This window comes from Thermobia domestica, chromosome 8 (genome assembly GCF_964235325.1).
Source record: "Thermobia domestica chromosome 8, izTheDome1.hap1.1, whole genome shotgun sequence".
Lineage (NCBI taxonomy): Eukaryota > Metazoa > Arthropoda > Insecta > Zygentoma > Lepismatidae > Thermobia > Thermobia domestica.
In genome coordinates, this window is record NC_137461.1 from 2,148,993 (window position 1) to 2,293,171 (window position 144,179).

The 144,179-nt window shown below is 36.1% G+C and overlaps 2 protein-coding genes and 1 long non-coding RNA gene across 11 annotated transcripts in view; 1 reads left to right on the forward strand and 2 right to left on the reverse strand.

Annotated features, from left to right (window-relative positions):
- The first annotated feature begins 793 nt into the window (after positions 1 to 793).
- On the forward strand, positions 794 to 96,055 carry LOC145692636 (uncharacterized). Of its 9 annotated transcripts, none has more exons than XM_081767983.1 (3): positions 794 to 1,171; positions 72,174 to 72,269; positions 76,438 to 77,877. In XM_081767983.1, the coding sequence occupies exons 2-3, from the start codon at positions 72,216 to 72,218 to the stop codon at positions 76,642 to 76,644; spliced, it is 261 nt and encodes an 86-aa protein (XP_081624109.1). In that variant the 5' UTR covers positions 794 to 1,171; positions 72,174 to 72,215; the 3' UTR covers positions 76,645 to 77,877. The 9 variants fall into 9 exon arrangements, with proteins under 9 accessions (XP_081624109.1, XP_081624106.1, XP_081624103.1 ...); XM_081767980.1 differs by lacking the exon at positions 76,438 to 77,877 and adding an exon at positions 77,887 to 79,071 and having other exon boundaries at positions 936 to 1,171; XM_081767977.1 differs by lacking the exon at positions 76,438 to 77,877 and adding an exon at positions 92,188 to 96,055 and having other exon boundaries at positions 945 to 1,171.
- An 11,496-nt stretch (positions 96,056 to 107,551) lies between these two features.
- AIMP3 (aaRS-interacting multifunctional protein 3) lies at positions 107,552 to 108,402 on the reverse strand. Its single transcript, XM_081767984.1, has one exon. The coding sequence runs from the start codon at positions 108,083 to 108,085 to the stop codon at positions 107,570 to 107,572; it is 516 nt and encodes a 171-aa protein (XP_081624110.1). The 5' UTR covers positions 108,086 to 108,402; the 3' UTR covers positions 107,552 to 107,569.
- A 26,074-nt stretch (positions 108,403 to 134,476) lies between these two features.
- The window catches only part of LOC145691531 (uncharacterized), a 16,937-nt gene continuing 7,234 nt past the window's right edge, over positions 134,477 to 144,179 (reverse strand). The window contains exon 3 of the long non-coding RNA XR_014132402.1: positions 134,477 to 134,754. This is a non-coding gene — a long non-coding RNA (uncharacterized LOC145691531). The remainder of the gene's footprint in view (positions 134,755 to 144,179) is intronic.

Below are 144,179 nucleotides of genomic sequence, written 5' to 3' on the forward strand. Positions count from 1 at the left end.
TTTCGTTGTTGAAGGTGTCATTTCAAGTAAAAATACTAAATCCTCCTCTGTATATTGGCTTAAATATGTCATCTTAAAGGGAGATGAGCAGTCATTTTTATTTATTTAACATGACTCTACCTTAGGATAAAGGATATGATAGGATAAATAAGTATTGAACGTATCTCTACCTTGAATCGAACTCGGGATTACCTACTTCATAGTCATATACAATGCTAGACCATTGAGGGAACAGAGGTTGTTAAGAGTCTTCATCAAAGCGAAATTAAAATACCGCTAATTTTACAGTAATTATGTGATATCTTCAAATAGATAAAATATAATCGAAATGTGGAACCAGGGCGCCCTATACAATATTATTTTACATAAGAAATCGTTATCACGACTCACTTATCTGCTTTCGATTTCGAGCCATTTTCAAAATCGGCATTTATTTTCGCGTTTCTAAACAGCTGAAAACGGAAAGCCACTAGGTGACTTGTGATGACGGTACCTCACACAAAATAATATTGTCTAGGACGCTCTTGTTCTATATTTCAATTAATTTTTTATCTATTTGAAGATATCACATAATTACTGTAAAATTAGCGGTATTTTAATTTCGCCGGGATGAAGACTCTTAACGCTTACAGTAGTCCAGGGGAAGAAAAATAGATTGCAACCTTAAGCTTTAAAAGATGGGAATTTTTTATAAACCATTTGAACACTTTAAAAATAAAATAATGTCAACCATACCATTCTTAATGTCATTACAGAGTGCACCGTTATCTCCTCCAAACACAAGAAGGTCCCAGAGATGAAGTGTCGTAAACGAAGAGAAGATTTAAAAATGGTTCTTAGTTGTCATCACCCTGTGTTGTTTGAGTGGGCGTACTATGACGTAAGACCTAAGTGTTTGAGAACCGAAGAGCCTGTCTGTTAAATGCGAAGGTGGCTGCCAAATATAAATGTGGCAGGAGAAGATTTTGGACATTCTCCACGCATAACAGACTCCCCTGAAGATTGTTGGAAAAGTTTGGCAGTGGTCGTAACACAGACGTGGAGGATCGGATTGCAACTGCACAGGTTGAAGGGTTATTGAGTCTTTCGAAGAGTGGACATCATCATACCAAATGAGATAGAGTGATTCTAATTCATCTCTCTAACTCCACGGGATAGTTTCAAATACAAGGTAAGTAATAACGTCCATAAGAGCATTTAACAAACAAACAAACAAAAAAACTAAGATGAAGACGCTTTCGGATATATATAAGTTTTCTTAGGTATTGTGTGCAAAATACCATGTACTTAACAGTAATAATAATAATATTGGTCGGTCAAATTAGAGTTGAACTCCCCTTTCTGAGCCGGTGCTATATGAAACCTCGACCGACCGGGAATCAAATCCTGTCTCCGGTACCGAAGACGTATGAGCTTATAGTCGCCGACTTTTAAGTTTCACAATTAGATTTCTTAGGCGTCAGCACTAACGTCCTATATTCTTCTTATTATGTTTTTCTAGTAGATCCAATACAGGAGTGGTTCCCAAATTCTTTCTGAGGCGAGAAAAACTATCAAGTGCTGCTGAAATAAAATTAACCATGAAATTATTTTAAACTGACAAAAGCTAAAAGAAAAAAAAAACACTATTACCTAAGCTTTATATTGAACAAAATTCTTAAACATTAAGACTTTGTTTCTGAATTTCAAGAGACAACGTTGTCTCGTTATTAGAGCGTTGGATTCATGTCCGCGTGGTCCAGGGTTCGATTCCCAGTCGGTGCTTTCCCAATTTTCGACGTCCACCCAGCGTGACGGCTACTAGGTCTGGAAAGCTCTCGATACTAGAGACTTGGGCGGGCCGACTCTGTTATTTCTTTGGGCCGGGCTGGGCTTGGGCGGGCCGACACTGATTTCTCTTTAGGTCGGGCCGGGCTGGGGCCGATTAATTGCAGTTCTTTAATAATTATTAACTTTCGTTAAACGATAATTGGAATAAAGCCAAACGTTGAAGAAGTATGTCCGTGAAAAATGTTAGAAAATGAAACTTTTAAAATTTATCGGGCCCGGGCCGGGCTTGGGCCAAGAATTTAAAAAAAACTTATCGGTCCGGGCCGCGCCGGGCTCGGGCCGAAAATGTCCAAAACTTTTCGTGTTCGGGCTGGGCCGGGCCTAGGTACATTAAGGCTGGATTGGGCTCGGGCCGAAAAATTCAGCCCGTGCAGGTCTCTACTCGATACGCCGGTTAGCGATAGGGCGATACGGAGCGCTGATCACGCGTTCGTAGCTAGGCTGGACGTACTTCCACCAATCGCTAACAGATGTCGTGGAACGGCTCAGGCCCACAAATCGGTCCGTTACGCCAAGTGGTTTTGTGAATTTCAAATGTATTTAGCAACATTGGCCAAAATAGACAAAATTATTAAAATAATAATGATTACAGTCAAACCTTTAGAACATTTGAGGATAAGTTGAATGAAAATAGAAAATGTTTCAACTGCCTTGTAATTTACGTAAAGCATTTTACATTTTTTAAAACAAATTAACAACATTAAATAAGTTCTTTTAAAAAAATAATTGTGCAAAATTCTACCCACGGATTATTATTATAGTTGTAATGTTATATCGCTCGATCCTTGATATGCTGTAAACCTGAAGACTATAAAATAGGCGTTGATAAGTGATTATGCAACACATATGCATCCCTATCTAAAATTAACCTCAGATCACGTGCTGTAGCGCATGAAAGCGTAATTTCGAAGTTAATTGCAACGCAAAAATTCAATGAGTCCTCAGCATCCATTAAATATCTCCTGAGTCGGCGCCTATTTGTGCGCTAACAATTCAATCACGAGGGAGACTACAATAATAATAAAATATTCGATTTACAACGGTTTGAGTGTTTATCTTTAGAACTGGGAGATGCTTCTTCGATTCTCTGTGAGATTCAGGTTAAGCAGCTGACTCTTGTCTTCAAAGATACCTTAGTTTATTTTCGTGGATTTAATATTCTACAATATATGGAAACACTTCAATAAAAATGTGGGCCGTGGTGGCTCAGTGGTAGAGCGTTCACCTGTGGTGCATGGGGTCCCACGCTCAAATCCTGCTCCAGCCAAGTGAACTTTGTGGTGGACAAACGCCATGTGCGTGGGTTTCCTCGGGGTTCTGCCGTTTCCTCCCACTTTGTTCATTCCACCATTTCATTCATTGTTCATCATCACCGTCTCCTTTAGCCTAACCGGCATAACTGTGGGACGTAAAACTCAAAGATTTCATTTCAAAAAATCTCATTTACATAAAAAAAAAAATGAATTCCATTTTATACCATTGGTTACTTATCTCAACATTTTTTCGTGTATTTATTTTACAAAATTCTTAGTTGATAAGTTTAATAGTTTTTTTTTCTGTTTATATTAATTTGTATCCATTATTTTTCTTTTTAAAAAATAGTCATTGTGTTAACGTTCTCGTGCATAAAATTGCATCCAAGATGTATTTGGGATCACGAAATGAGAATTAAATGAAATTTTTCAGTTTAACATTTCACAATTATGCAGTTTAGGCTACGGGAGACGGATGATTAAGAAAACTGAATTATAATGGAATAATTAGTGGGATGAGAAGGTGGGAGGAAACGGGAATAACTCGAGAAAGCTCATGGGAACGATGTTGTCCACCAATAGCGTACTCAGGAATTTATTTCGGGAAGGGTCCAAACTCAATATCAGGGTATTTTATATTAAAATTCCTAAAATTGCCTCTAAAATTAGGCTAAATTTACACAAAAGTCGAAATCTCGGGGAGGGGGGTCAAACTTCCAGGACCCACCCCCTGCGTACGTCCCTATTGTCAACCACAAACTTATTTGGGCGGGGATCGAACCAGAGATCATACGCATGAGAGGTAAGCGCTTAAGGGGTAAGTTTGCAATCGTAACAGATAGATGGCGTGGCTGGCCATCATAATAGATTTAAATCGAGACTTAATTTTAGACCGTTCGTACCATATTCATTTTTTTATTTATTAATTAATTTTTTTAAAGAAAAATGCAAATTTCATGAAAGTTAATTTCAAATGTTAGTAGCTCAAACTATAATTAGCCTTAACACACAAGAAAAGGAGAAGAAGCAGAACAGAATAAAGATTCAGAAAAAACTATGACAAGCCCATTCAGCCATCGCCGGCAGCAAACCGCTGCTTCAAGATTGAGGGGAAGGAAGAAAATGGTCCTAATCCCCAATGTTGATTTTGATTTTGTCCTGTCCCACAATGCTTTCATTGTAAATTGGCTACTCATGATCTAAAACAAAATGAATAAATTAGTTCCTCAATTCCCCAGCAGATGGACTTACAACCTTGTTCATTCTAATTTTGCATCATTATTATTGTCTTTATACAGTTACATGAAAATAAGTTTGTCTTTACTTTGCGCCTACTTGAAAAGTAATTGAAAGGAACTAAAATCGGTATCATTAGGCTAATCTGCAAAAGCTAACTGATACGGATTTCTCAAAATCAATTTCTAACTCAAAGGAAAGAAGACAGGGCACTGAAAATATGTCACTCAAGTAATTTACACATTCCTCAACAGATGTCGTCACTATACACTTCTGCAACTCAATTCTTTACATCAGCGATGTACAGTAATTCGGGTCGTAATAAAAGTAAGTTGAATCAACTGTTAAGCGAAAATACATCAAAAGTGCTTGCAAAGATTGGTTAGTTGTTTTGAATGGCGCTTAGCGTTGCTTTTAACAATGAGGCTATTTAAGACGTGGACTAACAGCTTAATGTGGGATCCGAACTACATGAGATCCCATCGGAAATGGAATCTGAACGAAATCCATCAAAGGAGGTGAGGAGATTTTTGAGTTTAACGTCCCTTTCAGCAGCAAGACTATATGAGACGGTACCTACTGATTAGCGTAGAATCCGAACCACATGAGCTCCCGCCGGGAATCGAACCGGTCTCCCACACCAAAGGCGTATACGCTAACCGTTTAGCCATGAAGGAGCTCAAAATCCATCAAAGAAATATACAGTATTGTGTTTGAACAAAATCTGAATCAGTATATTCGCTGTTTAAAAAAAAAAAAAAAAAAAAAAAAAAGCTCTTAATTTTCTGAAGTTCACTCAATTTTTTAAAGACTTCCAACGAAACTATGCTATGCATAAGTGTCGGAAGTCTTATATAAAACGGCTTTGTCCGTCCGTCTGTTGACAAGTATCAGAACAAAAACGGTAAGAGCAGTGGCGTAAAAATGGTCTTTGGCGCCCGTAGGCAAAATCCCTACTGGCACCCTTCTCACCCATAGAATAGGCCCCATGCATGACCATCTATAACTTATGCGTACGCATTATTTCCTCTGTCTGCTGTTAGAAAGAGCAAGTAGCAAAGATGGAGACTAGAGTCCAGAAAGCTTTGTGTGTTTTAATTTTGCAAAGCCTGAATCTATATTTAAAGTGCAAACGTCTGTGTGAATTGAATGTTTTGTGCCATATGGCGGAAAGTTTATGGGCCTTTCTCACCTATTGACTCAATGTGTGCCATGTGACGAATAAAGCTCACATCGAACACTTGAAGCAAAAACTGTTTGAGGTGTTCTTTTATTTGATGTATTGTTTATAATTGTGCGTAAAATGTAATAAGTACTACGAAGACTTAATTTCCCGATATTCATTTTGAAACACCCTGCATTTCTCAGCATCAGTATTGGAACTAAGATGTAAAAAGGAGAAATTGTGATTGTTTACAACAACGATATTATTATTACTCAAGACTGTAGGCCTAATTATTACAACACAAGTTAGTAGTCAAAATGTACACTCGTAACCCTTTCAGACCCAGGTGGCCAAAGTGGCACATACGGGTGTGGCACTTTTTTAATCCGCACCTGTATGGCCACTAATTAAGATATCGGTATATATATATATATATATATATATATATATATATATATATATATATATATATATATATATATATGCCAAATATGGTTGGTCCATAGTTTATCTTTTTAGTTTCTTTTTCTTCTTGTGTCGAATTTCCTTCTCACATTTCACCCGAGTCAAAAATTCGAGAATTTTCGAATTTTCTTTATTACTTTTCCCCTGTAGCTTCATTCGTTGTAGAGAGACCTCCTTAAGACTTGTCAGGTAGACACGTAGAATGAATACCTAATTGTTGACATAAATTGGACGGGCTTGCGTGCAGTGTTGCCAATTACGGAAATTAAAATCTCCTTGAATTTGGGCAAAAAATCGAAATTTTTGTTATAAACCGTACCTATACGTCCGAATGCAAGTCAACTTACGCCAGTCGAACATTTGTCCTTACTGAGCAAACTCGGGTAGGCCTACATATCGTTACAGTGGGGTAATTAGGGGACGCACGAAAATTCGGATTTAGGTTTTAACTCTTGATTTTCCCCTACTTTTCTGTTTATCGAAATATATTTTTGGTAATTAGAAGCATTGTTTCTTAAATATAGCCATGATACTTGTAGGATATATTGTACCAGTGTTTATTTTAAGATAGTTTTCGTCTGTCTGGTAGCAGTGTTGCCAGCTACAGAAAATTTTAATTCAAGATGTTAGGGGAAAATTACGTGTTTTATCTATTATATCCCTCTTGTTGGCTACATAGGAACAAAAGTACCAGTATCTGAAAGTCTTGTCTTTGCACTTCACAACGCACTATAGAAAGTTTCAATAGGATAGTTAGGAGACGTACAGTTGAGGTTTACAGTACACCTTGTTCTCTAAGTGGAAAGATAACTGTGATTTTTTTTAGGTAGACTGAAATATTTTTTAATGACCTGCTTACTTTATTAGATATCGTCACAATACTTGTAGGATATATTATAGGGATACCAAAGCTTCTTTTAAAATAGTTTGTGTGTGTGTGTGCTAGCACTGTTGCCAGCTACAGAAAATTTTAATTTCCGATTTTAGGGGAAATTTTGGGAAAATTATCTTTTTGTCTTTATTATTTCCCTCTTGTTGGCTACATTCGAACAAACGTACCACTGTCTGAAAGCCTCGTCCTTAGCCTATACAGCGCACCATAAAAAGTTTCGATAGAATAATCAGGGGAAGTACAGTTGAGGCTTATAATAAACCATGTTCTGTAAATGGTAAGAAAATTGTGCATTTCTGAGTTAGAATGAGATTTTTTAAAAAAATTCATGCTTACTTTGTTAGATATCGTCATGATACTTGTAGGATATATTCTTATGGTACCGAAGTTTACTTTCATATAGTTTATGTCTGTTTTATGGCAGTATTTCCAGCCAAAACAATTAATTCCCGATTTTAAGTGAAAAATTCGGCAAATTTCCCTTTTCCCTCTATTATTTCCCTCTTGCTCGCTACGTTGGAACAAATGTACCACTACCTGAAAGCCCTCTCTTTAGCCTACAGAACGCACCATTAAAAGTTTCAATAGGATAATTAGAGAAGTTGTAGCCCCGGCATATCTGTTGATTTTTGCTTCTGAGGCGTAAAAGGTGTCAAAATTTCATGTGTATGGAAACAGAGAATTTTTTCTTTCTCTCTTTGAATGAAAGCCAGCGACTTCAGGTTTTCACTGTACCTTGTCAACGCACCAAAGAAATTTTTTAGGTGACTTGGACCCATATGGCAACAGTGGTGCTAGATACAAAAAGTCTTGAAATTCGGTTAGGGATTTTTTTGGTAAATTTTCACCCCTACATTTCCCTCAGTAATTTCCCACCCGCTCGCAACACTGCAATGTAACGTACACGAAAAAACAGCCACATTCCTTTTCTAAAAACCAAGGTCTTAACCATATCAATAGGGTAAATGGTTTTTGAGCAATAAGTCACTAACTGACAAGGTAGGAAAACGCCAAAAATGACCTGGGCCCGAAAGGAATAATCACACGATTTTGCTCGTATAAGTACAAGGAAACAAACGATTTGTAAGTTACGAGGGCTTCGACTCAAGTTCTATTGATTATTTCAATAATCTTCAACATAAATCAATAAATAATAGCTGCCAGAAAAAAAACAGAAATTTAAAAAAAACATGAAAAAGAACGATGTTTTTTATTGAAAAAAAAAACTTCACAGAAAAAAACGTTTTTTTACAACACTACTCACCCCCCTGCTGGTGGACATTGTTACGCCTCCTTCTCTGACTTGTGATTGTTGCAGATCTGGTCTTATCAGTCCAGTCGTTGAAGAATGTCTTATCTTTTGAATTTTCTTTACTAAAGGAAAGATGTTTAAGAGTTCTCCACCCTCACCCCCCTGCTGGTGGACATTGTTACGCCTCCTTGTCTGACTTGTGATTGTTGCAGATCTGGTCTTATCAGTCCAGTCGTTGAAGAATGTCTTATCTTTTGAATTTTCTTTACTAAAGGAAAGATGTTTAAGAGTTCTCCACCCTCACCCCCCTGCTGGTGGACATTGTTACGCCTCCTTGTCTGACTTGTGATTGTTGCAGATCTGGTCTTATCAGTCCAGTCGTTGAAGAATGTCTTATCTTTTGAATTTTCTTTACTAAAGGAAAGATGTTTAAGAGTTCTCCACCCTCACCCCCCTGCTGGTGGACATTGTTACGCCTCCTTGTTTGACTTGTGATTGTTGCAGATCTGGTCTTATCAGTCCAGTCGTTGAAGAATGTCTTATCTTTTGAATTTTCTTTACTAAAGGAAAGATGTTTAAGAGTTCTCCACCCTCACCCCCCTGCTGGTGGACATTGTTACGCCTCCTTGTCTGACTTGTGATTGTTGCAGATCTGGTCTTATCAGTCCAGTCGTTGAAGAATGTCTTATCTTTTGAATTTTCTTTATTAAAGAAAAGATGTTTTAAGAGGTGGTGGTGATTCGAGTTAATGGCCAGTAAATTTATTTTCGAAAGATGAAGTGCAGAAAACAAAAAGACGTTAAGACCTATGAAAAGCTTTTAAAAAGACCAATAAAAAACGCCGAAAAAGGCAAAAAAGGACAAATAAAATCAATTTTCTGGCCTACAATGACCCAAAATGAACACATATTTTGTCAAGCCTCGTCTTCGTGCACTCGTAAGAAAGAGGATTTTTTTCTCAACTTCCGGGCCCTACTCATAAACTATATTATATGCATGCGATACTTGGTATGAAGTTCAGCAATTAGTAAAAATACTCTCTCCTCTTTCGAGACAAGCTTTGAAAGTCCAGTTTTTTCTGACAGCATGGTGATAGAGGATCGATATTTTCTTCATCAACAGTCATGTAAGTGATGTATTCGGCACCACCCTTTGTTCTCCCTTACTTCCTCACGTTGCACCAAATTGGATTGGATGTACCTCATTGCAACATACATCAGACCCAGCCTCCTTATCGCCTACAACGCCACTGCTCTGAATCAAACATCTAAGAATGTATAATAAATGGCACGTTGTTTCATGAAACTGAAACCGAAAGGAGTAGACGAGTAAGGGTAAGAGACAACGAGAACTGCTTCATGTGTATGGTTACAGTTCTAAAAGGTAGGGTTAATCTTTGGAATTACCTCTCAACAACATTTGGTTTCAAAAGAAAATCGTTTGTTACAGACTGCTTCTGATTTCAGGTTCTGTTAAATATCGCATAATTCATTTGTAGACCTATCGTAATTTTACAATGTGAAACAGAACTTATCATTTATAGCAACGATTGTCAAACTTTTTCCAAGTTGGAACCACTTTTATTAGTCAGAAAATACTAGGGACCACCTTAAGGTTAATTTACACATAGTGTGTTGTATCTATGTCATTCCCCTGCCATAATTCGTCCGTGCTACTACTGCGACCTTTCACATATATCATGCCGTACCGTGTCGTGCTGTGCCGCTACTATTTTCTACACCATTTCCCTTGGTTTTGGTCAACTTCGTGTCGCTTCGTTTGCTCCGAAGAACGTCGAAGGATCGCGATTTCTCTTTAAAGTTGTCTGTCCGGGCACGACATGGGAACGGCACGTTATGTGAGAACTAAAAAAGACAACCACCTCTGGTGCATGGAGTCCTTGGTTCGATCCCAGCTGTGCAAATTGAGCTTTCTGGTGGACTAAACACCATGTGTGTGGGTTTTCTCGGGATTCTCCCGTTTCCTTCCACTTTCTTAATTCCACCATTTCATTCATTTCTCATTGTCATCGTCTCCTTTAGCCTAACCGGCATTACTATGGGACGTAAAACTTAAAGATTTCATTTAATTTCATTTCAAACAAGACAACCAACAAATTCTCAACGTCAAAGTCTGAAAAGAAACTTTTGGCCTACGACAGGGCATGGGAACGGCACACTATGTGTCAATTAACCTTTATTCTTGCAATATATATGTTTTTAATACAAAATGTTAATACCAGTATAATTATATTTTTCTCAAAATTATATTAATGGAAATTAGTTTTTAACCTTCGCACTACCTAGGTTTTTTGTTTGTTTGTTTGTTTGTTTGTTTGTTTTGTAACGTGGACTACCAAAGGAGGTCATTTCTTGTATTTACGGGCAATATATGCTATTGAAATATACACAAGCTAGTTAGAAGAAGAAGAAGAAAATATAAAAAGAAGTAAAATTAATTATTTTATGATATTATTATGGATATTTTGTTAACATGGTAGTCTGACTATATGTGTTAGTGTTCGTCATAGAAACGAGACACATAATATATAACAGAAGATCCATCTTGTAGAATCAACATGTATGCTATTTGAAAGATGTAAATGTTTAATTCATTACGTATTATAATAAAAAGTAATATCAAAATGGTGTGTTCAAGTGAATTTCAGAAAAAGGTAGTAGACTAGAATATAATTATTCGGACTGTGGGCTGAAGTGTAACCCTAAAATACTAAATAAATATATTGGTTATATAGTTATGTTTTGTTTATGATTTCTTATTTAAATGTTTTCTTTCTTTGTTACGAAAAATGTAAATAATCTGAACAGATTAACAGAAATGTAAGTATTGTTTGATTCATGTCTATGTAGAACCCTGCCCTCGATCTTATAATCTTCTAGATTAACAATTGTGATCCGGCGTTCCACATAATATCCAGTACCAATCTATATAGTTTGACGGATATCAAATTCCAAAAATAAATGTGTAATTGTTTCTAATTCTAAGCATCATTAAAACCTATATGATTAACCCTCGCACTACCTAAGTATCTCTTGTAACGCGGACTACCAAAGGGGGTCATTTTGTACTCATTTGTTGAGATTAAACATATCTCGCGAGAGAAATAAATTAGAAACTGTAACAAAAATCTACAGTGACATATGAACGGAATAAGACAGGTTTTAACAAAAATCTACAGTGACATATGAACGGAATAAGACAGGACAGTAACGGAATAAGACTAACAGGTATTTATTATACTGCCATCTAGGAATGACACTTCTAAATATCTGTCACAACTCCTACCTACTTTGTGCCCACCAACTTAAAACAGCAAATTTTATGAGACACACTAATGTTCATTTGTAGCTGTGTAAGGTATACACTTTACCTAAACATGTTGAGCAATAACCTATTTTTTCTTACAATTTTAAAGAAACGATTAGAGGAGTAATTACAAATGGGCACGAAGTACCCCCGTTGGTAGTCCGAGGGTTAATCGTTCTTTTATTATTAGAATAAATGAACACTGGAATCGAAAATGAAAGACACCTGTATATATATATTATAATTTCTAAACTATGTTTTAGATTCTTAGCTATATTGTATGATATACAATTCACTTGAATTTCAACTTTTCTGTCTTTTCTGCATTAATGTTCAAGCTAAGACGACCACACGACCAGACCGTGAGAATTAATTTGAGAAACGTTGATTTGTAGAATGAATCCGTGAATATTATATTGAATGTTTTCCTCTCAACAGTAAATACGTGTTAAAACGAACTGTTCTGTTAATTACTTATTTGCAAATGAGGTAATGGCAAACGGCATCTACGAACGTGCTTTGAAGTTGCTAATCATTGGAATACTAACAACAATTCTGTGACACACGCACTCGCAATCCCACACACGAATGGAACACATTGTCTGGTTCATCGCACGCATTGCCTGTTTTGTTAAACGACGAATTAGAAGGTGTTGATTAGCTTGGTACATTAAGAAAGTGCAAAAGACAATGCATCTTTTTCTTGTTTTCAGTACGGTATATCCCAAATCTCTCTGCTTCTTTTAGTTTCCTGTGATGACACCAGTAAAAAAAAAAAAAAAAAAAAAAAAAAAAAAAAAAAAAGAATCGTGGAAAAATCGTCTTCCAAATTTGAATAAATTAGCAGATTTAATAATTCCTACGTATCGGAAAAGAATTTTTGGATGTCAGTGCTTATATGAGGAGGCCACTGTTCATGATATTGAGAATAAGCTATAAGATTTGTGAGTTGTTAGAGTTGATTTTAGTTTAGCGTCCCGTTCAGCAGCGAGGCTATATCAGACGTGGACCTACTGATTAACGTTGAATCCGAACCACATGAGCTCCCGCCGGGAGCAATAAGATTAAAATTTTCATGCGATTTTCTATGGGGAAATCGTGGTTAACTTCTACACATAAATGGAAATATGGTGGTTTAATTCTAGAAATTTTATCTCCGGTTCTTGGGGTACCTGGTTCGGTCACAGCCCACATTTGTTAGTGGTGGTCAACATCATGTATCTGATGTTTCTTTGTGTCCTTCCATTTCCTCTAACATTCTCATTCCATTAGTTTTATCATAACCACTTTCATTAATCATTCGTGTCCTATAGACTAAAGGTCATATCTGTGGAAAGTAGCACTTAAACATTTCATTTCTCTATTCATAGAGTAAGATTGACTAGAGAGTAAAAAGCGAAAACATTTGTAAAAGTTTTGTAAAAATCGAGAACATTTGTAAAAGTTTTGCACATATTACATAATTAAATACTTTTATTGGTGGCTTTAGAGTATGGCATGAATCGTGTTCCAATTTTTGCCTCCATCTGATCTAGTGGCCAGCGCGTTGCCTTTCGTGCAGGAGATCCTGGGTTCCATTACCGGTGGGAAAGCATCAGTGTAAGCTGGATTCCACTTAAAATTTTAGACTTTGTCCTACAGAGCCTCATTAGTGACGAAGGGCATCAATAAAAATGAATCAATGAAACGTTTCAATTTAAGAAATTGGCTTATTTTAAATTTTCGTCTATGCTTATAAAACATAAACAAAATAAAGTAAGTTGGAAAGCTATGTATCGGTACGTCTGCGATACAACGACAAAACTAGTTTTTCTGGGTGATTTGCGGTACCGTATTGTTCGAAAGTCTTCCTTACACAACGGGACATTTCCGATACTGTTCAAAACTCCGATACTTAGGTAAAGAGACATTTTTGGTACTGTTCAAAACTCTTCCTTAGATAAAGGGACATTTGCGATCGATACACTGCGTGCAATATGTCCAAAAACATGAACGTGTCTTTCTCGCACATACACAATAATTTATTCAAATATTAGAACACATGACAAATTGAGATGTTTTGTTTTAATTAAAAAATGAAATCGGACAAAGCAAATCACATTTAGTAAATAATAGTGTTAATGTTTCGGTCATATATCATTGCTGTCATCAGATATGCTTTGTATTCACTACTAGCTAATTCTACTCCTGGAGTACTTTTATCCTTATAAAGAATTAAGTTGATTTTGAGTTTAACCTCCCGTTCAGCAACGAGGCTATATGAGACGTGGATGTGGTATCCAAACCACATGAGCTCCCGCCGGGAATCGAACCCGGGTCTCCCACGCCAAAGCCGCGTACGATTGGTTCCCACGCCAAAGCGGTTACGCTTGGTTCCTTATAAAGAACCCGCTGTTTTATAATTTATAACTATTCCATTAGAGTACAAAAGAATTGAAAGATTTCTATCATATGTGTACTTGCAATCTAACGTAGAATCCAAAATATCTACATGACACACCGCCTCATGAGTCGAACCGTGGCCCTCAACGCCAAAGGTGACAAAGCTATACGATTCAAACACAGTTCTTTCTTAGAAAATAGTATTAATGATCATATTAATCACTATTTTTTTTTTTAACTCGCAAGCATTGTGCACTTAGTTTTCTGACCTTTTTTAATTGTAAAGGTGCGTTCCTTGCCAAAATGATGGATAAGAAGGGAGCCAAAGTGTACAATGTATTCGTAACAGTTAATTCTCCCTTGAGCTATAATTTATGTAATACAAAAGTGTATATAGTTGATTGGTGATCCCTATCAGACCTTTGCGAAGCACATATATTATTATAACACAAGCATTCACTAACCCAAATCAAGCTCTGGGAAGCAGAAACATCCTTTCAATGCCAAAGACATTTTTGTGCAACTCATCTTCTTCCACGAGGCCATGAGTTTTTGGTTTCTTCTAACGTATTCACTCTTTTGTTTGGGTCCGTTATTTTCTCATTTGGAGCTCGTTGTTAAAATACACAATACGATATCGCCAAGCCACCAAAATGGCGTCGTGCGTCAACAATTCCATTATGATTCTGTGCTACTTTTTTTTCACTCTTTGACAACGAAAAATCTTGTTATGTTGTTATTTCTTTTATGTTCGTTCCGTTTCGAGTTCAAAAATTTCGTACATCCTTTTATTTTCCTACACCACAAATAAGTGTTGCCAGACATAAAATATTTTTAGTTAAGTTCTACTACTTCAGAAGTTTATACTGTTTTATCGAAAACTAGCAGCGTTCACCCCGCTTCGCTGCGGTCACCCCGGAACGCAATAAACTTTGTTACTTAGATAATTTTTACTTTTTCGCTTTCAAGTGATATGATAAAAACCATAGAAGATTGCAGTAAATGTTAACATTATATCGCCTGTCATTTATGTTAACCCGCCGAGTGACACGGTCATGCGGGTTGCATATAAATACGTTTATTTTTACCTATGATGAACTAACAAAGGATTTGTACGTAATGGACACCTGAATGGTCAATTATCTCAAGACACTGGTAATTAAAAATTAAAGTGATATGATAAAAACCATCTAGGGTCCAAATCCTAATAACCCCCCAAAAATAAAAGAAATTGGTTCAGCCGTATTAGCGTGATGAGGGAACAAAGGATTTGTGCGTTCTCTTTTATATATATAGATAAGACTGATATAGATAGTTGTCCAAAAGTGTATATGAATATATATACTTGGAATTTAATGAAACTTATTATGTAGATTCCTCCAATTTTGCCACGTAACGCCATTGTTTGGGGTTACAGTGCACGAACAATAAGGGGTCAAAGAGGGATAAAGTTAATCCCATGTTGCTAGTTTGAGCATTTGCATACAAAACAATTCTGCAGGATAATCTAAGCAAAAATTAATCTATTTTGACAGTTTCATTAGGAAACTTCAATGTTCGTTATAGCTTAAGGGTAAACTATGCCAATTATAAAAATGTGAATTCTCCCCTTTCAGTTTAAGAAATATGTTCCACGATCATTTTATTTTAAAATGATGTTTGATTCCGCGATAACTTTAGTAAAAATTTTCGATTTTGATATAACATTATGAACATTTTCTTTGAAGTTTTCCCATAGTTCTCAGTTCTTGAGATTAAAAACAATCATGAGTGAATTTACCCTCTTGGTGTAGAGGAAAAACGGAATTAAATCTTTGAGTTTTACGTCCCACGATTATGCTGGTTATGCTAAATGAGACGGTGATGATGAGAAATTAATGAATTGGTGGAACGAAGAAGTGGGAGGAAACGGGAAAACCCCGAGAAAAGCCACGTCCACCACAAAGTTCACTTGGCGCGAGCTGCGATCGAACTAGGGACCCCATGCACCAGAGTTGGACATTCTACCATTGGGCCACCCCTCCCTTTTGGTGTAGGGGAATAGCCTTCCCCTTCGATTCAAGAAAATGTTCCACGATAACTATTGTAAAAGAAATATTAGAGTTTGATGTAACGTGGCGCACATTTTTTTTAAGCTTCCCAATCATCTTCACTACTTGGATTTAGAATGAATCGACAACGGAAGAGTGAACTTTTCTCTAATCCCTCCCTCCGGGTGTAAAAATATATGTTCCACGACTACCTACGTAATATTATTCCATTTTGACACAATATGATGTGGATGTTTATTGAAGGTCTCACACAATTTCCACTGCTTCGAGTTGAAGTCAATCAAAAATGAAAAGTCCCCCCCCCCCGTTACACACACATACTAGCCTATGATTTTAAATAATTGATTGATTGATTTTGAGTTTAGCATCTCTTTCAGCAGTGAAGCTAATGAGAGGTGGACCTTGATTAACGTGGAATCCGAGTCCTATGAGCTCCCGCCGGGAATCGAACCCGGCTCTCCGACGCCAAAGGTACGTACGCTAACCGCTTAGCCACGAAGGAGCTCTATGATTTTAAATAAATGCCATATATTCAGAGTAGCTTTCGTAAAGTAAAATAATTCTATTTTGATGGAATATAGCCTAAATTTTTCTGAAGATTCCCAATCGTCTTTACATTTGTAAATAAAGTATTTCTGTGAGAATTTCGTAAAAATATTCCGATTTTTTTAAAAACGTAATGTGTAGTTTGCTTGAGATGAGAGGCTTAGGCCTACTTGTATAATTTGGGGTTAAAATTAGTGAGAGTGAAAGAGAAGGATCTGACGGTTCATCAGTCCAGGTCCAGAGCATCGCTGTTATGTGTTAACTAATCCCTTTGGAGTCCTGAAAGTACTGGAACATATTTCTAGAGGGAGGTAGGGCTTATTCTTGAAGTGGGATTTATATTACGATAGTAGTACAGCAAACAATACTTTTGAGATTTATTGTTATTTGATTAGTTGAAACCAAATAAATACGTAACCAAAAACAAGCAAAAATCATTAAGACCATGCTGAGAAAAGATAATTGGGAAATACGTCTCCTTTTTTATAACTTGTTAGAGACTCTGAGGGCTCTTTCTTATGTATTACAATGTTTCCATAGTGTCTTTGCACCATGAAATCTCAATGACTTCAAACTCAACATGTGTAAGCGTCGTTTTGTGAAGTCTTAACATAAATAAAATAAAATGAAATCTTTAGCTTAGCATCTGGTAAGTTACGCCCTGTAGGTTCAAGAAGACATCATTTATCGTTTATTTTACTTTATAAGTTTTATGGTCTATTGCTACTCTCATACAAGTCCTGTTTATGTTCTTCCAATTTTCGCAAGCTTCGTTCTGCACTCTGGCTGGCTATCGTTCCATTCTTATGTACTGTTATGTACTATTCTTTTCTTTTAATTAATTTCTATTGATTATACCTCTTGTATATTTCTCTATATTCCCTTACTCTTTTTAATTCCTCTATGTTCTCTGAGAAAACCGAGAAAATAGTCGCAAGGTATTATACTCTAATGTTTTAATAAGTGTGCCTGGCAACATTGACTGTAAGAACTCTTTGTTGTTATTAGAGAGTAAATCTCAGAATATTTGAACGCCAAGACATGCTAAAAGTATAACTAACCTCGATGTTTTGCGAAGAATACAGATAAAACAACAACCAAACAATATAACAACATCCGAATGAAAGTTGTCTCTTAGTTGTAAGATTATTACAACGTGGGAATTGCAATTCATTTATTCCAAAAAATAAAAAAATAAAGCAAGTGTTGATACGAATGCAAGTCCTATTTTCCTGTGTGATTGGTTCTGCCTCTTTGTCTGTTTATGTGGGCTACCTAAATAACTGAAGCCTCATTCGTACACTCACGTTAAAAAATGCCACTTTGCGCCGATCTGTGCTTAAGATTGGCTGTGATAACTGCATCCGCGGGTGTCCAGGTATTTAGTGTCTGCATGTTCTGATTGTAAATTACCGGAAGGTAACCCCTTTTATGTAACGTGTGTTAGATGCTGTTAGAGACAACGTGACCCGGTCTTTTTTTTTTTTTTTTTCATAAAAGGTCCCTCGATTATTCAATATGCCAATGATGACATTGCAAGAGAACACACACTCAAAAAGCAAGTAACAGTATTGTTTGTGCAACGCTTGTGTGAAGTGGACATTAGCACTCTTGTGTGTTGGATTATCTTTCAAGTATTTCCTCTAGATGTTTGATACTTGGAAACTGTGCGTGAAATTACAAACAGTGATTTTTTAAAAGTGATTTCAGTGACTTTTATTTTTATAGTAGTTTTGACATTGGGTGTGAGTGTGAAACATTTTTTCAAGTTTTACTTCACTGAAAAAGAAAAGAATTTTGGATAATCATAGAATAACAATTGTTTTGGCATTTAACAATTAAGAAAGAAGAATAATAGAAAGGATTAAATTCAAAAATAATGTAAGTATTTTAACTTAACATTCATTGTCATTCTTTTTCAAGACAACATTGCATATTTATTTCAATGCTTTTATTAGATTATTAATTTTTTTACTCTCGAGCGACGATTAGAGAGACGAAAGCATAATGATAGTGAAAAAAGTGAAATTCGAGATTTCAAGCATGCTCTATGGGGATGAGATCCGGGGAGTACGTTGGCCACTCTATTCGATGAATATCCTATTCCCCAAGGAGAGTGGCCACGGCAGCTGTATGATGTGGACGAGCATTGTCGTTTAGAAAACTAAACTTTGGACCGGCAGCTCCACGAAACAAGCGAAAATAACGGAGAAGAACATCATTACAATATCCGACGCCAGTTAGAGTCCCTCCTTCTACAAACTGCAACTCACTACGTCGTATATCATTATGCCGGCCCACACCATGATTCCGCCGACTGGTTTGTTCGTTTCCACAATGTTATCTTGGCGGTACCAAGTACCAGATTCATGCCAGATATCCTGTCGTCCAGAATCAGATGACAGACAAAAGCGACTTTCATCAGAAAACATCACTCGACCCCAGTCCTTGTCCGACCAGGTAATGTGCTCTTGAAACCATCGCAGACAAGCCCGTTTGTGACGCAATGTTACTGGGATACATTTCACTGTTTACGAGTGTAAAGTCCTACTGCGTGCAATCATCGAGTTACAGTTTGGCGCGATACACGTGTCCCTGTGTTGGCATGAAGTTGAGTAATCAATTGCCGAGTACTACTGCAGCGCTTTCGTTTCGCACTTAACACCAAAAAACGGTCTTCTCCAGGGGTGGTACATCGTGGCCGATCACCTCCGACACGTCTAGCACCATTTCCGGTTATCTGGTACCTCGACCACATCCTTGACACTATGCTGTGGTGAATTCCCAATTCTTGTGTCACACTGGTTACTGTCCCCCTTCTTCCAATTTCCTGACCATTGCGACCATGCTCAAATTCATTCGGATGCTTTGTGCCATACTACCAATGCACGCTTACTAAGTGTTTCAATGTCCTTCAGAAAGAAGCCGTAATTGATTGCTCTCTCACCATGCACACACACAACAATTACACTAATCACCCTAACCGACTACTGTTCAACTTGTATATGTCTCGTGGGCAGCCTAGGTGGCTCTGCTATTGCTTTCCTCCATGTATGGTATTATTTTGGTCGTAAGCATCAAAGAGGGTACCTTTGTGGGAGGGGGAAGATCACATCCGTGCTTAAGTTTTGGACATCAGTGTATTAATCAGTTCCGTTAATACATTCCATTTTCTTCAGATGTTTCCATTTTTTTGATAACCCCTGTATATTAGCAGGGTTAGCAATAAAAGTGACATTCCAGTAAACGTAATCGCGTTTCTTTTAAATAATCAGTTGAGTTTTGTAAATAGTTTCACGAAGTGCTACGAATTGAAATTACTAAGAATATGTTGTTTATAGGAAGTTACTATGCTTATGAAAAAATAACGTGTTTTACTCTGGGTCTCTATGTATTTAAATATATAAGATTAACAACAACAACAACAACAACAACAACAACAACAACAACAACACCAAAAAAAATTTACTTCCTTGCTTGTCAAGTGTGAATGACACTTTCGTGATGTATTGCTATCGGCAAAGTGGAAACGAAAGTGCTGCAACGGTAATTACCAGAGACGAAAATAATTGTGACTAATGAGAAGGAAGGATATTTTCTTTAAGTAAAGCAAGCGATCATTAGTAAGTATCAATACGTACATAATCAGATGGAATAAAGGATTCTTAATTGATGCACTCTTTTCCCAGCTCCGATTTCCTGTAGATGGAGCATAAATAGTAATAATTATAAGTTTAACTGATTCGGGAAGGTCGCGGGGTGTCACTCTGACTTCATATCGATACTATGCTCATTCGACTCCTTTTTACATATGAAACAATTAAACAACCGTAGAAATTCTCGATCGCAAGTGTGTTCGAATTACGACTGTTAAAAGCTCAAAATTGAATAGATTTTGAGAAAAGTTTGAAGTAATTAGGGATGCGCACGAGTCGAGTCGAGACAGAATTTTCCTAACAAAATTCGAGTCGAGACACAGCTCTTCCAATAGAAATATATATATTTTTCGAGTCGAGACACCACTCTTACAGCACATTTTCGAGACGGGACAGTCTCAAATCTTATCTCATGCGCATCCCTAGTAGTAACCATTTTTTTAAACGCTTTATTTTTGGTATCGGAGGTTTTCTTGAATGCCCAACACATTGAGGTCAAAACGTACGCATTTTGCAACATAAGGGCACTTATTGGGGAGGGGGTAAACGGTAATGGCGTCCTACAACTTACAAATTGCCTCTCATTTCCCACACCGGGTCATTAGGCTGGTCAAAATGTATTCGTCACCCCTATTTGACTGTGTTGTCATTCAAATATCACTTTCCTGTGTGGCCACCTTCAAATTGAAGAATGACATTCGCTTTGCGACGCATGGTAAATTCAATTATTAAGAACTCCTTGGTATTCACAGTTAATCTTGTCATAATATCGTAGCATGAGAACCAGAGTAACGTAACTCCAAAAATGCTGTTTTCGTTTTCTTCATGTTTGGACATAATTTTGAAAGCCCCACTTGGTGTAAATGGAACGTAACGCCATCTGTTCTCCTTATCGATCATCTGTTGTAATGTAGATCAATTACCATACTATTAAAACACACCTTTCTAACCAAATAATATTTTTGTCCTCTCGCCTGTAAACGTACGAAAATGGAGTTACGTTCCTCTGGTTCTGATGCGAGGATATAAATTGTTGATCAATAGTATAATAGTTAACAAACCTAGTAACGCATTGAACAATAGGCACATTGTGCAGTATGTTACTGTATAGAAATTGTATGCTGTAAACGGTTGACTGTTATTACAAATAATTTCATAAAATATATAATATAAATAGAGAAGAGTTGTATTGAAGAATTACTACTACATCAATCTTGATTAAATAAAAATTGCATACTGTAAACAGTTGTTTGGGGGGGGGGGGAGTTAGAAGAACTGTTACATTATTTGTAACTAGAGTTACAGTACGATGTCATGTTTAAGAAAAGGAAACTTTTTTTAAAAAAAAAGAAAAAGAAAAGAAAAACGTGATATTTGAGTGTCTTTGAGAGACTACAGTCGAATAGTGGTGGCCGATACATTTGATCATCCTAACGACGCCAAACAGGAGGCAATTTGCAACTCCTAAGACGTCATTACTCCTTACTCCCTCCCCAATAAGTGCCCTTATCTTGCAAGATGCATACATTTTGTCCTCACCATTGTGTTGGGCACCCAGAAAACCCCCGATACCAGAAATTAAGCTTCTATCTCAAAATATAGTTAGTTCAAACTTTTCTCGAAATCTGTTCAATTCTGAACTTTTAATGTTCCTAATTCACACACGCTTGCGATCGAGAATTTTCTTCGGTTGTCTAATTGTTTCATATGTAAAAAGGAGTCGAATGAGCATAGTATCGATATGAAGCCAGAGTAGCACCCCGCGTCCTTATGAGTGATTACATATCAAGAACATGAGAGGTTCAATCAATGATTGTCGGGTATTTGATTGGTATAAAATGCCAGTTGACATTGGTTATATAATTATGGCTGGCTCATATATATAGGTTTATAAAGTAGTCGTTAACTAGTTAGTGGTTCAGGTTATTGTGTGTAAAATGAGGATCGGACTCGTGATGACAATGAATAAAGTCATAGCTGAGGTCAAGGATATGTCTCTATGATTGGTGTTCAAATCAAGCTTAAGACATGCATAATTGATGTAACCTGCATATTAAGTATTTCGATATGAGGACTGCTTCAGTTAGAATCGAAGCAATAACTAGGCATTACTGAGCGTCATTTAGTTGATCTTGCCCTTGCACTGAAGGTTTTTATTATCTTAGAGCAATGGTTCCCAACCGGTGAGTCGCGACACATTGAAAAAAATGGAAGTTTTATTTTAACGTCCACTGCTGTGTCCTTTAGATTAACCTTTAAATGACGGCAAGCCACTTTGTTAGCAAATGTGGTAAACCTCACCGGCCGGGAAGTCACTTTTGTGTCGCACACTGCATGGGCATTTTCGGCCCACGTGTAATAGTTTGCCAATCACGGAATGAGGTCAAAGTTTTGTCTGAAGGGTTCTCTAACATTGCAGTTATATGTTTGACAAGTGATGCTCTACGCATTTGTTTCAAATACCACAAATAACTTTTAATCATCTTTAAATGACCTCCGGCTGGTTATGCATACAGGGAGTTTCCTAAAGGAGATAGATTGAAAATGAAAGATTGTGAAATAATAATAATAATAATAATAATAATAATAATAATAATAATAATAATAATAATAATAATAATAATAATAATAATAATATTATTATTATTATTATTATTATTATTATTATTATTATTATTATTATTATTATTATTATTATTATTATTATTATTGTTATTATTATTTGTTTTCTCCCACCAGGAATAGCATTCGGGATGGCACAACCACACGCGATAGCCACTAGACCCACAGGATTTGTCGCGAAATTTTAGAAATTAAAAATCATGAAGCATTAAACAATTAGTTTTGAGAGAAACTTCTGCAAGTCAATGCCTCCAGCGGCACCAACAATTCTCAGTACTACATACATAGTGCAAGGACGGTGAAAGCTTCGACTGGCAAGGCATAAAAGATAGTTCGAGATTGCCTATATCATACTATTTCTGTCTGTATGGATTATCGTTATAGTTAAGGCTCTCTCTAGCAGGCTAGTGAACACTATAAGGAGACTGCTGATGTTTTCTGAATTGAAAAATAGCTCTCAAACATACAAACGATGGCCAACCCTGACATAGTCATGTCTTACACTATTATCGCCCTAAGCAGAGTCGTTTTGATGTATGATTAGCTTCATACTAAAGGCCTGACTACTACAGGAAACATAGGTTAGTCAAACTCTATAGTACGACACTAATCACGCGTCAGAACGACTCTGCATAAGGCCCTTATTATTTATATTATGATTAAAAATCAAGCAAGTGTGCCGTGATGTCGTAAGTGCTGTTGTCAGTCAAAAAATATCTCTCTCTTACATATCACTCTCTTACTTTTTTCCAACTAGCTAGCTGTATGTTCTGAGAGCTCATTCTTTTGTTTTTAAATTATCACTAAACTAAACAACGCGCTGCCTGATTCTTGATGAAGAGATCGTGAAGATAGTAGATCATTACAGATCATTAGGATCGATCGCATGAGTGTAAGAGATCTAGATACCCGAATCAGTAAATGAACATGAAAACAGGAAGAAAACTAAAAAGACTAATTGTTCCCACCTGAATCCTTCGGCTCGTTTGCAAGTTTTATTCAGGCAGCGCAGCAAGCAACATCTATTAACTAACCTGACTATATTATGAGAGCTTACATGCCGGTCTTCCTCGATTTCTACCAGAATATCACACACGTTTACTGTGATTGGTCGCCTACAGTGAGGATAATCTTGAACATTGAAATTTCCAGGACGAAAGCGACTGAACCATCTTTTGGTTGCTCTTTACAATAATGTGTCTTGTCCATAAACAGCATATATTTCTTCACAGGCCTGCGCAGGACTTGCTCCTTTGTTGAAATAAAATTGAATCACTGATTGGAAAAAGGGAATAAGTGCATCAGACCTAAGTTTTCAAAAACGCTAAAAAACCTTCCCGAGGCGTTGTTTGTACTTGTTGCAAAAAGTGTATAATTGATTACTTGTAGCAAATGAACTAACAAACACTAAGACAAGAAGGAGAATCTTGTATTGCAGCACTGCAATGGGTTAAATAAGCTTAAAAATAGAAAAAATATTCCCTTTTTCCAATCAATTAGAGTTGGACGCAATTGTAATTGTGTGTATGGCGTGTAATGTGCAGTTTATGATAGAAAGGTATGAAAATATACATGCTGAATACAATGTTGTATGTTAATCTTGGATATATGTATCCGAACTTCACTATGTTAGGCTTCTAACACTGTTATTGTCACCGTTCGTTTTTTTTTTTTTTTTTTTTTTTTTTTGTAAAGCACATGTTATTCGTACAGCAAGAAAAGTAATACAATAGACAGCTGAAAAAATACGTAGCAAAATACGTTGTCAAAATAGAATGACTTTACATAGGGTCCTATCCGTCTGCATCTTCGTCTTCTGCAGTTTCTTGGTCAGTGGTTTTCCATGAACAAATCATCCTATAAAACTTTTTGTATTGGTCAGGTATGCATTTGATGATTTGTGAAGAATCGTTTATCTTTTTCTGATTGATCGGGACTTGCCAATCGTATGCCTTTGACGTTGGCAGTGGAACGTTTGTGACATTACTTTTGAGTAATCGAAAAATATCAGTTCTTACTTCATTGATAAACTTATGAGCTTGCACATAACCTAGAGATTCTGCTTTATAAACAGTGTCTCTATTTACTTACTTGGAATTTCACTGTTTTGTCCACAATGCTACCTGAAGATTTCTTGTAAAACGGTTATCACCAATGTTTAAAATCTAAGATTTCTTCATTGACAACTTCGTAAACCTGAAATGGAGTATCAGTATTTCTTGCATTCGTAATCATGTGGTTATACTGTGCTGGTAAATAAATGCGATTGTGTCGTTTGAGTTCTCGTTTGATTATAACAAAATTTCGGTCACATGTTAAAAACTGTGACCTCTGACAGGCAAATATTGCTGTACAGTGGTAAAGCGTTATGACACGATCAGACTGAAAAGCATTAATGTCATTGTATGATTCCAGTTTTGGTATTGTATGATCACCACTTGTATCACTGAAAACACGTAAATCTGTAACTGATTGGGCCAAATATTTCTCTATATATTGTGCAATGCAAAGACAATGCGAAGTATCGTAACGTCAGCAGAGGGCTCTAATGGTTGTCTACATACACACAGTCTCACAGTTGTGGTGGTATCCTATAGTGATTGGAAGAATGAAATAAGAAACGTAGTTATTCCCTTTTTCTAATCAGCGAGATATTTTGTCTTCTACATTGGTCATATAGAGTTGCCCAAACATTCCTATTTTCTACTCAACGATGTAACTATCTCAAAGGAACACATCTGCTATCTCAGGTTAAAATCGCAAAAAATTGTACTTATTCCCTTTTTCCAATCAATGGTTCAATTGTAAAATGTAGTGCATTTTTGCGAAATTTCACCCACCTTAACGGCGCAATTCTTGACGTCATATTACAAGAATTCCATCATATTTTGTACACTTGTTAGTTTTAACTATCTACTATCAAATGACGTTAGACCTAGTCCCCTACAACTCATATACACTGAGATTTGGGACACTAACACAATCTCATATACAAAAGGCTCCATACCTTATAGATAACCCGATATTTTTCTGATACTATGTTTGCACGTAATACACAGATACAAGATTCCGCTGGGGCATCTTGTGACCGAAAGCCATTGTGATCTGATAACCGTTAGCGTTTTTCTTCGTTGAATGGATTACACTCTCCAGGCATTCAAGAACTACAGATCACGCCCCTAATAAAAATTGTGCACGCTAGGATACATTTCTAATTGTAATTTTTATATTAATTTGAGGATGCGGAATTAAAACATACGCGTGGAATGCCTAGAAAATGATCTCAAATTTAGAAGATAAATAAATATTGTAAAGTTCTGGTTATGCAGATGCTAAATTATACTCCGAAATCGTTTTCTGCCACTGCCAAGTTTTATTACAAAATCCTCTTTTCTATAAACAGTATATTACAAAAGTTACTATGTTACGCAATTTTCTAACTCTGGCAAAATATAGTATCCCAAGGGACTAGGAGCCTAGGGAAGGATCTCCACAGAGCTCTGAGCAAGCTAGGTGGAGTGGATTTAGGATCCCCAATGCTCCACGCAAGCAAAGTGAGGTTTGAAGCCACAAAGCTCCATGCAAGCTAGGTGACTGAGGTTAGGAATCCCAAGAGACCTCCGAGCAAGCTACGTAGGTAGAAAAGGAGGCTTAGAGCTCCAAGCGAGCTAAAGGTTTTGGGTTCGGTTCCTCTGAAAGCTCCAGACAAGCAGAGAGAGTGGAGGTGACCAAACAAAGACGGATAATAATCGCTATTTTTCTCCTCGTTTTATAGGTGTTCCAGGGTGGTGGTGGCGCTAGTAGTCCTTCGTTGCCACATGACTGGTGTTTCTGTCGTCTGTCACTGTAGTAAGTCGTACTAGGAGGCACATGGTTAATGCTTGAAAACATAAGCAGGTGTAGGTTGTTTGTCAACAGAGCTATGTGCGGGACTTTACAATATAAATATCCTAATTTTAAAGTAATTTTCCTCGCGACTCCGTTGACAGCTATGTTTGAAAATTGTTCTATTGGATTTAGCATCCTTAAAGAGATTAAAAGGGCAATTACAAATGTATACAAAGCGTGAACAGTTTTTAGCAGTGGCGTGATCGTTAGTTTTTTATCGTCAAGTCTTTTAATATTTGATTTCTTTGGAGTAAATTGTTCTGGAAACTTTTGTGCAAACGGTTTTTTTTCTCTTGTTTTCTCATAACTGTAGCTCCATGTATGGTGCTTAAGAATTCAGATCCATTGCTCCACTATCAAAACATCGCATCAACTCAAAGTGCTGGTTCTTCATCTGCAAAGAAAAAAATCAACATTTATGATTGTCGTAATTGCATAAATATTCAATACTTTGTAAAGTATCGTTTCATTTGAATAAAGTCCTGTGTTTAGAGACAAGATTACATAATATGATACATAGATGGTTTACAGAAAAAGAATAAAAGTAGAAACCAATTATATTTTTTAAAAAAATGAAAATATTTTCCTTGCAAATACAACTCTCTGGTGCAGAGGGAAGATGTAAATGCTGGAAACAACCTATTTATACACAGTACTTCTTAAATATACCTCACTCAACGATAGACATGTTAGTACTGGCAACTTAACACTTTGACTGCCGCAGTAAATACCTAGAAGAAATTTATACAGAGTGGCCCAAAAGTAGGTATACAGTCCCGTACTGATCGGCTCATGACATTTTATATCAATTACTTATTGTTATCCATATAGGTATTGATTTAGTTTCTTCCTTGTGTGTTCTTAATTTATTTTCATTTATACCTTAAGCTCGGAACAAACCAAAGCAAATAAATGCATTATCTTAATGAATTAAAATGTCATACTTGATCGATGCTGGTCTGTATACCTACTTTTGGACCACCCTGTATAACAAGGATATATAAATGGTAGTGTTACCCACGAAAGGAGACAAGGCGAGAAATAAGACTTTCTTACCTCGTCTCATAAACTCTGTAAAGTATGGTTTCGTCTGTTCTCTTAAAAATTATCGTCTCGTTCGAATTTATCTTGTCTCGTTACGTAAAGGGAATGTGACACATCCATAAGGTGTCTGGACCACAACAACCGATTTTGATGGAACTTGGCAGACTAACAAATAAAACACTAATAGGACACCTTGCAAAACTAAAGTAATTAGCAGGAATTTGTCGAAAAAACTGTAGTTTCTGAGATACAGTCGATTCATTAAAGATGACATTTGTCGTGATGTCTCGAGAACAGATGCACCGAGATCAAGCGAACTTTGCAAGCCATAGTAGATACATGACAGCTTTAAAACGAAATTAAAACTAATTGTCTGCACCTGTGCAGAACTACGCAGAATGCGCAAATAATTGTGCGCATATCTCGAAAACTTGAAGACTGTGATATATTTTTCTCTTGCTTAGTTTGAAGTACATGACAAGTATAACATAATGCAAGAAAAAATCTAGATTCAAAGGTGAGCGTTTTCAAGCAATTAAAGTGAGAAGATGTTGGGGTGGTTTGCCCCCGGACACCTGCCTCTAGTTACTCACTCTGTCTGGCTTGTCAGTCATACATTTCCATTACACCTGTGTAGAAGTCATATAGTTAACGTTAATAGTCGCCATATTCGGGTCGTAGTGATGTCAGGTACTGTAAGTCATCAATGTAGCACAACAGTAACACAGTATTAAGAGAGCGTAAGGATAAACTATGAGGTTTATAGTCGCGATCTATTGAAACTAGTGGTAGGCACAAAAACAGGTTTTCCGGTTTTTAGGAAAACCGAAACCGGGTTTTGAAAAGTTTCAAAAACCCGATTTTTCACGAAAACCCGTTTTAACCGAAATAAGTTCGGTTTTCACCGAAACCGGTTATCTGTTTTTTACAAAGCGGGTTCAGTTTTTCACCGGATTCGGTTTCGGTTTTCTTCAAAACCAGTTCCAGTTCTTTTTTCAAAATTGGTTCTATTTCTGACGGGAATAGTATTCATTGTTCTCCGGAAATCGGTTCCGTTTCCACAGAAATAGTTTTATGTTTTCCAAAAGTTTTCACAGAAATCAGTTTTGTTTAGAAACCGAATCGGTTTTTGGAGAAAACCGAAACCGGTTTCGGTGGAAAACTGAACCGGTGTTGTAGAAACTGGACCCGGTTCCGGTGGAAAAACGAACCGGTTTTGGAGGAAATGAAACCAGTTTCAGTGAAAAACCGAACCGGTTTTGGTGAAAACCGGACCGGTTTTTGGAGAAAACCGAAATGTCGGTTTTTCAGATTTCGTTTTTTCTAGAAACCGGTTTCCGGTTTTTATAAAAACCTGTTTTGCCCATCCCCAATTGGAACCAGGCTATACTTTTTGTGACGAGACTGTTTAACGCGACGAAATGAGACAACCCAAAAGGTCTCGTCTCATGGCCACACTAACTATATATAGGTAACCCTATGGCCTATGATTTTGCAAGTTTCTTTCAAGCATAGGTGCCTGCATCACACTGACGTGTTCCAATCTTCCAATAGACCGCGACAATAGGCCTGATAGTTTTCCTTACGCTCTCTTAATACTGTGTTACTGTTCTGCTACATTGATGACTTACAGTACCTGACATCACTACGACCTGAATATTGCGACTATTAACGTTAACTATATGACTTCTACACAGGTGTAATGGAAATGTATGACTGACAAGCCAGACAGAGTGAGTAACTAGAGGCAGGTGTCCGGGGGCAAACCACCCCAACATCTTCTCACTTTAATTGCTTGAAAACGCTCACCTTTGAGTCTAGATTTTTTCTTGCATTATGTTATGTCATGTAGTTCAAATTAAGCAAGAGAAAAATATATCACAGTCTTCAAGTTTTCGAGATATGCGCACAATTATTTGCGCATTCTACGCAGTGCTGCGCAGGTGCAGACAATTAGTTTTAATTTCGTTTTAAAGCTGTCATGTATCTACTATGGCTTGCAAACTTTGCTTGATCTCGGTGAATCCGTTCTCGAGATATCATGACAAATGTCATCTTTAATGAATCGACTGTATCTCAGAAACTACAGCTTTTTCGACAGATTCCTGCTAGTTACATTAGTTTTGCAAGGTGTCCTATTAGTGTACCAAGTTTCATCAAAATCGGTTGTGGCCCACACAATTCACATTTTCATAACCTTTTGGTATCCCCCTTTTTTTGTGTGTCGATTCAAGCGCTATCCGTGAAGCCATTGTTTTCAATTTGGGTCAAATCAGTGTTCCTTTTGAGTGAGAATCCAAATGAGCAATAAGAAATGGGGGTTCCCATTTAAAATTTTAAAGTTATCTCCCGTGCCCCCGAAGGGGGTGAGGTTTGGAGGTTGCGTTTGAAATCATTGGATAGCTTTTTCATAATTATTTAACACGTGTTTTTGTTTGCTTTGCTGCTCTGTATATTTCGCGAGGTATCAAAACCGGTGCAACTATGTCGAAGTTATGGGTGAACATAGACACAACATACGATGGTTAGAATTGAAAATCATCATCTTTTTTGAGGTCGGTTAAAAATTGATTTTGTCTCTTCTCTCATCAACAATAGTAGAAATAGATGTGGCAAGGATGCCTCCTTTAGTGTTTGCCGACTCTTTTGACAATATTGAAACGGCAAACGTATTATTTTTTGTGTTTTGCTGTTTGTTTGACAACCAAGACAGCATGTACAACTGAGAAGAGTATCCAATTCTATGTTGTCTAACTATACAAATAAATAAAGTAATATGTCTTTAATCAGATTTTCGTATAGGAAGGAGTCACCTAGAGCCACCAAACTTTATACAAGATGCATCTTCCCCCGATCTATTCACGTACGAAGCCGTTTAATTGATATTTTGCGGGTGGGGTAGAAATTTATGTACGTTTCTGGTTGTTCCTAACAAAGCTTTGTCTGTATCCAACTAACAACATATATTTGTTATTGGGACTTACATTACCAAACCAAATCAAACCACTTGGCGTGACAGACCTTTTGTGGTCACCTGTTAACAAACGGGTGAAGTACGTCCATCTTAAGGACCGTCACGTAGTCAGCGTTGTCTAACACGTGTATCAGGAGGTTTCTAGGCCTAGCGGCCTCATGTTTTTTTTTTTATTCAATTGACTCCTCAGTTAACCTCGCGACGAGGTAGACGCCGAAAATTGGAAAGCATAGGCCGGGAATGAAAACCAGGACCACGCACACGTGAATTCGACGCTCGAACCACTAGATTACGGTCTCTCCTGGGCTTACATAACAGGATAGGATAATAGTGCTTCTCTTAGTCATTTCTTTAGAAGCCATATCCTCCTCGTACCAGGGGCGGATCCAGGACCGTCATCTGGGGGGCGGTGGGTTGTCATACTGCTACTTTTAAGGGCTCCAAACCTTGGGATGGGTTTTCTTTATATATATATAAAATAAGGAAGTTTCCTCTTCTGGGGGGGACGATCATCCCGATCGCCCCCCTGGATCCGCCCCTGCCTCGTGCGAAGAACGTGCATTAGAAAATGTGTCAAATATAAATACTTCTTATACGAGATAGATTTATTTAATTAGTATTGAAAGTTTCATTCTCCTACCAATTTCTAACAAATTACAGAGGGGAAATATCAGGTTTTCCGCTCTTGACATTACAAATATGATAGAGGAGGTATGCATATGGTGACACAACGAGATAAAGGTTTGGAGAAGCAACTAGCTTATCATATAGAGTGGGATATCGATAACTCGAAGCTCAAGGGAATACATAAAAATTCGAGTTATCGAGTTTTTCGAATAATCAAGGTTCGAGTTATCAAAGTGGTCACAACAAAAATTCTAGGTACTCTACCGAGGTTCCGCGATCCTAATGAAAAGTGACTCTATAACTCAAAATTTTATCCAGTTAACTTCTATAACTCCAAGTTTTGAAAGTTCTTTATATTAAATAAGATGACTAGTAGAAATAGAATAGTAGACATGAGTAAAACAAAATTAGAGTACACATTAGCAACAATGACAATTATGTAAAAGCATAGAGCTATAGCTTCGAGATCACATCAACAGAGATTAGACTTATAGAGGCAAACTTCGAGTCGTAGAGGTTTGTAGACACGAAAGTTTGAGTTATTGATGTTTCTAAATATGGTTATGAAACCCTTATAATTCGACTTATGGAGAATGTAATTTTTAAACATTCGAGTTACAGAGGGCATTTTAACATTGAGTGTTATGAAACGTTCAAGGGAATGTGAAAAAAATTCGTGTTATTGAGGTTCAATTGTACTTCTTATACAAAATAGATTATTTCACTCGTATCGAAAGTTTCATTCTACCTCGAATTTCAAACAAGTTACAGATCTACATAAGAAACATCTTGTCAGGTCAGATTTTTCGTTGTTGGCATTATAAACATGATGAAGGGTATTGCATATGATTACCTCTGGCCATTGGCGTCTCTGGCATGTAAAATTTGGGGGGGACATCAAAGGAAATGATCTAACTGCTAGTATCTCAGCGGAATTTTAGATTATGTCACTCAAAATATTGGGGGGGACGCGTCCCCCCCGTCCCCCCGCCAGAGACGCCCATGCCTCTGGCAGTCAAAGTGTTAATGTTATCTGGAACCTCAAACGAAAAAATGCAAAGCAACCGCTTGTAAATTAACAGTGGAGTACGTATAACGTTAAGAGAAAGTTTTAAAATACATTAACGACTATTTAATAATTGTAACAGTGTGTTATTACTTACTCATTATAGATTGTGACACGGAAGGAAAGTATTCTAGTCTCTTCCTTCCACGGCATCAAAATTAATTTGCTGAAGAAATGTTTCTGTTTCAAACAAAGTCTTCAGATTGTTTTTTGCAAGTACTAATGTACTCCTTCCTCTTTCTGAATTTAACTGACTTTACATTCACTGAACTCCTTACTCAACGCAACTCACACTCATGATTTCAGTCATAATTTGCAATCAACTTAAGATCAAACTTATCTCTTGTTATTCAGGTGTCTTGAATATGGACGTAATTGGTTGCAAATGTTACCGATATATACACATGATAACAACATTACATTTCATTTTACAGTGTGAAACGAAAATTGAATCGTTTGTTTGTAAAACGATACATGTCAAGTTTTGTCACACACGAAATTAACGAAAATATGATGTTTGCTGCGCGTAGATACACATTTTGTGAGATATCTACACCAAGGTTACTAGAAGGAGATCTACACCTCTCAAACTGTTGCCTACACTTGGTATATTATAAATAAATAGACGTTTTTGGAGAAACTATACTGTGTAGTGTAATTTTTCTCATTTTTCTCAAAACTTGTTTTTTCTGACATGTGTTGTTTTAGAAACAAACGATTCAATAGCCCTCCAAACCAAAGGTCTCCAAACTCATGAGACCGGCGCTCACGAGTTCGGAACTCATGCTTACTCGACCTCAACCTCACGAAGTGAGCGTGAGGTTGGATGAGTGTGAGGTCAGACTAGTGATATGAGCATGAGGTTAGAATGATGTTGTAAGCGTGAGGTTGAGTGAGCGTGAGGTCAGACTGGTGATGTGAGCGTGAGGTCAGACTAATGATGTGAGCGTGAGGTCGAGTGAGCATGAGGTCAGACTGATGAGGTGAGCGTGAGGTCAGACCGGTGAGATGAATGTCAGGTCGAGTGAGTGTGAGGTCGAAATGATTTTGTGAGCGTGAGGTTGAGTGAGGTTAGGTCAAAGTGGTCACCTCTGCTCCAAACTATGCGAATTTAATACCCAAACTTGAAGTAGTACATGTATAACTATTGGTTGCAATAGATTAATAAGATGAAAGATAGAATCTGTTTCTCGGACGCTTAATCAATATCAAAAAGCCATTACACGCTATCCCTTGAAATTGGAAATGTTTAATTTCCACCACTTCCAGCTTGAATAGAGGGTTAATGGGGGAGATTGAACCTATTCTTGGGACGCTGAATCGATTAAAAAAAAATAGCTCTTCAATATTATCTGACCGTTTTTAGTGTATATAAATCATTGTTGAAACCGGTAAGTACTAGTAACTTTGAACCACTTTTGGTTTCAGTAGTGTTACGGATTATGATGGCATATTCTCTTGAGACACTGAATCCATTGCAGAGAACCGCTTCTCGAAATCTAGTACTGTTTTTGTTCCATAACGACAAATATTGAAACCGGAAACTTAATTTGAACCACTTCCGGTTGAATAGATGGATAACGAAGAAGTTGAAATGTATTGTTGGCATGCTTAATCGATTGCAAAATACCACTTTTCGATAGCTCTTAACGTTTTCGTTGATATCTATCGACAGATGGACGAATGCACAAGGCTGTTCTATAATACTTCTGACACGGGACCGTGGTGGCTTAGTGGTAGAGCGTTCACCTCTAGCGCATGGGGTCCTTAGTTCGATTTCAACTCACGCCAAGTAAACTTTGTGGTGGACAAACACCGTGTGTGGGGGTTTTCTCGAGGTACTCCCGTTTCCTCCCACTTTCTTCATTCCACCATTTCATTCATTTCTCATCTTAAGCGTTTCCTTTAGCCTAGCCAGTACAACCGTGGAACGTAAAACTTAAAGATTTCATTTCATTTCAATTCTTCTGATACTTATGCATACAGCATAGTTTGAAAGTGTGAAATCCAGGTTCTTTTTTGCTTTTTCTTTTTCTTTTTTCTTTCTTTCTTTTTTTAAAAAGGTGACTTAATAAAGAAGACATGGACCTTCTTGGAATCCGACATTGATTTCCAGAATAATATTGATTTATACTAATAACATTCCTTAATTAGCGTAATGTCATTGACCAATTATTATTATTTTCTTTTTAGGAGTGAAGGAAGAAAGTTACGTAAACACGCAGAAAATACTTATTCCTTATAAAAGTGAAAGAGTTTGGAATGTAATAAAGAAATGGACATGCAAGGAACATTTGTATGTTTCAGAAACACAGCTTAAATCAGTATAAGTTACATGTTTCTTTTTCAAAAGAGGAAAACATCTGAGATGTTATTTAAAAAGTACGTACTTTTACCTGCATGAAACGCCGTCATTATTCAAGCATAAGTAACATGTATCCTCCAAAAATTACATATTACACCATAGCAGCCTTGCTACGAGGAAAGTATATATCAACGGAAGAAGGGGATAACACACCCTACCCCCTCCTGTCGCAATTGAAGAACTTTCTTCCGAGTAAGGCTCATCGTTTGCAAGTGAAAGTGGAAGTTCTTCTGTTGATTGGAGAAAGCATCAGACGCACGAGAATCGGATGTCCTGATTCGAAGGCCAACACTAAAACATAGCATGTGCCGCGCTTCGCTTTTATAGTGTTTTGAACCGTGTTTTTCTAGTGTTACGTTGTGATCGGTTATAAAATACTTATTTCTTCATAATGATTCAGTCTGTAAGTACAGATATTTTTAATGTGATTATTTCTGTATATTTTACTTCTTATAATTATAGAGTACGGGTATTATTATGTTCCGGTAAGATTCTAATTACGCGCCATTCGTTAGTGACAGATGTACTTACGTAATCATACTGTTACACACTAGTGTATTGCAAAGAACAACACTAGAAAACGTTATTGTAACGCATTCTGTATGTTATGCTTTTTAAAGTTCCAATATATTGCAGGCAAACATTTTCTTGTAGGCTTTATATCTGGAGAACTACATAGTAGTGTAGCCAAACCCAAACTATCATGTAACTCAGTATGATGTGCTTATTTCGTAAGGAAAACTCCATATAGGGCCGCTCAAAATTTTTCGGCCCCTGATCCAAAAACTAATAATTGGACAAAATTGCAATCTATTGGTGCACTTTTTGAATCATTTTTAAAATTGTTGTATGTCCTTATATTTCTGCATGTTTTCCTTATCCCTGTCTTTTTTCCTTATCCCGGTCTTTTTATGTCCTTATACAACACCAAGGTTATAAAGGACAGGACGCTTGAATCCAGTGCAATTAGCAAGTTACGTCACATACGAGCAACACTTCCCCACCACACTATATTGCCTTTAACAGAGGGTCACATTGATAAATATTTATCAAATTTCTTTAATATTAAATATATCGTTAATAATAATAAAATAAAGTATGTGTTTACAGGACCGGTTCTAACTTGTGTGCAACACGTGCATTTCTACAGGACGCCAAGTTTCGAGGAGCGACAAAATTTGTTAATGGGCAATGAGTAGGGGGAGCAATGGGGACCTCAGCATCGAAGCTATATGTCATAACTATATTATTTAAAATAAATATTTCTCGTTGGAAACAGATTTCATGTTGATGGTAGTTAAATTTACTAAGCTGGACTTCTATTTGAACACTACATTCATAAATCGCCCTTAGGTCGCATTAGGTTAAGGTCACATGGATAGTGCTAAAGTAAATGGTCAAACAAATCCCAACATGAATTGTTTGATTGTTGTCAAACACAAGAACTCAATTCTCGAACAGTAGCGAAAACCTTTTCCATTTAGTTAGTTATCACAGTTTTCATATGAAAAGAATTGTCTTTGTCACAAACAAGTTCCTTATCCTTGAAGGTGGAAATAAGTTTTTTTTAATTTTCAACAGATGTAGAAGGAAAATCAAGAAATAAAGATAAAAGAGCTAGTTGCACTGATTTGGAAATTGATATATTGAGATTGAAGCTCGATATTGAATTTTATAAAAAAGATTATCACTTTCCGCACGTGTGTTTGCTTTATCTTTCATTAACGTAATAGATTATTTAAAAAAAAAAGACAGAACGAAATTGTATTTGTAGTGGTTAGGCCTTTCTGAGTGCGAGTGCTGCTTCCTTCCCTTTGTTGTTCATGATAAGGTAGCATACTTAAAATAGTGGCTTTTAAGATTTGTTCTTTCTGGAGAACGAGGCCGGAAAATGATGCCATTGCACGGGGGGAAAATTGCCTAGGGCCGGCCCTGTGTGCTTGTCTGGGTGTGTTTATCTGTTGTCAGCTTTTCACAAAGAAAGGTATCACCTAGTACCACCAAAGATTGTACAGAGATAAATCTTTAACATATCTAATGACGTACGAAGCCCTTTTTTTCGATTTTCGGCTCAGAGAGTGTTGGAATGTGTGAAACAAAAATGTTTACATAAAAGGAGAGGATAAATACCCAGGACGAAGGCTATCATTGTCAAATCCATAATTTTCAGGGTCACTGAGATGAATAGTGAACTCGCATGCCGTTCACTTTCAATATTATCTCTCATCGTGATGGGGGAGATGAAAAATGAAATGCCCAAAACGACCATTATTAGTCGAAACCATAGTTTTTGCGATCCCTAGGCTGATTGGTGACAGTTTCGATCACATTTGAGCCCAAGTTTAGGCAAGAAGAGACATGTTATCTGGTTATTTATTTCTTTCACTCATTTCTTTACTTTCAAATATTGTACATAAACCTTATCCTCCCCATGCGGAAAGTGGGCATTTTAGCTGGTTTATCAGAAGAACATATTTAGCGAAATTAAACCATTAGATTTGTCGTTTACTTCACAGCAAAGAAATATATATATTTTCCCATATAAATCAATGGCCTAAAAACAAGATGGCGCAGATATTTAACAGTCTTAGTAGTGCGTAGATAAGTTTCATGCATGTTTTTGAATATATGCCTAGTTTAACTTAAATAGTAAAACAGCAATAGCACATGAGGAATAATTAGAATTAGAATAAAGTTTGAAACAGAATTGTTATACGATTTAAAATTAACTTTTAATAGTTAGACACACCAAAGTTTACTCAGATGAATTCTATCCACATATTGGCGGGGATCCAAATGGCATTATAATGAACACGTGTGAACTTTCTTATCAAAGCCTGGATCAGTGCATATCAGCCATGATAGATGGACAAAGGCAATCCATAGTGTGAGCGGTCAAGAATTCAATTCCCAGTGGCGTCAGGTTTTCCTGGGTTTTGCTCATCCATACCAGCAAATGCTGGAATGGTACCTAACATTATAGGTCCCAGACCACTTCCTTCCTTCCCTTTCCTCGAATAGTATGATCGCCAAGTGACGTCATCCCTCATACGTGATGGACTAACATGGCCATAAATCCCGAAAACCCAGTAATCTAATTCCTAAGCCTAATCCTATAAACAAACCATGATTACTAGAGTTGTCCACGAGAGGAGACGTTTCTCATCTCGTCTCGATCTTGCATTGAAAACGAGATGAGAAGTATATTGTTAAATTCTAGACCAGAGTTTCCCAACCTTTTCCAACTTGCGGCACACTACAGGTGTAACTTGAATTCTCGCGGCACCCTAATATATATATATATTATTTGTAAATATAAAATACCATGTAATTCTTTTCTGTGATTACTGATCTCCTTCTCACAGAGAAGAAAGCTCGATCACTGGTTTTCCCCCCATGGTAAATCATTATGCTTATTTTTCATTCTAATTTAAAAACAGAAAACAATTGCAATGAGATATAGGAAACAGGTTTTTAAAAGTACACCTTCTTTTTCGAAAACTGTATCCAACCTTTCACTAAGAAGGAAGATCATTAAATAACGAACGAACAAACAAATCTCTCTTACTTTTAAAACACAAATGTAGTTAATTTGTATGCATGTTTGCTTTGTCGAAAGGATTGAACGATATTTTAAAATTTCAAGTTATGAAATAGTCTGCAACAATAAAAGAAGCAATAATGGTAAATACTTTTTTCAACATTCACAGTACGAAACTCAAAATTATATAGATTCATAGTAGAGGTTCATAATAATATGAAATACACATACACATTTTCCCTCTTGTCTTGCAATTTGATTGCTATAGAATTAATAATTTTGTTTCGATTTCCTCGCGGCACACCAGCGGCCCATTCGCGGCACACCGGTTGGGAAACGCTGTTCTAGACGAAAAGCAGAACATAACGATTGTCGTCTCACTTTCAAGATGAGATGAGAAATTTCGTGGGTAACACTAGTTCACCAAAATCTTAGCTCTCAAACACTATATTAGTGTTACGTGATTCATAGTAGAAAAACTATAAATAGATAAAGTGATTGTATGAACAAAATCTACAACATTTATCAACGTTTAAAGATACATAAATCATTACACAATATACTCCAATAATAAATATATTTTAATTGTTGTTATCTCGCACCTTTTGAGGACCTCCCGAAATATGGAAGGATTCTGATCATTTCTAGGTGAAACTAAGAACAAAAATCAGGACAAATTTTTGTCATAAATATAGAAAAAGAGACGATTTTTTAAATATTTTTTTTTTAAAATTGAGACAAAATGAGAAAGAATTGCTACGAGATGAGACGAAACTTCTGCAAAATTTAAGACTAGACGAGAGAAACCTTATCTATCGTATGGTTTTCTTTCGTGAACAACACACCATCGAACAAGAAACGAGGTACAAAATCAAGAAGCACTGTAGCGTAGTGTGCACAAGAATTATCCAAAAGAGACGGTTCTGCAAAAGGATCGGAAAGACCTTCATCCAGCTGTCCATTAACTATGATTATATATATATATATATATATATATATATATATATATATATATATATATATATATATATATGCCAAGACTGTCCTGTAATCGAGCTCTCTTGCAGGAGAAATAGTGTGGTGGGAATCGGCTTTATGCTAATACGAGAATTCAAGGCATGGTGGTGGTTCGGAGTTAATGTAAATGGTAAGTTCCATCATTCATTTTGATTTGATTTGATTTTGACTTTAGCGTTGCGTTCTGCAGCGATTCTATATGAGATGGGACCTACAGCTTAATGTGGGATCCGAACCACATGAACTCCCACCGGGAATTGAACCTGGGTCTCCCACTCCAAAAGCACGTCCGCCAAAAGCTTAGTCACGAGAGAGCTTTTTCCTTCTTTCATAAGCTAGGTGTTGCATAGGGTCGAAAAACGCAAGTACTCGAGTATACAAAAGAAATAGATCAACTGATGTATCCTTATCCATAACAGGTGCATTATCAATAATGCAAATGTGATAATCAGAAGTAGGAAGTGGGACACGATGATTCAGTGATGGATTGCTTGTCACTGGTTCGATCCTCGAGCAAGTAAATTTGTAGGGGACAACATCGTGCCCGTGGATTTTCTCGGAGTACTCCCATTTCCTTCCACATTTCATTCGACCAATTCTTCTATCATCATTCAGTGCATACAGTATATTACTGTTAAAGTAACAAATGAACATCTAAAATAGGAGTTTTGGATTTTCTGCGAGGAGTAGAGTGTATGGTGCTGCTTCTGTTCATATTTATCCGAGCTCCCTCTTGGCTAGCTTAGTTTAGAGTTCTCACTCTTGACACGCGAATCCCGGATTTGCTTGTTGGTAGGAGATCATACAGTTCGTATCCCACGATAAGCTGTAGGCCAATGCCTCATATAGCGTTTGTATGAACAGGGACGTTGAGTTCCAGATCCCATACATAAAACTTTTGAGAGCAATGTCGATGAACTTGAACAAAGTTTTAGGATTTTATCATATCGTTCATTCATATAATGACAAGGGTTCTGTTCTGTTACTCGATGAAGGAAAGAAGTTCCGGGCATGTCATTAGGCTACCAAAAAAGTGAACTTTCTTCGTTTTGAAGTAAGAATTTCCCTCTTAATTACCAAGTAATCGTTACAATCTTTTTCTTCTTTCTTTCTTTCAATTCTAGCGTTCCATTCAAGATTCCAAAATATACAATCTCTTCTGAAACAATGTTATAGATTTTTCATTCAAACCAGAAGTGATAAAAATCAACCATTTCCGGCTTTAACGTTGATCACTGTAGCGTAAAAACGGTATACCTAATGAGAAATAATACCCTGTGATCTCAGAATATGTTCCGTCTCCACGCTAATCTCTCTACTTAGCCTAGACGAATAACTATAAGAGCAAGAAGCTGTTGTTTTCGAATTGATTTAGCATTCTAAGAGTAGGTACCATCTTCTCTTTTAACTCGATATTAGGACCGGAAGTGGAAAAATGAACCACTTCCGGTTTCAACATTGATCATTATAGAGGAAATGGTAATAGATAGCGGGAAGTGATTTTCTTCAATCAATTAAGCGTCCTACGGACATATTCCATATTCACTCTACTTTTGTTCTACTAAAACCGGAAGTGGTTGAAATCTACTACCACTTACTGCTTCAACGTCAATTGAAAAAAATGTCACGCCATTTGAACCAAACTCTTTCACATGCTGTACACATAACATTGGTATTTGATAAAAATAACACTGATTTCCTCGTTTTCTTCTCTGTTCCATCAAATGTATGTTCTCTAACCACATCTACATTCCCCTTTGTCTATTTGAATTGCTCTTCTGGAAGTTGAATTTTCTGTCTCTGTAGCAGATGGATTGGTTACTTGGTTGGATTGGAGCTTAATCAAATCAAACCAAACCAAACCAAATTTTTTGTTACTCTACTCCAATTACATTCCAGAAGTTTTATGATATTTTTGGACTACTAATAGTTTGTGATAAATCTTTATTTATTCTGGATATCTTACATAACGAAGCAATTCGTGCTTTCTTTTCAGAATCCTACATTGTAAAAAAAAAAAAAAATCATAGATAAATTTACAAAAAAAAAAAAAAAAAGTGGCAATCTGTTTGCCACTTCTCTATGTAAATCAATTTACACCTATAAAGTAGAATTACTAATATGAAATGGTGTAAAATTACATTTTTATCAATAAAAATATCATACTTTCTTATACATTTACTGTAAATTTGTAAAAACAAACAGTAAATTTTGTAATTTAATCTAAGGAATTGTATATCAACTTACAAAATTAAAGGTAAATGATTTTATATTCATATTTGGCAATTAAACTACAAAAAGTATTTCCAGTGCATACCAATATTTATCTTCTGTACATTAGGAAGATCATGAGAAATTATTTGTTTATCTTCAACACAATAATACGTTCTTTTAAAAGCTGTAAATTGTTTATAATAGGATGTCATTGTGTTTAAGGATGTTCTCAAAACCTGTTTCTCATTTTCATCCTTCTTTTACGTTTGCACAAAAAGTTTATGGCTTTCTATCGGTAACTGTGTGTAATGGATTCTTCACTCTAAGTAGAAAACAAAACATCAACACATTGAACAGTTATGCTTGGCATAAACATTGCACTTATCACATATTTATGAGAACGACATTACGCATGTATATTTTGCATTCATATTGACCCTCAAAGAAAATCTTCAAATGAAATGAAATCTTTAAGTTTTACGTCCCACGATTATGGCGGTTACGCTAAAGGAGACGGTGATGATGAGAGATTAGTGAAAATGGTTGAATGAAGAAAGTTGGAGGAAACGGGAGAACCCCGAGAAAACCCACGAGCACGGTGTTTGTCCACCACAAAGCTCACTTGGCGGGGGCGGGGATCGAACCCGGGACCCCAAGCACCAGATGTGAACGCTCTACCACTGAGCCACCGCGCTCCCTAGAAAATCTTCAGTACATAGATCCATTTAAATAATTTTCGAACCAAGCTCTAAAAATTCTCTCTCACACAATCAAATATGAATTCATCATATATTCATGTATCGTCCGAAAGCCTGGATTTGAGGCATATTTCATATTAACGCATAGAGATATTTTTTTTTTCAACGATATTTCTTCCGCCCATTTCTTTTGGTAGTTGTGGTATATGATGATTTTAACAGTACTTTCCATGTTTCTGATTAGAGGTGTTGATGAGACCAAAAAATAAAATAAAATAAAAATAATAATAAATAATAAAAATGATCTTTTTTTTAGTTTAACATCCTTCGATTATGTCCTTTAGGCTAAGGGAGACAGACGATTAAGGTAAATGAATAATGGAAGAAATGGTGAAATGAAAATATGGAAGGAAACGGGAATATCTTTAGAAAACCCAGGGACATGATGTCCATCACAAAATATTTGACCAGGAATCGAACCAGGGACTACCTTGTACCTGAGGAATGCACTCTACCACTGAGCCACCGTGCCTGGCAGCATTAAGATCTCAGGAGTTAAACAAAACTCTTCTCCGCTGACCGAAGGCAGTACGCGGAATTGTGCGCGACACACTAAAGAGCAGCCATGTTCAATTGCCGATAAATGAGAGAGCGAGGCTTTACGTTCGGAGCAAAGACAGAGAGAAACACGAACAGCCCATAGCAGTGGCGGATCCAGAAGGGTGCTTGCCCGTCCTAAAACAAAACTATAACTCTTTTTGTGTTATTCGAATGTGACGAGTCTAGAACAGAATTTCTTCTACTAATACATTAGACTGATATGCTCTTGCCAGTGTGTTGTTACCACAAACTAACGAATCTCCAAGTGTTACAGCGGTAATATTTTGCACCCCTACTCTCCTTCCATCCTATCGCGCTATAATAAAGAGATATAAATCTTCCAATGTCAAAGGCCTATCTTGAGGTGAACAATATGAGAAATGTCGGAGATGTTTTCCTATAATGATGCACGCCATTCTCTTCAATAAATTGAGTAAGCATAAACCTTTTCAGATTGACTACTTCATTATTTAGGAAAATAAAGGCAAGTGACTTCAGATTGAATTATAAAAAGGTCTTATAGAAGCTGTAGAACGTAAGTCGTAATACAGTGAGTTATGAAACAAACAGTGGAATTTTCTTCAGTTATTTCCTCTGAAAATTTCTGGCGCAGCTTCTGTTTCAGGAGGAAACGTTGCCTGTATTTTTTATTTAGGCATTTTACGCTTGTCTGTTTCAAGATAATTTTGTGTCCCCCTTATTTGTTCATATTCAGTTGTATGTGAGCAACAGCTTTACAAAATCTAACATAAAGAAAACACTATAGTGTGTCTGTAAGATACAAAGTAAAAACAACAACAACAACAACAAAATAAAATTACTACTGCTAGCCTACAGAAAATATAACAGCATTTGCAAATAGAGATCTCTCTTAAATTTCTCCCTCGTGAAAGACTCATTCTTTTGCGTATCATACTTCAATCTCGATTCATAAAATATGGCGTCCTAAGCCTGGGTCCAGGCCTGCACGTAGCTAAAACAGCATAAACAAGAATACTTCTTCTTTCTCTCCTCAACCACAGGCTAGTGGGCAAAATGGAAATTTTAAAACTTTTCTCTCCCTTAGAAGAGGTGTTTTATACTTTGATAAGATATTTTCTTCGTGACTGAAACACTAATACACTAAAAATGGACGACACAAACAGATTTATTATTATCTAGAAATATTCAATTTTAGGGAAATCGGAATTGATTGATGTCTCAAGTTGAATTTTGCAACATAAAGAAAAATATGATACAAATACATACAGACCTTAAATTTGTTCCCAGATCTACGATCACCACTCAAGAAAGTTTTAAATTCACCCCTGGCCCAGAGGGAGGGAACAAAGTGGTAAAAAGATATTTCAGTACATCCAGTATTGGAGCCTGAGCGTTACAAGGTAAGCCCACTTCCACTTGAAGTCAAGACTCCAAGTTACCGAATACCATGGTATGATCATAGCCCAGCAGAGATCAACTCAGATCCGGGATCCTTTGGAATTTCCGAGGAGAGTTGCTAATTCCCGGCTCTGTCTACCTCAGATTGTTCAAAATTACACGCTAAAGTACCACTTATGCACTACTTCCACCTCCCTGACTCGATGGCACGAATTACTCGCTCATTTGGGACTCATCTGAAGCGTCTCATCCGCGTCCAAGTCTACCCAGAACAGGACAACCACGCTTACCTGAAGTTTACGCTAAGGTACCGGAAACACGTTAGGTAGTAAGTGTTTCCCGGACCCAATGGCATGTGTAAGCCACGATTTGAAAGAGACACACTCTTACCCGGTAGAAATTACAGAGTTCCAACCTATGCCTATCACTAATTGCGGTAGAGGTACATTGCACATTGCCAGAATCTATAACTGATGTAGACCGTCTGATGAGTTAGACATTGTCACTTGGGTGGCTGAGCTCTCCCCGGTAGGGAGGGAAATAGTTGCTTACCGCAGATAATACAAAATCCGTGCTAATCTGAACCCTATATGTAGTGTGTCTGATGGTATCTCATTGGGAGTCGAATTCTAGACCTCGTGTACCAAACCATGCACTCTAGACACTACAAGTGTCATGGCATATCATGAAACTTATAAAATTATTGAAACGATTAAGTAGAAATTGTGAGGAAAAAAGTGTACCTTCGTGAGCAGCAGCACGTGTCCGTTTGACTTTCATCTAACGACGAGAGAAGGAAACGACTCACTCTGTAATAACATCGTGGGAGAAAGTGACAAATGCCTGCAGGGAGATGACCGGCCGGCGCGGCGTTCACTCACAACAAAACAAAGAAGAAGTCTTTGCAACCAACAGCATAAATTCTATTAACCAAACTTGGTTCCCTCATTTATCTATTAAAATCAGAAGCTGATAATGAGTACGCTTTAATTAATAATAAAAAGGTAGCAAGTAGTGTTCCTGTTTGAAATTGATTCGATTTCCCTTTGGTAAAGCGGAACACTTTGTTGGTACAAACATTATATAATATGTGGATTTCGGAGAATTCTTTTCCTTTTCTGTTGCTCCAATTCCTCTTTCTGATTCTCCACTGTTTTCTATTCTCAATTTCTTTGCTTTGTTTTTTTCTGTTTCTTCTTGTTCTGTTTCATAACTAATCAGAGGACTTCCTATAAAGCGAGGGGAGAAGGGGGTTTTCGAAAAAAAAATAGACGATGGGGGTCAGAGACTGTCATGCTCATTGTACAGGAAGTAATTCCACGACAAAAATTAAAAAGCAAAATTAAACGAAGAAGAATAAGGAAAGAAAGACGAAAGTAGGTCTAATAATCAATTTCGCAGTTACTTAAATTGGTTGACCTTATTACAGTTTAGCGTCACTTTCAGGCCGAGGCTATATGAGACGTGTACCTACAGCTGACATTGGATCCGAACCACATGAGCTATCGGGAATCAACCCTAGGTATTCCGTACCACAGACGCTCCAAAGACCATTTATACCCACGAAAGGAGTCTTGGGCATAGCTAGTTGGAAAGTGAGCGTGACAAATAATATGAATTGTGCATCAGTATTTTGTATTTAAAAAAGAACTTACTGACAAACTCTATGGCCTGTGGAACTCGCAGGATCAATGGTGCGTTCACAAAAGCTCTCCACTGACTTCTATCCTTAGCCAATTGGATCCAGTTTCTACTTTGTATTCCTATTTCTACGAGATCCATCTTAATATTGTCCTCCCATCTGCGCATAAGTCTTCCTAATGGACATTTTCAGATTGGTCTTCCAGTTAAAACTTTGAAAGTGTTTCTACCTTCTCCCATCCTGACTAAATGACCTGCTCACCTGAGCCTCCTGGACTTATGACCCTAATAATGTTTGGTAAACGGTATAAATTATGTAGTTCCTCCTTATGAAGTTTCCTCCATTCCCCCTTCCCGTTCCTCTTGGGTCCGAATATTCGTCTCAGGATCTTATTCCCAAATAGTTTCAGCCTGCGTTTTTCTCTTAAAGTAAGCGACCATGTTTCGCAGCCATACAGCACAACAGGCATGATTCAGTCGACACTTAATTTCACAAATATTCACTTATATATTTCGCAAATCTTTGTATAAATTTTAATCTCCCCTAAAACATCTTATGTATACTTCGTAATATATTCATCCCTACCACTGTGATTCGACATGTGAGTGTCCGCCCTTGCAAGTAATGAGAAACAAAGTATTTGCTCAAATAAATAAATAAATAAAGTTTCTTCAGTTGTAAACAAGAGTCGGGCGGAGAAGCGAGCTCGGAAGCTACCCGGGTGCAAATGTGGCCACTGTCCGAGCTCGGCTATCAAATACAGCGATCTTTATTCCTTATACGGTAGGATACTTGCTATTAACGCTTACTAAATGGGGGACAAAATGGCGTGCACCCGCAAGGACTTCGTCTCTATGGTGGCATTGCCCCCAAGAAACTTGTCTGTAGAGACATTGTCCTACCTAAAAACTCATCGGTGATGGAAGTCAAGTTACTAGTAGTAATTATCTCGCTATTTAGGGGACCATATGCATCCTGTGGTCCAGATGGTGTCTCTGGGCAATGATGCCATACTGCAGGCTGATAATGCACCCATTCACACAGCTAGAGATATTAGAGTGTGGTTTGAGGAACTTCGGAGTGAAGTAGAGTACTTCCCCTGGCCCGCTTAATCTCTGGTCCTCAAAATAATTGAATACGTGTGGTCCATTTTGGAGGCACGAACCCGGAGCTCACTTGCATCTTCACTCTCTTTCACGGAACTGAGTGACGTGGAATGGAATATTTCACTTGCTACCATTCACGACCTCTGTGACTCCACTCCAGGTTATATTAGAGCTGTTCTGGGGATGAGAATTGGACCAACGCCATATTGATCTTGGAAGTCTCACTTTTTGTTTTGGGTGTTGCCATTAAATTTGCGTGTGCAAATTCTCTCTCTCTCTTTTTTTTTTTCTCTGTGAAAGTTTATTGGCCTGTAATATTACTTATATAAAACACATGAATATAAATTCGTACGAACGAGTGCACGCACAAATAAAATGGTTATAATAATAATAACGTTAGTCCCCCAATGGAATTTGGAAAACTCGGCGCCGGTGCTAGTGGTCCACCAAATCTGGTTTAGATAGATCCAGCCAGTTATTACCGAGAAATAAATTACCAAACATATATACACCTGGACTAAAACTATAACTCCCGTATGCTTACGCCAGGGGCTAATGAAAAATGACATTTTCAATTTTACGTTCCAGATTATACGTAAGTAAAGGAGACGGATGGTTTGTGAGAAATAATGGAATGAAAATGTGGGAGGAACACGGCAATCCCGAGTAAAGTCATGGATGCGATTATGTCTTCCACAAACTCACTTGATCTGAGATCGAACCAGAGGCCCCTCACAACAGGTGTGAGCGCTACAACTCCGAGCCATAGTGTCCCTCTTTTTCAGCTGTATTAATGTGATATCACGATCTGACTGATGCAATATCTCCATCTACCTGTTCATACCTCTTGTTTATTACTTTTATTTCGTTTTTTTTTTTTTTTTTAAATTTCAAATGGCTACCCATTCGTAAATATGTGTAACATCATAAACCGTGTTACAGCATACCACACACTGTTTAAAACCAATTCCTGTATTTAATTTAATTTCGATGTTCGGTAGAAGAATTTAAAGAAATTATTGAAATTATTGCATTGTACTTAAAAGTAACCATACGCCAAACCATTCCAAGAGCAATGCACAGGAACATATATTCTATAATAGAGCCTGGAATTCATTGAAGTAAAATTATGGTTAAAGGAAAGAGGACATACTAGTTAAATATACTCCTCCAATATGCAATCAGTAACAAAGGTATTCCACGTCAGATATATTTCTGCAGACGGCAAGATTGGGAACTATTTTCCTTGTTTAATAGTGACGTCAAAGATATGATAGTAATGTCAGAGGTACTGCTTCTAAGTGACATTTCTTGAAAATACACACTTTTTTTAAGGAAACAAAAAGGATGAGTTGAACATAGTCAAATTTATAAGAGAACATTCGTCTAGACATTTAAGTACTTCTGTCTTGAATATGTACCACTGTTTAACATGGGATTGAAAATTAAACCATTCTGATAGGTGCTGACTTGGTTGTTCTATATTTAAATAAGATCCTTATGCAATAAAGATTTTTAAAAAGAAAAACATTAACATTAATGCTCTATAATGTAAGAGTTTTCTTCTCCAAAATATTTCATACAGTTATAGTTTATGTAGTACCAGAACGAATTACTTTATGTGGCTGGCATCTCCACTTTTTCCTCTTCAAATGGCAAGAATTACTTCAACTATCGTGTACGAGCAGGGGCCTACCGAGTCCGGCCCCCCTAAACACTTTGGAACTCCACATACATTTGAACACTTCCTTAATAAAGCTGTACCTCTTTAGCAGAGAAATATAAAGACTGATGATCTGACCTTACTTATAATCTGTACTAAGTTTTATGATTTTTCGTGAGAATAAGAGTGTCCGTACTTAAAAATTATCTAATTTTTTCGCCTGTAGAATAACACCCGTTTCATACTACTACATAAACATAGCATCTTGTATTATTGAAAAAAAAAAATGAAATTTTTGAGTTTTACGTCCCATGGTTATGCCGGCAAGGCTAAAGCAGACGGTGAAGATGAGAAATGAGTGAAATGGTGGAATGCAGAAAGTGGGAGGAAACGGGAGAACCCCCAGGAAACCCACGCACACGGTGTTTGTCTACCACAAAGTTCACTTGGCGGGAGCAGGGTTTGAACCCATGACCCCATGCACTAAAGGTAAACGCTCTACCACTGAGCCACTCTTGTATTATTGGACCCACCCCTCCAAACGTTGGACTCCTCCCAACAAAACTTTCTGGGTGCGAACCTGTGTACGATTACAATAACAAAACAAGCGAGATATAGTCTTTATGGATTGCTTTTTACTGCTTTTGTGTTCTGCCAATCCCGTAAAGTAATGCAGAAGACAACGCATATCTTCCCTCCCAACCCCTCTTCAGCTATAAGTGTCTATACAGTATTTAATATTCTATTCCACTTCGGCCTAGTATCTCGTTTGGAAGCAAAAGATTATTTGTACAAACTTGCACCCATATCGTACAGTATATATATCTCATAGAATGTGAAGTCAACCAAAGAAAATATAATCAGATACGAAATCCTGTTCAATATCACTCCCACGGAAACGAAATAATTCAACATCAATGTAAAGCAGACGGCCGGCCCTATATTCGAGCAGCTATATTCTAATACAGTGCTATTGAACCTCTTTTTTTTTTCTCGCGTACCCCTAGACACAGTTCGCCATCCAATTTTGTTCCCCTGAAACTGTTTAAAAGAAATTAAATCGAAATGAACTTAATACACATGTTCTGTTGATTAAAAAGAAGGACAAATAGAGACCCAATAAAAAGACAATCAGTGTGTCAATCAAAAGACTGCTTACAGGGGGACAAAGTGCACATTCGAAAAAAAAAAATAATAATAACATGGGAAATTTCAAAACATATGGGAGACATCCATTTCTACTGAGGTGAATTTTTCCCTAATAATTCGTACACTAAGGACAACGTTAAAAATTAAAAAACTAAAAGTAACTTTAGAACGTACTACATGTATTTTCTCCAACTATGATCATTCAATAAATATTCGAAATATCCTTATTTTAGGATTACGTACCACCAGAAACATCTTTGCGTACCCCCTGGGGTACGCATACCCCCGGTTGAATAGCACTGTTGGAACAATAGATAAGTATTGTGGGTTGTCTAGCAAGCCAGGCGTTGGCTAACTTTCTTCAAATTTAGATTTCAATAGATTTAGATTTCGATAGATTTTAATTTAAATTTAGATAAGCAGATCATAAAAATACATTTCGCAGTGGTTTTACCATTATGACCTCAATATAATTATTAATCATAATACATATTTTAGTGTTTTTTTCTATGCATTATTATTTTTTTCTATGCATTTAAATTAACGAAATAAGAAATCGGAAAACTTATATATATGAAACTAAAATATTTTTAACAAGTCCTCCCAAGTACCATCCCTGTATTTTTACATTTCTTCCGAAATAAGTTATTACAAAATTAATAAATTCCATAATTTAAACAAATATTTTTCTTACAATATACGTTTAAGTAATGTGGAGGGAAATAGACAAGTTGCTGGCTGCCCTGATTGTCTCAGATATCTTGCCTAGTTTGGAAATGGGTTAACTTAAAAAGTTTGATTTTTATTTGATAATACTTTTGAAGCTGCAAGACGAACATGAAGGAAGGGTGTCGTATTACCATTTTTAAATTTCCCACAATGCCCTGCTTCTTATTTGTGTTTCTGCAGCCTTATATACTAATGTGTACCAAAATACGTCATATGCGAGACGCACTGGCTCAGCAATTCAGGATCTACCTCTAGTGCGAGGGTTCCGTAGTTTGACCTCGAACTGCACGAATTTGCGGTGGATTATATTGAGTTCGTTAGTTTTCTTCAGGTTACACGAGTTTCCCCAATTCGGTAAATTATTTCGTAACTTTATAGCGATCTAATCAAGCGCCTGTGCCCCAGTAACTAAAAGGTATACTTTCTATACACGTAATTCCGAATTCAGCTTCCGATGGAGATGCTAACCCGAGCAGTAGTTCGAAATTTCCCTTTAAGTAGTAAGTCTCGCTCTATAATCTTGGTAGTGTTAAGGGACATTAAACATTAATCAACAAATTAATCATTGTTTCTTGTATTTAGTAAACGTAATCGTGGGACGTCAAATTAAAGATTTGATTCTATTTATTTTCAAGCATATCATCATGTATCCAATATATATACTCACATAAGTCTTTGCACCTCTGGAAATAACACTTCCCGCAGCGAGCTCTTTTACCAGATCTGGCATCATATAAAAACGAACACTTTAAACAAAGTGAATGAAAAAAATTACATGAAAAAATTTCGACTTTTTTCTTTTGGTACTAGGGATAATGTGGACTACCCTGTGAAGATGTGATGTGATTTTGAGTTTAACGTCCCTTTCACGATGCTATATCAGATGTTGATCTACAGCTGGACGTGGGATTCGAATCACATGTGTTCTCGGGTCTCCCACGCCAAAGGCGTGTATGTTAACCGGTTAGCCACAAGGGAGCTCTACCCTATGAAGAAATCAAGAAATCACATTATTCTTAACTTCACTGGTAAATGTAGAGCTGTAAGACAGATTTTTAGGTGCAGAAAGTTGTGACTTTATTGTTGTTGTTCTATAAAATAATAATAATAATAATGAAAAAAGTCATGTAGTTTGTGTATTTACCAACTCAAATTAATATTTTGTTTGTTTGTAAGTTTGCGTTCCGTTTCATGATCAACGCTTATAGGAGAAGAAGATCTTGAAACAAATGTAAATCCATCATTGGTTGCAGAATCGTAACAAATTTCCTTAAGGCCCGGTGCAGGAGGATATTTGTGAGCTTCCCCCCCAATCAGCAAGTTATTTGGAAGATGTAACAGTTGAAGTTTAAAGCAGAATGAACAATCCCCTTTTCATCCAATGTAACAATAGGCTCTCTTCAATTTGTTTACATTATACAGTGAAACCTCTACTAACGGACACCTCTATAAAGCGGACACCTCCCGTAACGGACATATTTTGTAATCCCCAAACACTGTAATAGGAAAAATCATATTGGTAAACCTCTCTAAAACGGACACTCTCTAGTACGGACACGGACAGTATTTTCTGTGTTTTATAGGTATTATTAACCTCTGTATTACGGACACTTTCTCTAGAAACAAGTTGAAAAATACAGTAAAAATACATTTTTAGTAATTCATACATGTGTCATCAAGGAAGCAATGTGACAACATTTTGCCTGCTCAACTGTCTACTGAGCAATCCAGACGAAGCATTAACAACACCCTCATGCTCTTTGCTTGCATTTCACTCCTAATCAACCTGTTTTAGACACAAAAGTGATTGACAGTTGCCTGCCGTCTGAGATGACACGTTATTCTAGTGTCCCTTTGGAATCTCTGACCAAGCAGAAGACAAATTTAGTATATTCTGCCTTCGGGTACGCATATTGTCTAAAAACAGACACTACTGGACTCAATTAACCCACAAATTAAAGGAACATACCGTAAACGTAGTAAGTAGTGATAAGTATAAAGTGCAGAAAACATCTTATTTCCATGTTGTGTCTAGAACATAGAGTATTGAATGGCAGAGGATAATGCAGGTTCAGTATCATTTTGGTAATATTCGTAAATACGTGATTCATGCAATTATTTTTTCTGATTGGATATTACATTGTTTACTAATTTACGAAAGGAAATATTGACACCTCTCTAAGGCGGACACCTCTCGATAGCGGACAATTTTTGATTCCCCACGGCTGTCCGCTTTAGAGAGGTTTCACTGTACTATCAAATGTCCCCACGTGTTACTAGGCAATGTTTTCCATAGAAGTCTATAGACATCCAGTTTTCCGGTGTTTATTCCTCAATGGTATGTCAGATCGGAACTACGGGGACATGGTGGCTCAGTGCTAGAGCGCTTACCTCTGGAGCATGGGATCCCTGGGTATGTCCCCAGCCAATATCGTGCTCCTGGGTTTTCTTAGGGTACTCCTAAAGTGCATAATCGTGGGACGATAAACATGAATATTTTTTTCATTTTTCATACATATACGTAACGTGATTCTTAACGTGACTACTCTTATACTCCTGCATATTTCAGAATATTAAACGCCTAATGAAGAGGAGTGTTCCTTTCCAATTCAAAGCCAATAAGTATCTATAGAACGTTCTGAGGATTCATAGCCCTTACACCATTTTCTTCAAACAAAAATCCTGCTTTATACAAATAGGCGGCTACCGTGAAAGGTCACGCAAGTCCACAAATAACGCTGCCAACTTTTGGAAATGGAAATACCGGACTTCCTTCTGGAGAACGTTTGTGACATGATCGCTCGTCAAAAATGAACAATCCGAAAGTGGTTACTTCATATAAAATTGAAGTTCGAATTTAATAACTTTAGTTACTTTTAAATCATTTATTACACGCTGTATACAGTGGCGTATTTACGATTTTATTTCGGGAGGGACTTTGCTAACTTTCGGGGGGGGGCTTTGCCTGAAAATGTGAAAATTCTGCGAGATATTCATATACTTTACTATAGTAAGTAAGACTTCGGGGGGCTTAAGCCCGGAAGCCCCCGTAAATACGCCACTGGCTGTATATAATTACAGGTAGGCTTTTTTTTAAAGTTTAGACTTTATTTTTCAAAGAAAAAGGTATTTTTAGAAATCATTTAATGGCTGAAAAGAATGGCAAGAGTTTCAAGAAATAAGCTATATTTAAGGCTAAAAGCATTTCCTAGATTTGTATGGCAAAATGCCTCTAAAAATATGCTAGATTTAGAGAAAAACAATAGGCCAAATTGGCATCACTGTCACCTTGCAAACGATAACATCACTGCCACGGAACAACAAATTCGTTACGGAATAGGATTGCGCTATGGTCATGATCAGCTGGTTGTCAAATGCGGTTCATTTTAGAATCCAGATTCAACTAAATCTACTTTCAACAAAATTAAAAAAATAATCTGAATAGATCAGAGAATAGATCTAGTGAGAGGAAAAGTTACCGGACATTTTACGTCCGGTTTTGAGGTCGTACTGGACTGAGGAGGTAAAAAACCGAACTATCCGGTAAAATACTGGACGGTTGCCAACTCTATGCACGAATTGTTCCCAGGTTCTATTTACTAGTAGATGACCATACTTGATTGTGAGCCACACTTCTGTACAAATAATGTCTTCTATGAGACGAAAGCGTACCAGAAGTCAATATGTAGGAAGTATTAGAAATTGATTTATTTACGTTTTTATGGCATATTTATTTTAGCTTTTTCTTTGTTAGTAATAACAAAGCAAAATAAAGAATGTTGCCACTTTAGTGTTCTTGATCTGTTCCATACAGAATCTAAACAAGTTTGATCTTAAACCAGAACAAGACCTCATTTTTACAGTACCAATAATATTACTGTATGTCAAAATCATTCAGTGAATATTATGTTTATATTTGGATATGTAAAAGAAACTTCCGATAAAAACAAAAATTAAAAATCGTGTTTTACCTCTTCGAAGCCCTGTGGGCAACTTTTCTGCTCTTAATTTCAACATCAAACGCAGCAGTTAGCATTGGATTTTCCTGGTAGTATATGTGTAGAAAAAAAGGAAAAGGGAGTCATACGCGTTATTGGTTGTTAAATGCATGACCCACATCTGGAGAAATACAAAAAGAGAAGGAACCTTATGGGTCTGTGACGATGGAGGGAAGAAAACGATACCGGAAGACTTTGGCACAAATGAACAAATATTAACCGAGCGTTGACTCTTTTTCATTTAATATTCTCCGCAGCCTTCGTCTGGACAGCAACACAACTGGAAGATACTGTTGCTTTCGTGTGACTGGTTCTTTTGGTTGTATGAGTGACTTTGGTCGGTGAGTTTGTAGAAAATGGGGAAATCGGACAACAACTTCACTTTCAGCTTAAGTGATGATGCGGCAACATTGTTTCAGTGATTTTTTTTCTTTCTTGAGGAGTTACGCGTAATTTGAACATCAATCTTCTGTGTGTGGTTTACAGACAGATAAACTGTGCATCGTTATATATTTTCATATAATATCAATCTAATGTATGCTGTTTCAAACCTATCAAATTAACAAGATTAGAAAAATCTAGTAGTTAACTCAAAACGACTATAGGCATGATTTATTTTAAGTTATTAGAGGAAATTTCATGCGGTTTTGTGGTTTCGAAGAACATCGAGCTGCTTTTGTTTAAGTATAACATCTCTGTTTATAGCCTAAGCCAGTGTTTCTTAAACCGTGTTCCGCGTATCATAAGTAGTCCTCAAGATCTGTCCTTGCGGTTCTTTTAGATTAAACATTAATACAAAACAGACAACAACAAAAATGAATAAAATTCAGGTATATTGCAAAGCACACACTCAGAGTCATAGCTAGAGATTTTGGAGCGAAGTAGAATTCGCTGTCTCCTACACTCATCTCACCAAACTTTTTTTGTTATAATGTGTATATATAATATCAGTGGAATAAAAAAAAGTTACTGGTAATGATCAGTTTTGAAAAAGACGAAATTGGTTGGATTAAGTATCGACCCCTTAAGCTCCTATTCTATAACTGCCTCGAGATCGAAAATATTATTCCTCTTGTTTATTTTCATTATTAATATTCCCGCGCAAACAGCAGCTTGCGTCTGTCTTTCACTCCTCTCATTTTTCATACCTTTATTCTCACCACCGTGATTAATCTGATTGTGTAGAAAAGCAGGATTAACTAACCCAACACATCACCATGAAAATGTCGAACACGTATTTCAGACTTCGACCGTTTCTGCTTTTGTACTGTCCCTGCGTACACTATGTCATTACTCGGCACCATTTTTTTTTTTTTTAAGTAATAAGTAAAAGCTTGTCGTGATTCTTATTGTTGTGGCTGTAGGTTGCGAGCATACCGAGCAAGATTTTCTTTTCTTTAACCAAATCTATTTGTTTGTAAACCGACAATATTGATTTAATAGGACGCCAATACTTTTTGGGGGCGCCGCTCGTTTATTCTTTTCCAACACTTTTTCTTTGTTTTTACTCGTTCTGCGTCCATTCACCTCCCTGTAGCTACTGCTCTGCACACACTATATAGTTGAAAATCTCAGAGTTTGTGAATACCTTTAACAAGTTTCTTCACTTTCGCTTCCAGAATTTTATGAAACTTGTTACACTACTTTATAAAACATTCTTCATAGCCTTAAAATAAATCAATGGCGTAGTAGGGAAATGATATATATAATTGATCACAAAAATAAGTGTCCTGTAGTCATGTTCAAAAACCTTTAAAATCTTTTTTCTATATTTAACTCCACACAAGATTTCAACAAATCAGTTACGTGTTGTGTTCTTAATCTTACTGAGTGAGCTCTTGCTCTGCAGGCTGAGAGTATCAATAAGAAGCATTTAATAAAAAAAGAAAAAAAGGAAAGTAGATCCTTTGAGTTTTAAACTATTAATGGCCTCACGCTTAGTCGAATTCTAAACACTTGGGACTCCCGGTGGAAGCACTAACATATTTTGGTTTTGACCTGGTAATTAAGTAGCTATCTAAATTTAAGATCTTGAACTTCGGCCCAGGAAGCCAGAAATGATTGATTACGCATCATCCATTTGAATGAACCAACCACGTCTAGCTGACCATAACTCTTTATGGGTGCAGCGAAGGAGAGTTAACTTCAGTAGCTAATTTTATCAGTATTTTAATATCGTGCAACTAAAGAAAACTGAAAAGAACATGGCTCTGGCAGACCATATGACGCAGATTACTGCCGATAATAAATATTCATTGATTAGCTTCCAATGCCACAATTCTGACCTTTCTAGGCCAGTATATGTAATATATACACGAGGCGCAAAATTTCGGGCTTCAATTCAATAGCTAGATCAGTTTTTCGTTGCCATTTTTCTCGCACAGCTCTAGATTATGCTCATATATTTGGTCGCCAATGATGGCCTGTCGAACGAAAATTTCCCAACTTTTACATGTATCTACATGTATGTAGTATTTACGTGTGTGTGTGTGTGTGTGTGTGTGTGTGTGTGTGTGTGTGTGTGTGTGTGTGTAAGCCTCTGCCTCCTAATGTGTTTCTGGCTATGCTACTGAAAGAAACTAATGTGTGTAAGAAGGAATTTTAATTACTAGTTTACACTTTTTTTAAGTGATAAATTTTATTTTGAAGGGAACAGGAGTATTATGGTCCTTGGAACATTGAAAGTTGTTCCTACTTTGAAGAAAGTTTGACAAACATTGGCCTATAATATATGAGAGGAACTAACAATTCAACGTAGAGTTCGAAATCGCAGGGAACGCGCACAAAAGACACGTGACAGGAGCTCGGTTAGGAAGTTCTGGTCTTCTTCAGAGCTAATGTATTGTTTCGAATTGCAGCAGAACTCCCTTGTGGTTAAGGTGGTTAACGTACGTGCCTTTCGCATGGGAGATCCGGGTCCGATTCCCGGCAGGAGCCCATGTGGTTCGGGATCAACGTTAACCTGTAGGTCCCCGTCTCATATAGCCTCACTGCTCAAATGAACGCTAAAGTAAAAATTAAATTAAATCAAACCACAGTAGGCCCCGTCATTGTCTTTTTCCTTGGTCTCTTGATTCCGAATGTATTTCTACCAGAGCAGGCTTGTAAACACGCCTGAGAAATATGCAACCCATTTTACTTTAACGTTTTGATGGGTTGTATAGTTTTCAGGATATGATGAATCCATTATTTTTATGAATTGTTTTATGAAACAAAGAAACTCATTTATTAATGTTCCTCATGTATTCCTGTGGAAAGGGATTTGTAGTACTGTTAAGATGTCCCTCAAACTTCAATTTTCATGTTGTTTACATTGAAACAAACCAAACTTTTTCACGTGATGTACACTGTGACATTGCTACATATTAAGAACAACTGTATGGGCTTTTAAGTGTAATATTTCTCAATTAATTACACAAGATATATATAAATGTAATTCATTAGGGAAAATGGTGCATTAAGCTACGTGGTTATTGTAATATCTGTTTCGTTTTGTGGCTTAGAAAATTAAACAAAAATCTTAGTCAGCCTTTAAACATAAATAGAAACCAAACACAGAACTTCTCTTTGCATGGCGAGTAAATAGCTAAGCATTCCGATGTGTGATGATTAGACTACCAATACGAATTAGGCCGAATTTTAGATTTGTAAGGAGAGGGTCAAATAATATACTGTACAATATTAAAACGTTGTTCTACAGAAGTGTGTCTCTTCGCTACATTTTTTATCCAAAAATTCCAAAATGCGATCTGATTATTTTAACATTGCCGCGAAAATAGAAAAGAAAAAAACGTTGCCTTCAAATTAAAGTCAAATGAACATTCCCATTTAACGTCCCACGAGTATGTCCGTTAGGCTAAGGGAAATAAATAATTAAGGCAAGTGAATGATAATGGTAAAATGAGAATGTGCGAGGGGACGGAAGTACTCCGAGGAAACCCACGGATACAATGTTGCCCACCACAAAGTTACTTGTCCGGGGATCGATTCAGGAACCCCACGCACCAGAGGTAAGCGCTCTACCACTGAGCCACCTCCAAATACTGACTTCAGAAGCAGCCTAGATGTCATTTTAACAATTTTGACGTAGCACTAGTTTCGTGGCCGGAATGCATTGACTCTTGTGTTGCGAGAATCAAGACCAGTAGGAGTCTTGGAGGGGGAGGCCTAGGAGGGAGAACAGTGTAGCCACCACATCCAAAATCACAAACGTCGTAATAACGTTGCTCAGTAATTTCAATATAATCACATAGCTTAGAAAATAATCATATAAATTAGGAAATTTTAGATTGAAAAGTTTTTTGTACCCAATGTACGTAAACACGGGACATTTTGGCGTCCGGGGAATTTTTTTTGGGGGGACATCGGGAATGGTAGGGAAAAAATGGTAGGGTAGGTAAGACAGATTTTCTCCGTAGGGTGGGGAGATTTCAATATAATGGAGATGAAAGGTTATAGTACGAAATACTGAGAATTTACATTGAGTACAACAGGATATATGTTCCCAAAGGGAAATTTCGTGGCTCCGGAGAGAATATGCCCCCGGGCTTCCTTCTGAAATAATCACTGATGACAGGATTTCGCCTATTTTTAGAGATCCAGCATAATTTTTGAAAAAAAAAATTATAGAATTTCGCTTATTTCTATTATTATTAGGCTAGTTTAGGTTAAGTTTGGTTAGGTTATGTTAGCTCTAAGTACTTGAATCTTCCATTTCTCCTGTTAATTTTGCATGTTTTACATACTTCTGGACCCCTTCTGCTCAACATTTACCATTAAATTAAATTAGAATAAAATATTGAATATTTTGTAATTCAAATATTGGGGGGACGCGTCCCCCTCGTCCCCCCAGAGATGCCTGTGGGTAAGGAAAAGGTTGGCCCCGGGAGGCCACATATTCTCAAATTAGTGTGGAATTTCATAATCACAAACCCATAATAGTTCCTCATCCCATGTTGTAATCTTCAAAGTACTTCAGTCAAGACATTCCCCATAAACAATGAGTTAGTAACTCGTGTCTACTTGTATACGTGCGTTTCAGAACTGCATCTTTACCTTTCACTAGAAAATAAAAAGATGCACATGTTGTCTTGGCATCATTGTTTTCCCTTCCCCCGAGCAACATGCTCATCCGTGACAAGCGTTCTCTTGTTACCACTCAATTCAGCGTTGTTTTTTAATATTTCTTTTGGATATGATGATTTCAGCGACGTAAAAGAAAGAAAAAAAGTCCTCTTCACTTGAAATAACAATATTCTGGGTACACTCCTTAATTGCATTGGAGATGTTTGTTATGTTTGCCTAAAGCCTTTCCTCTGCGAAGACCATTCAGAAGAGTGAAAGCCTCTTGAATCACCCAAAAAAGAAGAAAAAAAGTATTTGAAATGGAAAGTACAGCTGTTGAACAGAGAAAGTTTCATTTCTCCCGATGACACAGGCTTTTACATACGTAACAATTCGCAAATAAGCACAGAAAGATTATTGCACATAACTGGTTGTTGGCAAATATTTCGTAAGAATAAGACGTCTTTGTTCGTCAAGTCTAATGAATTTGTATCCGAACGGGTGGTGGTTTGATTACAATTATCGCTATTTCTGTATAGTTAAATCTAAATATTTTCGACCTTGGGTAACATCAAGATCGTTAATTTGTCCATGTCAAATTTTCAAGAGCAAATTTAGAGCTAACGCAAACTCACTTATTACTTAAATGTGTGTATGTGGTACTGTACAGACCTTTAATAAAATTAAAATGAAGTGAAATCTTTGAGTTTTACGGGCCACGGTTATGCCGGCTAGGCTAAAAGAGACGGTGATGATGAGACATGGATGAAATCGTGGAATGAAGAAAGTGGAAGGAAACAGGAGAACACTGAGAAAACCCACGCACCCGATGTTTGTCCACCAAAATGCTCACTTGGCGCGAGCTGGGATCGAACCACGGACCTCATGCACCAAATAATGCTCTACCACTGAGCCACCACGGCAACTAACAGATCTTTCATATAAAACAAAATGAAAACGTGATTAACACTATATTATAACAGTATTAATAGTATTGAAATGATACCCATGGATTAAATAGAGGGAGCAAGGGTTCTGAGCTCCCACCACAATTTTATAGAATGAGTCACGGCTCCCTCACCAAATCGCTCAGTTAAAACTAAACGCAATTGTTCTCAATGCGTTCAGTTGGTTATAATGTAAATGTATTGTTGTCTTTTAAATCTTGTTTTATTTCCAAACAAAAATTTGTAAGGCCAAGAATTTAAGGATTCCTAATTGATTAATTGATTGAACTCTAAAATGTCTCTTCAGCAGCGACGCTATATCAAAAGGAACTTACTACTTAAAGGAAGATCATCATTTTTAGGCCTACTTCTGTATCTTTATCTAATTCCGGAGATTGAACCCGGGACCATACCCATTGCACTTGGCGTGAAGGGATACTAAAGATACACAACTATTGAAGAATAATCCAGATAAACTCTGCGTAAACACACGAAACATTTAGAATGAATGAGCTTCCGTTTAAGCATAACATTGAGCTTTCATTTAACAAGGATTGATAATATCTAAATATTTTCGCATAGATGTTTATGTAACCGGAAACTCTTCAATATTTTGAGGATTGCATATTAGCATTACAAGGAACATATATTTACGAATGGGGTATGGATAGCGACAGTTAAAGTCACCGTTTCCCACGAAGATGTTAAGAGATTAACTCCATTAACGAACTCAGTTAAGATACTCACTCTAGATATCTTTGCATAAAACAGAATTCAAAAATTCGGTTTCGCTCAAAAGTTACTGTGTGGAGTAACGAACGGACGGACGTCCATTCGCTCTAGCATTACTTACCATCTTATAACGCTCTATAGACTGGTTATAATAATAATAATAATAATAATAATAATAATAATAATAATAATAATAATAATAATAATAATAATAGGGTGACCAGATTTTTTAAAATCCAGAAGAGTATATCGAAAAAAAATTGACAGTAAGTATGAAGACAAGATGAATTACAGTATTTTATCCAATGCGCATGAAAATGAGTTAAACACTTAAAACAGTTTTACTCACCATGATTCATACTTCTGCGACGATCTTGCTTTCTTGAGTAAGTTAATATCATCCTTTATTGCCAGTCTGAACTCTTCACAGGTCATGCTTACGTTGAACTTCACTTTCATAACTTGTTCCAGTGTCGACACTGTGACTTGACTTTTTTCCTCGCTCCAGTAAGTGTTAATAGCACTGAAGAGCCTCTCACAATCAACATTAGTGCTCGGTAAAGCAAACAAGAGTTGCACGAGTGGCACAATCACTTTTAAATTTGACCCAGCCCGCACTAAATCTTTGTACACTATTTTCTATTTGCCCATTATTGTCTCTCTTTTCTCTCCCCATTCTTCAAGGCGTTCTTTAACACATCTGGATGTTACACAGTAAGTGTCAAAAATATCATTATCACTGAATTCCAACGAACTGTTTAAATGTGTTACCTGTTCATAGAAATATACAAACGACTCCTGAAATTCTTCATAGGTAACTGATGTGTCAAGTAGTAAATGTTTCATCTTGTTTACTTCTCCGAAAAAACGTTGCTACCACATCTTTATGTTATCACTTCAAAATAAAACCTTCTTGACACTGAGTAGGCATATTCCTCTTTTATATTCCCTTCTTTTACAAGTTTCGTAAGTAAATTTCTAGCAGAAAACGGAAAAAAGTTTTGTTCAATTCTATCTTTGTATTTCCTCAGAAGTTCAAAATATTCAACAGAAACTTCAGTCGGTTATATTCTCCCTCTCAATTTTTGTAATTGTTTTAGTGAACAAGATTAACCGAGCATGCAGGAAATACAGCCACAACTCACTTGTTTCATCTCGAAAGAAATTGACTATAGCTATTGGAGCATTTTCGTCACTTAAAAAGTACCCCTTAAGTGGTTCATACTGACGTATAATTTTTTCTACACACGGAAGCAGAGACAAGAATCTCGTCTTTGAGTGATACAAAAGACCCTCGTAATGACAGCCAATGAACTCACAAAAGTTTTTCAAACTTTCTGTCCTTACAGTAAAAGTACTGAAATAGTTGTAGAAAAAACCAAATTCTCAACATAGATCGGTATTACTCTCGAATACGCCGCAGAAATTCCATTGTGAAGAATATGAGCCCCACACCCGATCGGCAAAACATTTTTCTTCAACCTGCACTCTAAGTCGCTATGCACGTTTCCTGTTGTTTTATTTTTTATGCTTCCAAAATTTACTGGTGCATTATCAGCTACAAAACCGATGACCTTATTTTCCAAATAAAACTGACGTAATGTACCCATTAATACGTTCGACACAGTTTCCGAGGTTTCATTTGATATGCTATGAATTTTTAGAAGACATGTTTTTACATTAATATCAGTATCTACTTCACAGTACCGCACTAAAACAGGCATGAGTTTGGTTGCTTTACGATTGGAATCATCACAAGCAACAACAACGAAAGGAGTCTTTTTAGCACTATTACTTAAAATATTTTCTGACCACACTCCTACCACATTTGTTAACAAAGCCTCCGTTTTCGATCTCGCACATGCAAATTTTTTATTCACTTTTGATTTCAAAAGTTTGCTAGTGCAGTCCATGCTTCTAAAAGAGTGGTTATATTTAATATTATCGTATGACCACACAAGTTTTAGTCGAATTAAATCTAGCTCTTCTGAAGATTGTGTGGTGAAAAAACTATCCAACTTACCTGCTTCGGAAGCTGATGAGCATTCTGTGTGCGACTTAGATTTTATATGTTGTTCTATATCATATTTCCCTTTATTTTTTATAGAGAACTTCTTCTTACATACTGTGCACTATGCTTTGTAAACATCGTTACTGCGGGCCCTTTTAATGCAAGGATAGCTTATTTCAAACGCTTGATTATACTGACATTTTCCTCGCGACATTGTTAATAAAATAAATCCTTGCAATCCTCGAATAATTGATTGAGTGTACGTACGCACGTTAATTAGAATAATAATCACTGCGCGATTCCCATTACCAAGAACTGACTCACTTTGAAGGGAAAACAAAACCCCGTGCCATGAACTGTAGGAATACCAGATATAAATTCCGAAAATATAAATCATTCCAGGTACTCAATCAATTTAATTAACAATTTAATAATTAAAACGTTGAAAGTTTGGATAAATCTAACACTTTAATTTTGCCGTCTTTACTATAGTTTTAGTACTAACTAATAAAAACAGTTTAGTTATATTATTATTTTTTCCTTTTCGGAAAATGCATTAAACGTTAAATTAAATTGAAAATACCACAAAAGAGTATAATTCGATATTTTTCGGAAGAAAAAAAGAGTATAGAGTATATGAACCTCGAAAAGAGTATAATACTCTTAAAAAGAGTATGTCTGGTCACCCTATAATAATAATAATAATAATAATAATAATAATAATAATAATAATAATAATAATAATAATAATAATAATAATAGCGTTAGTAGAATACCTATGCATATACTCAGAGTAATAAGTGCTCGACAAATTCGAGAGGAGGAGGGAGAGAAGTAATTTTCGGAAACTTCAAAGATAGATTCTGAAGTCTAGGAGGAGCCACGGTTGGATCTTCACGACAATTTATCATTTGCTACGAAGGAAAGGGGACAACTTAAAAATGCATTGGAGAAAATAGGAATACAAAGTGTGATCAAACAGTACGGTCAATACAGTTGCACAGTGTTATTTAGCGGTATTGTATCCATTTCAACTAGCAAGCCCGGTAGCCTAAACCTTTGCTACTGCCAGTGTAGAGTTTGAACGAGTTGTGACATGTTAGTTGGGTTCCAGAGGCAAGAGAGTGTGTGTCGAGCACCAACATTAACTTTTGTTCTAAGCTGAGAAAAAAAAAAAAAAAAAAGAAAGAAAGAAAGAAAGAAAAAGAAAAGAAAAGAAGGAAAAAACGCGCCAAAAAGCTCACGAAATGTCAAAATCAGTGTACGGCAATTAAGCAGTGGCATTGAAGACTGTTTACAAGTGGTATATGAGCGATTCAAAAGCGGCAACGAGTCGGTTGAAAACGAGGAACGATCGAGACGTCCTTCGACGTCAAAAACACATGAAAACGTGCAAAAAGTGGTACCAATGACAGTGGTGCGCACCCCCCCCCCCTTATGTCCATGACGCACCCCCTCCAATTGTCTATCCGTAGGTGTTTTTCCATGAAAAAAAAATCTTCTTTTCGATTAATTTTTACACCCCCTCAAACATATTTATATAGATTTTTAACTCCCCCAAATATTTCAATGACGCAGTTTGCGTCATAGCCCCCCTCTGTAGGCACCCCTGCCAATGATTTGTTCAAACAAACGAATGACTATTCGAGAATGTCCGAAGAACTAAACATCTCGTATGGATCCGTGAAAAGCATTTTTTTTAACCGACGATTAAATGCGCAAATGGCTTCCTTCTCCACGAAAACGCGTTATGCCACACCATGCTTTTTATCCACGAGTGTTTTGGCTGAAAAAACATTCCTATCTGTTCACATTCGCTGTGCTCTCCAGATATAGTACCATGCTACTTCTGGCTCATACTATTCCTGACATTTAGAGGGCCACGACAGAGCAGCTAAACGCCCTTCCAGAAATGCTTCCAGTCATAGATTCAACGTTAGGATAAGTGTATTGTTAGCCAAGGACAATACTTTGAAGGAGATTAAGTCAAATTCCATGTAATCTTATTATTTTGTTTGTAATAAAATTGTTCACTGCATTTTTTGATGACACCTCTCGTAGAACCTTTTAGAGAATTGACCACTGAAACGTATTGAAAACGGAATTATTTCATAGGGCTTGAACGGAATTTTCAGTGTCACCTTATCGAACAATATGTTCGCTTACATTTTCCTTCTTCTATCCGTTATAATAATTAATTAATTAATTAAAAGATTGGCAATTGAGAATTCTCCGAATACGCTGACAGAATTGGAAATCCCGCTCAACTTTCACAATAAAGAAAATGGAATCCTTTACTTGTTGTTTTCGTATTTCCCCGGAATCAGTGAAGTAGGTTACATCCAATACAATGTAAGGTAAAACGTAATGAACTTTACTGTAGGCTATTTTACACAAAGAAAGAAAGATTTTGCCAACGGCCTTTCGGTGTTTCATCGTATAAATGCTCTACAACAGCTGAGACTTCTCTGCCACTCTCTCCCATTCACGTGCACGACGAAGAAAAGTTACACGAAAACGACGAACAGAAGACATGCGCTTTTTTTTTTTTTTTTTTTTTTAACAGCGGGTGACAGACATCACCAACCAAAGTTTGAACTTTTTGATCTCTCTCTTTCTTTATATGAAATGAAATCTTTAAGTTTTACGTCCCACGGCTATGCCAACGGCTATCTTAGGCTGAAGATGAGAGATGAATGAAATGGTGGAATGAAGAAAGTGGGAAGAAACGGAAGAACCCCGAGGAAACCCACGAGCACGGTGTTTGTCCACCATAAAGTCCACACGGCGCGAGCTGGTATCGAACCAGGGGCCCCAAGCACCGGAGGTGAACGCTCTACCACTGAGCCACCGCGCTTTATATATATATATATATATGTATATTACAACAAAATGTAAGAGGGGAAACCGTCTCCAAATAACATGTTTTCAATCTAAAGTGAAGGATTTTTTAAATCGCATGAGCCATTTAGGCTGTACACTCTTTATGCGCCCAATGTTAAATGAAAATGCAACGTCACCATTTACCTGGACCCACAACATAAGTGAATAAAGTTACTGCCTTTTACGCTAACATGTGGATGGCCAGCCCAGATTTCGAACAGTAATAGCAATCTACTTTTGGCATAAATATTGAAACACCTTACCCTCACAGAGTACGCCTTTAATCAAATTGATATGATTTAAAAAAAACCCAGCTTGAAGAGAGTAATAGCTATCTTCCAAAAGTCTTTTCAAATGGGTCAGATGTTGACACAAACTTGAGTCATTTTTGACATTTTATTTCTCATCTCCCTTCTTTCAATGCGGGTGAACTTGGACTTAAACGGGATTGGGACGTCACTATTCATTTCAAGTTAGGAGAAGCTGTTTTCTGCGCTCGATCAAAGAATACAATTTATCTCCACCCTTAACTCTCTACTAAAACCGGAAGTGATAGAAATTAATTTCATCTTCCGCTTTCAATATTGATCCACATAGAGCAAAAACGATGAGATAGCAAGAAGTGGTTTCTAAAATTCAATTTAGCGTTCTACGAATATGAACTGTTCTCTTTTAACTCACTGTTCAATCAACCACTTCCGGTTTCAACATTGATCAGTATATAAAGTATAATAGATAGCGAGAAGTGGTTTTGTACAATCAAAAGCGTTCCAAGAACATATTCCATCTGTACTCTAATAATCTCTTTGCTAAACCTACTACGTCCGGTTTCAATATTAATTGAGAAAATATCACGGCATATAAACCAAACTCATTCACGTGGTCAGTAGCGTACCCAGGAATTTATTTCGGGGGGGGGGGGGTTCAAACTAAATATAAAGCTATTTTATATTAAAATTGCTAAAATTGCCCCTAAAATTAGGCTAAATTTTTAAAAAGTCGAAATTTCGGGGGGGGTCCGGACCCCCGTGTCCCCCCCCTTCCGTACGTCCCTGCACGTGGTGTATACCTGACATTACTACTTCTTTATTTCCACATTTTATTGAGATGAATCTAAAAGCCACAATTCCCTTCAAAGTATTGCTTTTTTGAGATCCTGGAAACTACGCATCCCTTCCAAAAGTAGTGTTATGAATTTTAATATAATTTTAAAAATTCAATTATATTTCTTTAAAAAGAAACAAAACATATTTTAAGCAGCCGTGTAGCCAGCAAGTTTAGGTTTTTGTAAGCGCGGGGGGCCGTGATTTCTTCAAAGGACCGACTTTTGGCGTACTACACACAAGTAAACCAAGGTTTTGTTTTAGTATGTGAAAGTGTTAAAAACGCACCATACTATTAGTACTACTCAGTGGCGTATTTAAGGGGGACTTCTGGGCTTAAGGCTCCCGAAATTTTATTTACTATATTAAAGTAAATGAAATATTTTGCAGAATTTTCACATTTCCAGGACTAAAGTTAGGAAAGCCTCCCCGAAACAAAATCGTAAAAACGCCATTGCTACTACTAATAGTTATTATTATTATTATTATTATTATTATTATTATTATTATTATTATTATTATTATTATTATTATTATATGTGAAGTATGTTACTTTATTGAAACCTGGATCATGACAATGTGTGAAGTTAGAATTACAATTAGCTATTCATAAGGAAACAAAAACGACTTATGTAAGTCCATTTGTTTGACCTTACGTTTACATCGACATAAATGCTGAAATAAATAAAAGCTTGACGAAAGAATAAGATCAAAGTCAGACACTGTTATACAATATTAAAGTAGCCTAATACATTCGCAATTTCTGTATTCACTTTAACAAATGGCAGTAACAAAGCGTATGATTAATTCCAATTGTTTTCATTATTTCAACGTGTTCACGTGGTTAAATAGTTTCTAAAACAAAACACTTTTCTTTCATATTCTATATAAACGTTATTTATTTTTTGTAACAGTTAAAATCGTTTAATAAACACATAGGAGGAGCAACAGTTCATTTCGGAGTCGGAGTACCTCTGATTCAAAATGTGGCTTATGAGGTACCGTACCTAAACCCAGTAGCGTAACGCAAAAATGTCGCCCCCCGTAGGATTACTCTTGGGCCCCTCTTCTCATGTCCATTAACTTCACACTATGTTATTTTCCTGTAGAAGACAATGGTTAATAAATCCATGGAATATAATAAAACTACAATTAAAATTAATACTCACCGAAAAAGGCAAAAATTATTTTCCCTTAACCTTCGAGTACTAAGATGATTTTTTAAAACTGATATTGCTAGAATGGATGAAATTTTCACCTAAACACATTTCTCTTTTCTAAAGTAAATAATGTTGTTCAGGGAATTGGATATTCTCTATTTAGCTCACTTTTTGTAGCCTATAATTCTTGGCATTTGCTTCACGGTGGGCCCCCAAACCCTGCGAGCCTCCCCGCACTGCAGGCCCTGCGGGGCCCCTCAGTTACGCCACTGCCTAAATCCCATTAGACATAAGTATATTTTCCATCATATTTTGTAAACAATATACATAAACATAGACACTGATCAACAGAAATAGCTTGCAAAATGAGATAAATCGGAAGAGCACAGAATAATATTGGACAAATTACATCCCAATCATATAACTAACATGAAACCAAAAATACAACTGATATGGCCTATTTCTTAACTAACAAAAAAAAAAAAAAGCTTGTTTTACTTTTGTATACCTTGTGAGATTTGTTTACGTTAATAGGTAGTTCACCTGTACTTCAGAGAGAATGACCTTGCAGATAATAGCTAGAAGAAATTTATATTATGTAGGTTATTTAGTTGTCATATTTGGAAAAGAAAATTGGATGAGGATAGTTGTGCTTTTGTTAACAATAATAAAGTATAAAAGAGCGGTACCGTTTCACCGTTATATGAAGAGGACAAACACAAGTGGCTTTGAATCATTATCTTATAAAAAGAGTTCAGCACAATTTTCCTTCTTGGGAATGTATAATATTAATAGGGCACACACACATCCTCTTTGACCTACAATCTACAAACACATTAAATGAGGTTGGAATATATATCGAAACATAAGGAAAAATAATCTTACTCGCATTGATCTAAAGTAATACTGGGAAAATTGAACGGAATATTTGACGACGATAATCTTTGAACACAGTAAGCGATCTAATCATACGGCTACGAAAGAGAATTAAGTTTGATTCTTTAAAAATATTTATTTAGCAGAATACGTTCTTCGCACGGGGGTAATACGTTTCATTTTGGACCTAAAGAGGTAAATTTTGATTTAAACGGCATTGGATGTGTCGCTGTTCGTCTCAGCGACCGCAAAAACTATGGATTCTACACTAATATCGGTCATTTTCCATCATTTAAAAATATTTTCACTCCCCTTAGTTGCAGTGTCAAAGTGAAATGATAAAAAACATCCGAGGCCCGAACCTCATCTATGATGAAAATTTGATCGATATCGGTCGGGTGGATCAAGAGGTATGAAATCATAAACATAGTCATTTTCAATTATGTATTAGACAATTTCATACGTTAGATTAGGTGAAGTACCCCTTCTTCGCACAAGGAGAATAAGGTTTATGCAAAGTAGAGAACTCAGTGAAATAAATATATAAGGAAGAGCAACGCCTTTGGCGTTCACCATGTATCAGTGATATACATATAAAGAAAGAAGCGCAACACTTTCGGCGTTGCCCCTGGCAATATGTGTATAATAAATACGGTGTCGTCCCACTTGCGACATTCCTATTAGCGACAGGAACTGTTAACTGTCCTATGAGCGACCGATTCGATCTGTTAACTGCTCTATGAGTCACCGATTCGTTCATACTAAGATAATGGAAGAAGACAAGGTTCTCTCTTGTTTAACTTGTTTCATGCTAATGCGATTTAGAACCTAACAAAATGTACTATGAAAAATTTCGCTCTACCTGAATTTAATACGTGAGACTACTCTCGTTACACTAACAATATTTTATACGTTTTTCCTAATATTATATTTTTGAATTACTTTCTATGAATACACTGACTATATCAAGGGAAAAACTAACTAAATATTTGTAGTAGCTCCGCCTTTGTCTATGATTCTAATATAATTAAAAATTTCATGTTAAAATGATGCGGAGCATAAGTTTAGATTGAATATGTTTATGGCATAAGAAAGAAATCAGAAAGAGGTAGGGGAGCCCGAAGAAAATTTTCAAGGGAGGGGCATCTTCATGGTTGCTGTACCATGTCTGGTATATCTGGTATTTAATATACGTGGTTTGCTATATTACGTATACATTTTCGTGAGCCAGGGGGGTGATCCCTGCCTTCCCATCGGGCGCTCATGGAAAGAGGGTGTTCACCACTTGAGGATATCAAACAAATCTAAACAAAAAATGTATTCGAAGAAATTATTACACAAGTTACAAATCTCTCGCAGGACTTAACAGTTCGCCTAGTTATAAGGGAATATTTCAGACAAGCTTTTATGTATAAGTCAAAACAAGGAAGGAAGGCAAATTAATCTATTAGTTTGCGTTTTAGTAGCTTACAATAGGGAGGAAGGTAGTTTAAAGAGTTTGTTTACCTTTTGAATTGTTTAGAGTGAACTGCATTGTAATTGGTGAGATTGGTTGAGAATAGCCAATCAGATGTAAAGGATCTCAAAAGCTGTCTTTTATCATTGACTTTTTTTTTTCATTTTATTCAGTGCCTTTGAAAGTCTAAAAAGTAGATAGTTGGCGAAACTGTCACACGTTTAAGTTTTTCAAAATAAAATATATTACTGTACTTAGTGAGTAATTAGATTGGAATTAAATTAAGTACAGAAAACAGAGCTTTTGAAGAAAGGGGATATTACAACTGGATTTTCAATAATTACATAGGAATATACTTTTCATGGAAATGTCCCTGTTGTCTCGCTAAGTTATTTGATATGTTTTATGTCAAATCTAACTCAAAATTAAAATAAGTTTTATTTGCACTCACTGTAGAGGGAAAATATATTTGATGAACTGTATTACTGGCACGTACATTTTTCGTAGCAAGGTTGTTCGGGCGCTAATAACACCAGAGGCTAACATATTTCACGAGAGGGAATCATATCATCTTCCATCATCTCAATGTAAATGAATCGGTCGCTCATAGGACACTTAACAGTTCCTGTCGCTAATAGGACTGTCGCTTCTGGGACTAATTCATAAATACGGGTTGCAGCTTCGGCGTTGCAGCTGTTTCCGGGCTACCTGCCATTTTCTTTGTTGCCTAAACTTGGACTGAAATGCCATGTCACCAATCAGCTCAGGACTGTTACCAATCCCGAAAACTATGAATATGGCACTATCGGACATGCTATTTTTCACACGCCCCCGCACCCAAACCCCTATGACTATCAGCGCTAATGACTTCTAATGACCCCTATGACTTGAGCGGCGTTAGGAGTGCAACTATTCGTTTAAACGACTCCTAAAACAATGAATATGGCACTAATATCGGTCATTTCGGACATGTTATTTTACACACCTCCTAATCTCTCATGAATATGGAGCGTGAAGTTGTATTTAAATGGCGTCGGAAATGTCCCTACTCATCTCAGCGACCCTCAAAACTACGAATTTAACACTAATATCGCCGTTCCAGATGTTTATTATTTTTACTTTAATGCATATATTTTGACACCTTATTTCCACCCTACTGGAGCCAAAAGCTAAAAAGGGCTTCGTACAGGATTAGATCAGGTAAAGATACATCTATGTACCAAAGTAGTTTTTGGACTAATTTTAATCTGAGAGAACCATTAAATCTGTTCTGGACATCCATTAAATTTTAATGATTTACCACAAATCATTAAAATTACCAAAGATATAAATAAGTTCAAAACAGCACTTAGAAAACTTGTATTAAATGGTACTCTTTATTCTGTCGATGAGTTTTTTAATGAAGAACAGCTCTTAGACAAATATTGCAATTGTTACTCGTTTTTATACCATTCCTATAAACAGTACAATTTTTCCATGCATTATTTTGCAGAAAAGAATTCTTTTTCTTTACTGCTAAAAAACATTTTTTAAAAAACACTATTCATTTTTCTTTCCTTTCAGATGCTAGCTGTTTGACAGAAACTAAAAGAGGAGACAAACAGAATGGAAGTGAGAATGAGACTTCTGGCCATACTTCTATTTCTTCTAGTTATTTTTGTAAGTAACGTTTCAATTTCTTCACTCTGACGGTGAGGTATGTCATGTAATGTTATAACGTTATTGAATCGTTATATGGGATTTTTAGTTAATTGAACGCTACGCCCCTGCTCCGTTCTTTGCTTCAGACATAGTTCAGGAATAGTTCAGCAAGCTGCGAAGACAGAATTATGTTCCTTTTAGGGAATTTCTGTGATCCTTCGAAGTTATTTTTATATTTTATATATATATTTTTTAAAGCAGCAACTTCAGTTAAGAACTATACATAAATTTTCGGTTTGAAACTTCTAAAATCGTCGGGATTCTCCCGAAAGTCCAGTCAGTGCTTCACCTAACGAGAAGGAATTAAAAAAAAAAAAAAAAAGAAAGTCGCTACTCTACATCAATGCAATTATAAAACAATTATAATTTTTATTGTGTGTGATTAATAAAATTAGTGGCGATATTCGTCAATGGACAATACTTCATCAAGAATGACTCTGGTTACTCCTGGTTACATAAAGACCTAAGTATTACTGAAATGAGTAATTGTTATCTTTTGGCCACACGTCTCGCGTGTTCGTGTACTCTGTATCAGTGATCACCGAACCGTCGATCGCGATCTGCTAGTAGCCCGCAGGGATATTTTCGGTAAATTGCGTTAACGCTCCGGTTGGCTAACCTTGATTAGTGTTGCCAATTTGGGATCAAAGTCGCTAAATCTAGAGTATTAAACTTCCAGATAGCGACAAAAAATAAATTTGTTATATATTATTATTTTTAATTTCAGTTTATTTTTTGTTATATACGGTACAGTTTAATTAAAATTTATTTCATATTTACTAGAAATGTAAGTTTGTACGCAATAAAAATTATTTAAAAAAAGTTCGTAGTTTTTTGGGGAGGGGTTCGTTGGTAGCTCTCAGTAAGATTTAAAAACGTTTGGTAGCTCTCAGTAAGATTTAAAAACGTTTTGGTAGCTCTCAGTAAGATTTAAAAACGTTTTGGTAGCTCTCAGTAAGATTTAAAAACATTTTGATAGCTCTCAATAAGATTTAAAAACGTTTTGGTAGCTCTCAGTAAGATTTAAAAACGTTTTGGTAGCTCTCAGTAAGATTTAAAAACGTTTTGGTAGCTCTCAGTAAGATTTAAAAACATTTTGATAGCTCTCAATAAGATTTAAAAACGTTTTGGTAGCTCTTAGTAAGATTTAAAAACGTTTTGGTAGCTCTCAGTAAGATTTAAAAACGTTTTGGTAGCTCTCAGTAAGATTTAAAAACATTTTGATAGCTCTCAATAAGATTTAAAAACGTTTTGGTAGCTCTCAGTAAGATTTAAAAAGTTTTGGTAGCTCTTAGTAAGATTTAAAAACGTTTTGGTAGCTCTCAGTAAGATTTAAAAGCGTTTTGGTAGCTCTTAGTAAGATTTAAAAACGTTTTGGTAGCTCTCAGTAAGATTTAAAAACGTTTTGGTAGTTCTCAGTAAGATTTAAAAACGTTTTGGTAGCTCAGAAACTTCATAAGTTTGGCGACCACTGCTCTGTATAAAGGCAAATGCACAATGACAAAATCTAACAGGATATAATCATAATTATCTGAATATTCATTTAAAATTATGTGAAATTGATAGTGCTACTATTTTGCATTATAATTTCATTGTGCCCAATTTATTTAATAATAAGGTTATATTATAAAACCATTGTTTCAACAATTAGATTTAATAAATGAAATAATCATTTCATTAATATAGAAAATTCACTAAAAGATCTTACAGCAAAATTTAAATAATATTTCATTTGTTTAGCACAACGTTTTCATTCAATGAGTATTTTTAGTGTATGAATATTTTATTTCTATCTATGACCAAAATATTATTTACATGTGTATGTTAGCATAAGACCTTGTTGGTGGACGTTGTGAGCTCCAAAGCGAGGAGTGATTTACATATGTTTCCAGTTCGATACCCTGTTGGAGTACTAATATCGTTATTTATTAATTATTTTGCTGGGCTAGTAAATCCCCGAACACTGGCCACCGGATTTCGAAATCGACCACCGACCGTTCACAATACACATATATGTAAATTTGTGACTTGGCTAGAGGAGATATAGTCGAGGAACGAACACAGGCCTAGGAAAGGCCTATGTGTCTGTAAGAGTGAAGCTATAGAGACAAAGCCTAAATATCCACTTCGGGTTCACCTATGGGACGATTTGTATTACTGTTTGAACTACTCAGCGCTTGCCACGTCGTAAAAACAAATTTTTGCGTTCCGGAACTCCACTCGGGATCAAAGCACGGATTCGAACCCCTGTATACCCTCATCTGGCAGGAAAATAGAAAGACACAGCACTAACTGAACTTTCGGGAGAACTCTGACGAAGTTTCAAACCAGGGGCGTCATTTAGGGGGGAAGGAGGGGGCAATTGCCTCCTCCAAGAGTTTGAGGAATACATATACTTTAATAAATTGTCTACTAATATACTAGTACAAAACGTGAAAGTCTTATGTCTGTGGTGCTCTTGCCCCCGTCAAGCGAAGTCTGAAATGACGCCCCCTGTTTCAAACGAAGAGGCTATGCGTGGTTCTTATATGAAGTAACTGCTAAAAGTAACTTCGAAGAATCACAGAAACTCCCTATAAGAAACACAATTTTGTCTTCGTACTTTGCTGAACTATACCAAACCAAGTCTGAAGCAAAGAAAGGAACAGTGGAGTAACATTCAACTCACTAAAAATCACATATAACGATTCAATAATCATATAACATGTAGGGACGGTGACGGGGTGGAGACGGGGTTAACTTCTTTCCATGGAGGGACAGAGTGACTATAATCAGTTTCTGGAAGCAATCATAGTCTAATTCGAAACCTCGAGGTATGCCTAAATTCACTCCTCTTTTTCAGTCTGTAATGCTCTTTTATAAATAAAATTTCAACAGCCCATTTTACGTCTACAATAGATGTTATAGTTTCTACCGTTGGAAGATCTCCAGAGAAGTACAACAGATGTATCTGCTGGAGACTTTGCTTTTAAATTGTACATGCTCTTCCGATGCTCAATCTTCTTTTCCTTTGTGTCTTCCATTCTTTACGTCACATCTCACACTTTGTTCCTATTTTCTGTCCATCATCATGAGTATTCTGCCTTCACTAGCAGGTCACTTCCTGAAAACTGAGAGTCTTCTATGCACTAATCCTCTGCTAATTTGTACACAGAATATCATCAAAGGAGGTTCAAACACTCAATTTCATATTCTTTCAGACATGGATTATATTTGTATATAAGTTATATCTTAATATACCGTGTTTGTTTTTCTCTAATACAATATTTTGCTCAGGAGGGTTAAAACCTTGAAATCCCCCCTATGTACGCCACGCTTAAGAGTACCGGCTACCTGCGTCATCTTGCTTTTTTAGTCCACTGATTCATGTGGAGAAGTATTATTTTCCGTTCGAAATCAGCAGGGATTTGAATGTTTTCATTTTATTGATTTCTAGTCATATGTTCTTTGCTTTGTCAAGATGTGCTGTATTTATACATTTAGTATTAATTAAATTTTTACCTATAAATAATGCTGTCCATGAGACGAGTAAAAGATATATTTTCTACTCTCGTCTCGTAAAGTCTCGTCTCTCCAAGAATTACTTTCTGCCTTGTCTAGGTTTTTGTCGAAAAAAAAAAAAAAAAAAACTTTCGTCTACTCCTTTTGCAAAGTTATGTACAAAATTTGTGTCCCGATATTTTTCTTAATTTCCCCCTAGAATTTATTAGAATCCTTCCGTGTCACGAGATGGCCACGACGGGTGTAATATAACATCATTTGAACCATATTTATTATTGGAGTATATTGTGTAATGACTGTGTATTGCAGCTTTGGAAAATTCAAGATTCTTAATAAAACCCCAACTGACCAAAGCAGTATATATATATTTTAAGAGTATATATATATATGTGTTAACAGTTTCAGCTATGTAATATAGCCTTCCTCAGACACATTATGAGAGAAATATCCAATTCTGATAGCTTATATACAATCTGAATGCAAAACACGCCCACTTTCTCTTTACGAAATTACTGTACACTAGAGTTTCAAGATTAGTTTTCCTCATGTAGTGTCTATGACACCTTCAAAATTTTCTTTTTTAACCCTGAAATTAAAATGTATGTATTTTGTATTTGGTTTTCAGACAACGGCTGAAGGCAGAGGTATTTTCAGTGGAAGAGAAGATCCTCCAAAACCCCCAGGGCCAACTGCGAGCCAACTGTTTCAGGCCTTTGTAAACTTTTTAAGACAGTTTATTTACGGAATATTTTCCACTCTAGGCTTAGAAGAAAATTTGGAAGACTTCTTTAATGGGTTCTTTATTCCGCCAGGCGTTGACTACGATGGTTAACACGCTTTCTCGTTCACTTGGTTTCATAAAAGAAGGCGTTTGAGAATCATGAAGTACAAACAGGGTCAACAGGGTCAACATTAGAGTTAAATATGTTAGTTTGGTATAGCTGAACCAATTCTAGTCATTTATAAGTGATCGCTGTCTAATATATTCCACCCGATGCACGATGGAATAAATAAACCATATGTGTTGAAAGAGAATAGTTTTAGCTGGCTACGTAGGAAACTTGTTACCGAAGGACTATACACAAATCAAATCTCAGTTGCTCTAGTTTATAGATTTGCAAATTCCAAAACGTTACAGTATACTTTATGCAGTATGCCTACGGAAGTTAACTGTATAGAAAGTAATTACATTCAAAAACAGGCTAGAAAAGGTTCTACGGAGCTATATGTATTTTAGTAGCTAGAAACTTATTAGATATGTGGTAAGTACATCGGCTTCCATCGCCTTTGTTTCTAGTCGGAATTTCTTACATTTCACTACAAGTAACTTCTCAAGTAGCTTCACAATGTTAAATCAATTCCATTAACTTTCGATTAGTTTGGTGGAAACAAAATGTAGCGTTAGGATCCAACTGATTAAGTCAACAAAATGCTTGTAGAAGTTTGTTTGCATTTAACACACCCCTTTCCAGCATCGAGACGTGGATTTACTGTAGGATACCAACCATATACAACAGATGATGGTACCACATAACAAAAAAGAACACTACATGTTCAGCCACGTAGGCTATACATGCAATTTTGATTGTTATTGTAGTAAGACAACGATCAAAGAGGTATTAGCGCTCGTACCAATATACAATGATGTGTTAGCGAAGTAGGAGAATACCAGTAAACTACAATTATTTTCTTTAAGAGCAACTTTGAAAAGAAATGCTCAGGATCCTTGTATTCTAGGTCCATAAGTGAAACATCTCAGTCAGATTAATGTCACACGTAAACCAATTTTTACGTTTCCAACCTTTTCGCATTAAAATAACTGTGAATTTTAATGTCAAGAGAGGAACTCATTTCTATATCTTTGTTTCAAACCACAAACTGTGAGAGTTGTTTATCAATCTTTGAAGGAGTGTGTATCTAAAAATTGTTGTATGAAATGTGAGATTCTTTTGTTTCGATCAATTTGTGGAAAATTCGTAAAAATACAATATAGTTTTTTTATAACATGAAATGCGTTTATTTTACTATCAGTGTGTATGAACTAATGCGCAAACATTGTGTGTTTTGTTTTCAGAATTTGTCCCAGTGCAGAAGCTTGCTTGGCCGACAAAACCCTCCTCCTCAGCCCCCTATCTCACCAGTGTTGGTCAATCAAATCTATCAGGTTCTAGTTGTGTTACTGCAGAGAGTTGTTTACGGGTTTTTCCAGGCGTTTGGCATCGAAGAAAACCTCGATGATTTCCTTGGGGGACTCTTCGTGCCACCCGACGTTGACAATCGAAAGGGATGATAAACACTTCGTCCAATGTTTTCTGTTGTTGTCTCTTTTATAAACTTTTGTCTGTGTGTTATCTACAAACGCTGTAGCGACCAGAGAAAATGTCTGCAGCCTGTTGTTCCTTGTTAAGATGATGTGTGTATGAGTGTGTGTGTATCATAGGAATTCGTAGTGCCAATATTTTGTCTACATAATGTTGATTTTGTTAGTTTTTATTTTAGTTCATACAAATACAATTATATATAAACAAACAGGGCGATAGCCCATGGTTTATGATTTGTTGCAACTCTAAGTTACTTTTTTTTTTAAAGTTCCTTATGACGGTTCTTGTCTTTACTAATTACATTATATTACATTACATTAGAATCCAATTAAATTTTCAGTAATACGTATCATTGATTTGAAAGCATCTTAAATTTTGCAATCAGAGACAACTCCTTAGGGACCTTAAGATTATATCGTGTTTAGATAACTTCGCCATGATTAGTGATGCATTCTTGTTCCAACTATTCAGACACACGTGATTTTGATGGAATTATATCAATAGCTGATCATGCACTAACATCGCAGAGAAATATACCACAGCACTTCTACATATTACAATGATTAACAGTGGAAATATGCGTCATCTTTGTTTTAAGGCGGAGAAGTATTTTTTTCAGTTTTCTTTAAAATGAATGGGAATTTTGTAACTTTGATTTGACTGATTTCTTGTTTAAATCTATTTAAATGTTCCGAACTTTGTGAAAATTAACTTTTGCTTTATATTGTTCAATATTTAAGAAATATTAAATTTATACGCAATGCAACTTCATTTTGAAACACCAAGCAATATTTCACTAGACTCCGAAAAGAAATCAGTAAAACTGCAGTTCGAATCTCCATCGAAATCAGTGGGCTATAAAACAAAGATGTCATGAATACGATGATGTCATGTCGTTAAATGAAAGAAATAATCCAACCAGTTGGTTTCTTTTTTCTCCTATGTATTCTTGAACAAATAATTCAAAAGCTTTCAAACCAATTTTGAAGTATTATACGATTATTATTATTATTATTATTATTATTATTATTATTATTATTATTATTATTATTATTATTATTATTATTATTATTATTAAAGAATTATAATTTTCAGAAGTAGAACAACTGTCAGTTTATTCCATGCATTTTTTTTTCTGTTCACTCTCATGTCTGATTTTTAATACTCAAACAAAATTACATCAATTTTAGCAATCGGTACGTGGGATGGATTACTACTATCCAGAATTTGTTGACGAATGGTTATAACCTTTTCTAGAATTTCTGTTTACAATCCTGCGAAAGTTTCTCGCTACGCTCATATTTCAGTAGGCTGACCTAGAAATGTTTCTTGAGATTAGCTGAACTGTCTGATATATGTTGTGTTTGCTTATGCTACATACAACAAAAATATGAGGAAAAAAAAAAAAGCATATATGAAATGCCTATATAGCTTTTCAAAGCACGTTGAATCGTCTATAAGTTATCCTGAGATATTAGAAAACAAGAAGATACAAAAAACATAAAACTAGCTAATGTCCACAGATTATCATGTAGTTCTAGATGCCATGTTCTCCAGTTCAAGCGCCCTGGCCACCACGGAAGAAACAAAGTACCATAATTTCAGCATGAACTTAATTTCGGACACACAAATTATAGCTTCGGACAAAACTGTTTTGTAAAGCAAATGGTAGTTAAACTGACATAAATTGACAAGAAGGACCATATGATGGGTGATGGACATGAAAAATGAAGAAATGTGAAGAACTTAAGAACATATCTAATCATAATACCTGGCATTAGATAAGGTATCAAGCCAAAATAACAACAAAAATGTATTTGCACATACGTAGGTCCGTATTTCATGATTGTTAATTTATGTCTAATGAAACTATATACAATGCTATTCCAGGGTTCCCACAGATTTTTGTAAATTGTTTTCCCTGATAAAAGTTTGTTTAATTTTTGCACTTAAACGTAACTCCATTTATTTAGTTAGATACCTAAACTAAAAGCAGGGCACTAACTTCCTATAAAATGGGTCGGGCTAGAAAACATGTGTGAACAAATATGTATATTATTGATCTATGTGATGCGGAATTATACACACGGTATTAAGACTATCATCTGTTGCGGAGTTTCATTATCAAACTCCAAACATTTTCATTAGATCCTGATATGTATATGGAACCTGCGTGAAAGTATACTCTTTGAAACTAAAGTCAAAATCAGTACATCTATGTTGAATTTATGTGTGAACATACAATGAAATCAGTTAACTACGATATTAACACTGTCTATGTTGAAGAATTCCATGGTCTAACTCTGAACATTATTATTAGATACGAATTAAATTCATATGGGCCACCAGGAAAGTACTTTTTCAAACAAAAGATAAATCAACAAAATAGGTGCACTTATGTCGAAATCACGTCTGGTGATACACACCCAATTATGGTATCAACACTGCCAGCCGTTAACAAGTTTCATGGTCTAACTCTGAAGATTATTGTTAGATTCTCATGAAATCTACCTGCAACAACCGGAAAAATACTCTTTCAAAAAAGAAAGAAAAAAAATCAGTGTACCTATGTGGAAAGACTTATGCTTGAACATACGACAATACGCATATATCTCAACTCAACTCAACTTGATACTGTAGCTCAACTGATTTCACAGTTAAGAACCTAACTACAAATCATGGCACAACACATCTTAATATTGTTATATTGTATGATCTTTAAATCCCAAATAACCTTATTACTTCATTATTGATAACGACTACTTTGTTACCTTACCCTGACATTAAAGAACTTTCCAATAATTTCCCTGACATTAAAGAATTTGTGAATAATTTCCCTGATAAAAATCAAATTCCCTGATTTACCAGGTCTGTGGGAGCCCTATATTGAGACGGACATCTTCATCCCCGCTGCCTACTAACTTGAATAAATAGTTGAAGAGATAATAGATTAGAAAGGTGAATAGATAATCAGAGGATAATTCGTGCACTTTTTAATTATTTTCTTTTACTTAATGTACACAGCACTTAATTTAAAAACAGAAAAGTTAACAAGCTAAACTTAATACCATGAACAAAAAGCAAGTTAAATTGTTTCGTAACATAGATGGAAATTTAATAATATCACAGAATTATCTTGAATTATCTTTGACGTCGCCTCGTTTATCAACTTGTATGTCCCATGATTATGCTCCGAGGATAAGAGAAACAATGATAATGAACGGAATGATGGAATGAAGAAAGTGGGAGAATCCAGTTGAGCTGAGTTGAGTTGATTTTAGTTTAGCGTCCCTTTTCAGCAGCGAGGCTATGAGACGTGGACCTACTGATTAACGTGGAATCCGAACCACATGAGCTCCCGCCGGGAATCGAACCCGGGTCTCCCACGCCAAAGGAGCGTACGCTAACCGCTTAGCCACAGAGAAGCTCAGGGGAGGTTCCACACACATGGTGTTTGTCCACTACAAACCTTATCTACATGGCGAGAGGTTACATCGAAGCAAGGACCCCATGCATCAGAGATGAGCGCTCTACCACTGAGCCATTGCAGGTCCGTAAAATTTATTCATACACACAATTTATTTATTTCACACAATGTTGCAACACACTCATAATTTATTTCATATAATAGTTTCAATGTGTATATTGAATTACCAGAAGATAGTAAACGCATAATAACACACATACACACACACACTATTAAAAGAACTATTAAACGCGACAAAAGGAAGGAGAAAATAAAATAAATTTCCCTACTTCTGCACCTCTCAATCTGATGAAGCGCTTGACGAAAGAATTATAGTCTACTACTTCAGTCGGTGTGATTGTTTTCTATTATGTTTCGGTAAGGAATAAGTCTACATTTCTGATTCGGAACTCATTTTTTCAGCCTTAAGATTTGAAGTAATTGTTTATATAGTAAGTAAGCTTACAAACAAGAAAAGAAAGAAAAAAAAAAGAGAATATTTTCACAAACCCACTCCAAAAGAAAAGGGAAGAAGGAAATTGCGATATTTTGAATATTTATCGTTCTCCTACCCTTTTGGAGCCTAGCGTTTGTTTGTGTGAATGTGATTGTCCTGACCGCCCCTCGTCATCTTAACTCAATCCATATATATATAAAGTGAAAGGAAATTTTGTTTCTATAATTTTGTCTTACATTAGCCATCTTTTCCCTTACTTTTTCCCATCCGAAAAATGCATTTATTTAAATGTACTTTTTTAAACACACACTGCCCTCCTCACTTTTCAAAAGAAATGAATCAACAAGCGTTTTTTCGGCAAACTTTTTAAAAAGCTATAATAACCAAACACAATTGATATAAAACTCAGGATATAAATGGGGCAAAAATTTAGCTTTTATCAAGTAGCTCATCACAAGAAATACTGAAAAACACAAACCCGTTCACAATTTTTACATGATGAATATTTTATCAAAGAGTACAAAATTTTATTCTTCTGTTTCCCATAAATAGTCTAACGCTCCCAGTCCCATGCCTTTGGAGAGGAGGGGGCAACGGCCCCGGCGCAAAATTCGAAAAATTCGAGAGAAAAGGAAAGAAAAGAAGGAAAGAAGAAAACAGAATTACTTGGAATATTTTAGATCAGTACAAACTAGTAAACTTAAATCCTCTACCTGCTTTAGGAAGTGGTCCTACAATGATACTCATGTTAGGAAAATGCATGTACACATATAAAATGCAAGGAAAAAAGGAATAAAAAGTACTCAAAATCAAGGAAAAGCAGGGTTTATTTTTGAAAATTTTATTACGCTTCGCGGCTGGTCTGTCGACCTCACTTATTTGTACGAGGGTACTGTTGTGTACTCTCGCCCCGGCGCTGATTTTCCACGACACGGCACTGACAGCCCCTGCTTCGTTCCAGCACCACCTTTGGAAACAAGAACGACCACATTGAGAAACAGTCCTAAATCACGAGCCTTTGTACCAATTTTTGAGGAACTGGTCTCTTCCGCATGTAATATTATATCTCAGAATTCTATAAACGTGAACTACAAAACTGATGAAATCGTATTAGCATCCAGACACATCACTCTCACAATATTTTGCTTTATTTTCAACAAAGCACTATTATTATTGCTAAATAATATCGAAGGTGTACAATCTGCATTTTCTACGAAATTTTCGATTTATCATAATCCTTCGAATGTTTTCAAATTGGTTGTTGCAAGAACAGTGACGAAATGGGTCGTTCCATTACAGGTCGACTGATTAATGTAAATTGGAGACAATTGCTCTTCTCTTCGCAGGCAGGATGAATTTCGCAGTGTGTCTCTGGAGAGGTGTCAGATACTCCAACTGTACTTTCAACAATATGTTTGGTATAGCAGAGTGCAAGTACCAATTAAGTGTAGGTCAAGTAATAATGTCACCCCTTCGATGAATGCTCAACATGAGCTCCTTCGTGGCTAAGTCGTTAGAGTACGCAACTTTGGGCCGGGAGACCCAGATTCGATTCCCTATGGGAGCTCATGTGGTTCGGATTCCACGTGAATTAGTAGGTCCACGTCTCATATATACCCTCGCTGCTGAACGGGACGTTAAACTCAAAACTAACTTATCAACTCAACTTAATGCTCAACATTCGTACGGAGCAATACATGACGAAAAATACCGAGATTTAAGCAAAATAAATTGAAAGTGTAGAGAATATAGTGGTTAGTTTGACTTAAATATAAACCATTTCATTTTGAATAATGAATACAAATGATTATTATTTGCTTTATTGAGATATTCATTATTTTCTGTTGGCAACCACATAGCTGTCTAAATTAAAAACAATTGATCAATTTTGATTTATCACCCATCTCCTATAGCCATGGTTCATTAAATTACAGATTTCATATATTTTTTACAAATCATAAATTCTAAATTGTTGTCTTGAACTAAGAAAATTGCAGCGGAAACTTTACCACTTAAAATTAGACTCTCACGTTTAAGGACGAACGGTGTGCCCGACCTTACAAATTGGATATTCCCGAGTAGAATATACCTCAGGAATAACTCGCTTGAGTTAATTTTATATTGTCACTTACTTACTCTTCTGTTAATATATGCAAAAAACACAACAAATTATACAAGGCTAGCATAAATGATTCATTCATTTTGAAAAGGCTATATTTTCAAAAGTATTACACGTACACACACACAGGGCCGTGCCGTGGAAAATCAGCGCCCGGGGCGAGAGTATACGACGGTGCCCCTATACATATATTCCAAACAATTTTTCGTATCTTTTTTCATTTTTTCTCTCCCGAATTTTCCGCCCCTCTTAGTTCGGCGCCCGAGCCCGTTGCCCCACTCGCCCTCTCCCCCAACGGCACGGCCCTGCACACACATGAAAGATATATGAAAAGAACCACAAACTCACCACGTTTATACACATTCTACAGATGTTCCATATGGGCTCCTTTGGTGACACGACGCACGTCCAGACGATACTCGAGCTCATTCTATACATTTTGTAGCATAGTCCTGTCAATTGTCTGCACTGAAACACTGATGCGTTCCTTGAGCTCGACTAAGGATTGCAGTAGTGGGGGTACGTAAACAAGGTCCTTAACTTATAGAATTGGCAGAGTCTTAAAAACCTTAGTGGGTGGTAATCGGAACTGTCCGAAGAATCATATCCTCTTACTAGTGACATTGTAACTTAACTTATGTTCAACGACGTTGCCATAGCTTTGGTCCCCATTACACTGTGATTAATGGCTTACACATGTAGGTTCTTTATTTCTATATAGAGAAGGGGGAAATAAACAAACACTGACCAACTTGCCTGCATATATAGATCATTCATTCTCAATGGAAAAAGAAATATTCTGTTGAAAGCAGGTTGAAAGTGTCAAATAACAAAGCAACATCAAGCACTCGGAGTTTCCAGACTACTTTTTTCTTCGCCAAAACATTTAAGACATTCCATTCCTTATTCATGTGACGGAGAAGATCAGCTTTTGCTCACCCCCTATTTTCACTGAGAGCTGCCGTCCAGTTCGAATTTTGTTCCTCTCCGAAGGAAGAAGGAAGATTTTTCCACTGAGTGTCAAGTAACAAAACAACACAAACCATTCGGAGTTTCTACGCTACTTTTTTTTTTTTTTTTTTTTTTTCTCGCCAAAACCTTTCTCAAGTGACAGAGAGGAATACGCACTCCTCTGGTCGAGAATTGTCAGCTAGCTAAAATTTCTTGGCAACACCGGATTTCGGAAAAAGTATCTGTTTCACTACCATGTAGTAGGAGGAGAAGGTTAATAGGTCAATTTTCCATACCTCCCCCCAAGGTTTCTAAAAGTTTAGTATCCCCACGGGAAGAAGTCGCAAGGCATTAAATGAGGAGATCTGGGGGCCCATGTGCTTTTTCCTTTACACAAACAAACAATGTCCTTGAGTTTCCGATTCTACCGCAAAATGCTTTGTTTACATGACGGTTCTTTTCCATATTTTCTTCTGAAAGCGCGTTGCACATCTATAATAGACGAACATCTGGCATATTCAAGCACCCAAAACTTTTTTCTTGGTTTCCCTCCATTTTCGACAGGTACTAACCTCGTACTGCTAAACTGTCGCACCAGATCGTAAAGATAATGGACTCTTGATGCTACACAATACAAACTTGGTGAGTTTGTGATTCTTTTCATGTATCTTCCATGTGTGTACTTTTGAAAATATATCCTTTTCAAAGTGAATGAATCATTTATGCTAGCCCTGTATATGTCACAATAACATTTTATTTTCCTGTTGAGGTTCAAACGTTCGGCCTGTCACATATTGAGTATGAAGTTATTATTAAGATTTTTTTTTTTTTTTTTGTGACACTAAAGTTATGAAGAAGTTGATCTAGTATTAACGTAGATTAAGGGCTGAATTCCGTGTGGATGGCAGGTTTATCATGGAGGATCAATCTTCAGAATATAGGTCTTCCCTACCGCACTATATTGCCTCCAAGGAAGCAAGAACACAGAACAACGCCAGCGTCCGAGCAACAACCATTAGCGAAGAATAAATGTTGAAAAGCGAAAGACTATTAAGAGCATCAGCAGCTTAACAACAATAAATTGTATTATAAAGTAGGAGTTCTCTATGCCGGATGAAGTGCCGAAACTTCAGAAAACAAAATATTAACAAAAAAAAAAAGTGTAATATACTTTGCAAACTTTAATCATTCAGTACAGTCATTTGACTCTCAAGGTGAAAACTTACAGAAATGAAGAACTCAATATCCAAATATTCAAATACCATAATGACATCGTTTTAAAACAAATTAAAGAGATTTCATGAAACTTTTGCAGCATGAATTGTTTGCAATAGACGAAATAGGTCAAAGTAAGTAATCCGAAATAATGGTCCTTCTTCATGGCCATTTTTCATTTTTTTTTTTTTTTAATATTTATTTTCTATCTAAAACAGTCACTACAAATCCATCGTGATGATTATACAATTTATTTCACAAAAATTCTTTTTCTTTTTCTGGTCTCTAAATAATGACTTTCAACACCAAACCTTTGACAAAGATCTGATTAAATAAGATATGACTCTTCTCATTAAGTAATACACATCAAGTCACGCAACAGTATGCCTACTAAATCCATCAGCTTCACTTTAAAGATATAAGGACACTCCAGACTTTCTAAATTTTACAGAATAGGATCATAAACTTAAAGATATATTCATAAAGTTTCTTATTTTTTTGATTTTTGAGTTTCGTTAGTAAGAACACACACACACACACACACACACCAAAAAAAAAAAAAAAAAACACCTAGGAGAGTTTTACCAAAGAAAATTTAAATCTTATCTTATAAACTACTATCAAAGATGATATATAGAAGTAAGTGGTACACGTCCACATGTTTCGCTTGTATACAGATTGAACTTGACATTCCAAACTTTACTGCTCTTTCCATTCATAATATACTCGTGTAACTCTGTTTTTAGTTCTCCCCTGTCCGCTGGTCTAGTGGCTAACACGCACACCTTTGATGCACGTGGTTCCGCGTTCGATTCGCACTGGGAGAGCACTGAAATTTGAACATATTACGGTCGTTCGGATACAATCTTAATTTAGATAGTCTCGTGCTGAATAGGGACGCTAACTTCAATCAACAAAACTTTCCTTCCCTGCCTGATGAAGTTATAGCGAAAGTACTTATAGTTTTCTTTTATTGATGTCCGAGTCAGTTTATACGGGTTCCTGGAAAATGTTTTGCTTTATATTTATTAGTCAACCTCTAATTCTTCTCAGCATCTCAAAGAGAATCTGGAACAATCGTGTTTGTTTTGACCTCAGCGCGCAAAATTAACAATTTCACCATGTATATATATAACAAGACAAATTTCTTGTCCTGTCTTCTGCCTTCCTCTAGTGTAATGTTAAAAATCTGTAATATTAACCCTTCCCAGTCCTACTCCTGACCTCCATACCGATGCGAGCTGAGCTTGCAGTTCAACAGTGTCACTTTTATCTCATCGACCACGAAAACTAGAGATTGGACACTAATATTGGTTGTTATCAATTATTTTTACATGTCACCACTTTCCACGTCCATGCCGAAAATTATCAATGTAATATCAGAAGATCCTTGGAAGATGTAAGGTTAATAATCGTGCCAATTATTTTAACTGGTTCAATAGTTATTGCATGATGAGGTACACACAAACTCACATTCGCTTCTAAATATAAACATAATCACCTAAAACTTTGGAATCTTCCGGTGACAAAGATAGCTAGGTGGTTTCACTACGAAGTCCGTTTCTCTGAGCATCTGTAGTTTGCTTGTAAGCAAAGTGGGCTACGTTTATGTAGTGAAAGCTCATAGGAACACAGCATCAGCTACTGAACGAACCACACGATCGTCTCTAAGATTGGAACCTTTTATATTAGATGTATCATGTACGACTACTAACATTATCATATTGTACAGCTGGAAAATTTGTGGAAACTTTCGGTTCAAGCATATGTACCCATCAATCTGAAATTTCCTAGACTACTTTAGGAGACCGATAAGAAGAACGGTATGAGTAAATATGATTACACTGAGTAACTGTTGCGTTAGACTTAAATAACATTCAAGTCTACCCTTCACTATATCAGAAACCATTTCTTGATAGCATACAGGGACGCAGAGAAGCTGCCAAATGGGATATGGGGAATGTTAACAGACTGGGAAATCAACAAAATTGGGAGGGGAGCTCTTTGACTTATTTGGGAAACGAAAAGAACTAGCGATAAATGGTGTCCAGATTTGAACCCAGCACGCCTGAATTACTCGGTCGTTTTTCATTCGGCATTCGAATTGGATGTCGTACAAAGGCTACCTTCTAGTAGTAAGTTGCAAACATAGTCGCCCAAGTACACTTAAAGAATTTAATTTTAGACGCTAATTTAACGAAAAATGTGAATTAGTCCTCTTGGGACTATGACCAACTTTTAAAGTAATGGCGTATGCTCATTAAAAATCAGATTGTTCCCGCACTAATTGCCCAAGAATCATAGTACTTGATTTTGAAGATACTGTAACGTTATTTTATATGCTACGGAAAGGGTGACTTTCCATTTGTACAAATAACAAGAAGAAATGTAAAAATTACGGAAATTTTGATATTTAAAGAAGTGGTTATTCACATCAATGTCCTGTACTTGATATGATGTTACTTTTATTATTATTAAAGATCAGCTCCATAGTTTTGGTATTCTTAATTTAAGTGCTTTCTGAGATATTTCATATATTTATAAATGTTGCTCATTCCAGCTTTAATACTGCTTCTAACTTAAATGAAAATAAAGTGTGACCAAAAGAAACACTTATTACTACAGTATCAACAATATATCAGTCCTCATCAGACAGATAATGTGTCTATCGATACACAAATGATCCAATTACAAACCATGCCGCGAAATGAAAAAGAATTCAGTATTTCTTTCAAAGCTGCCCGTACGTGTTCGTCTCATTCCACGTGTAGAGATGTAACACACGTAGAAAAAAAAAGCATTGCCTAGGTCCAGTAGCGTAGCCAGGATGTGTGTTTCGAGGGGGGGAGTGCTGTTATAGGTACATATAGAAAAATTACAAACAAAAAAATATATAAACATAAAAATATATAAAAAAATTACAAACATCAAAATACCAAAGTATATTGTCAGACCTCTTTGGGGGGGGGGCTCCGTCCCCCTTCCCTACGCCACTGCCTAGGTCTACAACAAATCTTATGTGCTGAAATGCGCTTCGGTTGGTTTTTACTCAACAAATAATTAAAGAATTTTTTTTTTTTTTTTTTTAATCTTGTTCCCTTGTTGATATTGTAATGTATTTTCGTCCTTATTTCATACATTTCGCACAGTAATGCATCTAAAGTGGACACGTGACTTATACAATAAACACGAAGTGATAAACCTAAAGAAACATACAGGCATTAATTCCAGTTAAAAACATGTTGTGCATGCGATATGCTTCAATTTGCATCGGCTACGGGTTCAACGTATAGTACTGCCCTTTAGCAATAGAAACAGATGGTGTTAATGATAATCGACACGATCAGTTGAGAAAGTGTAGCAATGGCTGGAATACAGCTCTTATTCGAGCAGCGAAAAAACATTCTGAAATGGTATTGGAAGTTCGAGAATGGCTGTGAAGTGTAACGTCAATGGAAGCAGGAACCGCCAACAAGCGTAAACATTGCTCGTTTATGTGATAAGTTTAAAAGGAAAGGAATAGTGATGGATTTGCATAAGGAAAGATCAGGTCGACCTCGCACAGCAACAAGTGGATGAAGAGTAGAGGTCTGCACAGGCTGGAATTTTTAGCCGTGAATTTATAATGTGAGGCCCGACCCGCTTCCGAAATATGTTTTAGCATTTAGACCGGAGCTCGTGTGAAAATGAAATGAGCTCGAAATAAGCACGAATTACAGAAACTTAATTAACACAAAATCGCATTTTTATTTTCAGCAATTAGAAGTTTAATTTCGCAGTTGTGCTTTAAAAGTTCTCCAGAAAGAACGGTCCGATAAGTATCGTTGTACACAGTATATTTACAAAGAAAGGCCCGAGAAATATGGTTATATTTTTCAAACTTTACAGCCCGAGTCCGAACTGACATATGCTTTGTAGGCCGGAGTCTGGCCCGCGGGCTCGGCCCCTAGCGCGTCCAGAAGCTCGTGTTCGCAGTTTGAGCTTATTGTAATAGCACGAAGAAACTGCATCTATGTCGTACTTTTCCCTTTATATTGTTGTAATATTCACGATATAGTTGCTATTGTATTTTAAAGTTTATTATTATTATTATTTATTTATTTATTTATTTTCAGCTCGCTAAGTGTCTGCTTTGGTCAGCTTTAGTCTTATTTGTTACATGTAGCTTCAAAGCTAGAATGAGAAAACATTCAATTTGAATTCCATTTAAAGAAAGAAATGTAAATGTCAGTGAATAAATGCTCTTTTTCTTTCTTTCTTTTCAAAATAGCGCTTGTGTCACGGCTCTATTATTATAATCTAAGCTTATTAATTACTTCATTTGCTGCACATGCATACAACATCTTCACATTCAAAATACTTTTACATGTGTATTTTAATGTTCCATGTCATATAACGGATTACCAAAAGCTTCGAGTGTGTTATAGATTCTATTCCTTATTTCCCACAAGATGTAATGGATGAAAAATGAAATGAAATTTTGAGTTCAATGCCGAACGGTTTTATCCTCTATTAAGCTACAATAACGTTCTCAAAAATGCAAATGAACAGTGAGATGGTAATATGCGAGTCAAGGGAAGGTCTACTAGAAGATTAATCGCACAACCACGGATTACCACAGACAAGCATTCCTTTACTGAGGTATCCTTTCTTTCACAGCAGAAAAGAAGGTGTAACGAAAAATTGAATCATTACTGTGGTAATTGAGCTAAAACTTTTTTAATTGAATCATTTTATACCATAATATATTAAAGTTTATGTAAGGGTCTCTTGTTAGTATTCTCTCTCTTTTTTTTTTTTTTTGTCCTCCTTTCTTCTCTACACTTCTGAAAGCCGCTACTGGTTTGAATGTTTCCAACAAGCATCTCTAATGTGCCTTTAGCATATTTGTTCAAAAGTATTTTGTGTTTAGTCCTTTCCTGGTCAAGTGGTTCATGCACATGGTTTTGAGTTCGATCCTTGACACGGGATGCTAGCCCCAGATGACCTAAGTTCTGATTCGGATCCCATTTTCAAGCAGTATGTCGTTTCACATAGCTCCAGTGCTCTAGAGGAGCGTTAAAACCTCAATTACTGAATGTCTTGAGTCACATTCTAAGTTATAAGAAGAAAAGTACTTAAACTTTCTACCATTTTGATGGTACTGTACAGGAAAAATACTTACCGGGCTTGTTCTGAATCACATAAAATATAAAAACAAGGGGAGGAGGTGGGACATAAAGTAGAACCGGAAGCAAGAAGTTCCGCTATTTCCTCACTTGATAACTCAGGTTCATATAACATCAGTTGATAAATACAGAAATGTAAGGGAACAACTTGATTGGGCCCAATCAAATGTAAGGGAACATCAGTTGATTTTTCATTTGAACAACTATGCCTTTCATAAATCGTACTTGGAGTGCACAGCACATTATGACAATATCACTCAAGTTGTCTGTGTAGTTAACAAAGTCGAGGCCTCTTTCTTAGTAATTTAGAAGAAAGAAAAAAAATATTGATTTAACGTACTTTGAGTGTAGAAAATAGACAACCATTCTTAAAACTGAAATAGACAAATACCATCTACATCTCATATATTTTTGACACTTATAATAACAAGATTACATTGCCACACTAATTATCTTCTATTTCGTTCGGAAAAATTGTCATTACTTTATGTGTTCTGAATGTGTATCATTTCGTCCCCTAGGCAGAAGTTACCCGCTGCAGAAATTTGAGGTTGTAGGCTGTGATGGCTAAGATTCTCCTCACATGAGGATGAAATTGGTCTTTTAATGATATAAATTATATTTAATTAAAGTACTTTTTGTAAATGTTTCTAATCTGAAAACAATTGACTATTTCAGGTGTTAACGGAGTGTCGATCGAGAGCAAAGAAGAAACGAGCTCCAACAAAAGCCACTCAAGCTCAAACAGAAACCAATCTCTTCAACTTCATCCGGATACTTCTCATGAGGATAGTGTACAGCTTATTCAGTATATTTGGAATCCAGGATAGCCTCGAGAACTTCCTGGGAGGAGCCTTTGTCCCTCCAGGGGTCGATGATGATGATGACGATATATTTGACTTCGATTATTAAACTAGGACAATGCCAAAGACATACAAACAATGCAGTGCATAGAAACAGTGTATGAAGTATACGTATGAACCAAAGGATGGAACTATTGTATTCATACAGGGTTAACTTGACAGTGTTTTGCCAGTGACATTGAAGTGACGCATCCACCGACGTATACTTTTTGGATTAAGTTTTGTTATATGTTAAATTAATGGTTAAGTTTGTTATTGTTTTTAGTGTTACCATTTTGTATTGTTGCTAGAAAAACTGAAACGAATTATGTACCACAGCAAATATTTAGTGGATTGAAAACACTCTTGTTTCATAACCTACAAAAGATTGTTACATCTTCAATATTTAAACGAATTATTTCGCTACGTAATATGAATATCTTGAGCTGACTAGAAATATTTGGTGTTGCAGTTACGACCAGTCCTGTGGGAAAGGAACATTTTACATGTTCTGATTCCAGTTACTGACAGTGGTTATCTATTCAGTTTTCATTACACCCAAATGGTTAATTTTGAGAAATGTTGTAAAGCAGACCTCTTGTTTAGCACAAACTACAAGTTTCCTCGGTTGCCGCCGGATTTGTCAGAAGACCACTTCGAAGTTATCACGAATTGAATCAACTTCTTCTTAAGTCAGATTTAAACTACTTTCTGAGCAAAACAATACGTTTATTGTTAAAATTATTAACGTGTAACAGTTTCACCAACTATATCCACTTGGCTTCATCAAACACTTAGAATACACAGGTATTGACGGATATACAAAGACAGAGAAACAATCTCTGAATGCTGATTGGCTACCATGGACTACTACAGCCATCCCCTTTCATATTCTGCCTTTGCGATTGAAGGAGATCGGCTGTAGTGGCCTATGGTAGCCAATCAGCATTCACAAATTGTTTCACTGTCTCTTATATATATAATTCGTACAGTCACTGCCTGTGTATTCATAATGTCTGATGAAGCCAAGTGGATTGTTGGCGAAACTGTTACAAAAAACATATTGTTTTGCTCAGCGAGTGGTTTAAATCGGATTTAAGTCTACTAAAAGCACAGCTTGTACAATGCAAATATTACAACTTCTGAATTTTTTGACAACACAACTCGGTCGATGGTACCTACCATCTTCATAATGAATGACAAGGACTATTCTGCGTCAAATATCAGCGCAAAGTATGCTTTTTTTTTTCTGTGGTTATATCAACGATATAGAATACTATCCCTTCCTTTGTACTCAATGACACAGAAACTTTTCTGTCCAAATAAACAACTGCCTAAACAATAGGTATTCGTTTAATTTGGTAACCAAGTACCGTAATATTCAGCTGAATACAAGAAATAAGACTATTGGCATTCTGTTTTTTTTTTTTTTTTAATTTAATTGATACACGCAAACAGTTAAAATAAAAGAAAAAAAGTATTCTGTAAACAAGGGAAGTATAGATGCCTTTTAAGTTCTCATTTTTGGATGAAAAGATCCAATACATTTCAATCAAAATTTTTCTTGTAAGCCTTATATCTATTACATACAGTGTACTACATCTATATATAGTGTACAAGGAAAAAATGAAATGAAATTTTTAAGTTTTACGTCCCACGTTTATGCCGGCTAGGCTAAAGAAGACGGTGATTGTGATAAATGAATGAAATGGTGGAATAAAGAAAGTGGGTGGAAACGGGAGAACCTCGAGAAAACCCAAGCACACGGTATTTGTCCACCACAAAGTTCACTTGGCGCTGGCTGGGATCGAACCCAGGACCTCATGCACCAGAGGTGAACCCTCTACCACTGAGCCACCGCGGCCCTTATATTGTACATGGAGAACTACATACATTGTAGTCAAACCCAAACTATCACTTAACTCACAAATGTCAGTAAGATGTGCTTATTCCGTAAAAAATTAGAACACTCGATTTAGAAACCGTTCAAAAATTTTGTGGCCCGTGTTCCAAAAACTAATTATTGGCCACGATCACAATCTTTTGATTTTTTTCTTTTCTTCTTTGAGATCATACCTAAAATTCTTGTTTTCTTCTTTCCCAAGGAGAAAACTTAAGTATTTATCATTGAAACAGATGTCACGTGTGATTATTATAGTAATTTAATTTTGCATATAGTAAAGACAATTCTAGCTCTGATCAGTTGAATGAATACTGAATAATAAACTTTTTCAAACATTTCAGATATTATTTAAGGGATTAAAACAAATGAAATACATATACTTGATTTTGCGTAAAGCCACACAGAGACTGGGATTCTATCCTTTCCTACCCGTCAACATGTAGTGATTATTTTTTAATTGCCTATCAAGCACTCTCTCACTTTTAACATGGAGTCGACCTATTTAGCAGAACATAATAAAGAAGAAAAACTCCTGAATTCTGAAAAGGATGTTTAAAAATCTTGAAACAAAAAAGAAAAGAAAAAATAGAAACAAATATATTTAACACGTGCGGTTACCTCTGGTGTGTGGGGTCCCTGGTTCGATCCCCGGAAAGTAACTTTGTGGTGGACAACATCGTGCTCGTGGATTTTCTCGCGGTACTCCCGTTTCCTCCCACTTTCTTATTCCACCAATTCTTCTATTATAATTCACTTGCCTTAATCATCGTTTCCTTTAGCCTAACGGGCATAATCGTGGGACGTTAAACTCAAAGATTTCATTTTATTTATATTTAACACGTTTATCAAACAATGACATAATCGATGGACGCTTTTTTTCAAATGTTAGAAATCTTTCAAGCATATTGTTAATCGAATTTTAACACATGTTCTCACACAACTTGATAACATAATACAAAGAATGAATTAATAATATGTTTTATTCTTTATCATAACTCTATTATTTGTTTCATTGTTATCAATACAAAAAATAGGTCCTCTCCATTACTTAATGAACTGATATGATGCATATTGAATCACGAAACATTGACCTCATTTATGAAACTATGCTCTTAATTTGTCCTTACACCTTTCAGCGACTACATCTTGTCCTCTCTGGTTCCTATTAATTAAAGAATTCTATTTTCATTGCTTCATGGACTTACACAACCAGTAACATTCCTCTACCGTACGAAGCAACATAAAAATTCCTAAAGATGATGACAAGCAGTCGTTGGAATGTATACGGACAAATTAAGAATGTAGGTGTCTGCGAGTTCTGTATCAACATTTTATTACCTGCTCTTCATGTTGTCAGAATAAAAAAAAAATACCTTTCAATAATTTTCAAAAGATAAATCTTCCAAACGGTGTACTTTTCAAACTAATAACTTGTATAGATCAAAGCTGTAGGAATCAATCTCCTCAAAGAACTCTTATTAAAGTTTGCAACAGTGTTACGTATTAGGCATATATTTTTGTTCATCATTATCCAGTCATCTCATATACGTAATAACTTGGCATAACATCACTTGAAAATAAAATAGTAAATACCAAGGATGTGATAAAATAGAGGATCTGCCCATATGTATCTTCATCCTATTAAATTAATGAAGCCAAAAAACAACCGAGCATCGGCAAGTTTGATTGGCTACTCTCGTTTTCACCATCGTCTGATTGGCTGCTTTCATTTTCGCCATGATTGTAGGCAGGCCCGTAGCCAGCTTCGAAATTTAGAGGGGGCTAAATGTAAATTAGGGTGGGCACACACACACACACACACACACACACACATATATATATATATATATATATATATATATATATATATATATATATATATATATATATATATATATATATATATATATATATATATATATATATAATGTCTGTCTCTGTGTGTGATGATGAATAATTTCTTATGCTCTTAAAACTAAAACTACAGCGTGAAGGAATTAGTATTAAAATTTTCCCCTATAGCGTTAGTACAATTGTACCTGAAAGCTAGAATACTATGTGTTTCCTTTTTATTTATTTGTTATTGCAACAAAATATTTCTTCTGTTTTCTCATCTTCAAGGAAATAAAAAAACTATTTAAAAAAATAGTTGGCCGAACGAACCAATCATTAAAATTTCCAAAGAATTAGTACAGGAAATACGTTTTTAAATTTTTGATGGACTGAAAAAATATTTGTAAAACTCGAAAACATCTAGAGAGTAATGAGATTTAATACTATCTTCAAAGAGATTCTACAGAGAAGGGTCTCAGAATCTTAAATCAATATTTTGAAATACATGTGGCCTAAACAAATATATGCATATTGGAAAAGTGAAATTAACATTTTACCTGTATTATTATTTACATCTCCTTAGATATGAAACTTTATATTTCTTTAAATATTACGCGCTTTATTTTACACTTGTACTTCTAAACATTTTTTGATCTTTTTTTTATAGTGATGTTCGAAAGAAATAATTATATGTTTATGGGTTTTTGCTATCTACAAATTTATAAATTTCATAAGATTAAGAAACACAAACACAACACGCATATATACACTCCTCATGTTGGCACAGTATAGTAGAAACAAGTTGAACATTTGAACAATCACTAACAACACAATCACAGTATAAGTCTCCTTGTTTTGGATGCTGCCAATCTTAGAACAATTGTGTCCAGATCGAGATTTCTGGTGATGTCATTGTTGTAACTCAACAAAACAAGATCGGCACGGTGCAGTTAATGTACAACTCCTTTTGAAAAAATGCCCTAACAAAGAAGGATTCCTCTCACCTGAAGTAATCCTATATAACGGTTGATCGGCTTCAGGGCAGAAATTTAGTAAAGAAAATATTCAAATTTACAAACGTTAGGTATAATTTCTAATTGCTTTCTTTTTAGTAACTGAAAAAATACATTTTGCATTACAACTGTGAGTTCCATTTTATCACAACACATTTCAATTTTTAGACGTCGCGGACCCCGTAGCCAGGTCACGCGGACCCCCGGGGTCCGCGGACTCCAGTTTAAAAGCCACTGCTCTAGACTCTTTGGAACTTACTATCAACAATCATTTAGGACGATTGCTACTAAAGTCATGTTTAAGTAAAAATAATCTATTATGTTTTGGTACTCGAGCATTCAAATAAGAAATAACTCCAAAAAAGTTCCTTGTTCTAGCGCAGTTACCTTCTTTCTCGAAACGAAATTGATAAGAGAAATAACAATTCATTAAATTTTCTTTGTATAGTACAATTCATATCAAAGTATACATGAAATTCTTTACATTGTACAAATAAGAATTCGAGATCAGTTGCTTTCGTAGGTACTAAAAAAGTTAAGTTACGAACGAATGATTTAAACAGCTATTTACTTATTTCTATTGAAGATATCTCTTCTTCAAAATGAAACTACATTAAAAAATTGTTACTTTTGTGGGTTACCCCGTAGCCTCATGGGTACAGCGCTCGCCTTTGGCGCGTCTGGTTTCGGGTTGAAACCGTACTGTTAGTCCTCGGATTCAAACCGATAGTGATTTGTATGTTACTTTAAGCTATAGGTCCCGTGTCTACATAGCCTCCCTGCTCAAGAGGGATGCTAAACTCCCCAACGCACCCTGTTTTAAGTCAAAGGTCAAATTTCAAATTTATAAAGCATTATACATATTATCATCCAATAAGGTCCAATTTTTAATTGAAAATTCTGTTTTTCCTATAAGTGCAACTACTACCTCCGTTTAGTCCGCTACATCTTTTGTTTACATACCAGAAGATTGCAAGGTATTCTTTTACAAAATAGTAACTTTGGATGATTAGGCTTACGTCTGATGATCTGCATGAACATTTGATTCTGGCACCAAAGATTGGCAACAATTATTAAATTATTTTAATATAAGTATCTAATAATTCATCCCCGATAAAGATTAAGTGAATAGAACTTATCTTTAATTTAAAAATATGTTAAAAATATTACTTACCTATTCCAAGTTATTTAAAAAATAGTCAAGTTGCTGCTACACTACAACTCTCGTTCTTCAAGTCAACTTCGGTGCATCTTCAGAAACCAGCATCGTTCAACTTTCAATTACAACCATGCTCAACTCATAACCCAAGAGTAAACACAATTCAGAAAAGGAAACTTTTCTTACTCCGTTATCACGTGACAAAGTGTAGTCAAAATTCCCCCCCCCCCCTTTCTCTACATGTCCAATATATACAAAACAAACCCATACACCTGTGTCATGATTAGAGCGAAGCAGTTGCGACCCCCTGTTGAGGGATACTGTCTTTTCAATCTCTCGCATATTGACCGAAAGCCAATGACTCACAGCAAAAGGATGTTTTCAGTTGCAAATTCCAAGAAGGACAGGAAGAAGTAAACTCTTCGTCCGCAGATTAAGGTAAAACTATGTTGTTTCTGAACACAAATGCATGTTTGCCGATAGAATAACCATAACCTGCAGCGAGGGTCGTTTGCACATGAAGCATTAAAAAAAAAAAAAAAAAAAAAAGTATCACGCTCAAAGAAATATTAGCAATTCAAAGAAGCGTAGCGCATAAATAGGCCAATACTTTAAATGAGGATAATAAAAGTAAATTTTAATTTAGCACTGTAAAGTACATTTGGAAATACAATTTCTTCCAACATTTCAGTCAGTGTTCGAATTAAACTTTCGAACAAGAGGGGAATGCTTATGTATTTTTGCTGTAAATGTAGAAGGCGACAATTTATCCCAGAAATGGATGTTATGTTACTTCTGTGATACGAGCCGAACATACAGTTTTACCGAAGGGGAATTTCCCCGGCATCCCCCGTTAATTTGAAGTATAACTTTAGTTAGGGGTCTGCAAAAAATTTAGGGGGGGCTTAGCCCGCCCTAGCCCCCCCTTGACTACGGGCCTGATTGTTGGCTCAAAACATTGTGATCTTATTGGGCGAAATGGGCAGAGTAGGGGTGGCAAAACTGTGACGTATGGCTTCAAGATTTTGTTGTAAGGGCAGATCCTCTATTTTATACGATCCTTGGTAAATATCGAATGGGTAACAATGTATTACTTACACCATTGATAACGTTTTTGTATAGTCTCTATGGTATATATAATACTACGAAAAAATCTTGTAGACTGTTTAACTGAATTTGAAGATATCTGAATTGATTTTAAAATGTTATCACTGTCTGAGTACACAGTCCTTAAATCTTTATTGTGCCTTAATTTCATTATTTCTGCCCATTGGCAGCCACAACTTTGGAATGTGTTGCATCTCGGGAGAGGCTATTTAAATCTGTTTTCAACAGAAAACCCATTTTAAAGTTGGAAAATATTCCTGGAAAGCGTCGATGATTCAGATGTAATATATCACTCATGCCTGAAGGTTTTGCCCTGTTCATGGACAACATTGTTAAGAAAAAAAAAAGTCTTGTCAACAACATTGAGCTTGCTAATATATTTGTTACATAAGAAAGATGTATGCCATAAAATTCTGCAAGATAACTTTAGACCTTGAATGTACAGTAAGATTTGCCTGGGAATATGCCGTATATAACATGTTCATGTACAGTCGTCAAAGAGAAATAAATGAATACTTTTCTTTTCAAAGAGCCATTTCACTATAGCTGTAAATATAAACCACGAAATTGTTGGTTGCCGAACCCTGGGTTAAAAAAAAAAAAAAAAAAAAAAAAAAAAAAAAAAAAAAAAAAAACTTTTGACTGAAAGAAAGCTATTATTAATATTTCGAACTGTAATTATTTAGATTATCAATAAAAATGGTACTAGCCCTGTATCTGTACAGAAAGCAAATCATCTTCAAATAATTTTATCTATCTCTGCTACTTTCATCAGAAACAACTTGAAACCGTACGCTAAATACATTATAGATCTCACTTAAGAATTATTTCAAAACGTTCTTGTGAGCGATTCATGTCACCTGAAGCAGCTATTGACGCATTCCGAGCAGTTGTTTCTGAGACAGGAGCCTCACTGTGGAAAAAATGCTTTCAAACTTGGTTTGAAGAATGCAAAAGTGTATCCATCTTAAAGGTGAATACTTTAAGAAGAGAATAAAACCATTCCCAGAATTTCGCATGTATTTTTTTCTTATGAGATGGAGAAACTTTTTCAGCAGCTCTCGTATTAATGTTTTCAAAATGCACTTAGAATTTAGTGAGGAAATGTGATTGGGATAAGGTTCTACTCGGTATTCTATCTTGCTATTTCAGTAGGATATACTGACAATAACCTAATCCTTTTTCCAAATCAGTTACACATTTTCACTCTGTTGTGCGTCAGCAATATAATACGCAGATAATACAGAAAATAAATATGTTAAGAAATGAATGAAATTAACCAATTATTTCTTACATGAAATCCTCTATAGGTGTAGAAGTAATAAAATTATTTTCTTCCCTTGTATTATGTATGGCTAAAAATAAAGAAAACATAGACATTTAGAGGTGTTCAGTAGAACACCAGAATATATTCCTAGAACGTGTAATTGATTACAGAAAACCGCCTCTCGCTAGCTATCACCGGTTTTTATTCTATTGTAAATAAAGTTAAAACCGAATGTAGTTAATTTCTGCCACTTCCAGTTTTCATACAACGATTAGTGTGGAGATAAAATATATATTGTTGGGACGCTTAATTGATTGCAGAAAACTGCATTTTATTAGAACTTAACCGTTTTCACTCTATAACGACCAACGCTAAAGCAGGAAGTAGTTGAGCCACTTCCGGGTTTAGTAACAGAGATTAGAGTGAAAATGCAATATATTTTTGAGACGCAGAATTGATTACAGAAAACCGCTTCTTGCTATCCGGTCCGATTGCTATTCTATGGTGATCAATGTTAAAACAGGGAGTAATTGATTTCTGCCACTTTCGGTTTGGCTAAGATAGGGCTAAGAAATTGATACATATTTTTAGAACGCTAAATGGATTTTAAGTAACGTTTCTTGCTGTTATCGTTTTTGCTCTATGTAGATCAATATTGAAACCGGAAGTGGTAGTGAATTTCAACCACTTCCGATTTTAGTAGAGCGTTAAGGATAGAGATATAATCTATTCTTGAAACGCTTAATCGATTGCAAAAACCTGCACCTCTTCATTTATTACTGTTTTAACTCTACAACGATCAACGTTAAATCCGGAAATGGTTAATTTCTACCACTTCCGGGTTGAATACGAAATCGATTTCTAACTTCTCACCCCCTAAATTCTGATCAAATTTGATGATGATTGCTCTCGAGATTTTTCACTTCCCGGAAGGACAGGGTGAAGATATAAAGGAACCAAACTCCTTCAAAAATCTTAAGACAATAAATTTCTTTGTTTTTAAAACCTCTCAACAACCAATATATTTACAACAATAAAACTAAGAGTGAAAAAATGGAACTGCATCAATCACCTAAACTGGGCCACAACATATGTTGTGCTTCTGGTCAAGTAGTCTAAAGAGATTAAACTAGTGATCGCAAGACCTATTTGTCAAAGATTCGAATCCTGCTCAAAACATGGGTGTTGTGCTTTCATCATTCATTTTATCGTGCGTAATGATTTCACATCGCCTCCTTTAGCCAAAAGAGCACAATTATGGGAGTTAAACTAAAAAATGATTACATAAAATAAACCAACAATAGTTCAACTATTGTAGACATTTAACACAATATTTACTTTCATGTGTTCCTACCGGTGACGATAAATAATTTTTAATTTCCACATCTACGTTTCTGGCATGTTACTGGAGTGCCTTTTCTCAGTGTGTTTATTAAGTTATTATGTTGGCTATACACATTATAGGGTATAGCGCTTCAATAGCACAAAGAGCCGATCCGGTTGCAGTGTTGTGAACAGACTTTGGAGGAGATGGCCGAAATTCAACTCAAATGCAGAAGAGACTATGTACGAGGGTCATTTAACTCGAACTTGTCAACACTGCTACGATTGGAATGTCGTGTGAGCAGGAGACAAATGACGAACGTAGTGTCTTCCGTGGAAGTGTACGAGTCAGTTCAACGCTGCTGCGGTTCCATATTACGGTCTGTGTGGCGAGTAAACATTGTTAAAGTGATTGTTGTGTGAAATACCGCCCTAACGCAATGTTCACGTGTGCAGAACATCGTGTGTTTATGAAATTCCAGGTGGTACAAGGGCAAAATGCTAGGACGATTCACAGAGGATTAGTAGAGGCCTGTGGTGAAGCTGTTCTACCGTATCGGACAGTGGCGATGGGTTGCAGCATTTCAGCCAGGATGACAGTCAATAGACAAAATGCACGGTGGAGGGTATATGCGAATAGCTACGGACGAGATTCATCTTGCAAGACTACGGACACTACTTGACGGTCATCGGTGCTGGACTTGCAGTGAATTGGCGCAGAAGCTGTGAACATTTCTTCCGGATCAGTGTTCCGCATGCAAACACAAGATCTTAGCATGCGGAAAATTGCAGCAAGATGGGTACCCCATGCTCTGGCCGAGGTTCAAAAGTGGTATAGGTGGGAATGTGCGCACCTACACCTTCAACGTTACATTGAGGAAGGTGATGACTTCTTGCATCACATTATTACAAGTGACGAAACGTGGTGAAGCTCCTACGAGCCTGAATTGAAACGTCAGTCGAGTGAGTGGCGCCACCTCTTAATCTCCATGACTGAAAAAGCTCAGGCAAGAGCCAGCAAATGTGAACGTGATGATAATGTCATACAACCACGAAGACATTATCCTGTCACATCAAGTACCACCGGGCGTTACCGTCAATGCTGCATACTATTCTTCATATCTCAGTCACCATTTGAGACCAGCATTGCGGCGCAAAAGTCCGTATCTCCTGGAGTCTGGACTAATTCTTCTACACAACAATGTCAGATACCATACAGTCAATCCAGTACAGACTCTGTTACGGTGATGGGGTTAGGAGGTACTGGAGCACTCGCCATACTCCTCGGATATGAGCCCCTGAGATTTTGATCTTTTCCTACAAACGAAAGAATCTCTCAGGGGCAAACGTTTCAGAAACATTCCCAGCATTGTCCGTGCCTTAGGGCACACTGTCAACATCCTCTCACAAAGTGGGGCTTTGATAGGTATTCAACGGTTACCAGACATCTGGCGAAGGGTTCAACAGGCTGGCGGAGACTACATTGAAGGACTGTAAGCTTCTTAAGGTGAGTGATTCACTATATTCCATTTCACAACTATGTTGCCACTTCGAGTTAAATGACCCCATAGATTCTAAATTCCAAAAGCAAATAGTCCTAAAATGGATGAAACATAAATCAGAAAGCACGAAACAGTAACAGTAATATCAATGAAAATCAAATAATTCAACTTAAATATAGAACAGACCATGTAGATTCTACATCAAAAAAAAAAAAAAAAAAAAAATGTCCTGAATGGATGAAACATAGTAAAAAAAACAGGAAACATGAACATTAAAGTGAATGGAAAGTCAATGAAAAAATGAAGTTGTCTACATATCTCAAAAACTATAATAGGAAAATGGCTAATTGAAAGCTTATTGAAAAGATATAATGAAGAGCTTAAAATCGATGTACAGAACATAAGGTAAAATCAATAATAATGATCAAGTACCCAGGTATAATACAAATTACCCAGGGCACCTCACGCTTGAAATATCTCACATCTGGATTTGGAATCTCAAAACTCGATTTAGCACGCAATGTGACTCTTGACCTGATCACATGACACAGTCTGGTCCTTATGGCAAACGGGATAGACCCTTTAATTATAAGAACCAATGTATTTCACTATTTCAACCTGTGTTAATTTTATGTGTCTATGGAACTTGTAACGAAAGAAATACTGACCAAAAGCTTCAACACTATTTTAAACTATAAGAAGATGGCAGATATCCGAAACTGTAACACATTATACTTTAAAATAGTGTTGAAGTTTGTCAGTATTTCTTTTGTTACAATATCCAACCCAAGGTCTTGGATAGTGTTATAGCCTAAAAGTACTCTTAAGTCAATATAAAATTAATAGATATAATATTAGCCAGTTTCCATACAATCATCAAAAATACGTTCAACCGTAGGTGTCGTTTTCCACACCAGGAGAGTAGAAAATTCTGTACATTTACATGCGACAGTCTTACAATATCAATGATGCCGTAAAAAATTTGTATTCAATGTATTAGTATTTTAAACTTTTGTCTTTAGAAGATTCGAGTAGCATGCCAGAAATATAGATGGGAACTTAAAAATTGTCGATCACCACTACCACAGGAATAGATAAAGGTCAGTAATGTGTAAAATTTGAAATGTATTCTATACGTTCACTTAGTTGTTACTGTAGACATTAACGAATAGCAAGAACTCTCCTCTGTATCCTGGTGAAATTTGAGTTTACATTATTTCCATTCTCTATGGAACTTTCATCAAGTGCACTTTCTTCCTTATATAATAATCAATATTAAGATATTCCTTAAGAATTGACGGAAACAGGACCATCCGAAAAAAAAAAATCAAATAAATTAATTAATTAATACACTGTACTATTACTTGTTCACTTCTAGACTATTACTCGTTCATAAACACTGAAATCTGAATTATGAGTGTGTCTGTTTATTTCTAGAAGTACTGCTTTATGTATTACAGAAACAAATGTGTACGCCCTTCTTATTTATGATTCGTAAATTTTACTTCACTTTTTGCGGTGCGACTTTTCTTTTGGTAAATAAAATTTACAAATCGTCGGTAACAGGAACGTACACATTTTTCCCCCATCATGCATAAAGGAGTACTTCTAAATATAAACAGTCACACTCAAATTCAAATTTATGTTTATCAATGGAAAACTGTAAGTGCGGATAATCTCAAGTAATTTCAATTTATGTCGTTTTTCGGACGATCCTGTTTCCTTCAAATTTTCCAGAATATTTCGAAAATGATCAAATAAGGAACAAATGAAGCCAGAGGACATGTTAATGAAAAAAATTCCTAGAAGAATCGAAATTATGTAAACTCAAATTTCACAGCGTACAGAGGTAAGTACTTGCTACTTATTTATAAAATATGTATTCCACAGCGTGCGGTATCAAAACTGTACACATTATACCGGAAATAAATTTTTCTTTACACCATATCTTCGAAACGAGAGCTTGTTCTTTAGTTCGAACTTTATTACATTCGAATCTTGTAAGGATACGGTGTAAGAAAAAAAATGTTTTCTCCTCTCTTCATAAAATATTTAATTTGCCCGTCATAGATTTTCATTAATATAGACAAAAGAGTTGTCCAAGTACAAAAGCTGTCATATGCTTCATGTGATCTAAATTATTAAGCATTAACCTCAAGAATAAAAGTGTGTGGCAAGTCCAAAGGCCTACTGACTGAGTAGCGTAGGGGGTTAGGACACACACTGTAAGCCGAAGACTAGAATCTGATTCTCGGTTCAATGGCCCTTTTATATATTCAAAATTCAGTGAATTAGTCTGTGCCTGAGGACGGTATAATACGAACAATTCGTAGTTTCTCATGTTAGAACAAGTTCCTTTTCCTTCATTAAGTTTTCGCTTATTACCTTCAGAACAATCTCGAGATCAAGACCAAATAATGACAGTAGTTCCAGAGTAAATTTGCTTTTACGATATAGAATACAGAGAACAATTTTAAACATATAAACATCCCTGAGTTGCCCACCATTTACAATTTTTGCTGCTAAAAATTTCAGAACTTTTTTTATTCGATGCCGTCTTCATCCGAGCACTTAGAACTAGAGGGTTAAGAAATCTGAAATATTACAGAACGATTTGTAATAAATGAAAAGAAAATTTGTAAAATATACCGAAGAAATATGTGAACTCATTTCACAATAGAATTGTAGAAGTAATAGAAATATATCAGGATCTTTCGTCTCATACGTATAAGGTAGAAATACGAAATGTGCTCCTTACCACGTAGTATTCCATGACGAAGAATGATTAAGTGACCTGCTATTCGAATGCAGCCTATAAAATCATCATGGAAGAGCCAAAAGCTGCAGGTTTTTCTTATGCCATATGAAGTGTTTTCCCGTTGTTTATGCATATACTCACCTTCACTCACGCGCCTCCTCCCTATGGACTATGCCGTTTCAGGCCCAACTGCTGCGCCCCTGGTTCTGATTCGCTTATATAGAATTTGTACTTTTCAGTGGCCAGCTAGCACAAGTTGGTTTGTGTTTTATACCATACACCTTGTATTTACACTTACCCTTCCTAAGTTAATCTGCACCAATTATTACTACTCCTCTTTCATAGTAATATGTTTATAATACCACTGAAACATTCCTTTCGTTATTTGTGGATACGACAAGAGTATGCAACACCGAACAGCTGAAAGATACTACTTTTGCACAGAAATACAGTACAGATGCATACTTAGTCACTGGAAAATAAAGAAAGCAGGAAAGTAACAAATATTTGCGAAATGCAATTAGACCTGAAGTAAAGCAATGAAAGAAGAGTAATTGTAGGTAATGTATATTAAAAGAACAATCACTAACTAGGAAAATACCGTTAAAAAAGCGCTTCTAAAAGGAGAAGTTGCATTAATGACTTTAGGAGGGTTGAATATAATTACAGCGTGTGTGTATATGGCACAAAAATTGCAGTGCATAAAATGGTATTAAACCAAGTCAGGGCAGGAGCGCAGCAGGGGGGGGGGGTGCTCGCCTGGCAGTGAGGATGCGTCCGTAGGAAGCCGGTGCGGCAGCTACGATGGATATACAAATAAACGAGGTTACTGGAAAAACACTTCATATGGCATAAAAACACATGGCTTGCGTCTGTCACAGCTTTCTGACACCATGATCATCATTTATGTGCACTGCCTTCACCTAGCATTTCATTTCATTATGTCTTTTGGTTGTATTTAGATGAAAAGGGACGGGACGGGAATGATCCAAAATTCTGTCACATTTCACCGCATTTGGTTCAGATGCAACTCCCCTTTTATTAGTTTCCGCTCTACGTTTCTGCCCCGACGTTAGCTAATACGGCAGTGGGTTCAAAACAGTGTCATATGCTCTATTTCCTGTTTACCTAATATCGTGTCAATACGCGAACTAATATAGCCCAGAATTTAATTTCGTTTTTCTCCCTAATTAACAACCCTACAGTGATGACTATATCTTTTTTGTTACCGTACCCTCTGCGGCAGTTAACCCAATATTAGTACCAAAATTAATAATCTGCCTCTTAATTCAGAGGATCGGTTAGAAACTAGGTCTGAATGAAAATCGTATTAACTCCAATAGGATCACTACTTTATTCATACAACGGCATTCTACTAAAATGTATTATATCATTTTTCTGTCTCAATTCCACCTTTTGTTGTATGAAATTGTACCATCGAGACAAATGCATATACTGTTCTTTCTCTTGGAACGATAGCCCAATAATACCCTTGTACAGTACACAATACAACACTACATCTGCTAGCGTCTCCACAGATCCCACAAAATATGTTCTATCAGCAAGATACGTATTCAGTTCTTTGAAAACACGCTGCCTCGTTAAAGGGCAATCAATGTAGTTTGCATAACAAACTGCATATTCCACCCACTGTTTCACCTGGGCTTCCTCTTCCAAATTATTTCCAAGTAGTTTTTTCTTCGACGATTTCGCCAACTGAGTCACAATGGTTCCAAATCCTTGAACATTCCTGCCGTCGTTCAGTTTTGCTATCGTTACTCTCCCCTTGTCATTACGTGATACATTTTTTAATGGTACTTCCAAAAACTTACTTATCTGATGGACAACTTCTACACTGCACGCAGTCATATTCAATGTTTAACACTTAATTTCAATGTTTAACACTCGCCCCGAACTACACTAGACTTATCAACATGGGACTAGCTACGGGAGTGTGAAAATGGCGTAGTGTGAAAAGGAAAATTTGTTGTGTGTGGTTGATTCGTTTTAGTTCTGCACATGTTTTTTTTTTTTATAGTTCTTTTATTAATTCACTCACTTCAAGACTTAATTAAATATGATTCAAGTGCAATAATAATAATCAAGATTAAAGGAAATAGTGTTAAAAATGCAAACGATACATAAAGATATAAAACCAATCTAGCCTGAACAACAAATGACAATCAATGCATTAATATTAAAACTAACTTCAATTTTATTTTATTAATTCAATTTAATATTACTTTCAATAATGTTAGTAATTCAATCAATAAAATAATGTAATCATGTGAATATTAAAAGTAATCAATGGAAATAATGTAATAAGAAAATTTTTACAATACAAATTTGTGATTAATACAGATGGCGGCGAACTCTTTATTATAATGAGCAAAAAGACTACAATGGAAAATAATTATTCAAAATTAACTTTAATCAATTAATTAATATGGACATTTAAGACCTGTAATCTCTGCTGTCATATTCTTGTTATATATTAATTATATCGATTAAACCATTTAAGCTAAACAATTTAGCACTTGTAGCACACTAGGACGATACATGTCTGGTGCACCTATATTTTCACCAATAAGGTATTGATGAATGAATGAATGGAATGGAACAACACTACGACGAGTCACCTCTTCTTCTTCTCCGAAACAACAGTATATAAAGGTGAACGCCAGATCAGACATACATTTCTACAGACTACAATAAAAAAAAAAAAAATATATACACCTGACACGGAGGATTTATGAAATTAAAACTAAATTGTCCACGTTTTAATCAACGAGTCGTCCGCAAATTACACTATTCTAAGAATCATAAAAACAATAAACATTAGAAACAAGGAATCAAAACTTTTTCTTTGTTCGCAAAAGTTTAACTTCTAGGCTTCATTCCGCAACTGTTGCGCTAATGCTTCGCAAAATTTACGTTTTATTTTGTGATCGATATCACATACTGATTATGACATCAGCGACGAAAATTTTGAATTTTGGAATCATCTATTCTTTACAAATTGTTAGACTCACACTGGTATATGTACGATATTTTTCGGAGGACGGTAAAAGTGTAAAGTTCTTAGTATAAAGTTAGTTGAACTTAACCCGTTGTAGCACGCGCGGATAGAGAAAATTCAGTTTTCTTACAATTGTTAAAGGAGTATGTGCTGTAAAATATACGTGGTGAATTGTCAGAAACATTGCAAAGAAAATATTAACAATTTAATATCGCTTCAAATCAAAATACACATTAAAATAAGATAAATAAATATTGCGGAGTGAGACTCCGCACGCGTGCTATGGAGGGTTAATCAAAACTTTATGATAATGTGCAAAACATCTTTCTTCTAGCTAAAAATTATGTAATCTGAGCAAGCAAATATTTCATTCTGCTAGAATAACATTTAAGAAAACATATATATCATGTGTCAATTAAACAAAACTAACCAAAGTATTAGATATATTAATAGCACTTATATAACAGTTTCGAAATCGCATTCATCAGACACGTTATGGAAGATCAATTCACGAAAAATAAGTATAAACAGAATATGAAAGGCAGTTACACTCACTCTTCCAAAATCAATCAACGTTTTTTCTCCACTTTTTACATCGACCTGTATAAAACATATATATTTTTAATTAGGCGTTTGTTACATGCTTTGCTCAACTATTTGCATACCTGTTCTGTATTTTGCGCACCTCAGCATCTAACAATGTTGACTACAATGTTAGTTCTTCCCCTCTAACTCTCTCCGTTCTATTCTGTACAACGCTCTATTTATTAGCTTATGAATTATAAACTCGTTCGCTTAACCAATCTATCAACACAGGTGCTTCTTAATCAATTGAGCTTCTATCCACTTCTGTATCACACTTCTCTTTTCCCTCTCCAGCCCTTCTATTCTTTCCCAATCTATTTCATGTTGGGAGTGGGTGTGTTGGCCTACCCCACAAATTTCGGGAGGGGCACGTCGGATCATTGTCAATTTAAACAATTTAGTGGGTCACCACATTAACAAGACAGTGGTGGATAGCTGGCGAACCTTCAACGACGAAATGGCTAACCGCCGACAATTCCTGCTAGAGGATCTCCAACAAAATTGCACTTTGTCTGCTATCCACCGCCTTGACTCCGCGAATACCCATCAACTCTCTCTCTCTCTCTCTCTCTCTCTCTCTGAGAAATATATCTACACAACAAAATAAATAAATATATTAAAAAAAAAAACTTCCCGGAGATGACTTCGAACCACCAACCTTACGATCAATAACACTCTGTCTTTACCCACTGGATTGTTGCCACGCTATATCTGTAATGTTTCTCAACCATGTACTTGAAACGTAATAATTAAAAACTTCCTAAGTAAAAATATTCTGTACTTTACGGATTTAAAATCCTTGTAACTTTTATATGTTGTAGATTAACATGTTATGTCTTTCTCTCTTTACCAATACGAAATTTTATTTTTTGACAGATTCAAAATTTAAGGGTGAGCCAAAAATACTTCTCTCAAAATTTAAGAACAGTGTCTCAAGATTCTCATTTTGAATGAAAGACCTTGTATTCATCAATAGGATTATGTTATAATCTATCTTAGAACATTAAAAACAACACTCAAAATTCGCATCTAATGCTAATTCAATTTTTCTGTCAAAATTTAAAATTCCTGCCCAATATCAAGTGTAATTTTTGATAATTTTGTACCTATAAAAGGGAATAAGCAAGGCCAACCAAATTTACTGAAGTATATATACGAATCCTAGAGAACATTTACCAATTTATTTATTTATTTTAAAATTATCAAATGCAAGAAGTGGGCCAATGTACCCGATCCCAAATTTTAAAAGGAAAGCATCAATGTATCCATATCCTATGAAAGAGGGTTGACCCCTATACTCATCTGTAGAAGCATATAATAACTAAAGTTTCATTGAAGAGGAAATAATAGGTCAAAAAATCTTCAAAGTTTGAATTTTTGACAATATTTTACCTATAGAAGCGAACAATAGTACCAATCAAATTTACAAAAATATATATTCAATTCCTAGAAAACATTTACCAATTTTTGTTTTCTTACAATTCCAAAATTTAAGTGGAGTTCTTCAATGGAGTCCTAGGCTATATGAAAAGAGAATTGACCCTATACTCAACATACAATCATATGATGTAGTAAATCTTCGTCAAAGAAGGTAAATTAGATAAATAACCAACCGCATGATGATATGAATATTTTGGCACCTTTTTACCCAAAGAAGAGGATAAACAGGACCTCCCAAATTATCAATGTTATATATTGAAGTAGTAGAATTGAGGCTGGATAGATGGCCGAGTCAGCAAAAAATTATCTTGTTTTCCTAGAATTCGGTGTCATTTCCTGGAATTGGGAGGCAAGTTTCGACAAGCCTTTGGTTGCTATGTTCATAGCCTTTTATGGGTAGTACAGAAGCGCGTGGGAAAATGTTGTTGTGAGAACAGTCTATGGTCTTGGATGCCTTCATCGTCTTGGATGCTCATACTGTTGGACGGATCAGAGTCCTATCAGTTATCATGATCGAAGCTTCCCAATTGATTGATTGATTGATTTTTGTCTTTTCGTTATGAATTTGAACCCCCAAACCCCCTCCACTCTGTCCTGCGAAGAACGTAAGGGAACGTTGTTACTATGCTCATACTCTTGGACGGCGAAGCTTCCCAATTGATTGATTGATTGATTTTTGCTTTTCGTTATGTATTGAATAGCTAAATGCTCTTGGACGGATGAGAGTTCTATTAGTTATCATGATCGAAGCTTCCCAATTGATTGATTGATTTTTGTCTTTTCGTTATGGATTTGAACCCCCCAAACCCCTCCATTCCCTCCTGCGAAGAACGTAAGCGAACGTTGTTACTATGCTCATACTCTTGGGCGGCTACCGGATCTTGATGAGAGTCCTTTCAGTTATCACGTTCGAAGCTTCCCAATTGATTGAATATCAAGTTCGAAGCTTCCCAATTGATTGATTGATTTTCGTCTTTTCGTTATGTATTGAATAGCGAAGAGCATACTTAATATCTTAAAATATTCAATGCTTTCTCATCGAGAATCGAACCTGTACACTAAATATGTTTTCATTTTGAAAGTTCTCTCATTGAAATTGAACGCAAGACCAGTACTTCACGATTTAGAGTTGAATTAATTCTTGCATAAAAAAAAGAATTTCATGTATTGATTTTAGCGTAGCATATGATATGTACATTGTTCGAAGCTCTTCCTTTCGAAGCACTATAATGTTTTCAAGTGTTCAATGCTCTCTTTCTTTCTCCTTTTCGCTCTCTATCATCGAGAATCGAACCCGGACCAAAGTGGTATTAAAACATAAATAACAACCATAAAAATAAATTTAAAAAATACAGCATCACATTATTATTATTATTATTTTGGGAATGAAAGTGAAGCAGACAACTAACCTTGATTGTAGCTTCGCTAACTTATGAAATAAAGACTTTACACAAAATTCTACTTTGGTAGGGAGCTGGGATCGAATTTGGTACTTCATGATTTTAAAGTTGAACTAGTCCTTGCATGAAAAAAATATAGAATTTCACTTCGTTTTCACGACAGAAAGGATCGAATTAATTTCATGTCTTAAAATGTGTAATGTTTTCTCATCGAGGATCGAACCAGCAGGACACGGGAATCAAACGCAAGACCTGAGAATCAAACGCAAGTCCTGTACTTCACGACCATTGAGTTGAATTAATCCTTGCATGAAAAAAAAAGAATTTCACGTATCCCCCCTCAGCCCCCCAGACCCATCTTGTAATGCTAAGAATAGAAGTTCCCAGATTTTCTGCGAAGAAAAAAAAGAATGCTTTATCATCGAGAATCGAACCCAGATCCCAAACGATCGTGGTCTTTCGTAAGTGTATGGTACATGAATAAACAAGATGAAACATGATTTCCTCTTCGTCATCCCTTCTTGCATCATGCATGTGTGCACAGATATTTGTATGCATAGTGTCATTAGTCTCTGTTGATCATCTGCTGAAATAACATGGCTGTGTAAATCATAAGTTACTTTATAATATTGACTTCCATAGATTTCCAACATAATTGAACATAGAAACGTAAGCAAGATTTCATTGAAGTAGACGATTAGAAAAATACGAATAGTGGAAGATTAAGAATGGAACTGCGACAAAATTCTGTATCTGAAAGGATACCACTTCAACAAATGCCAGAATTACCATATAGTGGTGCATATAAATGTTTTGCCCCTCAATATAATCAGTATTGTACAAAGGAATTACGTTTAAGAACATTCGAACACTGGCCTATTTCATCAAAACAATGCCCGGATCAATCAAGTGATGCTGGATTTTTTTTACACGAAGACAAGAGACCAAACTATATGCTTCTATTGTGCTGGAGAATTAAAAGATTGGACTGATAACGATGTTCCATGGATAGAACATGCGAAATGGTTTCCTAATTGTCCATTTCTTTACCTTAAGAAGGGATATGCTTTTATTAAACAAATACAGGAAAAGTGCCCTGTTATACAAGCATTACGTAGTGCTCCGAAATGAAAGCCAAATTAATGTGTATTGTACTAAAAAGTGGAACATTTGAATAAGTGAATCGTGTTGCTAAAGACCTTGTATTTGGATTTAAGTGAAATTTTAACGGAATGGGAAAGAAAACTTGTACATTTGATTCCGCTTGCTTTCAGACTATAAACAAAAAACTCATAGATTCAATTATGACTGATTTATTGGATAGTGTACAAACACAGTCAAGTTTGACGGAAAACGAACTTTAAAGTTGATGAGTGTCAATGAAGTGGACTTCTGTTCATAAAGAAGCAGAAAATACTTTTCATTTATACTGAACAGTGTAGTACTAATTCTAGAGCATTTAATAATAATAATAATAATAATAATATAGTGAAATTGAAATCTTTTATTATTTTCACATAAAATTTGTATTTTGTGAACGATCAATACGATAGGATTTTTAAATTAGTATACTAATGTTGTTGTTATTCCGATACTTCTCTTTTAGGAGTTAAGAAACTTCATTTAGAATGGTTGATCTGAAAAGAAACCGTACGGACGTCTTTTTCTCGATCACAGTACAACGTACGTTTACGATGAAGAACGTTGTGTTTGTAGATTTTTGAATTTATCAGAAAGTCCATACGGTGTGAACCGCGATCGAATCAGGGACTCCAAAATACTGGATGTAAATCCTCTATCACTGAGCCATCATACTCGTCAAACCAAAAAAAAAAACACACAGACACATATGTGAATGTCTGTTTTGCTAGTCTCTTTCTTTTCCCTGTTTGCTAGCACATTGAACTCCATCTTAAATGGTTTAGTTTCAAGAGCAACAGATAAGATAACATTATCAAATGTTTTGATGATTCGTAACAGACTGACCTACAGCCCCCTGCTAAACGAATGATAAAAGGTACAGTACATTTAATTGTATGTTAAATCATATTATGTCTTAAAATGATATATATATATATATATATATATATATATATATATATATATATATGTGTGTGTGTGTGTGTGTGTGTGTGTGTAGTATGTGCTTGGGTGAGCCCATCTGGAACATCGATTCACTTCACCTTTAAGTAATGATGATAGAATAAAAATTGTGGAACGAGAGAAAAAAAGAAATGAAATCTACGAGTTTTATTCCTATAGTTATGACTACTAGACTAGTGGAGGGGGAAAGTGATGATGAGAAATGATGAAGTGAAGAAAGTGGGAGGAAACGGAAGAACTCCCAAGGAAATCCATTCATACGGTGTTTGTCCACTACTAAGTTCACTTTGTCTGGAGCAGAATTTGAACACGGTGCTTCATGCATTACAGATGAACGCTCCGGGAGAACCCAGAGGAAATCCACGTACACGGTGTTTGTTCATTATAAAGTTCATCTGGCGGGAACAGAATATTGAACCTGGGATCCGTTTGATAATATGATGCATACCTGTCTGTCTTTCTGTATGTAAATGAAATCTTTGAACAATAAAGAGTTTTACGTCTCACAATAAAGCCAACAAGGTCTGTCTGTCTTTCTGTCTGTAAATGAAATCTTTGAACAATGAAATGAAATCTTTGAGTTTTACGTCCCACAATAAAGTCAACAAGGTTAATGGGAAATCTTTAAGTTTTACCCACTGGAATGAAAGATTAAACTATATTACTCATGCAATGAATGTTTGACATCCCATAAACATTTGTCCCTATACTTGTGAAATATAAATGTAAATATATCTAAGTGTATATCTTTCTGTCTGTATATCTGTATGATGAGCATAATCGTGGTACGTTAAACTGAAATATTTTCTTACGTTTCGAACGTAAGAAATATGTGAAATTTGTGTGTGTGTGTGTGTGTGTGGCTTCGTGATAAAGCAACGAAACAGTAAACGTCGTCATAGCCGCATACATAACAGCACAAGCAAGATTAGAATTGTACAAGTATTTAGATCAACTGCAAGAAAGAGTATTGTATTTTGATACAGATTCAGTCATTTATACGCAAAAACCTGGTGAAACTACAATCCTAACTGGTGACTTTTTAGGCGATTTAACAATAGTGTAGTAGAGCATTGTTCCGCAATCCCAGTGCATGCGGTCCCTAGTTCGATCTCCGATCAAGTAAGCTTATAATTTTTTATTACTAATTGCCGCTCACTGTGGTCGACTTCCAAACATAGTGTCCGTGAGTTTTCATGGTCTACTCATACATTCTCATTCTACTAAGTATTCGTTCATTCATTCATTTGTCTTAATCATTCGTCTTCCTCAACATAATGAGCATAATCATAGTACGTTAAACTGAAATATTTTCTTACGTTTCGAACGTAAGAAATATGTGAAAGTTTGTGTGCGGTTCAGTGATAAAGCAATGACTTATTCTTTCAGATGAATACTTAGTATAGTAGAGCATTGTTCCGCAATCCAGTGCATGCGGTCCCTAGTTCGATCTCCGATCAAATAAGCTTATAATTTTTTATTACTAATTGTCGTGCACTGTGACAAAGTGCATGCAGCCCCTCCTAGTTTCATCTCCGAACATCGTGTCCGTGAGTTTTCATGATCTACTCATACATTCTCATTCTACTAAGTATTCATTTATTCATTTGTCTTAATCATCCAACTCCCGCAGCATAATGGGCATAGTCGTGGTACGTTAAACTGATTTGAACGTACCTCTAAATTGAGTTTTCGTATTTGCTATGGAATAAGAACATCATATTGTGTTAAGTAACAGTTTTCGCAATCATTGAGACATCATGCCCTTCGTAAGAGAGAGAGAGAAAGAGAGAGAGAGAGAGAGAGAGAGAGAGAGAGAGAGATGAAATATTTTTAGTTTAACGTTCCGCCTAACAGATTTTCTTCGTATTTCCACTCTTCAGTGAAAATCAACGTTGCCATTTTCTTTTAACATAACATGTTTTTTTGAAGGTACATTAGTGACAATACTACGCGTCTCGGATGTTTCTGTTTCATTTCGAATTTGAAAAAATGTACTTGTCGATTTGCGACTTATGTCTTTTCGTACCGAAAAGTTTCTCCATTCGTTGGCAAATAAATCTAAAAGTAATAATTTTTTCTTCACGAACTATGAGAATTGTCTGAAACAAAGAGAGAGATGTGTTTATGCCCTTATTATTATTATACTGAACACCTAACATTACCATCATCATTATCATCATCAGCCTTGAAGAAACATGAATCTAACAAATTCCGAATTCGTTATCTTTCTTTTTTTAGAGTAATTAACTGAAAGTGTGATGATTGCCAAATCTGAGGCACGGATCGCTATTAAGTTTCAACAGGATGCATACCAAGAAGCTTCAGCATTTGAAAAACGAAGTACTGATTGTAAATCCTTTACCACTGAGCCACCATACTCCTCAAACCTAAAATGTAATAGATTTGTACATCATGTAAAGACCCCCCGGACCCCCACAAATATGCCCTTTCTCGGTAAAAGGACATATGATTAAGACAAATGAATGACGAAAAAATAATAGTTGGTAGAATGACAATGTGAATAAACGTTATATCACTGAGTCATCATGCATCCTGAAATCCATTGAATTTATGAGTAGAAGAACAATACACGTACTAGAAAGAAAAGATACATGTTCTTCTAACCTGACATAATTGCTTTAGAAAAATAACAAACATAAAAATAAAAAATACAGGAATGAACAAAGTAGAAGTAAACAGGAGAACTAATGCTTACAGTTTTTTGTTTACCACAATTACCTATTAACATGAACTCGGATTGAGACAGGAGCCACAAGCACCAGAAGTATTCACTCTACCCATGCCCTTATCCACAGGGATGACGAGCGCACCTAAAATTATCATGGTAGGCTTGCAAATGAACTAAAATATGATTGAATTCGGTCTTTCCTAACTTCTACTGCCCATCTCCCTACATTTGGGGCTGACTGTTGCCAATCTATCATTGGGACTCAACCATTGATCCATCATGACCATTAAAAATTAAATTGTGATTACTCATCATCTTTTACAAAAAGCTACGAATACCGTCAGTGAACTTTCCAATGTGATAATACCAAGGAGACAGGAGGCTAATGAGGTAATGCTTAAAATTACTAATATTTGACGAACATGGGGCCAATGATTAGCAACCAAAAATTGGCATGTTCATGCTCCCTTTTAGAAAATTTTGTTCCAACTGGACCTGATTCAAAACGTTAGTGGTTACATAAGATAGTATTTGCAAAGATGTGATGTACACAAGAGTAACATGTAATCGTTTCTTAGAAAATTAATTACTTTTCAAAACGAATGTCTAACATTAAAAATGAATCGAATGACTTCATTAAAAGATTGAAATCTATTGTACACGTTCACCATCATCATCTTTAAACATCGCAAGTTTACTTTTAAAAAAGAATGAACTACATACGTGTGAAGATAAATATTAAACCAAGACATTCATCAACAAAACTGAGAAGTGTTAACGTGATGTTCTGACGTAATGCTGAACAGCAAAAGATAGCATATATCTAAAGAAAGAAACACTGACCTATCCTATATACAGAAGGAGTAGCAATGTAATATTCTGCGATATAATACATGATGCATTTTTATATAACTCTGAACATGTCGACATGAGATCCGCAATTTGAATTACTAACGAAAAAAGGTTGCATCACGTAATGGCCAATAAGTTTTGATCTATATTTGTTGGAGATACAGTAGCATCATTATTACGTATAGTCATATAATCTTCCTGTACACACGAAAAAGAAAGTATTCTTCAGTTGACAAATTTTCTTTTTCGCATTAATTCGTGAACAAATGAATTAATCTGTTTTCACGTTATCTTTGGAATAGTTATAATTTGATAACTTGTCAAGTCGGTACTGTGATAGGAAAAGAAATTTTCTCAACTGGCTGTATGGGCGCTAAATGATTATCCGCGAAGATGTATTGCTTTTTAAGACAAATAAGAAAAGGTAATTCAGATGACGAATTACAATAGTCTTGTGTTACGTTTTTTGAACAAATCTGAGAAAGTGGTTAGATCTAGTAATGTAGTATTCTGTGATATAATACATGATGCATTTTTACATAGCTCTGCACATGTTGACATCAGGTCCACAATTTGAATTACACTATTAAAGATGTACCTAGACTTATATTCGGTTAATCGAATCTGTAACTGTAACTGACCACTTACACTTCGAAAAATTGCACAAATCTGAAATTTTCAGATGAACCCTTATTGCGAAAAAAAGTTGCATCACGTAATGGTCAACAAGTTTTGATAAGTGATGACACTACGGATAAAAAAATATCTATATCCTTCTAACTCTAGCAATTCCCCAAAGTCACTGCTAACAGGTGTAATATAAATCAAAAATCATCGCTGATAATGGGCTTGCGTGTACAAATTTCTAATTTCGATATCGTTTTTTCTAAAATATATTGGATCTTGGATCAAGTTATCGCAAACTTTTTTTTGAACGTACCTATGTTTTTGTATCATCTCGAATTTGAAAATGTACTTATCGAATTGAGACTTGCCTCTTTTTGTATCGAGAAGTTTCTCTCGTTTTGTTGGCAATACTAGTTACCCTAGGAATAGTATTTTGAGGTTTCAGCTTTAGATCTTCATAATAAATCTTTTAATCCCCCTTCATTTGTACATTTTGTTTCTACTTTTATATCTCTGTAGTTATTAGATAAAACATAAAATGTGAATGTGATTTAAAAACAAAGATAGAGTAGGAATGTTGAAAGAAGCATTTAAATAAGAAATAACCTATCTTGTGAATCTTTGAATAAGAAGTTAGAAACATAAACTCTACTCACGCACACACGATGTTTGTACACCACAAAGTTCACTTCATGGGAACTGTGATTAAAATCGAACCCGTACACATCATTTGAGGTACAATTCATGTTCATTCTTGTTCTTTGTTTACTGTAATGAAAAGGTATGTTCTAGGTCAGATCACCAAATTCCTTAATATTCCGAATTTTCTGTAAATTTTGTCTAATGTGGACATCTTGCTCATCAAAAACTTGGGCGAACTAGTATTGCTCATAAGTCTCGGATGTGTGTGAATTAGTAATGCTCATAAATCTCGGATGTTTCTGTATTGTCTTGAGTTTGAAAATACATCGTGTTCGTGCAATTGCTATATCAATTTAAAGCTTTTATATATGCCACATGTGACATTAAAACAGTGTCTGAGGACTAAAACTTCAGTGAACTAGTATTGTCTATGAGTCTCGGATGTTTCTGTTTCATTTTGAATTTGAAAAAATGTACTTGTCGATTTGCGACTTATCTCTTTTTCGTACCGAAAAGTTTCTCGATTCGTGTCATATTTTGTCAGACAGTGAAGATAGGAACAAAGGAATCACTGGATGGATTATTTTACAGAGAGGAATTACAACCTGTGACGTTATCAAAGATCTAGATATTCTATGCTTGGTCGTCCTTCTACCTTTCTCTCTATCAACACGGATTTAATAAAAAAAGTCGTGAGAAACACTAAAAGTATTTCACATTATTGCTTATATTTCTCATGGCTTTCCTTTTCCAGTCTAATAAGACCACGGTTCCAAAACGACTTAAAATGAACTGAAGGAGCGAGCCATTTATGAAACTCAACTCGACTCGAAACTCGACCTGAAAACAGTAACTCGACTCGAAACTCAACTCGAGAAAATTACATTTGACTCGACTCACGCCTATCCCTAAGATTTACGCATGTAACCTACGATTTTACGTACGCTACATAGTTTTTTCTTTGTGGCATCAAGTCTGTATATAATTGATTCATATTGAGCCTCAAAGTCTTTCAAAATCCTCAACTTCAGTCCATATAATGGAAATTTAATCCATTTTGAGAAATGATGGATAATGTTGCGTGTTGTGTGTCATCTTCTTTTTTGTCCATTGACTTATAGAGGATTTATTTTTCTTTCTTCTTTGAAATGAACTGAAATGTTAATAATTTATTCTACTAATATCTTAAAATATTCCTTACTTAATAAAAACTAAATTTTGGTAGATCTACATCAGTTGTCTGAAAAGCATTGTCCTTTGAAGTTCAAAATTTGAGAATACACTTGTGATTTGAAAATAACGCAATGAAACTTCAAATACAAATGATCTGCCATTTTTCCGGTAACAGAATTAACCTGTAACTGTAGAACAAGTATTTCAAACTTGTGAGTTGCATGTGGCCCTTGAATCATTTCTTTGAGACCCTCGGTTCACCTTCAGAAAACAAGAAAGAAGTACTCGTATATATATACAATGGCCCAAAAGTAGATATACAGCCCCGCACTGATCAGCTCATGGAATTTTCATTTACTTATTGCAACCCATACATACAGTATATTGGCTTAGTTTCTTCATTATTTGCTCTTAATTCCTTTTTACTTATGCCTAAACTCGGAATAGACCGGAGCATATAAATTCATTATCTTAATAAATTAAAATGTCATACTTGATCAATGCAGGTATGTATACCTACTTTGGGTCACGTTGTGATACGTTCAAAGAAAGTTCACATAGACAATGTTCTTAAATCAACTTCATATGGCTTAAACCAGCGACAATTTGCTGTTTTCTTAGAAGATTTTGAATAAATATTCTAGGTTTCCCTATCGCAGAGAAGTGTGCTGGGTATCCTGTGCTCCACGGGTCTGAAAAGTTCCTAGAACTTGAGAGATGAAATTAGCAATTTTCTTCAAATCAAAGAACAAAGCACAAACTTACTAACAGATTCTTTGTGGTTACAATATGTTTCTTTCATGGCAGATGATATTACGAAATATTTGTCACATTTAATTTGAAACTTTAAGGAAAAAACATAATTACTGCAAACATTACGTAAATAAAACGTTAGAACACAAGTTGCAGCTCTGAGGGAAACTGCTACAAAACGAAGGATTGATACATTTACCAATTTGTGTTAAGTATGGAACAAGTACAAGGCACTTGCTTTGTACAGGATGCATACCAAGAAGCTTCAGCATTGGAAAAATGAATTCAAAGAAAGATTCCGCAATATCAAAGATTAGCTCTCCCTGTATTCTGCTTCTTTCTGAACTGACATTAAGGAATGAGCAACTCTCAGTCCTTTCGCGTGGGAGGTGCGGGTTCGATTCCCGTCGGGAGCTTATGTGATTCGGATTCCACGTTAATCAGTAGAGCCACGTCTCATATAGCCTCACTGCCAAACGGGACGTTAAACTCAAAATCAACTGATATATGCCACATGCAACATTAAAACAATGTCCGAGAACTAAAACTTGAGTGAACTAGTATTGTCTATGAGACTCGGATGTTTCTGTTTCATTTCGAATTTGAAAAAAATGTACTTGTCGATTTATATCAAACGAATCTACTCCCCAAATTAATAATAATAATAATAATAATAATAATAATAATCGAACGGTGAATTTAGTACATAACTTTTCACAAAATTAAGATTTCCTGCTCGAAGTGATTCTACCTAAGGAACGTCTGAGATGATTTTTCGTTTCTTTTACTTTTATTAAAATGTAAAACTTCCAAACAAATGTACAAGATTAAATCTAAACCTAATAGCTCTCTCTCTCTCTCTCTCTCTCTCTCTCTTTCTCTCTTCAATTAGTTTTTTATTGGTGAATGAATTCAAATAAGATTTTTAATACAACGTAAAATATTAGTGAACTAATGAATGATACATAATCGGAAATGTATAAAATATATCACTTTCACTAAAATCACTACACTGAAAAAAATATTTTTTTCTTTTCATAATAATGAATTCAAATACGATTTTTGCATACAACGTAAAATATTACTCACTAATGAATGATACATTTTTCAGAAATGTATAAAATATATCACTTTAATAAAATCACTAGACTGAAACATATGTTTTCTTTCTTTGCGTGTTTCATTTCACTACTGATATAGTAAACTTGATAATGTATATAATTTTCAGACAGTTAGATATCCTCTTGTCACTCAATTTACGTCATAAAAATATATATCACTTTTCACTAAAACCACTACACTGAAAAATATTTTTTTCTTCTTTTTTTTATTAACACATATCCATCTCATCGATGTCATCCACAGGTTGAGTATCAGTTTCCCTCCACCATGATTGTGTTTGAATTGTGTCAAATAATTCATCCCTGATTGCTTCTATAATTTTTTGTTTACATAATACTTTCATTTCCAATTTTAATCTTTCATCATCAATGTTTATATCACCGACCTTCTTCAAAGCCGGAGATACATTCGGAAAACCATTGTTCATTTCACTAATAATATTTTGTTCATTTACACACGTATGAATTGCATCAAGTCCAGTACATGCAAGACATTGCGATTCTACATGATTGCGAATAGTCACTGTACACAATTGAAAATATTCACGTACCACCTCAATGCAAAGTTTACTTTTTTTTACAGCATGCTCAATACATGTTAATATTTCCAAAAAATGAAACCATTCGCTTGAATTTAAGTATACACTGTTTCGAGGAGCATGAAGTGTACCTTTTTTCTCTATTATAACTATTTTCTCACCCATCAAGTTTCGCAACAGCAGTTCATTATTTCGTCCAAGAGAATTTATAGATGTACTTTCAACTTGCGAATTTAAATAATCCGAAACAAATGGGATCAAATGTACAAGTTTTCCCCACTCCGACAAATTTAACTCGACTCCAAAAATAATTCCTTTACCAATACGGATCACTGGCTCAAATGTATCACTATCCAAACCAATACAAATTAATTTTGTTTTCATTGAACTAAGTCCATATTGGACACTTAACAGCAAACACTCTCTCTTAGTCACCATTGTCGTTGATGCCATCTTTAACTAATGAATAATATGTTCACTCTCGAAGACGTATTCTATATGTATGACCATTAAATCACCTTGTCCTCATTATCTTAAGAATTCGCAGGATACCTTTCTTATCTCTCGATGGAAATAATAATAATAAAGGACTCTCCTGCGTGAGACACAAAACTTAATACACTCACACAGGATTGAAAATTTTCAAGCTCATCGATTTCCTTAACATTGTGTGAGAACATGATGTCTTAAGAAATCCCACGAACAAAGATCATTTCTTTGATCACATAGGAAGTAAATCGTAAACGAAATAAGCTGAATTGTATAAATAATGAAATTTGCAACTAAGTAAGTTAACGAATAGTGTAATGAGAGAATTTACTTATCATGGGTGCAAAAGATTTATTACACTAATTTTACAACTAAACAAGGGCTAATGCTATATCCATACATATCAATTATTTATTAACTTGAGAAAGGCCTACGACTCGAATATGTGGGAAACAAAATTTGAAATACCGAAAAAAGTTATATAAACTAATTAACATATATTTAAATGAATCTAAAAGTAATAAATTTTTCTTCACGAACTTTGAGATTGGTCTGAAACAAAGAGAGATGCGTTGACGCCCTTATTATTATACTGAGAATCTAGGTTAGTAACACATGAAGGCAAAATTTGTATGTGGTGTCTTGTACTTCCAAGTCGAGTTGCCATATTACACGATTTAACGGATATCTTCCAATTAAAGCCTTAATTTACAACAGTGAAAACAGAATGAATCCTTTTTCTATGACTTTTATAAGGAGTTCTGTCCGACATTGGATCTCATCATAAATTTTTGTAAAAGTATCGTCGATCTTGCTTCTCGATGTCTTCTATCTCGTCTCGAGAAAGAACTATATCATGAGGGACGTACCCTCGCCACAGAATTAAGATTTCTTGTTCAAAGTAATTCTACTTAAGGAACGTCTAAGACGATTTTTCGTTTCTTTTAATTTTTTATTAAAATATAAATTTTCAAACCTAACCATAAGAACAGAAACACGAATAAATGTAGAATGTTACACATGTTGATTGGGAAAACAATTGTGTGCAACGATAAAGATGAAATCTTTCAGTTTAACGTCCCACGAATATCTCTTTTAGGCTAAGATGAAACGATGATTAAGGTAAATGAAATGATATTATGAGATGAAGCGGTAATACCACATGAGAATCAACGAACACGATGTTGTCCATCACAAATTTACTTATTTAATGTCCTACGATTATGCCCATTATGCTAAGGCATCATGAGCTAATATATTCGGTAGTCGAGCTAGGGACCATCTTATACCAAATGTAAGCGCTTTGCCGCTGTGCCGTCTGCTCATCTTTTCAGCACCTCCAGCTGTTCTAATAGCTAACACGGACATGTGGTGAACGTGGTCCTGAGTTCGATTTACGGATGGGAGAGCATTGGTAGTCAAAAATAAAGCAAGTTTATTATGATAACTGTTTTCAAGAAACATATGAGCTTTTCCAAGCGAATAAAATCTCACCACCTCTCCCCTGCTACATTTAATATCCTTATTCAGTTTCATTTCCTTATTCACACACATTATTTGATAGATGTATCAAAATATCATCTTTAGTAAATCTTATCTATTAACAGACTTATTTTTCATTACACAAACTCAGCGTTTTCGCATTCAGATTACACTATCTTCAGTCGCACGTGAGTATGTTCGTATGTGAAGACGACAACAAACATACGTGTAATCTCAAATGCTGTATACGTTTGAAAATACGATATTCACGATTCATGCAATGCGATATTCCCCTGAGCAACTAAGGTCTATTCGATCAAAGAACAGTCTGCAAACAAATTCTATTCCCATGAACACTTACAAGTGAATTCGTGAGAATCCCAAGACCAAATTAGATAAAGCAAATAGTTCATAACCTACAGACATTTCGTGGGGCGTAATCTTTTGTGCTATGGGAATGTTATAGCGCAATATCTCATCACGGCTTCAACTTAAGTGATTTTAATTACTTGTCATAACAGACATCATCATGTGAATATCCATATAATACTTTTCACATGCAATACAATCAACCCTGCTGATTTGAGCATACAAATTTTTTCATCCTACGTTTTTAAAACATTATGATATGCTATGAGAAGCTTCCGCTACCAATACGTTTTAAAAACATCCATGAACTGCAACAATCGTCTTATCAACTCAATTTCCTGAGAAGGTTCCAGACGAAAATTTTCCAGACGTTTCGTAAGAAACTCCTCATACTCTTCGCAGAAAATCTGGGAACTTCTATTCTTAGCATTACAAGATAGGTCTGGGGGGCTGAGGTGGGGAATCTAGCTACCCAATACAAGACGACTAAAAAAAATAAGACGAAAAGTTTTTTTAATAAAATCTAATCTATATGCGAGGCACTGACGTTCAGTGATAGAGTGCTCACCTCAAGTTGACTTACTCCGTGAAATTCTTTATTTTCATGCGAGGATTAATTCAACTCTAAATCGTGAAGTCTCGCGTTCGATTCCGATGAAAGAACTTTCAAAATAAAAGCATATTTAGGGTACTGATTCGATTCTTAGTGAAAGAGCATTAAATATTTCAAGACAATAAATTAATTATTTCGTTCCTTTCCGTGAAGTACTGGTCTCGCGTTCGATTCCGATGAGAGAACTTTCAAAATAAAAGCATATTTAGTGTTCTGGTTCGATTCTTAGTGAAAGAACATTAAATATTTCTATTTCGTTCCTTTCTGTCGTGAAACGAAGTGAAATTCTTTTTTTTCATGCAAGGATTAATTCAACTCAATGGTCGTGAAGTACAGGTCTTGCGTTTGATTCCCGTGTCCTGCTGGTTCGATCCTCGATGAGAAAACATTACACATTTTAAGACATGAAATTAATTCGATCCTTTCTGTCGTGAAAACGAAGTGAAATTCTATTTTTTTTCATGCAAGGACTAGTTCAACTTTAAAATCATGAAGTACCAAATTCGATCCCAGCTCCCTACCAAAGTAGAATTTTGTGTAAAGTCTTTATTTCATAAGTTAGCGAAGCTACAATCAAGGTTAGTTGTCTGCTTCACTTTCATTCCCAAAATAATAATAATAATAATGTGATGCTGTATTTTTTAAATTTATTTTTATGGTTGTTATTTATGTTTTAATACCACTTTGGTCCGGGTTCGATTCTCGATGATAGAGAGCGAAAAGGAGAAAGAAAGGGAGCATTGAACACTTGAAAACATTATAGTGCTTCGAAAGGAAGAGCTTCGAACAATGTACATATCATATGCTACGCTAAAATCAATACATGAAATTCTTTTTTTTATGCAAGAATTAATTCAACTCTAAATCGTGAAGTACTGGTCTTGCGTTCAATTTCAATGAGAGAGCTTTCAAAATGAAAACATATTTAGTGTACAGGTTCGATTCTCGATGAGAAAGCATTGAATATTTTAAGATATTAAGTATGCTCTTCGCTATTCAATACATAACGAAAAGACGAAAATCAATCAATCAATTGGGAAGCTTCGAACTTGATATTCAATCAATTGGGAAGCTTCGAACGTGATAACTGAAAGGACTCTCATCAAGATCCGGTAGCCGCCCAAGAGTATGAGCATAGTAACAACGTTCGCTTACGTTCTTCGCAGGAGGGAATGGAGGGGTTTGGGGGGTTCAAATCCATAACGAAAAGACAAAAATCAATCAATCAATTGGGAAGCTTCGATCATGATAACTAATAGAACTCTCATCCGTCCAAGAGCATTTAGCTATTCAATACATAACGAAAAGCAAAAATCAATCAATCAATCAATTGGGAAGCTTCGCCGTCCAAGAGTATGAGCATAGTAACAACGTTCCCTTCACAACAACATTTTCCCACGCGCTTCTGTACTACCCATAAAAGGCTATGAACATAGCAACCAAAGGCTTGTCGAAACTTGCCTCCCAATTCCAGGAAATGACACCGAATTCTAGGAAAACAAGATAATTTTTTGCTGACTCGGCCATCTATCCAGCCTCAATTCTACTGAAGTCCTTATACTATTTTTTTACAATTTAAGAAGTGGACCTCAGTACCCGTTTCAAATTTTGAGAAGAGAGCATCATTGTATCCTTGTAGCAGGCACGTAGCCAGGATTTCGTAATAGGGGGGGTCCGAGACATGAAATACTGTGGTTATCACACCAGAGTTCGATTATTCTAAACTATTTTACTGGTAACATATATTGCTTCGTTTAGTCAGAATTTCGTGATGGGGGGGGGGGGAGTTTAATATGAAATATTGTGGTTATCGCACCAGGGGCTTGATCAATTTAAACTATTTTACTAGCAACATAAATATTGGTTCGTTAAGACTTTAAAATTAGGACATATTAGCAAGGGCGCCGATTTCTCTGTAAATTACGGGGGGTCCATTCAGATTCAGAAGGCATATATGAGGATTTTAAGACAAATTGCATTCAAATATGCCAATATATTGTATATTTATAAATACAACAAGGGGACCCACATGACCCTTGGGGGGCCAGCCCCTCAGGATCGGCGCCCATGCATCTTAGTGAGTATTTTAGTAACAAACTATGAAGAAATCTCGAATAAAAGGATATTTATAAAAATATGTTTTTAAAAAATTACAATATCTACGTTCCTTTTTCTGTTCATCCAAATATGACAATTTTCCTTTCATTATGACCTCAACTATTAAAAAAAAAGTACGTACCCAATAATGTCTTGTAAAATATTTTATATCTGCGTTCCTTTCTCTGTTGAATCAAATGTTAACGGGACTTGCTTTCCACATAATTTTTTTGTTTTTATTATTCCGTCAATTACTGTCTGTTCCAAATGACAAGTTAAAGGAGCAGTAAAAAACCGTTTCTGAAATAGCATGTTTGATAGTACAGGGAAGCGATGATAAAAATTTATTTTTATTTTAGCTTTATTTTTATCTTTATTTTTAACGCTGATTCTTCCTATTTCTTGTTTCTTTTTGTTTCGTCCTTCCTTAATTTTTTTTTATTTCTGGTCTTGAAGGGGGGGGGTCCGGACCCCCCGGACCCACCCCTTGGTTACGTGTCTGCTTGTAGTATGAAGGAGAATGAGCCCAGTGCTAAACCATACAATTATACAGGGTGTCCGAGAAGTCCTTCCCTGATTACAGAAATCGATATCTCAGGCTAGAAATAAGATAGAAATATGAAACTGGTGTTGAATTGTTTACAAACTATAAAAGTTTTGGTCACATCAGTACACTTCCACATGAGCACCCTTGGTAGCACGTAGCACATCTAGGCGATATTCAATTTCCATCCACACATTAGCCAACATCACTGGAGGGATCGATGCAACGACTGTGGTTATTCGCTGCTGCAGGGTTTCAAGATCTGGTACACGTGTTCGGTAGACTTCATCCTTGACATAACCCCATAAAAAGAAGTCTAATGGGGTTATGTCAGGAGAGCGTGGAGGCCAAGCTGTTGGTCCATCACGACCAATCCATCGACCAGGAAATGTCCTATCGAGAAAGGCACGGACGTCCAAACCCCAATGAGGTGGTGCACCGTCTTGCTGAAAAACGACATCGGGGCGATACTGAAGCAGCTGAGGAACAGCATACAGCTGCAACATATCCAGGTACACTGCAGATGTGATGGTATCCTCAGCGAAGAAGAATGGCCCGATAATTCGATCGTGCAATAACGCGCACCAAACATTCACCTTTGGACTGCCTCTGGTGAACTCCCTGACCTCCTGGGGGGCTCTGAACCCCAAATGCGTACATTATGGCGATTCACTACTCCACTGACAAAGAATGTCGCTTCGTCGGAAAAGGCAATTCGTCTGAGATAACCATTATCGTCCTCAATACGATAGCATTTCGACCGCAAAGTCATATCGACGTGTACCGTCGTCGGGCAACAAGGCCTGAACGACTTGCACTTTGTAAGCACGAAACAATAAACGTTTGTGTAAAATGTCATGGATAGAGCTTTTTGGCATCTGTAATTCACGTGAGGCCCTGCGCACCGATTTCTTAGGACTTCTCAGAAAAGACTGCCGCACAGCCTCCACCGTGTCTGCTGAGGTTCTTGGTCGACCAGACCTCGGAAGGTCAACAACCGACCCTGTGTTCTTGAACTTCTCATACCAGGCTTTAATGCTCTTGACATCAGGTGGAGTCCTCCTAAATGTTGTCTGGAACTGTCTCTGCACCGTGGTTGGTGATCGTGTCTCATGGTACCACAGGACACACTGTGCCTTCTCCTGATTGGTTGGCATGGCTTCTTGGGCTTCTTACTTACGTACTACAAACCTAAAACAAAAAAAATTGAGACTTGGTAAAACAGAACAAACCTAACATAGACAAAAACTTTTATAGCTTGTAAACAATTCAACACCAGTTTCATATTTCTATCTTATTTCTAGCCTGAGTTATCAATTTCTGTAATCAGGGAAGGACTTCTCGGACACCCTGTATAACATATTAAATGCTCATTAATTAATATAAATTAGGTGAATAACCAACTACGTGGCGAATATTAATATTTGATTATTTTTATCCACAGAAGGAAATAAGCAGGACCAGACAAATTTACAGTTATATATTCGTGTCAGAGAGAATATTTACATTTTTTTTTTTGACAATTTCCAAAGTTAAAGGATCGTAATGTGTACTTCGTCCTAAATTTCGAAAGAGAGTACCAATGCGCCCATGTTGTATATAAAAGGAATTGGGCCCCTGTATTCATCGATTCAACCATATAACGTGATAACATGTCACCAAAGAGAATAAGGTAAGTTAAGAACCTTCGAAATTTGATTTTTTGCACTTTTATTTTTTTTTTTAACATACAATGGACGGAGATGAACTACTCAAATTTACAGAGATACATACCCCAGTCTTATAATATGTACTTTTTTTTTAATTTGGTAATTCCGAAATTTAAGAAACAGAGTTGTGGAAAGTATGTCAGTGTGTTACTCTAGCTATAATGATTATGTAAGGTATCCAAAGAGTTCTGTTGCTTTTTGTGGAAATCTGTGTTCAATTGGCCCTCACACCGTGAGTTGAATGCGAATGAAGATAAGGCGAAGGTCAGTTGTTGGTGTGGATATATCCAACATACTACCTGGTACTGGCAGTTCAGTTACACCGTGAACTTGCGAAAGGACAGAGTGAACATGGGACCTCCACAGAGTATCATAAGGACGTGAATGCCGTACGAGTTCAAACTGGGGTCAAAAGCCGCTCCAGCGGGGTGGAAGATATGAAAGCCTTTAGTGAGGTGGTTGTGACTACGCGGACAGTGCAGCAGAGGTTTAACAAGTTTAAAGACAGTGACAAAACACTCGAATACGCGCCACATGCTGGAAGACCAACACATGTCCGAAATGAAGATTTTGAGACAGCAATTGAGGCAAACAGTGCCAGACGTGAGAAACTGAGACTACAATTCAGTGTGAGTGAAGAAAGCATTCGGAAACACCTCCATCAACTTGGGAAGCACTATAAGTTGGGTCAATGGGTTCCACATGATTTGACTCCGGGCCAGAAGGAAACGCGAGCAGACGCCTGTGTTTCCTTGCTGTCTCCTCTGAGGAAGGGGCCATTTCTGGAAGGATGTTGACATGTGATGAGAATTGGGTCGTGTACGGAGCTCCACGGCGCCGTCATTATTGGTTAGCATCCCAGGAACCGGTTCCAAAACAGCCGAAACAAGTACTGCACAGGAAGGAGTTCCTTCTGTGTGCTTGGTGGACTTCTCGCGCATCGTGCATCGGGAACTGCTACCAGCTGGTCAGAGAATCAATTCAATTATGTGCTGTCAGGGTCAGCAGTTGAGCCGTGTTCAAGAAAAACTCAAAACTCTGGAGCCAGGATTTCTGAATCGCAAAGGGGTCCTCCTGTTACAGGACAACGCTAAGCCTCATGTGGCTAATAGGATGACATGGGACACCATTCTACGCCTTGGATGGGAAACACTATCGCATCCACCATACTCCCCGGATATGGCACCGTCCGATTATCACCTGTTCCATTACTTGGACAATTACCTTAGAAGACTCCAGTTGAAATCCCTAGTAGAGGTGCAAAATGCACTTGATAACTTCTTCGCTTCACAGCCCACCAAGTTCTACCGCGATGGAATCCATGACCTTCCAGAACGTTGTCAGAAGATGGTCGATGTTGATGAGGACTATTTTTTATCTTCCAAGTACGTCTTAGGTAACATCGATGTTCGAAGTGTTGAGTGAAAATCGACAGAACTTGCTTGGTTAACTTTATAAACTTTAGCTCTAAAAAGTTAAATTTCGACACCATACTTAGTGAGTAATTTCCACCTAGTGTTCAGTTAAGGTTTTTGATGCTAGGAGTCAAAATATGCTAAGAGAAAATGCTGAAGAAAATAGTGTTTGTTAAAATGTTTTTGAATAATCCAGTTCTCAAGTTACCAATTGGCATGGAGGATCCAGATGGCAACCAACAAAGTATAAGAGAGCTTTGTTCTCATGTTTTTATTATCACTATTATTATTTTAATAAATTTTTACTTAATTATACGAGTAGTTTGATACAATTATAAAAAATCTTTAGCACACTTTAGTTACGTTTTGGCGCCACTTATCCCCCTTATATATATATATATATATATATATATATATATATATATATATATATATATATATATATATATATATATATATATATATATATATATATATATATATATATTTGGTCTAGGAATTAATTCGTGCGGTTGGTACGCACACATTGAAGCTGTAGTACAAACACAAAATACATAAATACCTTAAGAAAAATATTGTCCATTGCTAGCCACCACTTTCGCCCATCTGTCAGGCAATGTACGGATTCCGTGGCGAAAGAAGTCCTCATCCTTGGAAGCGATCCAGTCAGAGACCCATGTTTCGATATCTTCTGAAGAAGTAAACCGCTGTCCAATCAAATCGTTGTTCATGCAATCGAACAAGTAGTAGTCCGAAGGAGCAACGTCTGGTGAATACGGCGGGTGGGGTAAAACTTCCCATCCGACATTTTCTGAATAGGTTTTGACCGGTTTTGCGACATGTGGGCGAGCGTTATCATGTTGAACAATAAGTTTATCATGTCTGTTCTCCCATTCTGGTCGTGTTCTGGCCAGAGCTTGCTTCAAACGCATTAATTGTCGTCGATAACGTTCTCCATTCATAGTTTCACCCGGTTGCAGCAGCTCATAGTACACCACACCTTTCATATCCCACCATATGCACAGCATAACCTTTGCACAGTGAATATCTCGTTTTGGTTGTGATGGACCTGGTTCACCTGGTTTCACCCAGGCCTTTTTTCGTTTAGGGTTCTCGTAATGGATCCACTTCTCATCACCCGTAATAATTCGATGCAGAAACCCCTTTCTGCTCTGTCGTTGAAGCAGCAATTCGCAAATGGTTTTTCGTCTTTCAACGTCTCTGTCTTTCAATTCATGTGGAACCCAATGTGACATCTTTTGAATCATTCCCATGGCTTTCAAGCGTTAGGAGACTGTTGTTTGATCAACGCCTAATGCTGCTGCAAGTTGTTCCTGCGTTTGACACGAATCCTGCTCGAGCAATGCTGTCAATTCTTCGTCTTGAAATTTTTTTGGCTGTCCAGCTCGCTCTTGGTCTGCCAAGCCGAAATCACCACTTCTAAACCGTGCAAACCACTTCTGACACGTTCGCTCAGCTAGAGCATGGTCACCATACACTTCCACCAAAATACGATGACTTTCAGTCGCACTTTTCTGCATGTTAAAGTAATGCAGCAGGACACCCCGCAAAAACACTTTATCAGGCACAAATTGCGCCATGTTCACTTAACTACAAACTGGTGTTGTTGACGCTTTAATCCACTGCCCTATACTACGAACGATACGCGATGACAGGGGTTTGCAACACATGTGTGGATACACGGAACTGTGGGACGCTCCGTTCGTTGCGCCATCTCTTGTCCACCCGCACGAATTAATTCCTAGACCAAATATATATATAATTAGTGAGAAACAAATCTACTTACAACTGGCCATTCGTCCACATTGGGCGAGCCAGTATGTAAAAACAATTTTACATTATAACAATATTTAGCGATATAGTCGACTTGGCTGACTAAAGCCGCAACTTCTAATAAAAATATTCATCGCTAAAGGATGAACATTATCAGGACACAAATTGACACGCACTGCTGAACAAAGATGCCGCCATTTACAAATGAACTGTGATTATTAAAAAAAAATAAAACTTTTGTTACCAATAAATATGTTAATGGTGTATTAATTTAAAAAAATAAAAATAAAAATGGTCAAGTAAACTTCATTGGATCACTATATATGGATTAACCTTTGATTCTTTGTTTTAAAATAGGGGGGGTGGCTCAGTGGTAGAGCGTTCACCTCCGGTGCTTGGGGTCCCTGGTTCGATCCCAGCTCGCGCCGTGTGGACTTTGTGGTGGACAAACACCGTGCTCGTGGGTTTTCTCGGGGTTCTCCCATTTCCTCCCACTTTCTTCATTCCACCATTTTTCATTCATCTATCATTATCACCGTCTCCTTTATCCTAACCGGCATAACCGTGGGACGTAAAACTCAAAGATTTCATTTCACTTTCATTTTGGTTTAAAAATGGAGATACAAAGAAAGTTCGTAAAAAGTAGAAGGAAAGTTTTACTCATTCCCTTTCTCGTAAGATTGCATTTTTTTCAGCCACCCTCTTTACTTCTTTCAGTTGAATATATTGATTTTCTAAAAATTCCAAGAGGGGTGATGAAGGTGAAAGATACAACAAGGATGAAAGAAAAATATGTTTCACAAGTAATTTAGTAATTTATTGAAATAAGTATCACAAAATATGTAAAACATGGATTTCGAAACGTTTTACAGATTAAGATTATTAACATAGAAGTTAATTATGAAAGGCAATCAAGATTTATCAAACTGGAATGGTTTCGAACGGGTGCCTAAAAAGTGAACCTGGAGCATCTTTGGGAAATACTACGAAGTCCTGATAATCTGGATCATAATCTACGTTGTTTTTAAAGACATCAGACATCGTAGGGTGTCCATATGCCCACATCGAAGGTTGGAACATCTAGAAGAAAGTAAAATACATTAATTTATACTAGCTGAACCTGAGTTCTCTATATAGTGCATCATTCACATATGAGAATGAATTGTCATTATCATTGTCATTTCTCACAACATCTGTACATGTTCCTTTACAGACACGTCTCGATAAAAGTTAGTAAAGGGTGTCATAAAGGGGAAATTTTTTCTATTATTTTTCAATATCTCGCACCGTTTGCAAGATTTTAACCTACTTCCGGTTGGAGTTTGTAATTCATGTATGATCAGTGTTTTCTTTCTTCTTGTAGGCAGCAAGTAATAAGAAAATACATCAAAATACATACAATTAATTATAATGTCACTGATATATGGTGTTCATTGAGCAAAACACTCCAAACAATAAAGATTCATCTTAGACAGGAGAAATGGTTATCCTTCGGTTTTCATTATCATTTCTCCATGAAACAAACGCCTTAGAGATATACAACCCCTATGTACACTCATGTCCAAAATCATTGTCTCATGTCTATAAATATGCTGTTCTAGGAATATAATTTCATAACGAATTTGTCCAGTATTTCTTATAATGTTAATATGTATATAATCGCCAAAGACATGTATGTGGCAAATTTCATGTCAAAAGAGCAGTAAATAAGAATAACAAAACGAAAATAAAATTTTCTTGTCCATTTAGCAACATTTTGTTTTATTCACTCTAATTTTCGTATTTATAATTCTCTTCCTATAAAATTTAGCACCAAGATACATTTCCTGATTACACACATAGTATTAGTATTGAAAATACCCTGCAAAATTATCAAATTATATTCTTACACGAAGACAGTTATAGATATGCGACAATCATTTTGGACATGAGTATACATCTATGTTGTGTTGAAATGCATAACTCACATGATGTGATGCTTTTAAAATGAACACTTCTAGTGTACCCTTAAAAAATACAATAAACAACGGCCAGTTTTTTTTTTAATATTAAATTAGTACCGGACAATCTACACAAAATTTGGAATCGATCAGTGAAAACGGCACGCCTCTACAACGGAAATCAACAATACAATACAACTCTGTACAATGCTACTACACATCCCAAATTTGGTTCATATTTCAACAACAAAAATTTCATTAACAAGCAAGGGTGTTATTACACGGTGAAAACGCGGACCCGCCTCTCCAAACAATTTCCTAGGTCCCCAAGTGGAAATTGTTTTTTAAGTGTGTATTTAAACATGTTTACTACAGTAAGTGAAGAATGTTTGAAGTGACTATTCTTCTCGCATGAAGAAAGAGGTTTAATGGATATAGATAAAATCGGAAGTTACAATAGGCCTACTGGAAAAGTTGAACCTCTATTCCCCTTTAGAAGCGGAATTTTCGAAAACCGTGTAACGTATGTTTACCTATTTTTCCTTATGGGTTTATAGTATATCGAATTTTATACCTCCAAATCAAGAGAATCCTAACATTAGGCATTTTTTTTGGATAAGAAATCGAAATTGTAATACGAGAGTTGCTGGAAAAGTTTCTGCAACTTTAGTAAAATTACTAAGGACAATACGTATCTGCCTATCTATCTAGATAGATAGATATACTTCTTTCTTTGATTGTTGTTTTTAGCAAAACGTGAATGACGTTTCTAATTATAAGCTATAGCGTTTCATTTTCTATTTCAACAATAAATTTAATACTTCATTTAATAACCCTATAAAATATAGGACAAGCCATTTCTCATGAAACAATTTATAAAACGAAGTGAGTTCTTAAGTTTGGGGTGAGTTCTTTTACATATTTTTTCCTGATGACTCAAGCAATTCTATTCATCTTTCATAAATAAATGTTTCGGAAATAACTCCACAATATAGTATGTTATTTCTCATGAAGAACCTTCAAAAGGGGTTCTTTACTGTTGGCACGAGTTTCCTTTGAAGTTTTCTGGAGACATCTTCTATATTTGTGTTCGATGGCGCAATAACTGCAGCATCAAGATTTAAGATATGAGGAAGTTTAATACGGTGGCCGTCAGTGACATAAATAGGGGAGGTAGCAAACGGGGCTTGTGCCCCGGGCGGCGGATTGGGGGCGCAATATTGCGCAAATATTTAAGGGAGCGTTTTGGATTGGTGGTCAAGGGAAGCTAAGGCGAGTTCTTGCCCCGGGTGACAACTAGCGTATTTACGTCGCTGGTGGCCGTACTCTTCTCTTGTTACTAGTTTTCGTCGGATTGGGGTTTAGCGTCCCTTTCAGCACTGGGGTATATGAGATGGCGATATACAGCTCTGTATAAATGTAGTACAGTCTGTATGAAGTTTGCGCAACTGAAAAAAAAAAAATAAATAAAAGAAACTCGAAATTTAGAAAATAACAAAAATCAGGACTCGTGATATCCAGCGAAGGGTTCCCTGTAAAATTTTCTCTGTGTCATTTTCCTACGGTGATTTGTCAGCATGACGGTTAGGAAGACGAACTATTGTGCAAATACTGATCAAGCTGTACTGTACCAACATTAAAAAATAAAAAAAAATAAAATAAATAAATAAATAAATAAAACAGTTATTCTACTGTACTACTTCTTTGAAATATGAAATAAAACAGGTTTCCCAATCTAAGCCTTTACTTGCTTCTAGGAAGCTTTGTAGTATTATAAGAAAGGTTTTACAGAAAATAGGGAGCAACGGTACGTTTGCTTTACGCTCCTATTGTTCAACTGTACCAAAGTAGGTGTTAATATTTGTGACCAAACATTTCAAATTCCACATACATACATGGCATTCTTATATTTTCCGCACACATCACAATAACTTTCATATTACATACAAAACCCTTTTCTTTGCTTACACGTATATACCTTCTTTCATTTACTTTTAGCATTTTCATCAATTGTTTAGAATTCTAATTACCATACCTGTCAACTACAGCTTGCACTAACAGGCACCACATCTTTGCCACATACAGTTTCTTTCAGAAACAACGTTCCGGGGGGCACACTTAGTATTCCGGGGAGGCACTGCTGATACTATTCTAATTATTATTATATTATAGACGTATTATTTTGGTCTCCTCCGGGGGGACACTCTCAGAGCTCGGGAGGGCAGTGCCCTCCCAAAAAAAGGTCTGGAAGAAACAGTGGCCATATATATATACAAAAAACTTAACCTAACATGCGCAAATAAAATGTATCAGTACATAAAAATGTGAAAATCTTAACCTAATCTAGCCCACAACGCATTCACACCACACACACACACAAAACATAATATTTTTTTTTCTGTAAAGACGTTTCGGTTGACATTCAAGGCCAATATTAAGAATCGTGATGTGGTTTTGTCACTTACTGTGTCTCTGCACCCAATAAATAAGCACACAATGTAGAAAACCAGTTGCCCCTATCTGAATCTTAGCAAAACAATTTATCAGCGTCTCTCAGCCAAAGTACAGCTTTGGAATTATTATTATTAAGTATTCTGCCTTTCGTCAGGTCCTGGGACTAATGTTTTTTTTTTTTTTTTCAATTTTAGATCTGGACCTGGAAATGTTTCTTCCACTTTTCTCGATCTTCAGCTTTCTCCCAATATTTTCTCCCATCTTTCAAATACTCGATCAGCTGTGTTCTTCTTCTTCCTATTCCTCGCTTTGTTTCTACCTTTCCCTTTATGACAGGATGAAGAAGACAATTTCTTCGCAAGATGTGTCCAATCCAATTGGCCTTTCTATGAAGGATGGTGGCTAGAAGTGTCCTCTTCTCTCCTATCCGTTTTAAAGCATCTTCGTTTGTTATTCTCTCTGTCCATTTTATCTTCTCCATTTTCATCCAACACCACATTTCGAAGCTTTCTAAATATTTCTTCTCTAACTTCCGTAATATCCAAGTCTCTGAACCATACAGTCCAATTCTCCAGGTCCGTGAACCTGGCCCTCCCACTTTGAGCACTAACGATAAAATTAGTGTCAATCGTTAGTGCATCGTTAGTGCTTCTTAGTGCACCAACCCCTAACGTTAGTGCTTAATTAGTGTAGGAGCTACAAGCAAAAAACCTTTGGGGGGCCAAGTTCACGCTGCCCCCCCACTTCAAGCACTAACGAAATAACTAGTGCCATTCGTTAGTGCATCGTTAGTGCTTCCTAGTGCACCAACCCGTGACGTTAGTGCTTCATTAGTGTAGGCTCTAGAGCCAAAACAATGGTACACGCTGGCCCCCCCACTTCAAGCAATAAGGAAAAGAATAGTGCCGTTCGTTAGTGCATCGTTAGTGCTTCTAGAAAATACTAAAAGTTTCGTTAGTGCTTCACTATTAGTGTAGATATAGCCTATTATAAGTCACGAAACTCCCATAAGAAATGCAAGGGGAATTTTTCATTGCGTTGAATTACTGTCAAATTCAAAAGCACTATTGAACTCTTCTAGTGCAATCGTTAGTGCATCGTTAGCGCTTCTTACTGCAAAAACCGCTAACGTCAGTGCTTCATTAGTGTAGAAGTTATAAAGAAAAAACATTTGGGGGGGCCAAGTTCACGCTGCCCCCCCACTTCAAGCACTAACGAAATAACTAGTGCCATTCGTTACTGCATCGTTAGTGCTTCTAGAAAAAACTTATAGTTTGGTTAGTGCTTAAATATTAGTGTGGTTATGACTTATTACATGTCACGAAACTCCCATAAGAAATGCATGGGGAATTTTTCATTGCGTTAAATTACCGCCAAATTCAAAAGCACTAATTATCTCTTTTAGTGCAATCGTTAGTGCATCGTTAGTACTTCTTAGTGCACCAACCCTAACGTTAGTGCTTCATTAGTGTAAGTACTACAAGTGAAAAACCCTTTGGGCCTAGCGTGAACTTGGCCCCCCCACTTTGAGCACTAACGAAAAGATTAGTGCCATTCGTTAGCATATCGTTAGTGCTTCCAGAAAATACTAATGGTTTTGTTAGTGCTTCACTAGTAGTGTAGATATAGCCAATTGTAAGTCACCAGACTCCCATAAGAAATGCATGGGGAATTTTTCATTGCGTTAAATTACCGCCAAATTCAAAAGCACTAATGATCTCTTTTAGCGCAATCGTTAGTGCACCATTAGTGCTTCTTAGTGCACCAACCCTAACGTTAGTGCTTCATTAGTGTAGGAACTACAAGTGAAAAACCCTTTGGGCCTAGCGTGAACTTGGCCCCCCCACTTTGAGCACCAACGAAAAGATTAGTGCCATTCGTTAGCATATCGTTAGTGCTTCCAGTAAATACTAACGGTTTTGTTAATGCTTCACTATTAGTGTAGATATCGCCAATTGTAAGTCACGAAACTCTCATAAGAAATGCATTGGGTACTTTTCATTGCGTTAAATTCCCGAACGTAATAGTAACCATTACACTAACATATGGTTATTAGTGCTTCTAAATTTGGTTGAAGAATTTTACAAAATGGAAAATGCTACCTGTCTAAATTTAGTCCTGCACGCATCTCAAATACTAAAAAAACGTTTGACATTGTTAGTGCATTGTTAGTACCCATTAGTACACTAAACTCTAACGTTAGTGCTTTGATTCAACTCTATATTAGTGAATATTATTTGCAAAACTAAATTGAAATTTTCTAATTCTACAATTATTGTCCTAGAAAGGTGAGATAGACGTCAAAAGTTAGTGCATCGTTATTGCTTCCCGAAACACGAAGCATCGGTGTTAGCGATATTATAGTTTAAGAGTTATAAGTTTAAGAATTTAAGAGTTTAACTTACTCTGTGCTAAATTAAATTTTTGCGAATTTTACAGTAATTGTCCCTCAAAGGTTGAATAAATGTCAATGATTAGAACATCGTTAGTGCTCCGAAAGACACTAAGCATTAATGTTACTGTTATCGTAGTTTAGGGGTTAAATGAATAACTCAGGGGGGCTACTTTAGATCTTAAAATTTTGTACAATTTTACGCTAATTGTCTGACAGAGATGGACAAAACCAGCGTTTAGTCCTCCGCTGAATAAGCACTAATGCTAGTGTTATCATAATTTAAGTGCTATTAACGAATAACACGCACAAGTCTAAATTCAATTTGTCGAATTCTACAATAATTGTCAATCAAAAGGTAGGATAATCGCTAAAGGATCGTGCTTTTTTAGTGCTTCAAAAATACTAAGCACTGACGATAGTGCTATGATAGTTTAGGAGTTATCAGTGAATAACTTGGACGGAACTCAATTAAAATTTATCGAATTTTATAATAATTGTGTACAAATTGAAAAACCTGAAGTTAGCCCCGCCCAAGTTATTTGGTAAAACTCCTAAACTGTGACGGCACTGACGTTAACTGATTAGTGTTTCATGGAGCACTAACAGTCACTAATCTTCGGTGGTTATCTTATCTTTGTGGGACAATTAGTGTGAAGTTCGAAAATTTAAATTAATCCTATCCGGACTATTCATGAAAGCACTAACGACAATGCTTAATGTTTTATAGCTCTAGCAATGCAGTAAGCGCTTGTGTTTGTCCCACTTTTGTGTCACAATTAGTGTAAAACTGTTTAAGTTCAAAAACCTAAAGTTAGACTGGGTTGAGTTTTCATTAACAAGTCCAAAAATATGATAACACTAACGTTAGTACTTATTATTTTTTGAAGCGTTAAGGATGCAATATCCTTTACCGTTTGTCCTACCTTTGTGAGAAAATTACTGTTTTTCGATATTTTTAAATTCAGTCTCGTCCGAGTTATTCATTAATAATTCCCAAACTACAATTTCACTCTATTAATGCACTACCCACTGGTGTTAGTCCCACTTTTGTGGCACAATTACTAAAAAATTATGTAAAAGTTGAAAAATCTAAAGTTAGCCTTGAACGAGATATTCATTAATAACTTCTAAAGTATGATAGTACTATCGTTAGTGTTTAGTGCACTAATGTGCAATTACTAAGCACTAAACATGTAAGTAGTTTTACTAGCACTTGGGAATCGTGCGGGGCTAAATTTAGGCACTTAGCATTTTTCATTTTGTAAACTTCCCACATATTTAAAAGCACTAATAACAACATATAGTGAAATGGTTATACTATAGTGTAGTGTTAGTAGCTCTTATTGCAGAACTCCAAACATTAGTGCATCAACAATTATGGACGAAAAAAATAAAACTTAGGGGAAGCTAACTATACGCTAGTCAATAAAAGCATTCACGATGAGGAGCATTAATGTTCGGTCTTGGTGCACTAGCAAGCAATAACGAAACACTAACGATGCCACTAGAAGAGACCACTACTGCATTTGAATTTCGTGAGAATTTGACCTAATGAAAAAAATTCCATGTTTTTCTTATCGGAGTTTCGTGACTTATAATTGCCTATATCTACACTAATAGCGAAGCACTAACGAAACTATTAGTATTTTCTGGAAGCACTAACGATATACTAACGAATGGCACTAATCTTTTCGTTAGTGCTCAAAGTGGGGGGGCCAAGTTCACGCTAGGCCCAAAGAGTTTTTCACCTGTAGTTCCTACACTAATGAAGCACTAACGTTAGGGTTGGTGCACCAAGAAGTACTAACGATGCACTAACGATTGCACTAAAAGAGATCATTAGTGCTTTTGAATTTGGCGGTAATTCAACGCAATGAAAAATTCCCCATGCATTTCTTATGGGAGTTTCGTGCCTTACAATTGGCTATATCTACACTAATAGCGAAGCACTAACGAAACCATTAGTATTTTCTGGAAGCACTAACGATATACTAACGAATGGCACTAATCTTTTCGTTAGTGCTCAAAGTGGGGGGGCCAAGTTCACGCTAGGCCCAAAGGGTTTTTCACCTGTAGTTCCTACATTAATGAAGCACTAACGTTAGGGTTGGTGCACTAAGAAGTACTAACGATGCACTAACGATTGCACTAAAAGAGATCATTAGTGCTTTTGAATTTGGCGGTAATTTAACGCAATGAAAAATTCCCCATGCATTTCTTATGGGAGTTTCGTGACTTACAATTGGCTATATCTACACTAATAGTGAAGCACTAACAAAACTATAAGTATTTTCTGGAAGCACTAACGATATACTAACGAATGGCACTAATCTTTTCGTTAGTGCTCAAAGTGGGGGGGCCAAGTTCACGCTAGGCCCAAAGGGTTTTTCACTTGTAGTACTTACACTAATGAAGCACTAACGTTAGGGTTGGTGCACTAAGAAGTACTAACGATGCACTAACGATTGCACTAAAAGAGATCATTAGTGCTTTTGAATTTGGCGGTAATTTAACGCAATGAAAAATTCCCCATGCATTTCTTATGGGAGTTTCGTGACATGTAATAAGTCATAACCACACTAATATTTGAGCACTAACGAAACTATAAGTTTTTTCTACAAGCACTAACGATACACTAACGAATGGCACTAGTTATTTCGTTAGTGCTTGAAGTGGGGGGGCAGCGTGAACTTGCCCCCCCCAAATGTTTTTTCTTTATAACTTCTACACTAATGAAGCACTATTGTTAGCGGTTTTTGCAGTAAGAAGCGCTAACGATGCACTAACGATTGCACTAGAAGAGGTCAATAGTGCTTTGGAATTTGGCGGTAATTTGACGCAATGAAAAATTCCCTATGCATTTCTTATGGGAGTTTCGTGACTTATAATAGGCTATATCTACACTAATAGTGAAGCACTAACAAAACTTTTAGTATTTTCTAGAAGCACAAACGATGCACTAACGAACGGCACTATTCTTTTCCTTATTGCTTGAAGTGGGGGGGCAGCGTGTACCATTGTTTTGGCTCTAGAGCCTACACTAATGAAGCACTAACGTCACGGGTTGGTGCACTAGGAAGCACTAACGATGCACTAACGAATAGCACTAGTTATTTCGTTAGTGCTTGAAGTGGGGGGGCAGCGTGAACTTGGCCCCCCAAAGGTTTTTTGCTTGTAGCTCCTACACTAATTAAGCACTAAAGTTAGGGGTTGGTGCACTAAGAAGCACTAACGATGCACTAACGATTGACACTAATTTTATCGTTAGTGCTCAAAGTGGGGGGGGGGCAGGTTCACGGACGTCAATTCTCCATAACATTTGACCAACTTCTTCTTAAGTCCAATATTGAAAAATGAAATCTTTGAATTTTACGTGCCAGGTTATGCCGATTAGGCTAAAGGAGACGATGATGATGAGCGATGAATGAAATGGTGGAATGAAGAAAGTGGGAGGAAACGGGAGAACCCCGAGAAAACCCACGCACACGGTGTTTGTCAAGTCCAATATTGAGCCTGCTAGTTAAGAGTGATCTTTTCTTGTTAAATGCTTCTTTAGTTATGGCAATTCTTGACCTGATCTCTTTGGTGCAGTAAGCGTCTCTCGTCAAAATACTTCCCAGATACTGGAAATGATTGGCCTCTTCAAGTTCCCCTTGTTCTACTCTGATCCGTAAGGGCGTTTTTCCACGGGATATTCTCATGACTTTCGACTTTTC

Excerpts from the sequence above, each read along its gene's own strand:
- LOC145692636 (XM_081767977.1), top strand. The coding sequence starts at position 72,216 with ATGGAAGTGAGAATGAGACTTCTGGCCATACTTCTATTTCTTCTAGTT. Across the intron at positions 72,270-92,187 it reads TATTTCTTCTAGTTATTTTT|GTGTTAACGGAGTGTCGATC; the intron begins GTAAGTAACGTT and ends TGACTATTTCAG.
- AIMP3 (XM_081767984.1), bottom strand. The coding sequence starts at position 108,085 with ATGACTGCGTGCAGTGTAGAAGTTGTCCATCAGATAAGTAAGTTTTTG.